Genomic DNA, 144,179 nt, shown 5'->3' with positions numbered 1-144,179 from the left:
CTATGGAGTTGGAATTGACTTGATGGCAACGAGTTCAAGGTTATGGAGATTGTCAAAGTGATATGGCAGAGAAGCCTGAGGCCAGCAGGGACCAGAGATAAGAGTCTACTTGGAAACGGAAAGAGAGCGCACCAGTTGAAGCTTATTCGTGGCATAGCCAGGGTGAGAAGAAAAGCCAAGGAAAAGGACGAATTGAGCTTGGAGTGAATTGGTTCCTCCAGGACTTCCTGCTGTCTAGGGTCTGGCCCTAGCCAAAAAAAAAAAGAAAAAACCTGTTGCTTTCAAGTCAATTCGGACTCATAGTGACCCTATAGGAAAGAGCAGAACTGCCCCATAGGGTTAAAAGGAGTGGCTGGTGGATTCAAATTGCCGACATTTTGATTACCAGGCGAGCTCTTAGCCACTGCGCCACCAGGGCACCCTGGCCCTAGCACTCAGGTCTTAATTCCAGAATCACACAGACTTGATCCATCCCCAGATCTTATTTGTGCTACAGCTGGACCTTCTCCTCAGCAGTATAGCTAGTCTGAATGGCAACTATATAGAAATTTGAAACAGACATGGCTTCCAGGATGCTTTGTTGCCATCTGCCCCAAAATTGTAGTAATAACTGCATAAGTCTACAATGAATATGATGTGAATGGGGTCCCCTAAAGTCCTACCATTCACAGCCTCCACAACACAGTGAGCTGTCCCTTCTACTCCCTAAGAATGAGTCCATCGCCCTAGACCCCCTTCAGGCTTCTCTGACTCCCTACCCTAGTTGTTGTGTGCTATTGAGTTGACTTTGACTCATAGTGACCCTACGTAACAGAGTAGAACAGCCCCTAGAGGGTTTTCCTGGCTTTTTTTTTTTTTTTCAGTAAAGCTAAAAGTTTTATTCGGCATATGTTCAAAGAGGCAAGAGTAGGAAAGCAGACGAGCGTGCTGCCAGAGCTAATATCTGCTCAAATCCAAGAAAATTACAGAATAGACAGAAGTGGAAAAATGGACAAGCATGCTGCCACAGCCATGCCTGCCCAAGCCTAAGGAAATATTACAGAATAGACAGGAATTGGAAAATGGACAAGCATGCTGCCAGAGTCATGTCTGCCAAGTCAAAGGAACATTACAGAGTCAGCAGTATATATTAACATTACAAATGGACAAAACCATTGAAAGCTTCACCTTCTCACAGACTGGCTAGAAACAGTGATCCTACATTTTGAATTGACTTTCTTAACAATCATTGGTACAGGTTTCAGTAATGACAGTCAGGAAGGTCTTCATTGGTCCAACAAATTTTCTACTCAATAAATGCTAATAGAAAAAGATAAGAGTGGGAAGTCTTTTGTGTTCTGTTTGATTGGCTTATATGAAAGGTTTCCTAAAAGATATTTTCCAAGATTATCCTAGCTATTTATACCTCAGGGCCCAATTGATGTGTCCTTGTGAGTCCAGCTCCAGCTGGGTCACATTCTCTGTGCTCAAGGACAGGGAATAATGACTCCAATATTAATTCCTAAATCATTCCCTCCTTTTGACTAGAGATTGGAGATAACACATCCGTGACCAATACCTGGACTTTGTCAAGCTCCTAAATGGAGGCCATTATAGGCTCTTTAAACTCACGGTGCTGGTTTTCCACTGGATACCATTTGGCTCTTCACCAGGATCTTAAGTAAGAGCGATGTTCTCACCAATAGCATTTTGGCTGTAATCTTTATGGAAGCAGGTCACCAGGTCTTTCTCCTGTGGAGATGCTGGGTAGGGTTGAGCTGCTAACTTTCCGATTAGCAGCTGAGTTCTTAACTGTTTGCACCACCAGGGCTCCTTCCCTAGACTAACTCTGAAAATAAGCATTCCCCTTCTTCTGGTAAATTCTCCCCTCCTTCTGAGAAAGTTTCCTGTTCATTTCATTCCACCTGACTTTCCTTTTCTTCCATCCCCTCCCAGTATTGCTACTCCAGATAGAAGGTAAGTCCCAAAGGTTAGGAGTACTCATAGAAGTCCAAAGAATTTAAAGGAGGTACTTAAGCTGCATAAGAGATTGAGAAGAATTTGTTTTTGCTCATGAGTGGGAAGTGTAAAGAACATTAGGAACCCGGGTCCCAATCCCAGGTGTGCCATTAGCTAAGCTGGATGATCCCTGACATTTTATGTGTCTGGGCTTCACAGCTGTCACCCATAAGACAAGTGGATTGAGTGAGGTAATCGTGAGGGCTGCTTCTGCATTTGGTTGTCCAAGGGTCAGGGGTTAGTAACTGTATTCTGAAGGAACAGCGCGAAATAGGTGAGCCTCTCTTCTGGGAGGACCTGACTTGGGGGAATTGCTCCTTTGGGGGGAATTGATCATGTCATACTACCTAGACCTGACAAGCAACCTGACGCTTCCCTTGTGTTGCTTTCACATCAAAGTCAGGGCTCCTTTTGCCTTCTAATTATGGAGGTGTTGGCCATAATATGAAAGTCTCAGTAGAGTCCCATTATCAGATGAAGGAAATTTCCTTCTATTCCTGCTCTGTCATGAATGAATGTTGACTTTTATCAAATGTGTTTTTGTGCATCAGTTGTAAGGATCATATGACTTTCTCCTTTAATCTGGTTATATGGTGAATTACATGGATAGATTCTCTGATGCCAAACTATCCTTGAATTATTACAGAATCTTGTTAATTTTTTAACACACTATTGGATTTAAAAATATATATATTTTTATTGTGCTTTAAGTGAAAGTTTACAAATCAAGTCAGTCTCTCATACAAAAATTTATATAAAAAACATGCTATATACTATATACTCCTAGTTGCTCTCCCCGTAATGAGACAACACACTCCTTCTCTCTACCCTATATTCTTGTGTCCATTCAGCCAGCTTCTGTCCCTCTCTGCCTTCTCATCTCCCCTCCAGAAAGGAGCTTCCCACATAATCCCATGTGTCTACTTGAGCCAAGAAGCTCACTCCTCACCACTACCATTTTCTATCTCATAGTTCAGTCCAACCCCTGTGTGAGGAGTTGGCTTTGGGAATGAATGGTTCCAGTCTTGGGTTAACAGAAGGTCTGGGAACCATGATCTCTGGGGTCCTTCTAGTCTCAGTCAGACCATTAAGTCTGGTCTTTTTAGGAGAATTTGGGGTCTGCATCCCACTGCTCTCCTGTTCCCTCAGAGGTTCTCTGTTGTGTTCCCTGTCAGGGCAGTCATCGGTTGTGGCCAGGCACCGTCTAGTTCTTCTGGTCTCAGGATGATGTAGTCTCTGGTTCATGTGGCCCTTTCTGTCTCCTGGGCTTGTAATTACCTTGTGTCCTTGGTGTTCCTCATCCTCCTTTGCTCCAGGTGGATTGAGACCAACTGATGCATCTTAGACGGCCGCTTGCTAGCATTTAAGACCCCAGAGGCTACTCACTAAAGTGGGATGCAGAATGTTTTCTTAATAGATTAATATTAAGATTAATAGATTTTATTATACCAATTGGCGTAGATGTCCCCTGAAACCATGGTCCCCAAACCCCCGCCCCCCACATGTGGTTTATTCAGGAAACTTCTTTGCTTTTGGTTTAGTCCAGTTGTGCTGACCTTGCCTGTATTGTGTGTTATCTTTCCCTTCACCTAAAATGGTTCTTGTCTACTATCTAATTAGTGAATACCCCTCTCCCTCCCCCCCCCACTCTCGTAACCCTCAAAGTATATTTTCTTCTCTGTTTAAACTATTTCTTGAGTTCTTATAATAGTGGCCTCATACAATATTTGTCCTTTTGCAACTGACTAATTTCACTCAGCGTAATGCCTTCCAGATTCCTACTATTGGATTTTTTTTAATACACTACTTAGAATTCATCCTTGAATTATTTTAGAATCGTGTACATTTTTTTAAATACACCATTGGACTGGATTTGCTTGTATGTTATTTAGGCTTCTTCCACTTAGGTTTATAAATGAGAGTAATTTTTAATTTTTCTTTTTTTGTGCTGACCTTATCTGGGTTGGGTGTCAAGGCTAAACAAGTCTTGTAAAATGAGTTGTGTAACTTTCCTATTCTCTGAAATAGTTTGTATGAAATGAAAATTAGCTATTCTTTGAAGTTTAATTAAACTAAACTCTAAAAATATCAAGGTAAACTTCTACCTGCGTAGATTGGTGTCTAGACACCCTAAACAAACTTTGAAACTTTCCAGTGAAATAACTACACATGTTGGAGTAAATATTTTTAAAATTATGTAACTGCATTGCTGAGCTGACCAAAAAAAAAAAAAAAAAGAAAGAAAGAAAAAATTAAAAATGAGAGGAAAGTAGGACTTCAGAGGAAGGAAGAAACCAGATTCTTCCTTCAGGGCATCTCCAAATCCTGGTGAACTTGAATTTCAGCAGAGCCTAATGCAGTAGGGTAGGTGACAAAGCCTACCTGAGTCTAATAGAAAATTTCCCTATCGAGCGGGATCTGCAAAAGACTAAATACTTTGTGTAATGGTGAACTAGAAATAAATGCACATCACAGAAGGGAAACTTGCTTATATTGACCTTGTTGCTGAGTAGTGGGAGGGGAAAATGACTTCTTTGAGAATTTATAACCAATTTTCATTTGGGCACAGGACCACTTAAAGTAAAGGCTATACTTCCCAGTCTTCTTTGCAATAAGGTGTGGTTATGCGACTGTAAGTTAAGGTTAGTAGGATTTAAATAGAAATGATGCTTGTGTTTTATTTGGAATTTTTCTATCTATGTTCATAAATGAGATTGATTTTTAATGTTCTTGTGCTGACCTTGTCTGGTATAAGAATTCTTAAAAAGTGAAAAATACTGGGATAGACAACTGGCGGCCTTGGACCCAGCAGCGCAAGAGGTGAATGAGCCATGGAAAGGGGAGTCACAGAAATAGAATTTTCACATGAGCAAAGGGGAAACCCTGATGGCGTAGTAGCTAAATGCTATGGCTGCTAACCAATGGGAGAGCAGTTCGAATCCACCAGGCGCTCCTTGGAAACTCTATGGGGCAGTTTTACTCTGTCCTGTAGGGTAACTATGAGTCAAAATCAACTCAACAGCAAGGGGTTAGTGGTTAAAAAATGAGTAAAGAGGAATCTTGTTCATTAAGAGCAAAGAAACCACTCCTAAGTTTGAGACAATACACAGCTGCCTTGAAAAAGAAGACTTAATTAGTGATGGAAGTTGGAGGGTGTCTTAGCTATCTAGTGCTGCTGTAACAGAAGTAATAAGTGGATGGCTTTAACAAGCAGAAGTGTATTTTCTCACAGTTTAGGAGGCTAGAAGTCTGAATTCACAGCGCTGGCTCTGGAGGAAGTCTTTCTTTCTCTGCCAGCTCTGTGGGAAGGTCCTTGCCTCTTCAGCTTCTATTTCCTGATTCTCTACGCGAATTTACTTTTTGAAACTTCTAATGTGCCTGGCCAGAGCTGTCATTATTACCCAATTGCAATGACGCTTCGAATCCCATAGTTTCATCTGCCTGTGCTATAAGCACATACTGTTGTTTTCGTTGCAACAATGCTTTTACGGTCGCTGATTTTGTCAAAGTTTCTGGTGTTTTAGCTACAATATTGTGGTAATTAGTATTTGTGAACCTATATTAATACCTTTTTTGAGAATGAAGTAGTAATTAAAAGATAAGAAGGAGAAAAATAAAAAAAGGTTTCCGCTCAGTTACTAAAACGTAACGAAAAATGTAATTCAACGCAGAGATTTTACAAAACACTTTTGTTAGTATTCATATAATTTAAGAAATGTTACATTTCAGCAATTTGCAACTATATTTATCACATATTATTCTATGATTAAAATTAATAATAAACATTACTAAGGATTCTGTATGGCCTGGTACAGGAGGAGGTACAAGGGGGTGGTAACACCATAAGTTACCTCACTGGGTGACACCAACACTACTGATGCCACTGGATTCAATCCTATGACTTTTTTTTTTTTTAATCCTGTTTGTCAACATTCTAGATCAGTAGTCTTCAAATCTTTTTGCTAGCATACTCTCTAAAAGTCTTGAAAAATTACATACCCCTTCACACATTTCTAGTTTGACATCTAAAATTTCTCATCAAATTTCACTTAGGTATAATGATATAATTCCTGCATATTAACATTTTGACATTAAAAGTTTAATTGAAAAGATAAATAATTTAACTGATACATCATACTTTTCAATGTGTCCAGTGGAATCTAAACGCTATAGTGATTTGATACCATTGTCCAGTTAAAAATACATAAACAAGCTCCTCTTTAACAATGGGAAATTTATATCACTCCTTTTTATTCTTAGAACTAATATTTCCATCCCGCTTCCCCCCAGAATTGTATCCTAATGTAATATGTATTTATGTTTGAAAATCTTTTTTATATTTAAAAAAAAACAAAATGAAAAAACCATTGCCATGGAGTCAATTCCAACTCATAGCGACCCTATAGGGTTTCCAAGGAGTGGCTGGTGGATTCAAACTGTTGACCTTTTGATTAATATCCTGAGCTCTTAACCACTGCTCCATCAGGGCTTGCTTTTATATTACTTCATATAATTCTCTGTGATAAAAATTTGTATGTATGTTTAAATCTTATGTTTTGTGTAATTTCCTGTGACCATAAGGATATGTCGTGTAAATTATAACAATTATAATTTCAATAAAAGCATAGATATATTACAAATCTTGATAAAGAATTATTACACCAAACGTAAAATTTTATCAAAGAGTAACATCTCAGTGAAAACAAAGGGAGCTGAGTTTTTCAATTAATTCAATTAATTCAGGTACCTATGGGTGAATTATTGTTACAATGAGAGAGCATTAACTTTATTCTTTTGTCATTTTGTGGGATTCTCAAGGGAGATGGGAATAGAATTTTTTCTTAATTAAAAAAAAATCACACAATTCTTTAATGCCTTCCCAGTTATATGTCAAAAATCAGATAGTGATCTAGCATCAAAAACAATTAAAAAAAATAATAATTCGAGAGCCAACAAGTGGATTAGACCCTCCCTCAATTTTGTTGATGGCAAAGAATTGAAAACCACCTAACCTGCAAAAGACTTTGCCATCTAGTCCTAGGGTACTCACATTCTCCATTTTCAGCAACTTTACCAGAAAGGCTTTACCAAGAATTAGAAATGAACTTTATTTGGTGTGTATATATGTATGTGTGTCTGTAGTATTTAGAGGTGCTTTGTTTAAATCAATTTATTTAGAAAAGGTTGGGGAAAAAAACAGTATGCTAAATTTTAATATGCTCTGCCAATACAACATATTTTTGATGAAATGTTTTTATGTTATCTCATGTTTTTTGTAAAACTTTGGAGTTGTAGATTTATTCATTTAACTTATGGAAAATACTCACAATACAACCTAACTAGCAAAGTTAGTTTCTACTTCCAACCAATCAGTCAAATCAGGCTTAGTTTCTCCCAGAAAAAAAAAAAAAAATCTGTTATATTAATAAAGATGTTAATATGTTTCACAGAATACTATAAAAATCACTGAGAAGTGTTCAACAGGACTGAATCCTGCCCCATCGTGTGCTATCCTCACAATTGTTGCTAAGTTTGAGTCCATTGTTGCAGCCACTGTGTCAATTCATCTTGTTGAGGGTATTCCTCTTTTTCAATGACGCACTACTTTACCAAGCATGATAGCCTTCTCTAGGAACTGGTCCTTCCTGATAACACATCCCAAGTACATGAGACGAAATCTTGCCATTCTTATTTTTAAGGAGCATTCTGACTATACTTCTTCCAAGACAGATTTGTTCATTCTTCTGGCAGTCCATGGTATATTCAATATTCTTTGCCAACACCATGATTCAGATGAGTGAATTCTTCTTTGTTCTTCCTTCTTTCTTTGTCCAGCTTTCACAAGCATATGAGGTAATTGAAAATATCATGGCTTGGGTCAGGTGCACCTTAGTCCTCAAAGTGACACCAGGGTAGGTATATAGGTAACAAAATATTTGCCATCTTTATAGTGTTCACATGTACAGTTCAGTGACGTTAATTACATTCATCATGTTTCTTAACAATTTACTTTTTTTTTTTTTTAAAGATAATCTTTTATTGTGTTTTCGGTGAAAATGTGCACAGCAGATTAGGTTCCCATTCAACAACCTCTACACAAATTGTTCAGCAACATTAGTTACATTCTTCACAATCCATGAATATTTTCATTAATTCCATTCTGGATGTTCTGTTTTGACATAGACTTTTTTAACCTTGTAAAATAAATATTTTTAAAAAGTCTTCACAATCAGTGTGGCTTATATGAACCACTCTTAAAGTCAAAATCCTTTTGTTCATACAACATCATTTCAGAGTTATCAGGAGCACTGGTGAAACAGCAGCTCTTAAAACAACAACAAACAAACAAAAACAACTGCTTCATTGTTGTCTCAGAAGTTTTCTTCAAAGTTGCAGGCATCTATTCTCCAAGTTTTGTACTGGCATTTTTTTGTTCTTACCAGCAGGTGGCAGGCAAAGACAGCTACGGCAAGACTACCACTTGGCCCACAGAAATGATAATACACATTTTATATTTCAGAAATACAAAATGTGGCAGGGGGAAAAAAATCAGCATCTTAGAATCAATAAAATATAGTATTCTGTAGTGAGAAATAGGAAACGAGACCTATGTGAAGCTAGTACAGAGTGCAGATCTGGAAATCGGCTCTCTTAGAAAGTATCTGCATCTTGGGTGCACTTTGGGTGGTGCACCCAGTTTGAAGACCATGCCCTAGAGGAGAAGTTCTCAAACTTTTTGGTCTCAGGACCCTTTTTGACTCTTAAAAATGATTGAGGACCCCATAGAGCATTTTTTATATGGGTTATGTCTGTTGATACTTATTGTATCAAATGTTGAGACAAAAAAATTTAAGTATTTAATTAATTCATTTTTAAAAAATAATAAACCCATTACATGCTAACATAAATAACATACTTTTAGAAAAAAAAAAACTGTATTTTCCAAAACAAAAGTTAGTGAGAAAAGAGGCATCGTTTTATATTTCAGAAAAATGTTTTGTCTACTTAACAGAATATAGGTAGATTTTCATATCTCCTTTTGCTTTTAATCTGTTGCGATATACTGTTTTGGCTGAAGGACATGAAGAAAATCTGGACCCACACAGATATGTATTTAGAAAAGTCAAGACATCACAGACACAATAAAGGGGTTTCAGGGGCTCACAGGGGTCCTCAGATCACACTTGAAGAAACGCTAACCTAGAACAATTTTTGTACAGGTGTCCCATAAAATACATAGAGATCTTATGAGTACAAATATTCATAGCAGTGTTGCTTTAATAACCAAAAGCTGGAAACAAGGTATATCCAACAAGAGTAGACTAGATAAATGGTAGTGTACGATGTGTATACAATGGAATACATGCTAATGAAATTAATCAAGACTGCTAGATGTACCTAGATGGATGAATCTCACCAAATAGCAATGAACAAGAGAAGTCTAAAATAATATAAACAATAGGATGCCATTTATACAAGCTTCAAAAATAGGCAAAACTAAACTAATGAGAGATGCATACACTGGTAGTTAAACTATAAAGACAGGCAAGGAAATGATTACACAAAAGTTAGGAGAGTTGTCATCTCCAGGGAGGAAGAAGAGGCATGTGATTAAGGAGGGTACCAACAGGGGAGGGTTTTATAGTATAGGCAAGGTTTTATTTCTCAACCTGGATAGGGGTTACATGAGTGATGGCTTTATAATTATTCTTTAAACTATACATATATGTTTATACACTCTTTGTAGGTGTGTTGTATATTGCAATTAAAAATTTTAAAATATATCGTTTGCAATAACAATAAAAAAAAGAACCTGGGAATACATTTAACAAAAAAAGATACGGAAAAAATGATATAATTTTAATGACAGACAATAAAAAAGACTCAAATAAATGGAGAGATACATACTGCATTCTTTGATAGGAAGGCTCATTATTGTAAAGATGTCAATTCTTCACAATCTACAGATTTATTGCAATTCCAGTAAAAAATCCCAAAAGAATTTTTGAGAAATGTTACAAGGTAACTGAAAAATTTACATGGAAGAGCAAAGGGCCAAGATTAGTTAACACACTCCTGAAGAAGGTGGTAGGACTTGCTCTACCAGATATCCAGAATTACTCCAAAGCTATAGAATTTAAAACAGAGATTAGTGTAGGGATAGACAAAGAGCTGAACAGAATGTAAAAAGCAGCCCATAAACAAACAAATCCATGCATATAGGAAAACTTGATTCACGGTTTTAAAGGTACTGAAGATGAATGGCGAAAGAATAGACTGTTTAGTAAAGGGCACAGAGATATTTAGTTGGCCATATGGGGGAATAATTAGGTCCCTGCCTGGCACCATGCACAAACATGAATCACAAATGATCGTTTAAAGGCTCAAAGGAATACTATAGAATTTAAAAAGGTAATATGAGAGAATGGCACTGTTTTTTTTTTTTTTTTTTACCTGGCACCATGCACAAACATGAATCACAAATGATCGTTTAAAGGCTCAAAGGAATACTATAGAATTTAAAAAGGTAATACAAGAGAATTTCTTTACTGCCTCATGTAGGGAAGGATTTCTTAAAGAAGACAAATTTTGCTAAGCCGGTGGATATAAAATGGTATCTCGTAATTGTAATTTGCCTTTTCTGATTACTAAGTAGTTTGAGCATCTTTTCCTGTGCCTATGGGCTATTCCAATATTTTCTACTGTGAAATGCCTCCTTTGCTCAATTTTTAAAACATAGATTTTCCTTGTTTTATTGAATGGCAGTTACCTTTGAAGGAGAAAGAAGGGGATATGCAGGTATTTGTTTTTTTAGTCTTTAAACTGCTACTGATAAGTTTTAAATAAATGATTGATACGTTTTGGAATTAAACAAAGTTTTTTTTTTTTTTTTAGACAGGTGCCTCCAAGGGTTGTGTTCCTGAGGACTTTTTTTTTTTTTAGGGTGAGAGGTATGGTGGATTTTTACCCTATTTATCTTTTTTTTTTTTTTTATCTAGGGTAAGTCTTCTGGCGCAATAGTTAATTGGGCTTTGATCTTTGACACTCATGATGGATGGTATTTTCTCTTGGGACACCACCCTCAGCATACCAGGGTGATAGGTAGTTCTGACTCCACTCCTTTCTCTTCCACTGAAGAAAGCATTTGGGAATGCAATTGTGGGAGAGATAACCTAGAAGTTGCTCTAAGTAATTTTTAAAAGCAAAGCATTCCCAAATACTGTTATATTCACTGTTAATGACAAACACCATACACATCAGAATGAAGTGTGTGTGTGTGTGTGTGTGTGTGTGTGTGTGTGTGTTTGGTCCCCAGGTCCGAAATCAACCTGTCTTAAAGAAGTACCCAGACAGAGTCAATCTTGGAATTTGGAAAATTTGACATTCCTTGGGCCTTTGGGATGTCCCTTCTGAAATCAGTGGTTGTCCCTCCCTTCTTTTTTTATGAAGCCATATGTGAATAACCGAACAGAAAACTAAACCCATTACTATTGAGTTGATTCTGACTCATGGCAACCCTATAGGATGGAGTAGAACTGTCTCATAGGGTTTCCAAGGAGCAGCTGGTGGATTCAAACTGCTGACATTTGGTTAGCAGCTGAGCTCTTAACCACTGTGCCACCAGGGCTCCATACTAGAATAGGGTTAAAAAAAAAAAAAAAGAAAGAAAGAAAAAACAACCAGGAAAGAAGAGTTTGATATTGAAAAGCAGCATCCCCTAACCCCGCTCCTCCTCACCACTAGTCTTGCTTCTCAGGGGCAACTACTTTAATCTTAGACTATTTCTGTTCTTGTTCTTTGAGTGGCTATCTATCTAAAACTAATATCCCTACATCAGTATTCATTGGCTTATTAAATTTTTGACATTATCCCTTGGCTTCTTGCTTTGATAGGTGAAAAATGATGTAATGTCACTAGCACCTTGCCTCTCTTCCTTCCACCTCCCTGATCCCAGTAACGTTCTCACTATTTTCATGTTCTTTAATCAGGGGTTTCAAAAGGGGAAGTCTTCTGGACAGATTTTATCCACAGCTATCTTTGCTTGACCTGTGCAGTTTTTAAAAATTGAAGTGGAATGTCTTTAGATGGGGTTGCAGTGCATACTCACTAGTTAGTTCCCCAGGGTCCTCACTGTCCCCATTGTTTTACACCCTGCCTTAGTGGTTAAGGGAAACCCTGGTGGCGCAGTGATTAAGTGCTACGGCTGCTAAACAAAAAGTCTGCAGTACGAATACACCAGGCGCTCCTTGGAAACCCTATGGGGCAGTCCTACTCTGTCCTACAGGGTCGCTATGAGTCAGAATCGACTTGACAGCATGGGGTTTCTAGTGGTTAAGAGCTCAACTGCTAACCAAAAAGGTCAGCAGTTCGAATCCACCAGCTGCTCTTTGGAAACCCTATGGGACAGTTCTACTCTGTCCTTAGGGTCACTATGAGTTGAAATTCACCTGACAGCAACAGGTTTGGTTTATTCACTCATTTCTGTCACCTGCCTACTTCCTATAAGCATTGACCTTTATAATTTTAGCTAACATGCCTACATCTTTTTTCTTTGTTTATTTAACTATAGAAAACATTTCTTGACTCCTGTATTAATTTCTTATTACTAGCTGTAACAAATCACCACAAATTTAGCAGCTTAAAACAATACAAATTTATTTATGATTTTACAGTTGTGAAGGTAGGAAGTCTGAAATGCTAACCTCACTGGGCGAAAATCAAGGCATCAGCAGGGCTGTATTCCTTTCTGGAGGCTCTAAGGGAAAATCTGTTTCCTTGCCTTTTTCAAATTTCAGAGGCTGCCCACATTCCTTGGCTCCTGGCCCTGTTCCAGGCCAGTAGCAGCAGGAAATCTTGTACTTCTAAAAGAGAAATCTCCCAAAGTTATCTCCTTGATGAAGGTGTGAAGTCCTTATCATTAGCCTTTCAGGAGCTAGATGGTAAATCTGGAGGTTGACAACAGCATAACCCTTTCATCCTTAAAAGAGGTTTCAGCTGAGCCTTTTCTCTACCAAATGGCCAGTCTTTTGATTTACTCCTCTTATCTCTACCCCTCCACCCCCAAGTCTACAATATGGCTTTAATTCTGTGTTTTCCACTAATAAAAAGAGCAGTGTGTGAAAGAGATTATAGGGGTCTATCATCCTGGGTATTGTTGCATTGTTTCTTCATGGCTTTTTTTTTGTGTGTGTGTAGTTAGCTTTTGCATACCCCAGTGATTTTGTGATTTGTGCCTTGTTTTGTCCCTTCCCTCTCCCATTCTCCATGATTCTATAAAGTTTAAAATTAACCAGTGTTGCTCCTGAATAAGCAGAACAACAACCTGGGATAAGACAACCTGACAATGGGGGCCCATCTTGTGACCAAAACCAGGATGCTGGAATGTGGTCAACACACTCATCTCAAAGGAGAACTGCCAGTCTCCAGATTCTTCAAGCCTAAGGCCTAAACCCTGTAAAACCCTTCAGTTAGTCTCCAGCAGACAGACAGACTTTGGAGGAGCCCACTCCCCTCGTTCTCTTGTATACTGGTATACAGTAAAGCCCTGTTGCTGCTTAGCTTCACCCTGTCTCAGTATTGGGTTTGCAGCAGGCGGCTCGAATCCGTGTCTTGCAGTAATGCTAATTGGTCCCATATCCCAGCAAAAAACATTTGGTGCCTGTTCCCTGCCTCAGTTTCCGTGGCTCCAGTCATACAATCCCATTTTGGATTTCATACTTCGAGTGGTGGGTCAGAAATGAATGTATCAGCAAATCCAGTCCTGTTGTGGAATGGAAGCCCACTGCTTTTAAATAAAGGAAAGGAATAAGAGTGTTTAATCTTGCATTCAACTTGTAGAGTGAGGACAGAAAGAGACAACACAAAAAGGAAATATCCACATTTTGATTGATTGACAAATGGGTACTTAAAAAAAATTTTTTTTTTAATTGTTAAGCAGTTGTTTTTAAACTTCTTGTCTGGGTTTCAAAGTCATTTCCTTTTCCTAGTTCTTTTGTATTTAAAAGAAGGAAAAAAAAATGAAATCGTCTTTGAACATTTTCTTCCCATCTTTTGCAGCCATTTAAAAATTTCCTAAGCTTGAACGTAAAACGTTCTTCTGTAACTGAAATCCCATTATGAATAAATAGGCTTGATTGTCTTCCTGTGAAACCCCAGAAAGCTCCTTCCACTTTTCCATCCTTCACAGAACAATGTAAACATCTTCCAAGTGAAACCCTCAATGAAAGCCTTTTATTGATTTTCATGAAACTATTGGCTGTGGTTCTTTTAAAACCAATCACCTCTAAAGAGGGCTTACTTCAAAGGGTGCATCATATAAAAGTGAATTTAAAAGAAACCAATTCAAAGGGTACCCAGTGCCATTGAAGGGTAGCCTCTTTAAATACACATTAAAAAGATAAGACAACTGCAGTGTGCTCTTATTTGAAGAAATGGGCTCACCTCTTATACTTTCCCTCAGGAAATTAATTAGAATGGATTAGCCAGGAAAACTGAAGACAGTGAATGCTCTCTCCCTTGTTTTTCTTCTTCTTCTTTTCTTTCTTTCTTTCTCTGAACCTCAACTCTATCTGAATGTGTTTACTTCAAACCATGGTATGGAAAGATTTTTGGATTGAGTTTTAAAACCAAAGAAGCCAGAATAATTTTCCTTGGTATGAAGAACAGAAATTAATGGATTTCAGAACTGTGTTTAAAAATTTTATACTGAAGTTGAACAGTGACTTTAATGATTCTTTGCCTGATTTACACAAACATTTCTTTGTTTTTTTTTTTTCTTTTTATTGTGCCTTAGGTGAAAGTTTACAGCTCAAGTTAGTTTCTCACACAAAAATTTATACACATATTGTTATGTGACACTAGTAGCTATTTCTATATTGTGACAGCAACTTACCCTTTCCACCCCAGACTTCCCAGGTCCATTCAACCAGCTCCTACCCCTTTCTGCCTTCTTGTCTCACCTCCGGACAGGAGCTGCCCATTTAGTCTAGCGTCTCTCCTTGAACTAAGAAGCACATTCTTCAGGAGTATTATTTTGTGTTTTATAGTCCAGTCTAATCTGTGTCTGAAGAGTTGGCTTTGGGAATGGTTTTAGTTTTGGGTTAGCAGAGGTCTGGGGTCCATGTCTTCTGGGGTTCCTCTAATCTGTCAGACCATTAAGTCTGATCTTTTTACTAGAATTTGAGTTCTGCACCCCACTTTTCTCCTGCTCCATCAGGGACTCTCTGTTGTGTTCCCTGTCAGGGTGGTCATTGGTGGTAGCCAGGCACCATCTAGTTCTTCTGGTCTCGGGCTGACCAAACATTTATTTCTGAGAGAAGGAAATGGAGACTTAAAAAAAAAAAAAAACTACTGAAAGATTATTACATATTTTATTTAAGCTAAAAAGGCAAAGCCTCTCTAAACATTCCCACTGTATTTCCATAATACAAAGGATTAACTCAAAACCTGAGTGTCCCTGAAATGACTCAGAGATGGGAGGGGAGGTATTGAGATTTTAAATAGATACATAAACATATATTAATATCTAAACATATTATATGTAATATACAGGTATATTATATAAATACATGACATTTATATTAAATCCATGTTTAAATCCAAATATATATATTTCTTCTTCCCTCCATTAATATCAAGACTAGGCCCTAATCTAAGAGGATTTATAAAATTAATTTATTCCCAGGAGGGCTGAACAGAGCTGGAGAACCTGTTGAGCAACCCTCTTCATTAATTTGGAATTTGGGTTCCCTGGGGAGTTATAAAGGAGTACTTCCCTTTATATTGTCTGTACTCAAAGGATTTGCAAAGGAAATTAATAATGCCAAGTAGATTAAAGGGAGAATCTTTAAACTACTGAGGCAAAGCTCTTGAAGTTTAAAAATCATGGATAATAATTAAAAAATAATTTTCCTGTTCCCTAAAGCATCTCCTCTAAAAATTTTGACCAGGCAACACATTTTTAGACTATTTGCAGTCATTTCTGAAACTTAGAAAATAAAAATGCATTCATTAAAAATTTATCTTAATAGTAACTAGTGGAGGTACAATTTTCTTTCTGCTTTTGGATAAACAGAGTTAAAAAGAAAATTCCTTTAAGGAGGGGCTACTCAACACTTAAGTCTGTCAAAAGCTAGCCAGAGGCTAAGGAGCAAGAGCAGAGAGCAGAGTGACCTTGGAAGAAGCGGTTCTAGTGGGGCCTGGAGCAGCAAAAGCCAGACCCGGAAAGGGTGTAAGAGAGAGGAGCATCACCCTTTGATCCCACTCCTCCCCCGACACCAAAAAAGGAGAAAGTGTGATGGCTAGGTCAAAGAGAGGTTTTCATTTGTTCTGTAGTTGGGGAGAAATTTGACCACGTTTGTAGCTTGAAAAGAATGATCCATGGCAAGGAAGGATTGGAAAATACTTGGGAAAATCGAAGAGGCAGGAGGTAATGGAATTGAGCGTAGAATGAGGACACAATGATAGGATTAGTGTTAAAAACGATGAACAATGTTTAAGTTGGGCAGCTCAAGGAAGATCAATATAGGGTTAAAAGCAGAGGTTCTGGAGTCAGAAGCTACCAGAGGATGTGCTCCAACAAAAAAACCAAAAACCAAACTCATTGCGGTCAAGTCGATTCCAACTCATAGTCTTCATTCCGGCTCATAGTGACCCTACAGGACAGAGTAGAACTACCCCATAGACTTTCCAAGGAAAGCCTGGTGGATTTGAACTGCTGACCTTTTGATTAGTAGCCGAACAGCTTAACCACTGTGTCACCAGGGCTCCATGGTATAAATAATGGCTGATAATTTTATGAAAATATGTAGTATATTTACATAGGCAAGATGGCAGGGGAGGTGCTCAGTAGGTTAAGAGTTCAGCCCACAAGAAACATAAAAGATAATCCACAATGAACACAATCAACAGATCAGAAAGTAAGAGCATAAGAATATTACTTGAAAATATAGATCAAAAAAAAAAAAACCAGAAAAAAAGCTGCTAAAATAATTGAAAGTGGTTGCTTCTGGGGAGCGGACTAAGCCATACAGTATGGGGAAGGGAGATACTATTTTTCATTTTAAGTAAGTTTTGTAATATTATGGACATTAAAAAAATTGAGCATATATTAATAGAAATAGAGGAGCCAAGTACAACCTTGAGTATATCCAACCTGAATTTAGAGACCATCTCAAAAACAGATTTGATGTGTTGAACACTAATGACTGAAGACCAGACAAGTTGTGGACTGACATCAAGGTCACCATACATGAAGAAAGTAAGAGATAATTAAGAAGACAGGAAAGAAAGAAAAGACAAAAATGGATGTCAGAAGAGACTCTGAAACTTGCTCTTGACCATGAAGTAGCTAAAGCAAAAGGAAGCAATGATGAAGTAAAAGAGTTGAACAGAAGATTCCAAAGGGTGGCTCAAAAAGACAAAGTAAAGTATTATAATGACAAGTGCAAAGACTTGGAGATAGAAAACCAAAAGGAAAGACCAAGCTCAACACTTCTCAAGCTAAAAGAACTAATGAAAAAATTCATGCCTCGAGTTGCAATACTGAAGGATTCTTCAGGGAAAATATTAAATGACACAGGAAGCATCAAAAAAAAAAAAAAAAAAAAAGGAAGGAATACATAGTCACTATACCAAAAAAATTGGTTGACATTCAGCCATTTCAGGAGGTAGCATATGATCAGAAACCAATGGTACTAAAGAAAGAAGTCCAAGATGCACTGAAGGAATTGGTCAAAAACAAGGCTCCAAGAATTGACCAAATGTCAATTAAGATGTTTCAATAAACGGATGCAGCACTGGAAGCGCTCACTTGTCTATACTAAGAAATTTGGAAGACAGCTACCCGGCCAAGCAACCGGAACAGATCCATATTTATGCCTATTCCAAAGAAAGGTGATCCAACTGAGTGCGGAAATTATCGAACAATATCATTAATATCACACGCAAGTCAAACTTTGCTGAAGATTATTCAAAAACGTTTGCAGCAGTACATCGACAAGAGAACTTCCAGAAATTCAAGCTGGATTCAGAAGAGGATGTGAAACAAGGGCTCATTGCTGACGTCAGATGGATCCTGGCTGAAACCAGAGAATACCAGAAAGATGTTTACCTGTGTTTTATTGACTATGCAAAGGCATTCGACTGTGTGGATCATAACAAATTATGGATAACACTGTGAAGAATGGGAATTCCAGAACACTTAATTGTACTCATAAGGAACCTGTACACAGATCAAGAGGCAGTTGTTCGAACAGAACAAGTGGATACTGAGTGGTTTAAAGTTGGCAAAGTTGTGCATCAGGGTTGTATCCTTTCACCATACCTATTCAATCTGTTGGAAACCCTGGTGGCGTAGTGCTTGAGTGCTACAGCTGCTAACCAAGAGGTCAGCAGTTCAAATCTACCAGGCGCTCCTTGAAAATTCTATAGGGCAGTTCTACTCTGTCCTATAGGGTCTCTATGAGTCGAAAATCGACTGGATGGCAGTGGGTATTCAATCCAAGAAGCTGGACTACATGAAGAAGAATGGGGGGTCAGAATTGGAGAAAGACTCATTAACAACCTGTGTTATGTAGATGACACAACTTTGCTTGCTGAAAGTGAAGAGGACTTGAAGCACTTATGGATTATACCTCAACATAAAGAAAACAAAAATCCTCACAACTGGACCAATAAGCAACATCATGATGAATGCAGAAAAGATTGAAGTTGTCAAGGATTTCATTTTACTTCGATCCACAATCAATACCCATGGAAGCAGCAGTCAAGAAATCAAAAGACGCATTACATTTGGCAAATCTGCTACAAAATACCTCTTTAAAGTGTTGAAAAGCAAAGATGTCACCTTGAAGACTAAGGTGTGCCTGATCCAAGCCATGGTGTTTTCAATTGTCTCATATGCATGGGAAAGCTGGACAATGAATAAGGAAGGCTGAAGAAGAACTGATGCCTTTGAATTGTGGTGTTGGTGAAGAATATTGAATATACCATGGACTGCCAAAAGAATGAACAAGTCTGTCTTGGAAGAAGTACAACCAGAATGCTCCTTAGAAACGAGGATGTCAAGACTACGTCTCACATACCTCAGACATGTTATCAGGAGGGATCAGTCCCTGGAGAAGGACATCATGTTTGGTAGAGGGTCAGCAAAAAAGAGCAAGACCCTCAACGAGATGGACTGACACAGTGGCTGCAATAATGGACTCAAGCATGGCAACAATTGTGATGATGATGCAGGACTGGGCAGTGTTTTGTTCTGTTGTACACAGGGTTGCTATGAGTCGGAATCAACTCAATGCCACCTAACAACAACAAAGAAGGGTACACTGACCAGAAGGAGTAGGGTAAGGAGCACTATGGGGCTCTGACTGTTTTTTTGGCTGGGGCCCTATATTTATAGCTATTTGTTACTAGATTAATACTTAACTTACTTTTTAATGAAATTAATTAAACTTTACACTCTAGACTGAGGTCCCTAGAGACTTTTATAAGTGATGATTAGAGAAATTTCTTTTATATTTAAAAAACCAACATAAGACATCACTAGGTTTTTCAAAGTTGTAAAAGTTCAAAATGGGAGTTAGAATAATTAATTTTATTTGCTTTTAAATCATTCTTGAACAAGAAATTAAATAATTAAAATTTCGATGAAGTTTTTAAAATGTGTATATGTATATATATACATATGTATATACACATACATATATATATATGGGTCCCTGGTACCAAAGTGGTTAAGATCTTGGCTGCTAACCAAAAGGTTAGCAGTTCAAATCCACCAGTCGCTCCTTGAAACCCTATGGGACAGTTCTACTCTGTTGGCTAGGGTCACTATGAGTCAAAATCGACTTGATGGCAGCAAGTTTTTTTTTTTTTTTTAATGCATACATGGAAACGCTGGTGGCAGTTTGAACCCACCAGCTGCTCCTTGGAAACTCTATGGGGCAGTTCTACTCTGTCCTATAGTGCTGCTATGAGTCAGAACTGACTCGTTGGCAATGCGTATATATATTAAAAAACCCATACATAAATATACACACACATATATATGTATTCATTCACTGTTGTTTTCAGTTTGGGTTGCAATATGTATTTTCAAAACTGAACATTGACCTCTCCCTTCTAAAAAAAGGAAAAACCGAAAAATCTTCAAATTCAAGAGAAAAAAATAACCAAATTGTAATTATTTATAATGTTATATATATATATATATAATTACGTTGATTAAAAAGGAGCTAATTCAGCTAATTTTAGAAAAGTTTTGTGGGTAGAGCTGTCTCTCATGGTCTGCCAAGAGCTACAAGTTTTTTTTTTTTTTTTTTTTTAAACAGGTCTGTTACTGCTTGTTCCTGAAATATCCACATAAAAAAAGATCAACTGTAAAGCTACATGCCAGGAACACCATGTACAACTGTCTTCTTTGAAAAAGTCTGCAGAGTATTCATGCTTACATTACCTCTTTCTTGTTAACCAACCACGGATGCAAAAGATGCTACAAACCAGACCTTAAACACTAGTTCCCCAGGCCTCAGTGCTAGGAAGGCCAGTAAACCTCCACACCTGGCCACATTCTTTTGTGGTCTTACCGCAGTGAGGGAAAATGAGCCTGCATACATTTTTTTTGTTAACATCTTTTAAACTCATTTATCAATACTAAGTAGGTAATCAGGGGTACCATTTAGTCTGTACCTACAATGGAGGCCAGGCCCTGTTTCTGCATGGCCTATATGGGTGAGTTTACCTAATCTTTTTTTTTTTTTTTCTGGAGAATGTACTACTAGCCCAGTTCTGCAGATGAGGAAACTGTGGCTTAGAAGTCACCCAGCCAGCTCTTTGTGGAGTTAAAATTTTTATCTTTCTGACTTCGGAAACTCAGGCTTTCTCTATTCTCTTCAAGTACCTTGGGACACATTTTGTAAATCCCCAGGTTATTAAGGTTTATGGCCTCTCTTGCTCAAAGGGCCTCAAAAAAAAAAAAAAAAATCCATTGCTGTTGAGTCGATTCCGACTCATAGCGACCCTATAGGACAGAGTAGAACTGCCCCATAGAGTTTCCAAGGAGCACCTGGTGGACTGGGAACGCCAACCTTTTGGTTAGCAGCCGTAGCTCTTAACCACTATGCCACCAGGGTTTCCTCAAAGAGGCTAGCATTGATATATTCACAGAATCCTCCCACATTAGCAAGGTGTTGGCAAAAAGAACACAGGATTAAGAGTCAGGAGCCCTGGATCCTAGTACTAGTTCTGCCCCTACCTCAGTGGGCCCTGGTGAGGGTTCTCTGTTGTCCTGAGCCTCAGTTTCCCTAAAAGGTGAGGAGTGAGTCCCCACTGGTTAAAATACATACAGATTTCACGTCTTCCCTTTCCCAGGAAATTACCAGGTCTTCCCAGCGGGGCAGAATTTCCAGGCTCCAACCATCTTTGCAGGTTAGGAGTAAACAGAAGTGAAGTGACTGCTGCACTAGGACTTTTCACCACAAAATCCAGGTGAGACCCTTGTCTTCTGATAAATCACGAGCTGTCCTCCAGCGGGTTGCTACACTGTGTGGCTTTGTGTGGTCCTGCTCCATTATTTCTCTTCCTCTAAACATGAAGGTCTGAGATTTTGGGAGATCTTGTGTACCTCTTAACTCCAGGACTGGTTCCCATTAGACTTTCCTCTTAGTCCCCAATTCCTAACCATCCAACAAGACATTCCCTTGCACAAGGCCCAGCCTGGAAGCGAGTCTAGTTAAGGTCAAGTCTTGCTATGTGCACATGGGGATCAGACGTGTGGATTCCAGCCCCAGCTTTGCTTGGTCCCCAGCTGTGAGGCTTTGGACTAGTAATTTAAGCTTCTGGGCTTCAGTTGCCTCATTTTTAAAATGGGTACAGTCAGGGACAGATTATCCAATAAGCCAGGTAAGCTTAGGGCATCAACAAAACAGGGGAACCAGTTGTACAAAGCAAAGGCCCATAGATGCCAAGCAGACAGGACACAAGAAAAAGAGAGCACCAGCATGGAATGGAACTGACAGGGCACTAAATGAAACTGATGCCAGTTCCAGTGTATAAGAATGTAACAGCTGGAAATGAAGGTCATGAGGGCACCCATGTGCAAGGTTGGTTAAGCTATGCGGCCCCTACCACTTCAACACCTTAGTTGACATCTATCTCCTACAATCCCTGATGCTATAATTGAAACTTTTATCTCAGTGGGTCTCTTGGGTGTATACTATTTCTTTCTAATAAAGAAGAGGTGGGGGGTGGGTTGTCTAGTGTAACTCTTGGCTACATTCACCCAGTATGCAGTTGGATCCAACATGACCAGTTACTGGTCAAGGATGGATTATATTAATAGATAACAGGTCTCTGATCCATTTTGAGAGAACTCTTTTGTACATCCACATCTGCTGATCCAGCAGCTCCAACCAAGTGGGCCAGCAATACTGTTTGCCACGATACAAACATAAGGATATGCTCTCGTCCACATCCTGGTAAACAACCAATGGGAAGTCCACATCCCGTTGGAATGCGCGAGTAAGCAGAGGAAGGGGCACCACAGTTCATCAGTGTTTAGGGCCCTCGCATGCCTTAATCCAGCCCTGTGTACAGTAATGTTTACTACAAAGAGTAAAAGCGTGGTGCAGAATTCACACTAAAAAAAATTCCTTTATGCTTTTTGGGGACACGGCTGTGAAAAGAGATCTGGGTGGGAAATAAATTGGGGAGGGAGCGGCGTCCCTGCCTTCTACACTGAACAATTATCGGATATCCCCTTTCTAAAGAGGCCCGGATGCAAACTGAGCCCCTGGGCCAGGAGTACTCTCAAGCTGGCGAAGGGGGAGAGGCTGGAAAACAGGTCAATGTTCAGAGGAGCTCTCGAAGGGCTCTCACAGGATTCCCCCAAAATGCCGCGTGAACGTCAGGGTAGAACAGCCAAATATTGTCCAGGAATGCGTGCAGATTGGGCAGAGGTGACGCTGGAAAGTTGTGAAGCTCTTTCGGCAGATGAGGGAGATAAAAGCATTTCAACAACAGGGATCCCGTGAATGTTCCAGTTAGCGCGCCGCAGGGACCTTCAGAGAGCTGCACTGTGCCAGTTCCGCGCTTGGTACTCAGGAAAGCGCCCAATAAAGGCTCCAAAACCGGAGGCAGCACCAGCTCTTTCGCCGGAGCCAGGGGTCGAAGGGACGCTGAGTCCTCCCGGGCGAGAGGGCGAGCGGAGTCAGGCCGGCGCAAGACTCAGGAACAGCCAGCTTCCCCGTCGGTGGGGGAACTTCGGGGACCGCTGCTTCCCGGAGAGGAGATCACTGCAGCCCCCCGGCGCCTGACGCCAGCGGAAGTGCGAGCCCAGTGCGAGCCCGCTGGGCAGCGGGGCGCCCGGGAAGGGGCGGGCGCGGGGCGGGGCCGCCAGAGGCCGCGGCTCGAGGGGGCGGGCGGGGCGGGGCCTGCGGCGGCGGGGCGGGGCTTGGCGGCGGTTGTTTTTACCAAGGCCGCAGTGCCTCGGCGCTCAGCTGGCGCCGTGCGTTGCGGAGGCGTGAGCTAGTTCGGAGAGGAGTGCTCGCTGCAGGGGGAACCCGAAGGCCGGAGGTGTGCCAGAGCGGGTGAGCGCGCCCGTCGTCGTCGGCCGCCGAAATGTCTGCGCAGTGCTGCGCGGGCCAGGTGAGCGGGGCCAGGCGCTGCGCCGGGTGGCCACGCCGGCGACGGGGCCAGGAGCCCGGGCGGGTTTCCCTGGGTGCGCGTCCCAGTCCTGCGGCCGAAGGCGGGGTCCGACGGTGTCTTCCCGGGCCAGCCCCGCACTGCCTGGGTGAGCGCCTCGGGCCCGAGCGCGCCTCTCAGCCGTCGGGGAAGCCCAGTGTCCGGGGCGGGCGGCGGGGGACGGGAAAGCCCGAGAGACAACCCCGAGATATTCCGGCTCGGCCTCAGGGACTCCGCGAGGCATTAGCGGGCAGGGCCTGATCGGAGGATGCCGACTGCTCCAGGGGCGTGTCGCTTCCTGCCCGGGGCACCTGGCAGTGGCGCTGAGCTTCGAGGCTGACTCGGTTCTGCCTGCCCGATGATCCCAGGAAAAGACGTGGGTTCGGGGAACGTCTCCTTTCCCATGTCCTCAACAAAACTCAGGTCAAACAGCCCACGCAGGTTGCGTTTGACATTTCGCAGAGCTAGAGCTCTGCACCTCCGAGAACGCCTGGATGCCTGATTTCTTAACTACCCGGCGCAGGTCTGGGCGCCGGGAAGACTCAGCCCTGCCCCCTGAGTTTACCGACCCAGCCCTGGCTCGGCGCAAAAACGGCCGGTTGAGTAAAGCGCGAACGTTCCCGGCCCTTTTTTCAACTGACTTGCCCGAACCTGTTTTGTAACTCTCCCTGTTAAACCCGCGATGTCTTAGAACATATATACCCGCTTGGGATAGGCGTCTCTACCGGTTAGTAATGCATCGGGGCGAAATTAGCAGGTCCTACAAAACCCTGGTGGCGTCGTGGTTAAGTGCTACAGCTGCTAACCAAAGGGTCGGCAGTTCAAATCCGCCAGGCGCTCCTTGGAAACTCTATGGGGCAGTTCTACTCTGTCCTGTAGGATCGCTGTGAGTCGGAATCTACTCGACAGCACTGGGTTTGGTTTTTTTGGTTTACCGCTTTAGTCCGAACCCTGGTGGCGAAGTCGTTAAAAGCTCAGGCCGCTAACGAAGAGGTCCGCAGTTCGAATCCACCAGGATGCTCCTTGGAAACTCCATGGGACAGTTCTATCTACTCTGTCCTATAGGGTCGCTATGAGTCTGAATCGACTCGAAGGCACACAACAAGAACAGCGCTTTAGTGCTAATTGCACCCCTTCCCACAGAGCCTGAAAAAAAAACGAAGTAGGTGAAAAGCCTTTTGGATGTCGAGGGCCCTCATTCTCATCCATATTGATTATCAGCATTTTAGTACAGTTTTAGTGGGTGTGTTTTCACAAATGAATCTAATTCCCGAGGTCATCCAGGTATAGGGGTGTTCTTGCTTACTAATAAATTCAGTCTTAACCGCACTTGAGGCCATAGCATAAGTGATGCCGGAGTTAAGGTGTGGGTTCTGTAACCGGCCAGTTATACAGGCAGATAAGCCATTCTCTTTTCCGGTAGCGATGTGGAGTTATCTTTTGGTTTCTGAGGTCTAATACTGTCTTGGCAAGCATTCAAGCTGACTTTTTTGGGGACGAGGAAATTGAGGCTTTTGTCTTGAGGTGAAGTGACTTGCAAATGACTAGAAGGAAAGAGAGGATGCCTGCCACCTTACCAGGGCTTTTGAGACCAGGGTTGGAACAACGAAAAAGGATATTTTCTGAATGTTCAGAATCTCAAGAAAGCATTGCAGATCTTTTATTCTTGTTGCTTTGAAATACGTATTTCCAATTTGATGCATACTTCATAATGTAATTACACTCAGGTAGTTGGAAGCATCTGCCCCCCCCCCCCAGTCCTTCGAAAGACCCTTGAGACTTTCTCTGGCAGCCCCCCTCCCCTGTGCCTAATTTCAAGCTCTGAAAATTATTACAAGCACTCAAATGGGCCTTGTAAAAGAAATATTGTTATGGTTGATATTTTGGCAGGATTTAATGACTGGTTTCTAAAAGTCCCTCTCCTAGGACTTTGGAAAGAACCAAGTTCTGGTTGTTCATCAAAGGGGAAGTTAGCTTCTGCTTTCTGGGCTGCTTGAGGCATCATTTCAGTGGGTCTCTTTCACAGCTAAACGGCAGTTACACTATGATTTCATATGAATGGGGCTGTGAATAAGTTTGAATATTTTAAAAAAAAGAACTCATCAGAGGTTATTTAAGCCTACTAATTCTTTCTTTTTTTAAACATCAGTCTCTTCCTTCAAAGGTTGGTTGGTCTAGTTGGAGTAGGAGAAGGAAGGCATTCCATCAACAAGTAAACAAGAAAACAAGGATAGGTACTGTTTGTGTAAGAGGGCATTGTGGTGGAGCTGCCTTGGGTAGGGCTGTTGGGGAAGCCTGTCCAAGGAGAGGCCCCTGGAATTGAGACTGATCTGTGGGTAGCAGGCACCCATGCTGGGGCCTTCCAGACTTGGGGTGTTCCAAGAACATAAAGGAGAGCAGCGTGGTTAGAGTGTCATAGATGACTAGATGAGATCAGAGAGGGAGGCAGGGCCGGACGTGGCCAGACACTGTCAGCCACAGTTGGACTTTGTATTGTATTCTGGTTGCAGTGAAGGGGAGAGCTTTGATTGAATTTACATTTAGAAGATGACTTTGGGTACTATGAAGACTGGGCTGTACCAGGGACAAGAGTGGAGTCAGGGAGAGCAGTCAGGAGCTGTTCATTCAGTGAATACTTTTTAATTACCTCCTAAGAGGATCACTGGTGGTGCAGTGGTTAAGCGCTTGACTGCTAACTGAAAGGTCGGTGGTTTGAACCCACTAGCCACTTTGAGGGAGAAAGATGTGACAGTCTGCTTCTGTAAAGATTATAGCCTTGGAAATCCTTTGGGAACAGTTCTCCTCTGTAGGGTTGCTGTGAGTCAGAATTGACTTGATGGTGATTTTTTTTTTTTTTTTTAAATGAGTGTCTTAGTTGTCTGGAGCCCTGGTGGCACAGTGGTTAAGAACCAAGTGCTAACCAAAAGGTCAGCACTTTGAATCTACACCAGCTGCTCCTTGGAAACCCTTTGGGGCAGTTCTACTGTGCCCTGTAGGGTCGCTGTGAGTCAGAATTGACTTGATGACAATGAGGTGAAGTTACCTAGTGCTGCTATAACACAAATACTACAAGTGGATTGCTTTAACAAAGAGAAATTTATTCTCTCACAGTCTAGGAGGCTAGAAGTCTGAATTCAGGGTGCCAGCAGCAGGGGACGGCTTTCTCTTTCTGTCGGCTCTGGAGGAAGGTCCTTGTCATCATTCTTCCCCTGGTCTAGGAGCTTCTCTGTGCAGGGACCCCAGGTCCAGAGAATGTGCCCTGCTCCTGGAACTACTTTCTTGGTGGTATGAGGTCCCCATGTCTCTCTCTTTGCTTCTCTCTTTTATATCTCAAAACAGATTGACCTAAAATACAACCTAATCTTGTAGATTGAGTCCTGCATCGTTAACATAACTGCCTCTAATCCTGCCTCATTAACATCATAGAGGTAGAATTTATAACACATAGGAAAATCACATTAGATGACGGAATTGGTGGGCAGTTACACAATACTGGGAATCTTCTAGCCAAGTTGACAGATATTTTGGGGGACATAGTTCAATCCATAACAATGGGCAAGCACTGTTCTAGGCTTCAATGGTACACAGAAATCCCTTGCTGACAGCTTAAGTCCTGTCCATCTCCTCTCGCTGTAGTCTAGGGAGGAGGGAGTCTGGTACCTGAGTTTTAGGCTAAGGTGGTGGTAGAGGATATGGTGGGATGTCCTTGGCTTCTGGGTGTATTTTGGAGGTAGAGCTGGGCTTTCACTTGGGTTAGATGTGGGTTATAGAATAAGAAAGGGATTTGATTTTTGGCATAGGAAACTGGATGGATGATGGTGTGCCATCACTGAGGACCATCAGGAGGCTGGTAGGAAGGGGGTAAGGGAATTTTGGGGGAGGAGAATCCATAGTTTTCCTATGGCTTTGTTACATTTCAGAGGACTCGACTTAGTAGGGTTCTCTAGAGAAACAGAACCGGTTGAGGGGTGTGTGTGTGTGTGTATATGTATATGTGTGTGTGGAGAGTGAAAGAGGGAGAGAGAGATTTATTTTAAGGAATTGGCTTATAGTCCTGAGTAACTAAAAACCAAAAGCAAACCTATTGCCATCAGGCCAATTCTGACTCATAGTGACTGAATAAGACAGACTAGAACTGCCCCATAGGGTTTCCAAGGAACCGGCTGGTGGATTCGAACTGCCAATTTTTTGGTTAGTAGCCGAGCTCTTAACCACGGAGCCACCACCATCAGAAACAATGTATCAACTGGAAAAGAACCTGGGCTTTAAACTCATACCTGGGTTTGAATTGGGAAACCTGGACAGCCAGGTTGGTATGACTAGACAAGTTACTTAACCTCTAAGAACCTCAGTTTTCCTCAGCTGTAGAATGGCTGTGATAATACTTCCTAGGATTATTATGAGGATTACATGTGATAGTAGACATACAGTCTTTAATACAGGGTTTGGCACAGTAAGGAATAACCCTGGCGGAATAAGGAACTCCCAGAAATGTTAGTTTGTTAGTGGACATTACTCACTTGTTCCAGGATAGTGCCCACATCATCCTATTTTTGTTTCCACTTTGATGTATACTTAGGTTTTGCTTAGGTCATTAGTTGATGGATGCCAAGGGAGGCAGAGATAATAGGAGAGTGGTCACTCAACACCTCCTTGGTACAGAGCACTGTGGTAGGTACCTCTGAAGATATGGTGATGAACAGAGAGCTTCCTTGCCCCTCGTGTAATTTACTGGCTGGTTGAGGGAGTAGAAGTGGGGGAATATAGCCAGAGAAAAAGAAAGTACACGCTGTCAGAGATGAAATGAGATGTTTGCTCAGAAAATTAAGATAACTCTTCTAAGGCAGTTTGAGACCAAGGCTTGTCAGGGTTTAATGCAGGTAAGTGTAAGTGTTAATGATAATAATAGCTGGTTTATTTCTTATCTACAGTATGCTGTGTGCATTCACGTACATTATCATCATCCGTTTTTCCAATAACTGTGAGTTGGGTGATGCTCTGATTGGGTTCCTTTTACAGTGAGGCAACTGGAGTACAGTGAAATGAATTAACTTGATCAAGGTCACATGATCATGGAGCCAGGCGTTGAACAATGATCTATTAAATAATAACAAGTAACTGTTGCCAGTGGACCTAAGCAGTTTTGAATACACAGCTATTAGGCTGTTTTTTTGTGTGTGTGTACTTTAAGTGAAAGTTTATAAATGAAGTCAGTTTGTCTTACAAAAATTTATATACACGTTGGTATATACTCCTAGTTGCTCTACGCTAATGAGACAGCACACTCCTCTCCACCCTGTATTTCCCGTGTCCGTTCAGCCAGCTTCTGTCCCCCTGTGCCTTCTCATCTCCCCTCTAGATAGGAGCTGCCCACATAGTCTCATGTGTCTACTTGAGCCAAGAAGCTCACTCCTACCAGTATCATTTTCTATCTTGTAGTCCAGTCCAATCCCTGTCTGAAGAATTGGCTTTGGGAATGGTTCCAGTCTTGGGCTAACAGAAGGTCTGGGGACCATGACCTCCAGGGTCCTTCTAGTCTCAGTCAGACCATTAAGTCTGGTCTTTTTAGGAGAATTTGAGGTCTGCATCCTGCTGCTTTCCTGCTCCATCAGGGATTCTCTATTGTGTTCCTGTAAAGGCAGTCATCGGCTGTAGCCGGGCACCATCTAGTTCTTCTGGTCTCAGGCTGATGTAGTTTCTGATTTATGTGGCCCTTTCTGTCTCTTGGGCTCATAATTACCTTGGGTCTTTGGTGTTCTTCTTTCTCTTTTGCTCCAGGTGGGTTGAGACCAACTGATGCATCTTAGGTGGCCGCTTGCTAGCATTTAAGATCCCAGACACCGCTCTCCAAAGTGGGATGCAGAATGTTTTCTTAATAGATTTTATTATACCAATTGACCTAGATGTCCCCTGAGACCATGGTCCCCAAACCTCTGCCCCTGCTATGCTGGCCTTTGAATCATTTGGTTTATTCAGGAAACTTCTTTGCTTTTGGCTTAGTCCAGTTGTGCTGACCTCTCCTGTATTGTATGTCGTCTTTCCCTTCACCTAAAATATTCTTGTCTACTATCTAATAAGTGAATACCCCTCACCCTCCATCCGTCCCTCCCCACTGTTGTAACCATCAAAGTGTATTTTCTTCTGTGTTTAAACTGTTTCTTGAGTTCTTAGAATAGTGGTCTCATATTTGTCCTTTTGCAACTAGTTTCACTCAGTGTAATGCCTTCCAGATTCCTCCATGTTATGAAATGTTTCATGGATTCGTGATTGTTCTTTATCGATGCATAGTATTCCATTGTGTGAACATACCATAATTTATTAATCCATTCATTATTAGACTGTTTTTGTTAGATATTGGCAGCTGCCGGTAGTTATGAGTGGGTGAGTTTAGCTTCTCCCTCATCACCTGGCCTAAGTTATAAAGAAAGCAAGTCTCATATCTAATTCTGCCACACCTAGAGACATTTATTGACAGACAGGCACCGAACAGTCATTCTGAGGCTTCCTGAAGTCCCTATTCTTTGCCTTTCTCAGTGCTCTGATGTACACCTCGTACCTGAGGCAGATGTGACAACATTCTAGTAGGAAGAACTTGGCTGACATTCTGGTTGGACTGAAGAACTGACTACACTAGTAGGACTGTGTGGATGAATTAAGCCCATGATGTCATTCTCAGGGTGAAAACTCACTTGACTCTTATAGGTGGTTCTTGCAAGAGCAGGAATTCCTGGGCTAATGTGTTTCCAGCCAGTTCACATTTCATGATCACTAAAATTTTCCCCAATGAAAGCCCATTTCTGTTGTCTGTTCTGTTAATTAACAAAGACAAGAGTGCCACCAGGGTATTATCCTAGTTAACAAAACCTCTGGTCTTGATCTGAGTTAGAGGTAATTGAAGCCCATGCAAGAAACGCCTTTAGAGTGTCGCCTCTGATTAGATGTTCTTGGAGTGGGGTCTTCCTCTTTAGGGTAACTTGATTGTAGCTTAAAACACCCACACAGACAGTCCATGTGGACTCTTCAAAAAGTAAATAACAGAGCACATAATAGTAATGATTTGCCTGAAATGCCCTTCCTCCTTCTCTATAAAACCGAATCTGTACTTTAAAGGCCCAGCTCAAGATGAATTTTTTCAGTCATGATCTTCCCCTTGTTTTGACCATTTCTTCAGAATTTATATTGTCCACACCACCAAGTACTTGACCATATGATTCACTGAAATTGTTTCCTGGGTATAGCAAGTATGTGTTTCCTCTCTGAGGCAGACTGCAGACCATGACGTAGCTTAACACCTCCCCCAGACTCCTCTGCAGAGCCTTTGCTTACAAAACTTTCCCTACAGCTCTTTGTTTATAGTGATTGGAAATGTTAGATCCTCATTATCATGTGTTGCTTCCACCCCTGGAAGGGATCCAGGCACAAAAATTCATTTTTTCCGTGACTGATGTTTTTGAACAATGTAGGGTATCAGTGAAACACAGTGGGAGAATCGCACGTCATCACCCAGAGAGAATCATGTTTTGATGTTTTATAATCCATTCACTGATATTTAATATATAATTTTACTTTGCAAAATTAGGATTATGTTATAGGTCCTGTATTTGATCCTACTCTTTTTACTGAATTGCGGGTGACCAAGGAAGTTTTAGTATGCACCAGCAACTAATTTGCAACCATTATGTTACCTGGGCTTACGTTTAGAGGTAGGTAGCCCTCTACCTTTCAATATGATTTCTACCATTAAATAAAAATATTAAGCCAAACTAGAAATTGAAGTTTATTTAATATACAATTTGCAAATTGGGGCAACATTTCTGACTTAGTCAAAAATGTCCCAAAGAAGAAAAATCTTTTACAGATTTTTATACTCCAGTTTATAGCTAGTAAAACAACTAGTGGTCATGAAGGACTCCATGCAGCATTATTTTGAAGAACAATTAATTACTGATTTATCCTAAAACGTAGATTCTTGTCTGGCCTTTGGAGTTTCTGTTGATGAAACTGCACTTTGATAATTCTTTAAAAGAGCACAATGCTCAAGGCAAAATGTCCTTTACTAATCTAGACTATTGTTGGATTTAAGGGGCAGTTCTACTCTGTCCAGTAGGATTGCTCTGAGTCAGAATTGACTTGAGGGCAGTGGATTTAGTTTTGGTTTGCTGGTGCCAAAAGCTCCTGCTCACTGAAAGCTGTGCTATTTGAACCCACCAGCGGCCCTGAGAGAATAAAGACCTGGTGATTTGTTCCCATACAGATTCCAGCCTAGGAAACTCTATGGGGCAGTTCTACCCTGTCATATACGGTCTCTAAACTCTGGTAGCGTAGTGGTTAAGTGCTACGGCTGCTAACCAAAAAGGTCAGCAGCTCGAATCTGCCAGGCGCTCCTTGGAAACTCTATGGGGCGGTTCTACTCTGTCCTATAGGGTCGCTATGAGCTGGAATCGACTCGAGGGCAGTGGGTTTGGTTTCTTTTTTGGTTTATGAGTTGCATACAACAGCAACTATTTGACTTGAAGGAGACTTTTAGGAAACTAGTTTTCTCGAGGCTCAAGGTTCAAAGATTATCTTGGGGTGATAGCCTGGGTGGTTACCTCAACCTGCATGGAATCCAGAAATCTGAATTCCTCCAGAATTAAAAACTTTGTTCCTCAGTTTTCCTCTTTTGATGAGGATTCTGCTATAGAATCTTTGATTGGAAATGTTCAGTAATGGTAGCCGGGCACCATCCAGTTTCCTTTTGGTCTGTGACAGACAAGATGGTTGTTAATGAAGGCAATCAGACATGGAGTCTAGTTCCTGTTCTGCCTGGCTCTCCTATTTCTCTGCTGTTCCAGATGAATAGAGGCCAATTGTGGAACCTTGGATGGCCACTCACAAGCTTTTAAGACCCCAGGCAGTACACAATGAATGAAGAGGTAGAACAGAAACACTATTAATGTAGCAGTATTAGGCTAATGTACCAAAACGCCCCACGAAACCATGAACCATGACCCTAAACCTTTGAACCAAGAAAACAAATCCCATGAGGTATTTGGTTATATACAAGCAGCATCAGTAAATGCTTTCGTTGTGCTTTAACATCAGCTACATTCTGGAAACCTCAGATTGCATATTAATATAGACACAGCAAAGTTTACTTATTAAGGTACAGACTCCTCATTGGGAGACTTCACAGGAAATCTGTAATTCTAGTCTGTTTTGTAAAATTAAAGCTTGAACTTCAGATATTTCTCTCGTTAGGGTCTTTACAGCTTTTCTAAGTTTATGATGGAAACTTCTCACTAGAGGGTTACAATACCTAAAACCATTTGAAGACAGATTATCTCCTTTTAATGCAGGAATCTATTTCAGGAACTAATAGTGTAATGCTGATGATAAAGTATTCCATGGGAAGGGTTTTCTCATCTCCTGATTCTTTTAATCCTTTTAAAGTTTCTGTTCTGGTTTTAATTTTTTAAAAAATTACAAGAGGGGTGGTTTGGAGATGTCTCAGGTAGTATAGTATAGCCAAATTCAGGTTGTTGGAAAGATAAGAGTGTCTGTTATTTACCCTGTAAAGTAGGGAGGGTGAAGTGGAGGCTGTAGTGTTAGCTGGAGAGTTAAAATGAAGAAATGGCTCATTCGCATTTGTTTTCTTGCGCGAGCTGACAGATAGCTTTGGGCTACAGCAAGTCTGAGTGGGATGGATGGCTTTACTGGGAAGGCCCAGGAGAGGCAGACCTCTTCACAGTGGAAGGCAGCCTCTGAGTCATGTCCCTTTGTTAATGCAACTGAAGGTGACATCCCCTCCCACATTGCTTGCTTCTGGCCTCTGTTTTCTGTATACATACTGCCTGTAGATTTCCCATAGGTGCTGAATTATCTGTGAGACCATGACAGTGAAGGTTCAGTTTTCTAGGTGTTTTAAGGTAAATCATCTTTTAGAAGCTTCAGAGATAGGAGATTAGTAATTATGGCATAGTTTACTTGTATATGGAAACCCCCTGGTGGCATGGTGCTTAAGTATTACGGCTGCTAACCAAGAGGTCAGCAGTTCGAATCCACCAGGTGCTCCTTGGAAACTCTGTGGGGCAGTTCTCTGTCCTGTAGGGTCGCTGTGAGTCGGAATTGACGGCAGTGGGTTTGGTTTTTTGGTTTTTTTCTACTTGTATTTCAACCAATTGCCATCTAGTTGTCATGGCGACCCTAAGACGGACAAGGAAGAAAGTCCTGCTGATCTGCTTTGAAAATCAGCCAGTGAAAACCCTATGGATCACAGTGGTCCACAGCCATGGGGATGGCCCAGGATGGGGCAGCTTTTAGTTCTGTTGTGCAAGTGGTCACCATGAGTTGGGAGCCGACTCAACGGGGCAGCTAATAACTACTTATATTTCAGAGCAGCAGTACATAGATGGTTTATTTATGATAATTTGATGTTAAAAAAAGGAGTCCTCATAATCTGTTTGCAGGACTAGCCATGGACAGCTAATTGCTTTTTACTTCTTAACTAAGTTTTTAATATTTTTAAAAGGTGGTAATACTTGCCTAGGAGTCCCTGGGTGTTGCAAATGGTTAAGTGCTTGAGTATTAACTGAAAGGTTGGGAGTTCAGACTCACCCAGAGATGCCTCAGAGGTGAGGCCTGGTGATCTGCTTCCGAAAGGTCACAGCCTTGAAAACCCGTTGTAGCAGTTCTATCCTGCACACCTGGGGTCTCTATGAGTCGGAATCGACTTAACAGTAACTAACAACAATTATAAAGATATCCTGTATTCTCTTAGTGTCCTGAATTGGACAGCATTGTTTACGAATTTTCATACGTACTTCTGTTGCCCATTGAATTTAAGGTTTAGATTGGATGCTCAGAGCAATATCCATCAAGTTACCAATTAATCTATACGACTATGACTGTCTCCAAATATCAGGTTTCCCAAGTAGTCCACAATGAACCTCAACAGTCCTAGTTAAATATATTTTAAAACAGATTTCCAGGGGGGTATATCCTCAGATCTGCTAGCTTGTGTATTAATGGTATTTTGAATGATTTTAGAATACAATCTGGGAGTCAGCGTGGTGTGTATGTGGGAAATTCAAATAGTGGATTGGTTTGATTACATAAAACATCTGTTTGAATTTTCAGGGAAACAGGGTTTTACTTTTGGCTTTTCTGTAGTTTGCTTTGTGAGATTAAATTGAGCTCATGTTTAAGGAAAGCAGCTGTTGTGCAGAAATTTAGAGTGGGTTTTTATCACAGAATAAATTTTGAAACAATTTGTGGGTTTGAAGTAAGGTTACAGTATATAGTGATTAGACAACATTTTTTTCCCCTCCTGAAAACTGTCTAGTCAAAACAAAAGTAGGAGAAACACACATACACACAACCCCTTAAATCTAACTAAGGAGATGAAAAGTCAGACTCCTGTTTGTTTAAGTATCTTTTTTTATAAACTGGCAACTGCATTTTGAAACAAAGCCTACAATGTGTTATTTTTTTTCTAGTTTTCTGTTCTCGGATTAAAGCTCAGTAATTGAATGGAGGGTAAGTCCGATGCCCTGATCCATGAGGCCTGTGGTTCACTAACACTGGGGAGGGATTCAGTGTCCTTTGTTCCTGACTAGATACTGATTGATTTTCTCCAGTGGCTTTCTCAGAAACAATGGCAGTATTTTTTAACCATGGTAAATGAAATTGTTCTCTGTAATAGGATTCCATATCAACAGGAATTTTCTTAGGCTTTGATAGCATTACCCCTAAGGACTTTAGTACGTTTTTGACTTATTTCATTTGCTGAGGAAAAACAAACAAATAAATAAATAACAAAACTCCCTAAAGCAATATATCAATTGATAAATATTGGTTGGATACCCAGAATACTAAAATTCAAAGGCATTAATTAGGCCCACTTCCTTGTGCTTGGGAGCAACTTGTGATTGATGCTGAATTTCCTAGCAGTACAAGATTTCTCCTAGGGCAGAACTTCTTCACAGATGACTTGGTGGCTCAAACATCGTACTTTAATACCTTTTCTCCCTGTAAAAGGGAAGGAAGGTGGTGGTCCCCTGGGGAAGACTGCTCCTGTAAGTGTAGGAGCCTGTCCAAGGCAGCATGTGGAGAGCAGGATCCCCACGAAGGGGCTCTGTGCAGCCCTCCCATTACGTACACCATTGCATGCTGTGTGCTTTCGGAACACTTGTCTAAGAAAAGAGTCCATACTATTTCTCAGCTTCCCAAAGGAATCTTATGACCTCAGAAAAACAGATGTAGAACAAGAAGGTAAGGCCAACAGTAGAACCCTCAGAGACATTTCTGTTTGAATGGCAGATATTCCATGTAGCAAATAAGGAACCAAAGAAAATGAAGGTCCCTGGGTGGTGCAAGTGATTTGTACCTGACTATTAACCTGAAGGGTTAGCAGTTCAAACCCAACCAGTGGTACTGTGGAAGAAAGCCCTGGTGATCTGCTTCCATAAAGCCTGTGGAGCAGTTCTGCTCTGTAACATGGGGCTGCCACGGCTCAGAATTGACTGTACGGCGATAAAAAAACCCATGGCTGTCAAGCAGATTCCAACTCCTAGCGACCCTGTAGGACAGAGCAGAACTGCCACATAGGGTTTCCAGGGAGCACCTACCTGGTGGATTCAAAATGCTGACCTTTTGGTTAGCAGCTGTAGCTCTTAACCGCTACACCACCAGGGTTTGGTTTTTGTTGTTTTTTAGGGTCTCTGGAACAGAAAAGAGCCAGAGGTTCAGGGCAGTGCGGGCACCGCTGGCCTTGTCAGATGGCAGAGAAGTCAATTAACAGGAAAACTGCTAAATGCCTGGGGTTTTGGGCAGCCTAGAGCGTTGTGGGTTGAGGAGTACTGGGGAGCTGAAGAAAGGAAGCCAGGGAAGGTAGATCATTATCTTTTAAAATGGGAGGCGATGCTGGAGGAGCTTAGTAGCTAGAGGGAGAAGTGATGTTTGAGTGGAGAGTGTTTTTTTTTAGTTGATTTTAGATGGAAGGTAACTGAGCCGGTTGCCAAGGTGAAGAGAAGGAGCTGGCTAAAAACCTGAAGGGGTTTCTGGCAGCCCTATAAAGGGTGGTATTTGGATGATGTTATGAGTTTAACTGTGTTCCCCCACTGTTTAAGTTTGTTAACTCTGGTCAACTGGGATTTATTCATCTTTGGAAAATTCTGGAGAAGCAGGTCTGCTTCTGGAGAGATGCAGGTTTTGCTATTTGCCTAGTGATTTTTGAGGCAACTCATCGAATCAGAGAAACTCTGGGTCGGAAGGCACCTTAAAAGTCATCCCTTTTAACTCTCCCTCAGATGCTTAAATGTCCTTTTTAATGCCCCTGCTAAATGTTCATATGGTTTGTTTGAACCTCTCCAGTGATGGGGAGCTCCTTACTCTTCAGATTTCTTAATTTTTTCCATGTCTTGGTTTCTTTGTAAGATAGGGAAATTTCTGCCTTGCCTCCCTCATAGTTATTGAAGGTATCAAAATAAGATGATATATGTAAGGCTTTTGGTTATCTGTAAAGTGATAGCAGCTCTGTCAGGGTTCAGTGCAGGAAACATACCACTGTAGGTATTTTAAGCAGAAGGGAATTTAATGTAGGGAATTAGGTGTTTAAAAAATAATTAGAAGAACTAGAGCAGCAAGAATTAGGGGCCTGACATAACTAGTAAAGAATGTCTGCCTTGAGTATTGTGCTCTTTTAAGAATAATCCATATGAGACCAAATTGACAATAGCAACTTGAAAGATTTGATTGGAAACTTAGGGAGCCAAGAGTTTACGTTAATGGGGAAGGAACAATTTGGAAAAGCACTGTGAGAATGGTTGCACAAATTGAAGAATGTAGTCAAGTGACACTGAATTGTATATGTAGAAGTTATTGAATTGGTGTATGTTTTGCTGTGTATATTCTCAACAACAACAAAAAACAAATTATTAGAAGAATCGGGACACCCCTGGAACTCTTGAGCTTAAGAACATACCACCACAGCTGTGATCCAGAGGTCAGGAAGTTGAAGTGACTGCCACCACCCCACTGTCTCTTGATACCCACGCAGCTGGTGGCGTGATGCTGGACCCACGAGTCTGGTTGCACAACTGCTCATCCTTTCCTGGAAACTTGCCTGGTTGTAGACACCACAGCAGGAAAGTGGCCTCCACTTCTTTTTCACATTCCCATATTATGAATATTCATATTATCAATGCTCCTAATTGCCAAGACCCTAACAGCAAGGGAGTCTGGGAAACGTGGCTTAACTTTCCAGGTTCTTCAGTCCTGGAAGACACAGAGAAGGAGGTGGGAATGGAGGCTGAGTGAGATAATTGACCATGTGCAATACAAGTTATGTGGAATTGTATACTTCTAATCAGTCTCCAGAAAGAACAAACCTGTTAACGTTTTACTGTATTTCATTCTAGTATTAAAATAAAATAAATTGGACCATACCATGTATACAGTTTTATATCCTAACTTATTCTCACATAATATTGTGAACACTTTCACATATCATAAAAAATTCTTCAAAAGCAAACTTTTAAATGACGGTATCACATTTAATTGACCATATCAGCACTTCTTTCACTGTTCCCCCTTTATTAGACAGCTAGTATATTTTTATTTTTTTTAACTACCATAAATAGCTCATGACCTTTCTCTATGTCTATGCTTCTTACTTGAGGCTAGATCTCTGGAAGTACAGTTAGATCTGCCATAGCACAACATGACATATATTCCTAAAAATCATCCCACTGTGCAAAATCACACAATAAAAGCCACAGACCTTATGGGGAAAATGGAAATTAGGGGCAAGCTTCAAAAAACATCAGTGATAACATTTTTAAAAAAGGAACTTAGTAAATACAGCTTTATAAATGTTAAATGGCAAAGAAGTATGTAAATACTAAAATAAACATAGCATTTTACCCTGAGAAAAACTTCAAGTTTGCTTTTGTAAATAGGCATCATAAGGGCTGCAGTTTGTATGATTGTGAAGTGGTGGAAGGGGGTGTTATGCATTGAATTATGTCTCTCACAAAGTGTGTATCAACTTGACTAGGCCATGATTTCCAGTATTGTGTGGTTATCCACCATTCTGTGATCTGATGCGATTATCCTATGTGTTGGGAATCCTAATCTCTGGTTGTGGTTAATGAGGTAGGATTAGGTTATGTTAAAGAAGATTAGAGTGGGATGCAGCACCCTTACTCAGGCCACAGCCCTGATCCTGATGTAAGGGGAGTTTCCCTGGGGTGTGGCCTGCATCACCTTTTATCTTACAAGAGATAAAAGGAGAGAAAAGTGAGCAGGGGGGCAGGGACCTCATGCCACCAAGAAAGAAGCTCCAGGAGCAGAGTTTGTCCTTTGGACCCGGGGTCCCTGCGCTGAGAAGCTCCTAGACCAAGGGAGGATTGATGACAAGGCCCTTGCCCTAGAACTGACAGAGAGAGAAAGCTTTCCCCTGGAGCTAGTAGCCTGAATTCAGACTTCCGACCTCCTAAACTGTGGGAGATACCACCGACTTGTGGTATTTGTGTTATAGCAGCACTAGATAACTAAGACATGGTTATGTGAAATTGGATGGAAAGTTGTACCACCAGGTGTGGATGGGTATGACTCACAACACACATGGTTAACTGAAGTGTGTGTTTTGTGTGTTCCTAAGTGGCTTGGTTTAGTTGGCAGCAGTTTTCTGCCCTCACCTAGTATTTCTCACAGATAAAATCCTAATACATCAATCCTTTTGGGACAAATTTGTGTTTTCAAAGCTAGCATTATAGTAGAACTGACAACAGAGGAATAACTCAGAAGCCCTGGACATGTTACATTGCCATATCTTTCTCAGGAAAGCTGACCAGTTCACGCTCCTAGTAGCTGTGTGTGAGGGAGTGAGCTGGCTCCCTTTGACCAACTCACAGAAAGTTGGTGCTGGAAGGGACCGGAAGGATCATCTACTCCCCTGACCCAGCTGTGCTCAGATTCCTTGTACTGTAATCAGGGAAGGCTCCAGAGACAGAACTTACTATCTTTGGAAGTGGCTCTGCTTTATCCTTAGAGAGCTCCGATTTAATTCTTCCTCCTGCCCCTGTCTTGGCTAAAATGACCTACCCCTATCTTGGAGGGATACAGTAGTTTTTGGATAGTAAAGTCAGAAGAGGCAGGCAAGGGCTGTGGCTCAAGGGTCACAGAGGACCACAGTTGGGTTAACACTTCTGCTCCTGAATATGAGAATGCCCAGTGTCCAATCTGAGACATGCTGACAAAGAGACTTGTGCCTCTGGGTGTGAGAAAGTTCACTTGAAAGCCAAAGTATTACAACTTCTTGGCACACTTAAATAGTTTTTAAGGCTGATGGTCAGGCAATTTGAAATTAGAACCATCTTGAGATGTCCATGGTTGTTAGGAAACCAGAGCCTCACTGTTGATGAGTTTATGATGGGAGTGATGCCTGCCTCTTGTGGTCATGAGATACCATTCTTGGATGACTATGGGCTGGCCATGGAGGGTAAGTGAACTAGAAATTATATCCATAAAATAGTATTGAAAGTAGAATCTGGGAGGTCAAGCAGCCTTCATCTTCTGGAGCTAGAAGGATCCTTAAGGGAGTGGCATGTCCACACCCTTATATTATTGAGGAGGAATCAGGCCCCCAGAGCTGAGGGCCTCTCTGAAGGCCACACATTTGGTTAGCTTACAGCAGAGACTGCCACCCAGCTCCCCTGGCCTTTGCCATTTGCCCAGCATGTAGTTGACAGTTGATAATGAGAGTGTGGAGCCCTGGGGTACAGTGGTTAAGCAGTCTTGTCTGCTAACCAAAAGGTTGGCAGTTCAAACCCACCAGCCCTCTCAGGAGCAGATTAATCAGTAAGCAAGGTACATACGGGTTTACAGTAAGCAAGTTATGTGCAGGCTTAATTCTGTTCACTTATCTGTAGTGTACAATTTCACATGGGTTTCACCATGGGTGAAATTGTGCACTACAGATTAGTAAGTAAACCTGTGTGTACCTTGCTTATGGGATAATCCGTCCTGTGGGCTGTCTGCTCCGCGGGCAAAAGATGTGGCAGTCTACTTCCATAAATTACAGCCTTGGAAACCCTGTGGGGCAGTTGTACTCTGTCTTGTAGTTGAAATCTACTCAATGGCAATGGGTTTGGTTTGAAATAATGGGAGTGACTGGGTGAATGCTGGACTTTTTCAGAAGATATCTGCTGTCTTTGCGGAGCAGTTCAACAAAGAGCTCATGGGTATAGATTATAAACATAATCTTATGATTTTAAATCTCAAGTTTTTTTTTTTTAATACTGTATTTTGCTGTAATAAAATCAGTTTAAATCTTTTTCCTCTCCCTTCTCTTAAACCCCCAAGCAATTGTTTACTTTTTTTTTTCTGGAAGGATCCTTTCTGTGTGTGAATCTGATCATAGGATTTAACAGGAAGCAGTTTCTAACAACGTGTTTTCTTACCAAGGGACTGTACTTTGTGAACATTGCAGGTTGCTGAGAAAGCGGTATTAGGCCATTTCGAAAGAGCTGGTTAACCAATGAGGGACTTTATGCAAATCATTGTGCCCAGGGGCAGCTTCTGGCTGGAGGCTTTGAAAAGCTTGAAGCGGTAAATTATTTCCTTATGATGGGGGTTTGTCACGGGTTTGCAATTCTTGGAAGCAAGAGGTCCAGCAGAGCTGAGTCTCTGACTGTTTTTTTTCCTGCTGTGGTGTGGCAGGAAGAATGCACGGCTCAGTGCTTCAGAAGAAGCTGATGCTCATTATGAATGGTTGGAGAGGAGGATGCCTCCTCCTCTCCCACTTAGGTTATCCTCCCATTCCTCTTTCCTGATGTTTGTAAGACTTTGGGAGTGTTGAAAATAGGTACTGTAAACGAGGTTGGGAGTCTCTGATCAGAAAGAAAACAAAAAAAAGTATTAAGGAGCCCTGGTGGCGCAGTGATTATGGGCTTTAACTGAAAGGCTGGTGGTTAGAAGCCACCAGCTGCTCCACAGGAGAAAGGTGTGGCAATCTGCTTCTGTAAAATTACGGCCTAGGAAACCCTACAGGGCAGCTCTGCTCTGTCCTGGAGAGTCCACAGCACCACCCCCCAACCCCCGCAACAACAAGAATAAGGTTATTATGAGAAGAGAGTAAAGAAAAAAGCTATTAATTAGTAAGTGAGCTGTGGCATTTGGGAGGAATGATAATCAGCTCGTGTCTCCCAGTGGGGATGCTGTTGGTATTTGGGGGGAGGCAGTTCTTTCTTGTGAGGAAGTCTTGTGCTTAGCTGATACTTAGAATTGTGGATAACCTGAATACCAGTAGCACTCACATGTCTTTGTGAAAACATTGCCCCTACCTTTATGACCAGGTACGCACAAGGCCCTAGGGGGATGATGATGCTGGCCCACAAAAACCACCGACTGGTTTGGGCTTGGTGATTTTTTAAATATAACTTAAGAACTGTGGCAAAATGGACTGAATCCTACTAGAAAAAAGACAAATGTAAAGTAGATGAGTCTACCACGGCACGACCTTGACTTAAACAACCAAAGATGGCAGGCTGTATTTTAAACATAGTTAATTTTAAATGTTGCCCCAGAAGTATCATTTTAAGATTTAGTGCTAAAGCTAAGTCAGTTAAATGACGTTATATGTTTGATAGGAAAATAAAAAGCATGCTTCATAGCGAGAGAATTCATTTAAACACACTTCTCTGCATTTTTAGACTTTCAATTTGTTCAGATAGTCCAAAGGTGGTATAGCCAAATAATTAAGAGTGGGGTCTAGTGACAGGCAACCCAAATTCAGATCCAGACTCCCACTACTTACCACTTATTTGATCAGGCATTATCTATCTGTCCCTTTGTTTCCTCGTCTGTAAAATGGGGTGATCACCAGTACCTCCGACATAGCATTTTGTTTGGATTAAACAGATTAATGCATGTAAAGCACTTGGAACAGTAGCTGGTGCATCATATGAGATCAATAAATGTTAGTTGTTATGGGGAGGACTATCACTTTCTCTTAGGATAGCAATAACCAAATTTAAGTTTTGAATATGCTTATTTTGAGGTTTGATTCACACCCTTTCCATCAAAACAAATTATGTGTAGATCCAATATTTAACTATAAAAAGTGAAAAATGGGTTCATAAAAAGTACTAAGAAAATATAAGTAAAAATTTTTTTTTTTTAAGTAATCTTTGAATGGCCAAGGTTCTTCTAAGCATGACACGTGATCCACAAGCCATGTTGTTTGACTATATAAAAGTTAAAAACTTGCCCATAACAGAATATAAACAGTCAAAACACAAAAGATGCTGTGATTCACAGAACAGAATCCGATTTTCATTATTTACAAAGAGCATTCTTAAAAATCAAGAGAGAGTACAAATGGCCAATAAACGTGAGAAGTTGCTCAGTCTTACTCTAAAACAAGTATAATTCGAAATTATATTTTTCACAAATGAGACTGGCAAAATTAAAAAGTATAATACCCAGAGTTGGCAACGTGATGGAAAAATAGTCATTGTGATTCACCTCACCGGTGAAGAAATATTTAAGTTAGGGTGATACCTTTGAATCATAATTAAATATGTCCATGTTCTTGAAACTAGCAATTCCACTTCTATTTTTTGTATTAGAAGTAAACTGGGAACATCTTAATCATTGAGAATGGAGACTAAAATAAAAAGTTACAAGCCTTCCATATGGTAACCCTGGTGGTGTAATGGTTAAGAGCTATGGCTGCTAACCAAAAGGTTGGCAGCTCGAATCTGCCAGATGTTCCTTGGAAACTCTGAGGCAGTTCTCCTCTGCCCTGTAGGGTCACTATGAGTCAGATTGACTCAATGGCAGTGGGTTTGGTTTTTTGGGGGGGGGCGGGGAGGCTTCCATATAGTGGATTACTACCTTGCCATTAAAATGAATGAAGTAAATTTGCACAGAAAGAAAAGATGTATAGGATAGCCTGTTGAGTAGGGGTTAAGAAAGAAAAGGAAGTTGAAGAACAGTGTGTGTATGATGACCCCACTCGTATGCATTTTTAATAGACTTTATATTTTAGAGCAGTTCTAGGTTTACAGAAAAATTGTGCAGAAAGTACAAAAAGTTCCCATTTACTCTCTTCCCTGTACACATTGTTTCTCCTATTAACATCTTACATTCCTGTGGTGTGTTTGTTACAATTCATGGGCCGATATTGACACATAATTATGAACTCTGTTGGTACAGTCCTGTGGGCTTTGCTCAATGTCATATGTCCACCATTATAGAATCATACAGGAGAGTTTCACTGCCCACAAAAAGCCCTGTGCTCCACCTATTCATCCCTCTTGCCTCACCCTGAACCCTTGCCAACCATTTAAGTGCTTTTCAAAAAGGATCCACAAATACTTGTATACGTAAATACGGGTGTGTGCATAACAATTTCTGACAATGTTTTAAAGATACAGTAGAAACTGTCAAAAGTGGTTACCGCAGTAGAGTGACATTGGGAGGTTTTGAGATGAGAGATAACGTTGGGACATTTGTTTTTCATTGAAGGCCTTGCTGTGCAGTTTGAATTTATCGTGAGCATGTGTTGGTTGCTTCTTTAATTTTTTAAGGCTTGTTTTAGCAAGCCTAAATGTGAAAGATTCAACATGTTGTGTAATTGCATTTCCTAGCACTGTTTTTGTTTTGATATTAACTCTTGCCTCTGGAGCTGATGGTGAAATATGTCTGTTTTATATATTTAGGAGGTGGGTTTGGAGAGTACAGTACAGATTTTAACCCATTTTTGCATTAAAAAGAGAACTGAGATTGTTAGGTTAATTGTCTAACTGGTTCTCTGTCATCTGTAATGTACATATGCATATGTAGATATTTCTTAACTAAATTTTACTGAGCTAAATAGAGCTAAAAAAAAAAGGGGGGGTATGCCACTCATAAAGATGGGGCCCAGAATTATGGTTAAGATATCAAATCAGTCTTTGTCAGTGGTCCAGGTGACTGTGGATTATTAGGACATATTATGGTACAAGACGAGAAAATTGTTACAGAAAATGGGAGCCCTTGAGCTAAGTAAGATTCAGGCATTTCAAATGTGGAATCTCAATCTCGAAATGTTGAAAGAGCCATAAAATATATAAACTTTACAGAGCATTTTACAGCAGACCAATAGTTTAAGAAACACACGAAACAATTTCATCTCCTAAAATGCTGGGAATTTGCCTTTGGGGACACCTTTTTCTTGTTTAAATTAACAGACTTACCAAAAAATCTCATCGTTTTATTTTTGTTCTTAAAGTGGAGTTGGAGAAATGCCCAAGCTTTTACTCCTTCCCAGTTGAGTGGAAAGTTCCAGACTTCTAAATGAAGTTAATATTTATTTTGAGTTAAAAACATTGTTTTATACACTTCCTTAATTATTCTAAAAGGACTGTATTCAAAACCAAACCCTTTGTTGGCAAGTTGATTGCGACTAGTAGTGACCCTATAGGACAGAGTAGAATTGCCCCTTAGGATTTCCAGGGAGTGGCAAGTGGATTCAAACTGCCGACCTTTTGGTTAGCAGCCGAGTTCTTAACCACTGCACCACCAGGGATTCAAAAGGGCTATATTAGGTTTAATTAAAGAAATTATTTATAAAAATAAATTAAAAACTAGTTTATTTAAAGTGTACAATTGAGTGGTTTTTAATAACAGAGTTGTGCAACGATCACCACAGTTTAGTTTTAGAACATTTTTGTCACCCCTGCTCCCATTGGCAAACACTAGCCATGCTTGAGCCCATTGTTGTAGTCACTGTGTCAGTCCATCTCATTGAGGGGCTTCCTCTCTTTTGCTGACCCTCTACTTTACCAAGCATAATGTCTTTCTCCAGGGACTGATCCTTCCTGTTAGCATGTCCAAAGTACATGAGTGTAATCTCATCATCCTTGCTTCTAAGGAGCATTCTGATTGTACTTCTTACAAGACAGATTTGTTTGTTCTTTTGGCAGTCTGTGGTGTATTCAGTGTTTTTCTCCAACACCACAATTCAAAGGTGTCAATTCTTTTTTGGTCTTGCTTATTCATTGTCCAGCTATTATATGCATATGAGGTGATTGAAACACCTTGGCTTGGGTCAGGCAAGATGACATCTTTGCTTTTCAACACTTTAAAGAGGTCTTTTGCAGCCGATTTATCCAATGCAATGTGTCTTTTGATTTCTTGACTGCTGGGCGTTCATTGTGGATCCAACTAAAATGAAATCTTTGACAATCTCAATCTTTTCTTCATTTATCATGATGTTGCTTATGGGTTCAGTTGTGAGGATTTTTTGTTTTCTTTATGTTGAGGCGTAATCCATACCGAGGGCTGTGGTCTTTGATCTTCATCAGTAAGTGCTTCAAGTCCTCTTCCCTTTCAACAAGCAAGGTTGTGTCATCTGCATAACACAGGTACTTAATGAGTCTTCCTCCAATCCTGATGCCCCGTTCTTCTTCATATAGCCTAGCCGCTTAGATTATTTGCTCAGCATACGGATTGAATAGATGAAAGGTGAGAGGATACAACCCTGACACACACCTTTCCTGACTTTAAACCATGCAGTATCCCCTTGTTCCGTTTGAACAACTGCTTCTTAATCCATGGACAGATTCCTTATGGGCACAATTAAGTGTTCCGAAATTCCCGTTCGCTGCAGTGTTACCCATAATTTGTTATGATCCACACAGTTGAGTGCCTTAGGATAGTCAGTAAAACACAGGTAAACATCTTTCTGGTATTCTCTGCTTTCAGCCAAAATCCACCTGACATTGGTCATGATATCCCTGGTTTCACGTCCTCTTCTAAATCCAGATTGAATTTCTGGCAGTTCCCTGTCGATACGCTGCTGAATGATCTTCAGCAAATTTTGCTTGCATGTGATATTAAAGATATTGTTCAATAATTTCTGCGTTCAGTTGGATCACCTTTCTTGGGAATTGGCATAAATACGGATCTCTTCCAGTCCCTTGGCCAGGTAGCTGTCTTCCAAATTTCTTAGCAGAGATGAGTGAGCGCTTCCAAGGCTGCATCCGTTGTTTGTTGAATGGTATTCTGTCAATTCCTGGAGCATTGTTTCTCACCAGTGCCTTCAGTGCAGCTTGGACTTCTTCCTTCAGTACCATCGGTTCCTGATCATGTATTACCTCCTGAAATGATTGAACGTGGTATAGTGACTCTTGGTATTCCTTCCATCTTCTTTTGATGCTTCCTGCATCATTTAATATTTTCCCCGTAGAATCCTGCAGTATTGCAACTTGAGGCTTGAATTTTTTTTCTTCAGCCCTTTCAGCTTGAGAAATACTGAGTGTGTTCTTCCCTTTGGGTTTTCTGTTTCCAGGTCTTTGCATATGTTATCATAATACTTTACTTTGTTTTCTGGAGCCATCCTTTGAAATTTTCTGTTTCAGCTCTTTTACTTTATCATTTTTTCCTTTTTCTTCAGCTACTCAATGTTCAAGAGCAAGTTTTAGAATCTCTTCTGACATCCATTTAGGTCTTTTCTTTGTCTCCTTTTTAATGACCTCTTGCTTTCTTCATGTATGATGTTCTTGATGTCATTCTACAACTTGTCTGGTCTTTGGTCATCAGTGTTCAATGGGTCAAATCTGTTCTTGAGATGGTCTCTAAATTCAGGTGGGATATACTCAAGATCGTACTTTGGATCTCATGAACTTGTTCTAATTTTCTTCAGTTTCACCTTGTACTTGCATATGAGTAATTGATGGTCTATTTCGCAGTTGACCCCTGGCCTTGTTCTCACTGGTGATATTGAGCTTTTCCATCGATGTAGTCAGTTTGATTCCAGTGCATTCCATCTTGCGAGGTCCATGTGTATAGTTGCCGTTTATGTTGGTGAAAAAAGGTATTTGCAATGAAGAAGTTGTTGGTCTTGCAAAATTCAGTTATTCGATCTCTGGCATCGTTTCTATCACCAAGGCCATATTTTCCAACTAACGGCGATCCTTCTGCCTTGTTTCCAACTTTTGCATTTCAATCACCAGTAATTATCAGTAATTACCCTGATTGCACGTTCAATCAATTTGAGACTGCAGAAGTTGGTAAAAGTCTTCAATTTCTTCTTCTTTGGCCTTGTCGTTGGTGCGTAAATTTGAATAATAGTCATATTAATTGATCTTCCTGTAGGTGTATGGATATTATCCTATCACTGACGGTGTTGTACTTCAGGATAGATCTTGAAATATTCTTTTTAATAATGAATACAATGCCATTCATCTTAAAGTTGTTGTTACCGGGATAGTAGACCATATGATTGTCTGATTCAAAATGGCCAATATCAGTCCATTTCAGGTCACTATTTCCTAGGATATCGATCTTTATGTGTTCCATTTCATTTTTGTCGATTTCCAATTTTCCTAGATTCATACTTCATACATTCCAGGTTCCGATTATTATTGGACGTTTGCAGCTATTTCTTCGCATTTTGAGTCGTGCCACATCAGCAAATGAAGGTCCCAAAAGCTTGACTCCATCCACGTCATTAAGGTCAACTCTACTTTGAGGAGGCAGCTCTTCCCCAGTCCTATTTTGAGTGCCTTCTGACCTGAGGGGCTCATCTTCTAGCACTATATCAGTGTTCTCCTGCTATTTGTATGGTTTTCACTGGCTAATTGTTTTCAGAAGTAGACTGCTGGGTCTTTCTTCCTAGTTTGTCTTAGTGTGGAAGCTCAGCTGAATCCAGTCCACCATTGGTGACCCTGCTAGCATTTGAATACTGGTGGCATAGCTTCCAGCATCACAGCAACACACAAGCCTCCACAGTATAACAAACTCACAGATGCATGGGGGTGCTGAGTTGTGGGAGTTCTTTATATATTCTATATACAAGTCCCTCATGAGACAGGTGATTTGCAAATATTTTCTCTTATTCTGTGGGTTGTGTGTTTCACTTTCTTGATATCATTTGCAGCATAAAAGTTTTAAATTTTGATGAAGTCCAATGACTCTGTTTTTTTCTTTTGTTGTTTGTGCTTTTGATATTATATTTAAGAAAAATTTGCCTGATCCAAGATTATGAAGATTTATCCCTATGTCTTCTAAGTGTTTCATAGTTTTAGCTCTTATTTTAAGGTATTTGATCCATTTTGAGTTAACTTTTGTGTATAATGTGAGGAAAGGGTCCAACATCAGTCTTTTGATATCCAGTTCTAGCACCATTTGTTGAAAAAATTGCTTTCTCCTCATTGAATTGTCTTGGCATCCTTGTTGAAAATCAGTAAATATTAGAATTTATTTCTGGATTTTCAGTTCTTTTAATTTTGTGTTTTAGTTGAGTGTACTTTGGAGGAATTATTCATCTGAGATTTAGACACAGTGGGGCTGGCAGTCATTAGGCTGGAGATTGCTGTTTGGCAACTGGTGACCAGCTACTCTTAGATGGTTGATTGATCTCTTTGTGTGATCATAAGATTAAAATATTTATAAAGTTTAATTGTAAGTTACACACGGGTACAGTAGATGCTGTTAGAGTCATGAGAAATGACTTTGTTTATACAAATTACAAAATATAAACATTGTGGTGGTAGTAACTGAAGCAATCTCTATGTCACAGTTTTGTGCTCCTGAGTAATGGAATGTCAGGACTAAAGCATGCTTCCTTGCCAAATGGAGCAGTATCCCGTTCCTTATTTAATATATATTTTTTACTTATTAAGCAATCATTAAAATGGAAAATGAGTTTTGATTGGATTTTCCAAAATATTGTTTTTATAAAAACATGCTATGCCATTTTCCTTTTCCACATTCAGATTGGTAAGGCGGTGAAGAATTTTGGCTTTGAAGTCACACCTGGGTTTGAGCCCTGCCCTTGCCCCTAATGAACAGTGATCTTGGGCAACTTATTTTACATCTTTGAGCTCAAGTGTCTCATTACTACCAAGGGTATAATAATAATAGTACTTACCACATGTTGTCGTTGTTGTTAGGTGCCATCGAGTTGGTTCCGACTCATAGTGACCCTGTGTACAACAAAACGAAACGCTGCCCGGTCCTGTGCCATCTCCACAATTATTGTTATGCTTGAACCCATTGTTGCAGCCACTGTGTCAATACATCTCATCAAGGGTATTCTTTTTCACTGACCCTCCAAGGACATCTCCAAGGACTGGTCCCTTCTAATAACATGTCCAAAGTACGTGAGGTGAAGTCTCGCCATCCTTACTTGTGAGGAACACTCTGGCTGTACTTCTTCTGGGCCAGACTTGTTAGTTCTTCTGGCAGTCCATAGTATATTCAGTATTCTTCACCAACACCATAATTCAAAGGCATCAATTCTTCTTTGGCCTTCTTTATTCATTGTCCAGCTTTCGCTTGCATATGAGGCGATTGCAAATATCATGGCTTGGGTCAGGGCGCCTTTGTCCTTCAAGTGACACTGTAAAGAGGTCTTTTGCAGTAGATAAAATGTATTATTAGGTGTGGCATTTTTTTAATAGGTTATAAGTCGAGGGTGGTATGATGGAACAATTCAAAGAATTCAACTGCTGAGAATAGAGAACTTGATAAGCATTCTTTTCCAACCCAAGCTCTTGGTAGAGACGCTAAAAAAAGAATGGTTTCATCCAGGGCCCCTTTGTAACCTAAAAGCCAGTTGCCAACATCATGTGTGTTCTAAGATTATCCTTTTCTCTGTTTTAGACTTGGTTCTAATGGCCTTTCAAGGCAGCGTGTTAACACTAGACAGTGGTTTCATAGACGCACTCTCAAAGGTGGAAGCTAGCATGTGTTACCCGATTAGGGCCTGTGCCCTGGAGCAGTCGAGCCAATGAAACATACCCTAAGTCAGAAAGAGTGAGAAATTAAAGTTTATTAAGGAGATGCGTACATCGCCGAGGACCCGGCAGCAACACAGGCTGTCTCTCTGGAGTCCCAAAGAGCAGTTTTACTTTAGAGCTTGTATAGAAACTTATAAGGGTTACAGGTATCTTTGTAGTCTCCTTCATTAGGCTAAAGACATACGTATCTGATACCTAGGCTCCAGCTTTCCTTTGGGGGTTGTATGCCACAGGTAGTCCAGACAGAACAAAAGGTTACTTGCATCAGTTTAAAATAAAGAACAAAGTCATTGACATTTGGTCAAAACAAAATCATTAACAGGTACGTGAAGGAGGCAGCCAGAGGAAGAACAGCTTATAGATTTATAATGGCCTTGGTTATGTTAACCTCTCAGCTGCCCATTTTGAAAAAGGAGAAAACATGCTGGGTGGTATTGGGGTCACACATGTTCTAATATGTTGTTGTGACCTTGGATTTTTTAGGAACTCTAACCTCAAAAGGGAGCCCCGGTGGCGTAGTGGTTAAGAGGTTGACTGCTAACCAAAAGGTTGGCAGTTCAGATCTACCAGCCGTTCTCTGGAAACCCTATGGGGCAGTTCTCCTGTGTCCTGTAGGGTCGCTTAAGTCGGAACCAACTCAACTTAAGTCGGAACCGACTCAACGGCACCTGATAACAGCTTCAGAAGGGTCACTGTGAGTCGGAATTGATTCGACAGCAACAGGTTTTTGTTTTTTTTTAACCTCAAAAGAGGGAAATTTCGGAAGCTGAGATAAAGGAAATGTAGGAGCTGATTCATAAGCTAGGCAAATATGTAGCTTCCTAGTCAACTTCTTGGACTTTTAGGTAATTAAAAAATTTTTTTTTTCCATTTCTTTTTTAATTGTTTGGGCTCTACCAGTTAGAGCTTTATTGCATTACTTAAACTCTAAAACATACTGGAAGGGTTAAGGCATTTTCATTTTTTATACCTCAGTTACAGTGTTAGTTCATTCTGGCTATTTTCTACCAGTCACATAGCTGAAGTAGGCTTCCTTTACTCGTTCACTGATTCATTGAAAAAAATATTTTGAGTGCTTACCACCTACAAGCTAGAACAGGATGTTGTTTTGTTTTCTTCCAGAATAGAAACTTGTAATGTTTTGCTAATTACAAGATATGTGCTTGTTGCAAAGAGTTCAGAAAATACAGAAAAGCATAGCCACTCATTATCCTGTAAGTCTTATAACTTCTGTTGACATAATTATTATATACTTTTAGATTTTTGTTATTGTTGTTGTTTTTGCTGAGGTATGCCATATTTTTATCCAAAATGCTGTCTTACTCCATACTATTGTTACCAGCTGTTTTCAGTTAATACAGTGTGGATATCTTTCAATAGGAATAGGCTTATGTGTATAGTAATCATGCCAGTTGGGTGCATTGCATTCTGTAATGCTAATGTGCCATAATGTAAGTGATCAGTACTAGTGCCTTATATTCTAAAATATGGATGTACCATAATTTAAGTGATTAGTACTCTTTCATTGAACATCTGGTTTTCCTTTCTTCTAAACAGATGCAGATGATCATTCTTACGTAAATCTTTATATTCCTTCTTAGTGGGGGTGGAAACAAGGACTCTTGTTTATTGCTATATTCCCAGCAGTTAATACTGGGCCTAGTAGGAGGGGGCAGTTGTGGTTTAGTGGTAGAATTCTTGCCTTCTGTGTGGGAGACCTGGATTTTAGTTCCCACCAATGCACCTGATGTGCAGAGGCTTGTGTATTGCTATGGTGCTGAACAGGTTTCAGCGGAGCTTATAGACTTAAACAGACTAGGAAGAAAGACCTGGAGAGCTTCTTTCCAAAACCCTATGAATAGTAATGATCTGATCTGCAACCTCTTACGGGGTTGGCGGCAGGACCTGGCAGTATTTAGTTCTGTTGTGCATGAAGTCACCGTGGCCGACTGATGGCAGCTAACAACAACAACAATCCATAACAATATTAGCTAACAATAGCTAACACTGACCTCTTATTCTCTGCAAGGTACAATAACTGTAATTATTGGCTATTATTATTATTGCCCCTGTTTTACAGTGATGAGAGCAAGGCTCAGAGAAGTTAGGCAACTTAGGGTCACGAAACTGTCAAGTGGTAGAGCCAGAGTTTAAGTCTGGCTGGCTAGTTCCAGAGTTCATGCTCTTTGCCATTCTGTTCTACTTACAGCTGGTGTAATGAGGGTGAACAGAATGGATAACGCTTGGCCCAAGACCTTGGTTTCCTACAGAAGGGAGACTTGCATGGGACAGAGGAGGAGAGAAAAGAAGTTGTTTTCTTTTCTTCCTTATGTGTACAGCAAGCATTCAGTGAACATCTGAAGAAGTCATTTCACTTTCTGTGCCCCGTCCTCTCTCCTTAGCCAGCTCTGGCCTCAGTGGACCTGGGTGACTCTGTTATCTCCCTGTCCCAAGCAGTGCAGCCATACTAATTACCAAGGTCCCTACCTTATCACCAAGTCTTGCCCCATATCAAAAGTCTGTTCCTTATCCTACGGAAATAAGTAGGCCATCCATTCCCTTAACTAATATATACACGCGCCTACTATGTTGTTGTTATTAGTTGCTGTCAGGTCAGCCCCTGAATCCTGGTGAACCCCATGTGTAACAGGATGATACACTTCCCAGTCCTGTGCCATCCCCATGATCAGTTGTGGATCAGACCGTTGTGATCTGTAGGTTTTAATTGGCTGATTTTTGGAAGTTGATCACCAGGCCTTTCTAGTTTGTCTTATTCTAGAAGCTCCACTGAGACCTGTTCATCATTATAGCAGCATTTAAGAAGCCTCCACTGCATATGAGGTATAATGGCTGGAAATCAAACCCAGGCCTCTCGCATGAAAGGCGAGAATTCTACCAGCACTGCCCCTATTTTGGATAAGTAAACTTTAAAGTTGCCCTATATTCTTTTGTTTGGGAGAAATCCACTGTGACATCTAAACAAACAAACTTACTAACACGTGTAATAAGCTTTGAGTTTTCTGAAACAGTCATCTTGTGAATTAGGGGCTACCTGCAACTACACTACTTGTGTAGTGAGATACTCCTTTGTTGAGTGGAAGAATTGTGTGTCTTGTATTAGCCTTCAAGTCGCATCATTCTATTCCATAGCTATCAGTAGGGACGGTGCCTGGCACCACGGCAGCAAGAGTTTAGTGAATGTTAGTTGCTATTTACCACCACTACCATTGCTATTCTCCCACCATCACCACTGTCCCTCTTTGTAGTAGGAAAAAAAAAGTCTGCATAAGCTCAATGGGAAGCTGTATTTCTGAGCTTAGGGTGGCGAGCATGAACTGCAAAATGTTGGTTGTGGGGTCCAGAGCAAATTGTTCATTTCCTCAGTGCTGACTACGGGTGATTCATAAACAGCAACAAAAAAAACAAACCCAGTGCTGCCAAGTCGATTCTGACTCTTAGTGAACCTACAGAGTAGAAGTGGCCCATAGAGTTTCCAAGGAGCGCCTGGCTTATTTGAACTGCCGACCTTTTGGTTAGCAGCCGTAGCACTTAACCACCACGCCACCAAGGTTTCCATACAGGTGATTCATAGGTAATCCTAAAGCCTCAAGAGAAGAAAGAAAAGCAGGTCTTGACATAGTTGAGTAGTATTGTATGTAACTGAAAGATGTGAGAATTTGTCTACTTCAAAAAAAAAAAAAAATTGAATTCGGTTTTATGTCTTTAATGTTTCTATTTCCTTGAAATTAAAACTCCCTCAGAATGTCCAGGAACACCTGAGTTCTGATTCTAACCTCTTTAATGATTTCCTTGAGTTTTGAGGCACTTCCTTAACACCCCCCCCAGCACCCACCTCCAGGTGTCATTTATGAAGGAATGGTATCATTATTATTGTAGTTAACCAAAATCCCTCTGTCTTTCCTTGGTTCTGCTAGGGTTTCTGTATTTCTAAAAGTCAGGAAAAAGGGACTGAATGAAGGGTGGTGTCAGATTTGAAGGTTTCCTTTCCTTTTAAATTTTGGGCTTAGTTCAGGCACACCGGAGCCAATTTTGCTGTCCAGAACCTGCAAGGAATGCCTTTCTGATGGGTGTTTTCCACATTTCTGACAGGTTTATACTCTCTAAAACTAAACTACTGAAACTGTAAAATGTGACTCACATTTTGGCTCATTCTTGTGACTGAAGTGTCCTACACTTCTAAGTGGAACAAAAGGAACACAAATTAATGTGATGTTCTGGGCTGTCTTCATGAATGCAAATTGCCCCACTACTGTGTGTGATATAATACCACGCAGAACATAGACCATACAGCAGATACAAGGATGCTTAAATTACCTGTAGGGTACTTGAAGGCTTCCAACTGCTCTGCTGTTTAGCTCTTGCTTCTCTCATATTTTTATCGGTCTCTCCTTTCTTCCAATTGTTTTTGTTTAGTTGATATTTTGTAGTGAACCTTTTTGATTCCCTTTATTTTCCTTTTGTGCATATTTTTTAGATATTTTCTTTGTGATTACCATGAGGATTATGTTTAACATCTTAAATTTATAGCAACCTAGTTTAAATTGATATCAACTTCAATAGCATACAAAAACTCTATTACTATACTTTTCCTCCCCCCTCCTTTATGTAATTATCTTAAATTACATCTTTATTTATAATATGCCTGATAACATAAATTTGTATTATATTTATGAATTTCTCATTTTGAATCAAGTAGGGCATAACTACTAGAGTTACAGACCAAAAATACCACAAAACTGGTCCTTGTATTTGCCCATGAGATTGCCTTTATCAGAGATCGTTATTTTTTAACATACAGCTTTGGGTCCTTTTTTCTATCTGAAGGGCTTCCTTTATCATTTCTTGTAGGACAGGTCTAGTTTGATTATAATGTATCTCCTTGTGGGTGTCTTTGGATTTATCCTACTTAGAGTTTGTTGAACTTCTTGAGTTTGTAGATTCATATTCTTTGTCAAAGTTGGAGAGTTTTCTGCCTTTATTTCTTCAAATGTTTCTGTCCCTTTCTTTTCCTTCTGAGATTCCCATGATGTGTATGTTCATTTGCTTGATGGTGTCCCACAGTTCTATTAGGTTTTACTCACTTTTCTTCATTCTGTGTTTCTTTTCGCTCTTCAGATTCAATAGTTTAGATTGCCTTCTCTAGTTTGCTGATTTTTTCTTCTGCCAGCTCAAATCTGCTGTTGAACCCCTCTGTTCATTTCAATTATTGTATTTTTCAGTGCTAGTAATTTTGTTTGGTTCTCTTTTATAGTGTCAACCTCTTTATTGATATTCTTGTTCTTGTATCATTTTCCTGATTTCCTTTAGTTCTCTGTCCCTGTTTTTCTTAAGTTCTTTGAGCATATTTAATACTTTTGTTTTAAAATCTTCTAGTCTGTCCATTATCCGAGCATCCGTAGAGATGATTTCTCACCCTTTGTCTTATTCTTTAGAATGGGTCATTCCTTCTAGTTTCTTTGTATGCCTTGTGTAATCTTTTGTTGAAGCTGGGCTATTAGAATATTACAGTGCATTAGCTCTGAGCATATGTGTGGCTTTCTCAAGTATCCCACGTACACGGTGCTTTTGAAAGCTAACTTCTGCAAGGAACTCTCACTCTGGTTTCAGTTCATAGGAATTAATTGTCTGCTTTTCAGTTGCAGTTAAGGGTGGTCATGGCCTTCAGTTATTGTTCACTGCTCTCCCCTCCACCCGGTATGAGCTCCAGGTCAGGCCAAACCATGGCTTCATTCCTTTAGGCAGGCCCAGACAGATCAGTACAGATACCAGCAAGGTCATCCTTGCTAATCGTAGAGCCAGAGATGGTCCCCCTCTCTGAGAATGTGGACCATGGTCTGCCTCTGCCACAGCTACAGCCACAGCCTCTGCAGTCACCAAGCTGAGAGGTGTAGGGGTGGAGACAGCAGGGAAAAAAGTTTTCCTACAGTTTAAAAGTCACCTTTTTCTTGTTTCTGTGTATGCTTAGTTGCCGTAACCTTCCGTTAGCTTTTCAGAGTTCTTACAGGTAAGTTACCAGATTTCTAGTTGCTTTCGTTGATGATTGTATATGTGGTGGGGAGGTGAGGGGGTCAGAATCATGGACCTGCTCACGCTGTCATCTTCCCGGATATCCTCGTCTCTTTTTTGATAGTTTTCTCTCTTCTGTCCTTGGGGTTAACTCATTGTGCTTGCCTATTGCAACTTGCTTTTCCTCCGAAATTTAAGTATTTTAGGGCTGGTAGGAATGTCAGATCAGCTCTCGCATGATTGGCAAGAATGTGGAATGGATGCCACCACACTGTTTCCATGCCTATGGCAGATACTATGCATTGACCATTATATATTCCCTGCTGAGACATTTGCCTTCAAAAGACCAAAAACCAAACCCACTGCCTTCCAGTCGATTCTGACTCATAGCAACCCTATAGGACAGAGTAGAACTGCACCATAGTGTTTCCAAGGCTGTAAATATTTAGGGATGCAGACTGCCACATCTTTCTCCCATGGAGCAGCTGGTGGGTTCAGCCTTAGAATCCACCTTAACACAGCATTCCAGGCAGCCACTGCCAGTTAGCTGTATATGGCATGTGAGGTGAAACCAGTTTACCTACCATTCATCATACACTGAGGCTCCTTCAATTTACATATATAAAGAAGACCCAGAGAAGGAAGGTCACTAACTCAGAGCCACAAAGACTTAGAATCTAGGTCCCCTTGTTCTTGAAACTGGGACCTGTGCTCTTCCCACGAGTTTGTCTCCTATTCACTGTGAGTCTAAGAACCTGGTAGCCAAGCCTGTTAGAACTGTGTAAAATAAGACTCGAGGGAGGGAAAGTAAGGTACTCTTTTTTCTGAGTGAAGTACATGATGTGTATGTGTGTGTGTGTGTGCGTGTGTATATGGTATTTAGAGGTACTTTGTATACTGATCCGTGACATCTGTGTGGCTTTCCTCTTAATCCTTTGCTATTTCCAGCTGGTGTTATTACCAGCTGGGAAATCTAGATAATCAAGGCCTTGTGCGTTTTAATTTAATGGAAGAACTGGGAAGTTACTAGAAGCCCTGGCTCATGTGTCTGAGCATTTCTTCACACAACTGGCATCAGTCCTTGGGAAGACAATTTGTGCCCAAGACCAGTGGAGAGGACAACGGAGTAGACTGATATTTACTTACTTATTGTGGTATGCGTGTGAGTATGTGGGAGTGGGCCTTAGATAGGGGGAGAAGAAAAGTAACACCCGAGGACAGCCAGCTTCAGGTAGTAGCAAACAGTTGACCTATCGTTTCATTTTGACCACTTTCCCTGGCAAGAACAAAGCACCTTCTAGTTAGAAAAGCCTTTGCTATTCATGTTGTTGCCATTTCCAAGGCAGACCAGAAATCAGCTGTGGGGAGGATGCGGGGGTCTCTTTGAGTGAAAGATTTTCCTTTCCACTATGTTTGTGGGAGGGGGAGGTTCTTCAGAAAGAACAACCACATAATAAATAGCACATTTGCAAGATGCTTTTATATCAGTATCTTCAAACATAAAACAAAATAGTTTTTGTTTCTCTTTTTCTTTTTTTTAAATCTTAAGAGTAATATGTACACGTGGTAAAAATCCAAACAGGAGAGCAGAACAGTGAGAAGTAAGATGTTTCTTTTTCCTCCCCACATCTATGCCCACTCTTTTAAACAATATTCCATTGTATAGATAACCCATGGAAACCCTGGTGGAGTAGTGGTTAAGAGTTATGGCTGCTAACCAAAAGGTTGGCAGTTCGAATCCACCAGGCACTCCTTGGAAACTCCATAGGGCAGTTTCTCCTGTGTCCTGTAGGGTCGCCATGAGTCAGATTCAACTTGACGGCAATGGGTTAGGTTTTTTGGTTTTTATAGATAGCCCATAATTCATTTAATCTGTCCCCTGTAGCTGAACAATAAGGTGTTTCCAGTGTTTGTAATGAACATTCTTCTACCTAAATCTCTGTGCCTGGTATGTATGGTATCTTAAGGATGAACAGGTAGAACAATTGTAAGATTGTGTTAAGTGAATACACCTAGTCCTCAAAGTTGAGGAAGACCCTCAGTGAGATGGATTGATGTTGTGGCTGCAACAATGGGCTCAAGCACAGCAACGATTGTGAGGATGGCACAGGACCAGGCAGTGTTTGGCTCTGTTGTACATAGGGTTGCTATGAGTGGGAACTGACTCAACGACACCTAACAACAACAACAGCAACAACTCCTTATTTACCAACATCTTGTTATTTGACGTTTCACATTTACGACAATAGTAAAAAATCTACTCTCCCGCTATTTGGGCATTAACGACATACGTCTTTCAGTAATGAACATTGAGGTAAGAGGTGAGAATAACACTGGCTGTGATGACTACTGTTATGTGTCAGCTTGGCTGAGCCATGATTCTCAGTGCTTTGACAGTTATGTAATGATGTAATTTGGGAGTTATATAATGATGTAGTCATTCTCCTTCTTGTGATCTGAAGTGGTCATCCTCTGTTCTTACATCTTGCTGATTTTTGCTGACACCCTGGTCTTTGGAACCTAGCCATTTGGTAAGTGAGGATTGGGTATACAACTTATCCTCCAAAAAGCGTAAATAGTTTCTTGTGGAAAGTAGAGGCTCTATGTGCAGTATTCCAGATTAAAGCTATTAATACTCTTTGTGATGTGATGCCAGTGTGAGCAACTCAGAGTGTGGCCTGAGACTGCGAATTTAGTCCTGTGAAGTGGGATTGCCAACCTCTCTCTGTTGGCAGAGTGGTGGCCCTGGGACTTCATTATACATCATTCATTCATAGACCAAGAGGCAGTCGTTTGAGCAGAACAAGTGGATACTGTGTGGTTTAAAATCAGGAAAGGTGTGTATCAGGTCCTTTTACCATATGTATTCAATCTGTATGCTGAGCAGATAATCGGAGAAGCTGGACTACATGAAGAAGAATGGGGCATCAGGTTTGGAGGAAGACTCATTAACAACCTGCATTATGCAGATGAGACAACCTTACTTGCTGAAAGTGGAGAGAACTTGAAGCACATACTGATGAAGATCAAAGACTGCCTACTTCAATATGGATTGTACCTCAACATAAAGAAGACAAAAATCCTCACAACTGGGCCAATAAGCAACATCATGATAAACAGAAAATATTGACGTTGCTGTGATTCAGTGGATGGCTTTTACATGGACTCTCTCACCATGGTCTTGTAACTCCCACCCAAGTAATTGGGTGGGACTGTGCAAATAAGGTAAGTGTGGTCCACCAAGGGGATTGGTCAGTTTTGCCATTCTCCTAGGCTTAAAATGAGCCATCCTAGGGGAGAAAAGAAAGGATCTCACCACCACCAAGGAAGAAGAGCCAGGAGTAGAGCATATCCTTTGGACCTGGGATCTCTATGCTGAGACCTTCCTAGACCCAGGAGACAGAGACAGAACTGTAACACCGAAGGCGGCAAGATTACGAAAAGCAGCGGCAGAGAAATGGCAGCAGCAGAGGCAGCAGACCCAGGAGACTGGCAGGAGACCAGTGGGAGATGGGGTGGTAAGCTTCTCAGGCCACAGAGCCAGAATGCCATGTGCCTTCAGGCAGGAGGCTTCCTGACAGAGTAGGGTGACCCCTGGCACTTGGTGGAGCTAGGTATGGTCACTCATAGAGCCAGAGCTTGAGTGCCTTTGGGCTGAGGCTTAAGGCAGAGTGGGGTGCCTCTAGGTACTTATTAGTGGAGCTAAAAGAGCTTTGTAACACTTGCCTGAGCAGAACAGAGGCCGAGGGGCCAGAGAGGGACATGCGTGTGGGCACAGCTGAGAAGAGGCTGTCTTGATTGAAGAACTGTATCCTGAGTGTTCCTGAATCTGAATTGTAACCTATTACTTTCCTAATAAATCCCATAATAGTGAGTATCGTCTGTGCGTTCTGCATGGCCATTGTAATGAGTTATCAAACTCATAGAGAAGTAATGTTGTAGGAGAAAAACCATCCCAAAGTTTAGTAAAAGAAAAAGGAAGTCTTATTCAGCATATATTCAAAGAGGCCATTCAATAGGGAATGGACAAGCATGCTGCTAGAGCCATGACTGCCTGAGTCCAAGGAAATATTACAGAATAAGCAAAAGCGGGAAACGGGCAAGCGTGCTGCTAGAGCCATATCCGCCTGAGTGAGTCCAAGGAATATTACAGAATCTTCAGTAAATATTAACATTACAAATGGGCAAAATCATTGAAAGCTTCACCTTTTCACAGATTGTCTAGAAACTGTGATCCTACATTTTGAATTGTCTTAACAATCGTTGGTACAGGTTTCAGTAAGGACAGTCAGGAGGTCTTCATTGGTCCAACAAATATTTTGTTCACTAACTGCTAATAGAAGAAGAGTGGAAACTCTTTTGTGTTCTGTTTTATGATTGCTTATATGAAAGTTTCCCTAAAATATATTTTCCAAGATTGTTCTAGCTGTTGTCTTTATATCTCAGGGCCCAGTTGATGTGTCCTTGTGAGTCCAGCTCCAGCTGGGTCACATTGGAGGACAGTGAATAATGGTTCCAATATTGTCCCCTAAATCAGTAGAGAATGATGAGAGGGATGCGTCAGAATTGGTAAAGATTGCAGAGAGAGAGAGGAGGCATGTCTCACCTCATAGGAATCAGCCTCGGGCTGTTGGTCTTAATCCTCTTTTCCCTTTGTGAGTTAGAGGAGGTCAGCCACTTTCCTCATGACATTTTTACAGTTGTCAGGGATTTCATTTTACTTGGATCCACAGTCATCGTCCATGGAAGGAGCAAGCAAGAAATCAAACAAAACAAAGATGTCACCTTGAGGACTAAGGTGCGCCTGACCTAAATCATGGTGTTTTCAGTCACCTCATATGCATTCGAAAGCTGGACAAGGAATAAAGAAGACCAGAGAAGAATTGATGGGTATTACGATGTTGGTGAAAAATATTCAGTATACCATGGACTGCCAGAAGAACTAACAAATCTGTCTTGGAAGAAGCCAGAATGCTCCTTAGAAGTCAAGATGGCAAGACTCATGCTTGGTAAAGTCGGGGTAGAGCAGAAAAAAGGAAGACTCTCAATGAGATGGATTGACATGGTGGCTACAACAGTGGGCTCAAACACAGCAGTGATTGTGACGATGGCACAGGATCAGGCAGTGTTTTGTTGTACATAGGATTGCTGTGAGTTGGAGCCAGTGCGATGGCATCTAACAACAACATTCATTCAGCATCCATTTATTGAGGCATTGTTCATTATATGCTTTTTAAGCTCTGACCTCAATAAAACTGTGTTAGGTCCTAACTGTGTTAGGTCCTCTGGAGCCAGGATGATAAAATGCTGGCTTTTCTTTACAAACTTGCATCAGCCCTGTAATTTAGGCTGTCCGGGAATTGATTTTTCCAGTTTTGAAGGTGAAGATCAGAGTCAGTTCCATGCTCAGGGTAATAAAGGTAGGAAGTTGCAGGGGCCGGACTTGAACCCAGGTCTTCACAGAAGTAGGTAAATCAGCACAGCTATGAGATTTTCCTAGATGGCAGTTGCTTTGAATTTCTGCCTGGTGATATCTATCAATGTTCAGCTTAAGATAATACACTTGTTGCCTTGGTTATTGGCATAGCTTGCTTTGAGTCATTTTGGGGCTAGTAGAGGCTCTTGAAGTCTAGCATTTAGCGTAGGACACACACACACGTATACACACACGTATACATAAACGTATGTGTGTGTATATATGTAATATACATATGTGTGTATTTATTTATTTTAATACCATAGCATTATATAGAGTGAAAGTGAAAAGTAAGTTTGAGAAATCAGATCCATACAGTGATATAAGACTTCAATGAGTAATTAAACTAATAGGACTTTTTTAATACATTTTCCATAATCACATCTGTTCTGTCATTATTTTCCTGCCTTTAAATGACCGGTTAATTAGTTTCACATTATATATGTATCTGTTAATTTCTCCCCTCTATGGAAACCCTGGTGGCGTAGTGGTTAAGTGCTACGGCTGCTAACCAAAGGGTCGGCAGTTAGAATCCGCCAGGCGCTCCTTGGAAACTCTATGGGGCAGTTCTACTCTGTCCTATAGGGTCGCTATGAGTCGGAATCGACTCGACGGCAGTGGGTTTGGTCTGATTTTATGGAGATAAAGTAGCCCTGATGATGCAGTCATTAAGCTCTTGGCTGCTAACCAAAAGATCAGCAGTTTGAACCCTCCAGCCGCTTTGTGGGAGAAAGATGGGGCAGTCTGCTTCCATAAAGATTTGTAGCTTTGCAGATCCTATGAGACAGTTATACTCTGTCCTTTAGGGTTGCTATGAGTCAGAATCAACTCAACGGCAATGAGTTTATAGAGATAATAGGTTTAAATGTTGATTATGCTGGAAGCATCAAAAGAAGATGGAAGGAATACACAGAGTCATTATACCGAAAAGAATTAGTTGATATTCAACCGTTTCAAGAGGTGGCATATGATCAGGAACCAATGGTACTGAAGGAAGAAGTCCAAGCTGCTCTGAAGGCATTGGCGAAAAACAAGGCTCCAGGAATTGATGGAATATCAATTGAGATGTTTCAGCAAACAGATGCAGCGCTGGAGGTGCTCACTCGTCTATGCCAAGAAATATAGAAGACAGCTTCCTGGCCAACTGACTGGAAGAGATCCATATTTATGCCTATTCCCAAGAAAGGTGATCCAGCCAAATGTGGAAATTACAGAACAATATCGTTAATATCACATGCAAGCAAAATTTTGCTGAAGATCATTCAAAAACGGCTGCAGCAGTATATCGACAGGGAACTGGCAGAAATTCAGGCCAGTTTCAGAAAAGGACGTGGAATCAGGGATGTCATTGCTGATGTCAGATGGATCCTGGCTGAAAGCAGAGAACACCAGGAGGATGTTTACCTGTGTGTTTTTGACTATGCAAAGGCATTCGACTGTGTGGATCATAACAAACCATGGATAACACTGCGAAGAATGGGAATTCGAGAACACTTAATTGTGCTCATGAGGAACCTTTACATAGATCAAGAGGCAGTTGTTTGGACAGAACAAGGGGATAGTGATTGGTTTAAAGTCAGGAAAGGTGTGTCTCAGGGTTGTATTCTTTCACCATACCTATTTAATCTGTATGCTGAACAAATAACACGAGAAGCTGGGCTATATGAAGAAGAACGGGGCATCAGGACTGGAGGAAGACTCATTAACAACCTGCATGATGCAGATGACACAACCTTGCTTGCTGAAAGTGAAGAGGACTTGAAGCACTTACTAATGAAGATCAAAGACCACAGCCTTCAGTATGGATTACACCTCTACATAAAAAAAAAAAAAAAAAAAAAAAAAATTTAACATAAAGAAAACAAAAATCCTCACAACTGGACCAATGAGCAACATCATGATAAACAGAGAAAAGATTGAAGTTGTCAAGGATTTCATTTTACTTGGATCCACAATCAACAGCCATGGAAGCAGCAGTCGAGAAATCAAAAGACCATTGCACTGGGTAAATCTGCTGCGAAGGGCCTCTTTAAAGTGTTGAAGAGCAAAGATGTCACCCCGGAGACTAAGGTGCGCCTGACCCAGTCCGTGGTATTTTCAATTGAATCATATGCATGTGAAAGCTGGACAGTGAATAAGGAAGACCGAAGAAGAGTTGACGCCTTTGAATTGTGGTGTTGGCAAAGAATATTGAATATACCACGGACTGCCAAAAGAATGAACAAATCTGTCTTGGAAGAAGTGCAGCCAGAATGCTCCTTAGAGGCAACGATGGTGAGACTGCATCTTACATACTTTGGACATGTTGTCAGGAGGGATCAGTCCCTGCAGAATGACATCATGCTTGGCAGAGTACAGGGTCAGCGGAAAAGAGGAAGACCCTCAAAGAGGTGGATTGACACAGCGGCTACAGCAATGAGCTCAAGCATAACAACGATTGTAAGGATGGCGTAGGACTGGGCAGTGTTTCATTCTGTTGTGCGTAGGGTCGCTATGAGTGGGAACCGACTTGACGGCACCTAACAACAACAACAACATGCTGCGGGGAAGTTCCATCACGGGTGATATTGACTGATTCTAAAATACTGTATTTTTATGCAAATAACGCATTCGTTGTACTTTTTTTTTGCCAATCACACAACCCTCTAGCTTATTATTTTCCTAGGCACTGTGTGCGTTATATGTACGGGTGCATTCTCTGTGGGCATGTTATTTGTTTAAACTACGGTATTTCTTTTCCCATATAAGGTAAATATTCATCATTTGAATTTGAAATATAGTAAGACTGGTTATCTAAGACTTTGCCCACTGTAAGTCTTAAAGAGTTTAGCAACTAATGAAGGAGGCAGTAGGAAAAAAAAATAGGAGGCAGAGGGGGAAGAAGGAGGTGGAACACAGAGAAATGCCAGCTAAATCAGGAGAAGGGGAGAATTGCGTGTGGTTGTATGATTTGAGGGTTTGAGTGGAAAGGTTGTTGTCGTTAGGTGCCGTCAAGTCGCTTCCGACTCACAGCAACCCTATGCACAATGGAACGAAACACTGCCCGGTCCTGCACCATCGTCACAATTGTTGTTATGCTTGAGCTCATTGTTGCAGCCACTGTGTCAGTCCACCTCGTTGAGGGTCTTCCACTTTTCTGCTGACCCTGTACTTTACGAAGCATGATGTCCTTCTCTAGGGGCTGATACCTCCTGACAACACGTCCGAAGTATGTAAGACGCAGTCTCACCATCCTTGTTTCTAAGGAGCATTCTGGTTGCACTTCTTTCAAGATTTCCTTTGGCAGTCCACGGTATATTCAATATTCTTCACCACTACCACAATTCAAAGGCCTCAGTTCTTCTTTGGTCTCCCTTATTCATAGTCCAGCTTTCACATGATTCAGTTGAAAATACCATGGCTTGGGTCAGGCGCACCTTAGTCTTCAAGGTGATATCCTTGCTTTTCAACACTTTAAAGAGGTCCTTTGCAGCAAATTTACCCAGTGCAACGCGTCATTTGATTTCTTGACTGCTGTTTCCTTGGCTATTGATTGTGGTTCCAAGTAAAATGAAATCCTTGACAACTTCAATCTTTTCTCCGTTTATCACAATATGGCTTATCAGCCTAGTTGTGAGGATTTTTGTTTTGTTTATGTTGAGGTGCAGTCCATACTGAAGGCTGTGGTCTCTGGCCTTTATTAGTAAGTGCTTGAAGTCCTCTTCACTTTCAGCAAGTAAGTTTGTGTCATCTGCATAATGCAGGTTAATGACTCTTTCTCCAATCAAGATGCCCTGTTCTTCGTATAGTCCAGCTTCTCGGATTATTTGCTCAGTTTACAGATTGAATAGGTGTGGTGAAAGGACACAACCCTGAGTCCATAAAATTGGAGTGAATGAATTGGAAAGGAAAACTAAAAACCCAAACCCGCTGCCTTCGAGTTGATATCGACTCATAGTGACTCCATAGGGTTTCTAAGACTGTTATGGATTGAACTGTCCCCCCCCCCCAAAAATGTCAATTTGGCTAGACCTTGATACCCAGTATTGTGTGATTATCCATCATTTTGTCATCTGTTGTGATTTTCTTTTGCCTTGTAAATCCCACCTCTGTGATGTTATTTTTTTTTATGGTGTTAATGAGGCAGGATTAGAGGCAGTTAGGTTAATTGAAGCAGGACTCAGTCTATAAGATTAGGTTGTATCTTGAGTCAGTCTCTTTTGAGATATAAAAGAAGCAAGCAGAGACATGGGGACCTTGTACCATCAAGAAACAAGAGCCAGGAGCAGAGCATGTCCTTTGGACCTGGCCCCTGTACTGGAAAACTCTAAGACTGGGAGAAGATTGATGACAAGGACCTTTCCCCAGAGCCAAAAGAGAAATCCTTCAGAACTGGCACCCTGAATTCGACTTCTAGCTCACTAGACTGTGGGAGAATAAACTGTTTGTTAGAGCCATCCACTTGTGGTATTTGTGTTATAGCAGCACTAGATAACTAAGACAAAGGCTGTAAATCTCAACAGAAGAGACTGCTTCATCTTTCTTCCACAGAGGTGCTGGTGGTTTCAAACTGCTGACCTTTTGGTGAGCAGTCGATCTCTTTAACCGCTTCACCACCCAGGTCCCTTTTATAAAGGAAGGTGGCCCATAAAAACACCATACCAGCAGTAGTGTTATGATCTTCTGTTATGTTACCTCAGCCCAGCCCAAATATAATCACTTATTTTACAAAGCAGTGGCCTGGAATCCTGAGTCAAGAAGAGCTTTTTGAAGAAGATGGCTTAGAAAATTGAATGTAGGATGGAGAAAGTGTATTAACTAAAATTTGAAGTGATGAAATAGCACAGAGTAACAAAGGGCTCAAACACTGCCAGCTCCATGAAGTGGATGAAATAGCTTCAGAAATGGCTGCACATCATGACGTCATCCTGGTTACAGCCTGCCTGCATCGCACCTGTATTCATATGGTCATGTCTCACTGTAAATGATGTTTACGGTGTGGCATTCTAATTGATATTTGTTCTGAAGTATTGCAAAGTCCTGAACTTCCTTCCAAGTCATTATCAAGAGGCGGAATTGTTAGGTTTTATGTAGCGTATGGTGTTAATGCATATGGGTTTAGTTGTTATTTTCAGTTTATGGTAATATCTTTTGTAGAATTGCTTAGTTGCTTAATCAAAATCAACTCCTAACTCCAAGTGTGTCAATGTAGGTCCTTCAAGAGGCCTCAGGCACCAAGGTATAATTTGATGTATAAGAGCTTTATTGGGGGAGATGCCTGTGACAGATAAAGAGGAGAGAGAGTAGGAATAGATGGGGAAAACCATCAGGTGGTGATACAGGACTATCATTTGTGGAAGGAAAGTGACGAGAAGGAGGGTTGGGTAGGAAGAGCCTCAGTTTGAAGTCAGCTCAGAAAAAGTCTCAACCATGCCCACAGCCAGTGCAAAAATGGCTTGTTAGAGGAGTCCTGTGGCAGGCAGGAATGGTCCAGCCCTCGTACCTTCACCCTACGCAGTCATTGGCTGGGAGCCACCAGGAAGAGCATGGCCGTGGTGATACAGCAGCCAGATGAGCCAAGTTCTCTTGAGGGGGATCTGAGTGGTACACCCTCATACCCTTCCTCCTACCAGAATTTCCTCCTATTCACAAATAGACTTTCCTGTTACTTTCCTCAGCTGGAGAAATTTCAGTACAGTTTGGTGTAGATTTTAACTCATTTCTGTTAGGGAAAAGAGGGAACCAACTGTGGGAAGAAAAAAGGGAGGCAAAGTAGAAATGGAGCCTGTGGTTGGTAGTAGAGAAGTTGCTGAGATATGCATAAAAGAGACTGCAAGAGTCAGATGAGTCTATCTCAGCCAAGTTGCTGTGTTTTCCTGAACTAATAGATAAGACTCAGAAAGTCGTGGAACATTGGGTAAGGGTACTGGTATCCATAAAATGCATTTTCTCTGCAGCACAACCAAATGAATTTACAAGCATCTCATTGAAACCAAGAGAGAGAGAGATCCTAAGAAGGCTACAATAAGCACATGTTGGCAAGCAGAAAGAAATTAAATTATATCTTTTGTTACTTAAGATGTGTGACATGTTCCTGGCGTGTATGTGTTTGTATAAGCTGTATTTTTATTATTAACATAAAATACTTTTAAGAGCTGTTCTAGATTTTTTTTGGTGTCCAAACCTTGCTTTTCCCATTAATATTTCAAATTCTTCAATTGTGAATTTTAATTCTTGAGTTGGAAAGCAAATACTATACTATAGACTAAATGATCCCGTGACTTCCCCCGAGGAGGATTACCTGTTACGTAGAACACTATTACAAGTGCTTCAAGAAGCAAATCTTTTAATATATGGATAGACCTGTTTGATTATATTCCTTAAGAATTGATAACTAGGAATGGTGCATATTAAGGTGGCTAGTTTTTCTGAAAGTGTATGTCAGATTCTTAGGCATTACTTCTCTTTGGAGATTGAAATTAAAGAGTGATGTATGGATCACGAGAAGAAATTGTATTTTCATTCCTTTACACTGGGAAGATTTTTGTCCTTAGGAATTGACTACTAAGGTGCAGATAAAAAAAAAAAGGTGCAGATACCTTTGTTTAATAGAAGGAGAAGGCACCCTGTACTGAACCGTCTCTCTCATACACTTATGAAGCGTAAGTACTGTTGTCACCCCCACTTTCTAAACGAGGAGTCTGTAGTTACTGTTAAAAGGTCAAATAACTTTGCTTATGGTCACAAAGTGGCAGAGCCAGGCAATGAACCCAGGCAGACTGACTTGGAACCTGAACTATTGTTCTGTGCTTTTATTAAAGGTTTAGTTTCCCAAAGAATAAGTGTGTGTTCTTTGAGTATTACAGCAGGAACTCTGTGCTCCTCTGTACCCTCATCCCACTCAGTAGCCTAAACTTGTTAAGCCTAATGGTAGATAACCAGTCTGACAATATTTCAGATTCAAATGAGATAAGTAAAATAGTTATTCTATGTGGGAAAAGAAATATTTTAGAAGCAGTGAATGTGCCCCCGCACCCCATGGTGGAACTTTTCCACAGCAGAATGAACATTTAAATTTTTTATTGTGGCGAATATCTATCTAAAAAAGTATTTGGCATTTCAAGAATCTTCACATGTACAGTTCAGTCAAACATTTACTTATCTCTATAACCCATTGCCGTCGATTCCAACTCATAGTGACCCTATAGGACAGAGCAGAACTGCCCCATAGGGTTTCCAAGGAGCAGCTGGTAGATTTGAGCTGCTGACCTTTTTGGTTAGCAGCCATCGCACTTAACCACTGAGGCACCAGGGCTCCACTTATCTCCATACCCCCAAAAAACCCAAACCCGTTGCCATTGAGTCGATTGACTCATAGTGCCCCTATAGGTCAGAGTAGAACTGCCTCATAGAGTTTCCAAGGACTGCCTGGCGGATTTGAGCTGCCAACCCTTTGGTTAGTAGCTGTTGTACTTAACCACTACATTGCCAGGGTTTCCTCATCTCCATAGAGGGGAAAAATGGAACAGATAGATATATAATGTGAACCTAATTGGCTATTTGGAGCCTGGGTGGCTAACTGAAAGGTTGCTGGCAAGCAACCTACCAAGAGGCTCTGCAGAAGAAAGGCCTGGTGATCTGGTTCAATAAAGATTACAGCCAAGAAAACCCTATGGAACTCTTCTCCTCTGTGACACATGGGGTCATCATGAATCAGGGGCTCACTTGATGGTAGCTGACAACAACAACGGTTGGTCATTTACACAGTATATGTGTAAGAGGAATCCACTCATTTCGAACTTCACATTACATACTCATTATTTCTTAGGAAGGTGAGTGGATGGAACGTAGCCTTTCCCACCCTAAAATGTCCCTTGATGTTTATACAATTCACACTTAGGCTCATGGATTTTGACAAGACCCTATTTTGGGCTCAACACCTTGTTTTACATATTCTTCCCACCTCTCTGTCCTTTTTCTACATCTTGCCTTCTTATCTCCCTCTTCACTGATCCCAGAAATCTTTTTTTTCTTTAAGAGCAATGATGTTAGTGGTTTATATGAGCCATGCCTTTTTTGCTTAATTACTGGACATCTCCCAAGTCATATTACCACTGAAGATATTATCAGACCAATTCTGGTGAAAGTTTTGTTCACACAATAAATTGTGTTAATGTGCGCTCCATTGTGGGTGCCTCAGAAGAATGGACACCTCGTAGCTTGGAAGGCCAACTTGTCGAAGCTGCATGTGAGTATCGTGTGCAGTAGTGGCTCTAAGAGGCTGTTTTGTGTTCATTTTCTAGCTGGCCTGCTGCTGCGGGCCTGCCGGGTGCTCCCTGTGCTTCGGCTGCTGCCCCAAGGTCCGACAGTCTCGCAGCACCCGCTTCATGTATGCGCTCTACTTCATCCTTGTCGTCATCATCTGCTGCGTTATGATGTCAAGCACTATGGCCAACGAGATGAAAGAGCACGTAAGTCGCCCTGTCTTCAACTCTTCCTATTTCTAATGTTTGATTTGGGCAGTGGGAAACATTAGCTTTAGAAGATGGTGCCCACCCACCTGAAGGGTCCCTGGGTGCATTTGTTTGGTTACCATCAGGAATAAATACATGGGCTAAATCACTGTTGCAAGGAAGAGGAATGTTCTTAGTCTGCATCCTGATAGCATTAGGCGTAATAAAACTTATTTTCTATTGTCTTAAGAAGGCCTTGGGCTAAAATGCTTATATATATACATTGAGTCTGCTCACTTTGGTAATGTGATTGATGGGAATATCACTCTTACTTAAGATCCTGGTGAAGAACCAGATGGTATCTGGTGGAAGACCAGCACCGTGAGTTTAAAGAGCCTGCCATGGCTGCCATCTAGGAACTTAACTAAGTCCAGGTATTGATCATCAATGTGTTATCTCCAGTCTCCGATCTAAAGGAGAGAATAACTTAGGAGATAGTATTGGAGCCATTATTCCCTGTCCTAGAATGTGACCCAGGTGGAGCTGGACTTCACAAGAACGTATTAACTGGGCCTTGAGGTGTAAAGACAATAGCTAGGACAATATTGGAAAACATCTTTTAGGGAACTTTTCACATAAACAAATTATAAAACATGGCACAAAAGACCCGCATACTTTCCACTCTTAGCTTTTTTTGTTAGCATTTAGTGATTAGTAAGATTTGTTGGACCAGTGAAGACCCTTCTGACTGTCTTAATGAAATCTGTATCAGTGATTATTAAGAAAGATAATATGAAATGTATGATCACAGTTTCTAGACAATCTGTGAAAAGGTGAAGCTTTCAATGGTTTTACCCTTTTGTAATGTTAATATATACTGAAGACTGTAATGTTCCTTAGACTTGGGCAGTCATGGCTGTGGCAGCATGCTTGTCTATTTTCCCAGTTTTGCTTATTCTGTAATATTTCCTTGGACTCAGGCAGACATGGCTCCAGCAGCATGCTTTTCCATTCCCATTTTTGTCCATTCCGTAATCCTTGGGCTCAGACAGACATGGTTCTAGCAGCATGCTTTTCCATTTTTCCACTTTTGCCTCTTTGAACATATGCCGGATAAAATTTTTTTTTGCTTAAAAAAAAAAAAGTCCCTGGGTGCTGCAAAAGGTTAACGTGCTTGGTTGCTAACAAATGTTAAACGTTTGAGTCCACCCAGAGGCACCTTGGAAGAAAGATCTGGTGATCTACTTCTGAAAAATCAGCCATTGAAAACCCTGTGGAGCACAGTTCTACTCTGACACACATGGGGCTGCCATCGGTCAGAGTCAACTCAATGGCCACTGGTCAGTTGGTGCTCACCCACCTCAATGTGGTTTTGGGTATGCTTGCTCTCACTGAACCCCTGAGGCCTCTAATGCCTTACTGCCAAGCAGGTATACCATTTAAGGGCTTGATCTTTAGATATACTGTAATGGATGTAATCTGATGCTTTGGGCAAAGAATGTTTAAGTTAGAGGATTTTGTGTTATGTTTTAGCTTTGCTTATAGCTGTTCCCAGTTCATGTAGCCTCTTCTTGTAGGCCTTTGTGTTTTTCCCAATCATAGAATGGCTGCTGGTATCTCAAATAGCAAGTGTTCTATAAGTATCTGATTTGGCCTATGTGGAAAGTCTAATAAATCTTAGACAGTCTCACAGATAGTGGGATGTGGGCCATGGATGATTTCACCTTTCTGGACAGGTCAGTTAAAGAGCAGGTGTCTCCAATGGTGAGGGATGGATTTCCAGCCGTTTCTTGGGCAATGTATGCTGAAGTAGGCCTGGTATGTGAGGCTGATGGAGATACATATAGGACCTCTTTCTGGGTTTTTCCTCTTTCTCTGTAAGAGGCTCTTGATCAGCAAGATTATAAGGGAATGTGTTGGGGGTCTTTGAGGGAGCTCAATAAATAACACTATATTCACCCTCCCAGATTCTGAACCAGTTGAAGAAAAAACTAAATGTGAGATGAGACAGTGTGGTTCATATCTGCAGGGGGGTGTGCTTTCTACTACTGAACCTCAGAATGAGTCAGACGTACCCACCCAGAAGACACATTCCCTGGGGATAGCTCTTGTCTCAGGGAAAGAGGGAGAAGAAGGGCTAGCTGTGCAAACTTGTATCTCCTCACAAACTTAACACTCAGCACTCCATCGTCTGGGGGCAGAATGAGTGAGGAGGTAGGGAGAGGCCAGGAGCACTACTCTAATGGAATTGCCTCCACAATAAACATGGCATCAGGAGGAGCAATTCCTGAGAAGTGTCCTCTTCAGCCTTAGGCTGAAACTACTACTATTCCACATATACTCCAGTGCTTCAAAACAACCATTTTCTTAAAAGCACTTGATAAATTCTTATCTATTACTTTAAGTAGGCCCTTGAAGGCTTCTGTTGGGTAATGCTTTTATAACTGTGTTTGCATGGTCTTGAATATAGTAGAAACTATTGTCAAAACAGGAGCCCTTTAACTGAAAGATCTGCCATTGGAACCCACCAGCCACTCCACAGGAGAAAGATGTGGCAGTCTGCTTCTGTAAATAGTTGTAGCCTTGGAAACCCTATGGGAAATTTCTGCTCTGTTGCATAGGGTCGCTCTGAGTCAGAATCGACTGGATGGCAATGGGTTTAATTGTCAAAATATGTGAAATTTAGCTTCTCTAATTGCCTTAAACATTGGATCGCTACTCAGTAAGGCACTGTATTGGGAGCCATGACGCATGCAGACATGAGAAATGGAGCATGTAGTGCAGAAGAGAAGACGTGAAATCTTCTGAGGCTGAAAGAAGGCCTGGTATGTGAAGCTGGGTAAGAAATACACAAGTAAGACAAGGTAGAAATTAATAATGCCTTTTTTTTTTTTTTATGAAAGGATGGATGAAATGCTGTGGAAATTTGGAGACAGGGGAGATCAGGAAATAACAGGTTGTTCCTCATTAGTCTAAACCAGGCTTTAATCCATCTCTATGGTGTTTTCCAGCAATTCCCTTCCTCTTAATTGTTGTTAGCTGCCATCGAGTTGGCCCTGACTCATGGCGACCACATACGGAACTAGTGCTTCCTGGTCCTGCACCATCGCCATGATTGGTTGCAGATCAGGATGTTGTAATCCATAGGGTTTTCATTGGCTGATTTTTTGAAGGAGATCACCAGGCCTTTTTTCCTAGCCCATCTTAAGATGTCTGGAAGCTCTGCTGAAACCTGTTCAGCATCATAACAACACACAAGCCTCCACTGACAGATGGTTTGTGGCTGCACATGAGGTGCATTAGCCAGGAACCTTCTACATGGAAGGTGAGAGTTCTACCACTGACTTGAGATCTGAACCCAGGCTGAATGTGTTCTTAGCTACTAGGCTGTATAGGTTGAGGGAAGAAAAAAGAGCAAGGATAAAGCACATGTAGAAGAACAGAGAGGAGACGTTGGGTAGATTAAATGAACCAAATCTTGCAGGAATTTCAGTGCTAAGGTGAGGTGTTGGAACATGTTCTGACGTGAGTGGGAAACCATTATAGATTCTTGAGCAGGAGGCTGTCATCATGGAAACAGAGGGAGATGTATAGGCAGGTGAGCCCAGAAGTAGTGACATGGCGTCTGAGAGTCAATGGAGAAGACGGAGGGAAGAGGCAGCCCTGAGGCATCACAGAGGCTCATGTGCGTGTTTCTGTGACTGCCCCCTGAATGTACCTATTTAAAAATACTTAGGCTGGGCTTCCTGCATGGGGAATGAGGTCTGTGTGGGCCAAACCAATCCTTTTCCATCTTCAGAGCCCCACAGGGAGCTGGCCAACTGGTCACAAAGTCAGCTTGTTCCCTGGCCTGCAGAATGGAGGCTGACCTCATCCTCAGCCGGAGCTTGAGGGTGGGCGTTGAAAAGTCCCCTTGTGGGAACACACAGTGGGCTCCTGCTGGAGTCCTCGCCCCCTCTTTGTTGGCCTGTGGAAATGTTTGAGGATGTGATTCGAATAGGAGAAAGAACTGTATGCTTGTGATGGCCACAGCGGGAGTATGTAATTCCTCCCACCCAACATTCTCTCCATTATGTGCCATGTGTGGGGGGTTCTGTCCAGAGTCACACTGGGCTTTGATACGTGGGTTAAGAACACAAGGGCAGCTCCCTTTTCAGATATTCTCAGTTTTTGCCTTGGTTTCAGAATAGTGGCCTGTGTTTGAGTTTGAGTGAGAGTGAACTGCAAGAGTGAAGAGATGTGGGGCCAAGCCTTGCCCTGCTGTTTTTCACCAAGGAAACTCCTTTTCCCATGAAACCTTGGCTCAGAGAAAGCTCTACTGTGCTGGCTGAATAAGGCATGATTTCTGCCTTCTCTTGGAGCATTTTTTCCATCTCAAAACCTAGGAGCCATTTTATTACAGGTTATTCTTGTCTCTAACCATGTAATTCAAGCAGGTACAGTCTTGAGATATTTGATACCTGAAGGAATTAAAATCCATTTTAGAATGTAGAATGTAAGGAAAAAGAAAAACAAAAACATGAGAGGTTTCAATCCTCCTGGCCTGTGCTACTGAATCGAGATGTAAGTTCTACATTTAGTGGCAGATGGTAACACATTCAGGTTTGGCACCATGGGAAGCTACATAGGCATTTTGGAGAGAGGAGAAAGGTAGGTTCTTCTTGTTTCCTGGGATTGAGATGGCCGAATCTTTTGCATTTTACTTTTTTTAGAAACAAAACACAACATAAACCACACAGTGAAATTATTTGTTTTGTGTGTGGAGTGTTGAAAGGATTCTAATCATGGAAGACTGGTTGTTATTGTCATTGTTATGTGCTTATTTTAAAATTAAATTTTGAATTACTCTTTCTATTGAGAGGCAAGGCTACCAAGATCTTTATTTAGTAGTGGTCTTTTTTTTATTTCATGAGGCATTATGTTTTGTTCATAATCTTACTTCGTCTCTCCTGGAAGCAAGTTTTTTTCCTTACACATTATTTTTTCTTGGTGAGTTTGCGTACAGTTTTTCTTTGAGTGGGTAATAATGCAGAGACAGCACTCCTGTGATTTGTTATCCTTGTCTGGTTGAAAAGAGCCTTTTGGTTCTTTTCTGTATAGAATGACAATGTTTCAGGGTAGGATGGGCTTCAAAAGAATACTGGACATGGGGAGCCTCATGGCTGCTGCTTCCTTAGTGTCTTAAAAACAGCTCCTTAACTCCATTTTCTCCTTGAAAATGAGCCAGTTTCATGGTTAGTATACTCCACCCCAGAATTGTTGTTAGCTGCGTTGAGTTGTCCCTCGATTCATGGAGAACCCATGTGTTACATAGTAGAACTGCTTCAGAGGGTTTTCTTGGCTGTAATCTTCATGGAAGCAGATTGCCAGGCCATTCTTCCACAGAGCTGCTGGGTGGTTTCAAACTGCTAACCTTTGGGTTAAGCAATCAGTTGCAAACAGCTTGCATCACCCAGGCTCTGTACCATACCCAGAGATTTCAGAGGCGTCTAGATCAAGCTCTGGAAGACCCCTAGCCCAGATGTTTTATTTATTTATTTTAAAAAATATTTTATGGTGTTTTAGATGAAAGTTCACACAGCAAATTAGGTTTCCATTTAATAATTTTTATAAAGATTGTTCCATGACATTGTTTACAGTTTTCACAATGTGTCAGCATTGTTATTTTTTCCATTCTGGTTTGTTCTGTTTCTGTTAATCTAGCTTCTCTTCCCTTCTTTGTCTTCTCATCTTCGCTTTTTGGGTAAATGTTGACTGTTCAGTCTCATATAGTTGATTGTTTAAGGGAGTGCATTACTCTTGGGTGATGGTGTTTATTTTAAATCCAATATACTATTTGGATTAAAGGTAACCTCCAGGAGTAATGTCAGTTCAGAGTTCAAAGGGTATCTTAGGGTGATAGTCTCAGGAGTTCTTCTAGTCTCTATCCGTCCAGAAAGCCTGGCCTTTTTTAGGTTTTTGAATTTTGTTCTATATTTTTCTCCCATTCTATCCGGAACCTTCTATTGTGTCGCTTATCAGAACAGTCGGTAGTGGTAGCCAGTTCTGGTCACAGGCTAGAAGAGGCCATGGTTGTGTGGTCTATTAGTCCTGTGGACTAGTTTCTTCTTTGAGGATTTCCTTCATTCTCTTTTGCTCCAGACAAGTGGAGACCAATAGTTGTGTCTTAGATGGCCGCTTTTAAGATCCCAGATGCTACTCACCAAACTAGGATATAGAACATTTTCTTTATGAACTACCTAGGTGTTTTAAATTGACCTGCAAGCTCCCCATTTGGTTAGCGGATTTTTAATTTAAATTTGGCTACTTCTAGAAGGGGCTAGTATGCTCTAGTTCATCACAGACCTCATCACAAATGTTTTCTCACACCCATGTATCACTGTCTTAGTTTCTTCGTGCTGCTATAACAGAAATACCACCAATGGGTGGCTTCAACGAACAGAAATTTATTTTTTCACAGTTTAGGAGCTAGAAGTCTGAATTCAGGGCTCTGGCTGTAGGGGAAGGCTGCCCCTGTCCACTCTGGGGGAAAATCCTCGTCTCTTCCAGCTTCTCTTCCGGGAGTTCCTTGGTGATCTCCAGGTGGCATCAGTCTTTCTCCAGTTGTTGCTTCTGTGCCTAATCTGCTCTTTTTGTATCTCAAAGGTGATTGGTTTAAGACACTCCCTACACCGATATGGCCTCATTAACATAACAAAGAACCCTATTCTCAATTGGAATTATTTAAAAAATTAACAAATACTTAAAAAAAAAAAAAATGCCAAAGTCTTTGCTATCAGATCGATTCCGACTCATAGCAACCCTGTAGGACAGAGTAGAACTGCCCCATAGGGTTTTCCAGGCTGAAAATCTTTCCTGATGCAGACTGCCACATCTCTCTCCTGTGGAGCTGCTGATGGGTTTGAACCTCTGACCTTTCGGTTTGCGACCAAGCACTTTAAGCACTGCGTCACCAGGCTCCTATATATCCATAAATATAGAGGTTTGGGTTTACAACACATTTTGGGGGGACACAATTCAATCCATAGTACTCATACGCACACCATAGTTTCCTGTCCTTGAAGAAGGCATTTGAGTTTGCCATAGCTTAAACTCTTTGAGTTCTGAGAAGTTTCTGAGAAGACTGTAAATGTCAAAACTGACACCAGGGCTCTCTTACACACCATTAATGTGGGGAATATGGAAGCAACATTTTGCTAGTGTACTGAAGTGGTCTGCACAGCCCCAGGGTGTCTGAGAAGCCCTCTAAACTACTCTCACCATCCACTTGATTCCCTTGCACCCCTATCCTTTGTGCCTGCTTAGTAAAACGCCAACCCTGGACCATAGTGCTGTGGTCCATCCCCTGGATTCCTCAACCCACATAGCCCAATACAAGTTCACGATGTCCTTGATCAGCTCGGTCCTCATCAACAAGCTTCAAACTTTTGTCAGCCTCCATCTGCTTCTCTCTTCCTCCATTCTAGACTTTTACAACCTTCAAGTATCCCTCCTCGGTCGTATTCCTCCTCACTGAGACCACAGCCACCAAGGCTGATCTTCCTCAGATTCTTGTAGCTCTACATTTTCCTTGACTGTGTTCATCCTTACAGCTTACGGACAGTGTGACATCATGGTTAAGACTTTGGACTTGGGAGCTAGACTGCCTGAATTTGAATCTAACTATATTTCTTAATCTCCCTCAATTTTCTGTCTAAAAAGATACCATAATAGAGACCTACTTCTTAGAGTTTTGTGAAAATTCAATGATTTATCATTAAAAGTGCTTAGAACAATGCCTGGCACATAATTTCTCACCAGCACATGAACACGTTGACATTTGTAGTGTTTAAGAGCTATGGCTGCTAACCAAAAGGCTGGCAGTTCAAATCCTCCAGGTGCTCCTTGGAAACTCTATGGGGTAGTTCTGCTCTGTCCTGGGTCTCATAGGGTCACTATGAGTTGGAATCGATTCAATGGCAACAGGTTTGGTTTTGGGTTTCCAACAACAGCAACAGTTCCTCTTGACACCTGCTGTTCCAGCTGCCGTTTGCTCTCTTTCCTCCCCTTCTCATTCATAAAGGCTGTTTCTCTTACTTCCTCCATTGCTTTTACCAGTCTGTGGGACATGTGAGTGGACCCCCACACACATCCACACACATGCCCCCCACACAGCCTTTCTTAAGCTCACCAGAGACTTCCTAATTGAAAGCGCCTTGTCTAACTTACTCTTTTTTCTCTGCATTTGACACTGAGAATCTCCTCCTTTAGCAGCTCTGCTTTACTCCCTTGGCTTCTAGGCCTCCACGTTCCTCTCCTCATCTTTCCTTCTATCCTCTGACCTGGCTTTGCCTTCTCCAAGCCCTGTAAACTCACCTCCTTTTTTTTTCTTTAACTGTTTTATTGGAATAGAATTTACGTACCATATAATTGACCCTTGTGAAGCGTGCAATTCAGTGTTTTTTTTAGAATATTCATAGGGTTGTGATAGTAACATCACAATCTAATTAAAACAATTTCATCTCCCCTAAAAGAAAACTCATATCCATTAGCAGTCACTCTTCATTCCCCTGTCCCCAGCCCTAGGCAGCCACTAATCTACTTTTCTGTCTCAATGGATTTGCCTATTCTGGACGTTTCCTGTAAATGGAATCATACAATATGTGGCCTTTTGTATCTGGCTTCTTTTACTTAGCATACTGTTTTCAAGGTTTATCCATGTTCTAACATATATCAGTGCTTCATTCCTTTTTATGTGAATAATAAATATCCCATTATATGGATATTCCACATTGTATTTGTCCATTCATCTGTTGTTGGACATTTGGGCTGTTTACACTTTTTGGCTATTATGAATAATGCCACAGTGAACATTTGTGTACAGATTTTTGTGTGGGCATATGATGTTCCTTCAGTTCTCTTTGGTATGCTGGGTCATATGGTTAACTCTAGAGTCCCTGGGGTGTACAAATGGTTATCGTGCTTGGCTGCTGATGGGAAAGGTTGGAGGTTTGAGTCTACCAAGAGGTTCCTCAAAAAAAAGGCCTGGCAATCTTACCTCTATGGATCACAGTTCTACACTGACATATGTGGAGTTGCTGTGAGTTGGAATCAACTTAATGGTAACTGGTATGGTTAACTCTGTGCTTAATCTTTTGAGGAACTGCCAGACTGTTTTTCAAAGTGGCTGCACAATTTTACGTTCCCACCAGCAATGTATGAGGGTTCCAGTTGCTCCACATCTTTGCCAACACTTTTTGTCTCTGTGGTTATAGCCGTCCTAGAGGGTGTAAAGTGGTCGTCTCCTCATTCCCTGCGCCTTAAACACTGCTATCTCCCTTCTGAATCTTTTGCTTTTCCTTGGGCACTCTGACTTTGATTATTTCTATGTGTGTATCTGTTAGTTTGGACACCATTTTCTCAGGACAGTGCAGGGGGCACTAACATACTTTTCCCCCCACCTTCCATTCTGTAGATCTGATACCGGCTGCATACTTTCCCCAAATAGATCATAAAAGCATTGGGTTTCCACTCTGCATTCCAGTAAGTCACATTTCAGCACTACCAGGCTTCCTGATGTCATATTCCAGTCCTCTTATTTGGACTAAGGTTGTTCCCGAATACCTCTGGCTTCACGCGTTCATTTCCCTCAGACTTCTTTCTCCAGATAACTAATCTCATAGGTGAACTAAGGATGCTGTTCCTTTCTTACTTGTATTAAATGCTAGGGTCACTGCAGTGTAGTCACTGTCGATGCATACAGACACTGTTTGCCTTAGAAGCAACTTAAGTTTCAAAAGTCTATGCATCAGTTCATCTTTTAATCAGTTCACAGTGACCTTTGACAGCACTGAGGAGGTTCCCAGGGCCAACAGAGGTTTAGGCTCATTATGTTTGAGCCTCTGAACTTTAGTAGATGAGCTACTTTACTATTTTCAACCTGAAGTTTAAGAGGAATGTAAAGGCAAAATAGTAAGTATGGGTTTGTGGGAAGCCCTCCCTCTGCTAGTTCCAGGGGACAGAAAAAAATACGTGAAACTAGGCTCCTAGTATGGATCTGGTTAACAAGATAAGAAATGGAAAAAAGAATGCAGCCACATTTATGCTAAGTGTACTATAAGTGTATACTATATTGTGTGGTGTTAAATGTGATGATCTCTTTTAGGGTATAATTTGAATAAGAAGTTAGAATTTTTTACATGGAAGAGTCCTTTATGGTAACCTTAACCAGCCCCTCTTCTGACAGGTAAGAGGATGTGGCCCTAGGAAGGAAGTGGCTTCTCTGAGTTTGTGACACTATGTAGAGATGGGACTAGACTCCGGAGCTACTGGTCATCTGACCCGAACTTTTCCTGCTTGTCCGACCAAGTAGATTTGCTTGTTAGATGCTAAAGTACACTAAGAATTAACAGTAAAAAGGGCCTTGGAAAACATATCCTGGCTCGTACATTTTCTTCTGGGTGCAGGTGGTAAGGGAGGAACATTCCATCTAGAAACAGAATAACCTTGGGCCTTAAGCAGCATTCTTAGCTTATCTTCCCCACTACCTCCTTCCTGTTGTGAAGGCCAGAAGCTGGGCTCAAGGCAGGACTGTTAGTCTGAAGTAGAAAATAAGGGCCAGCAGAAACCTAGTGTTTGTTTATTCAGTGGCTTTACATGTAAAATTGAACCTGCTCTCAAACTGTGTTTGGTGTAGCCATCTTTTCAAAGCAGACAAACATCATCAATGAAAAATATTACACTTTGATCCAAAATACCACAGTTTGTTTGCCCCTGCATAGAATGACAGGTATTCATGCTGAAGCTGCAGAGTACGGTTCTTGTTTTAAGTTTGTTAAGAAGTTTGTACCTGAGACCTAGCATCAGGCGGTGTTAATAGGAACATTTAAGCCCCAAGTAGAACTTAATGTTATCAGCTTCCTTTTTGTGTTTTAGTGTTAGAATAAATGTTAAATTAACAACAGCCAAATATTAGTGGCCTAGGCCTTTGATTCTGGACTATTCCTGTTATGCAGTTGCGATAAAATGCTTTTCAAAAGTTCCCTTTCTGAACGGTAACTGAGTTCATTGTGCTCTTGTGTTTTATATGTGTCAAGTGTATTGAGGAGTAAGATTTTGAGGTTAAGATTGGGTTTGGATTGTTAAACCTCAAACCCTTTGTGGAACAGTGAGGGGAAATTATCACTACGGCCATGTCAGAGTTTTCCTGTGGGGTGCTGGGTGTGAGTTCTGCCTCTTAAATCTCCTAGGTCTCTTCGCCTGCACTCTGGGGGCACACATTTCTAAACAGCTTTACCTTTGGTCTCAATCCTATGCAGACATAACACCATATGTGAGAAAGCAACAGGTCCCATAACCTCCCATCCCTCACTTCTCTCTGCTCAGGTCTCACCCTCCCACACAAAAATGAATGCTGAGAAAATGGCAGTGGGAAATAGTTTTGTACTGGAGGCAGCGATTTGAACTAATGGATACCCTGCTGAGAGTCTTTTTTTTTTTTTTTTTGAGTCCAAACCAAGGACAAAGAGGTTTGATCCTTGTCCAGTAATAATGAGCTTACCGGGAGACAGAAAATAAGAAACAATGGTTATTGTACTTGGTCTGTGAGAATCCCTTACCCAGAAGCTTTTGGGGAGCATCAGATGTTGACGGGATCTCTATTTCTGTGGGAGAGGGACGATAAGATGTGAGAGTAGAAGTTTTCCTAATGCTTTTCTGTTTAACCATCAAAAGCGTCTGTTAAGCAACTGTCCACAGACGGATCCTGAGAGCACTCTGCAGATAAATAGAACAGACAAGAGCTTACAGTTGGAAATGGACAGTGTGTCAGTCCCCATAAAAACAGAGACAAAGGGAACAGACAAATGGGACAACACAAAATGAACTAAGATAAAAGTAGCCTCAGAATGCTGGGAGCAGGAAATAATGCATAAATGTTGGGAATAGTTGAATCTTGATACTCTTCACAGGATTTAATAAGGGTGATCGTGTTCGTTGATTAAACTGTAGTCTGAGTTCATTCTTTTTAAACCGCATTATTTATTCAGTCAGTCAAGTGTGGGTACCAGGCACTGTGCAAGGTGCTGAGAATACAGGTATGACTAACCTACAGCCCTTGTCCTCTGGGAGTGGGACCTCACTGGGGTGGTTAAGTGTGTAGAGAAGGAATTCCTAACATTAGGAAGCTAAAAGCATGTGGATTCTATTAGCTAGTTGGAGACAGTGGGTCAGCTTACCTGTTACCTCTGTTGACCTTTGGGGTCACCTTTAGAACTCAGGAATAACTTCTCCTTATCTCTGGAGGCTGAGAGCTGAGGTGAGATAGGAGGCTTATAAAAGGGATGGAGCATGTTGTCCTCTTCAGCAGGGTCTAGCATAATCACAAGGGATTGAGTATTTTGGGGGTGTGGTTTTTAGATTTCAGTGTGACTGTTCTAGAGTCTTAAAATAAGTCTAAAATGATCTTTCGACAAGCTGGCTTTCATCAGTATGGTTTTATTTTTGGTTCCACAAGGCTGTGTTTGTGTAACAGATGTGGAACTTCTTTTTCTATTAGAACTGTTCAGGGTTTCTGACCCACAGAGAAGAGTGTTAGAAGCGCCCAGCTATATCCTCCCCTAAACCCCACCACTGCTCCTTCTAAAAAAATATTTTTTGTGGGCAGATAAATTCAAATACTTAATTTGCTACTCTAAAAATGGCCTACGGAAGATATACAAATTGATTCACTTAAAGTACAAGTTCCATTTGAGGACAGCAGTAAGCACTCTGGGAAGGAGTCCTGGTGGCACAGTGTTTAAATGCTTAGCTGCTAACCGAAAGTTTAGTGGTTCGGACCCACAGCCTCTCTGTGGGAGAAAGATGTGACAGTCTGCTTCTGTAAAGATTTCCAGCCTTGGAAACCCTATGGGGCAGTTCTACCATCTCCTGTAGGGTCGCTATGAGTTGAAATTGACTCAATGGCAACAGGCTTGTCCCCCACACCCCGACCCCCACTCCCAAATACCCTGGAGAAGGGAATGAGCACAGAGGCGAGAAGGCTAGAGCACAGAGTTAGGGAACCCAGAAGACAAGCCAAATAAAATGTCTCTGCTGTGGGGCAGTGATGGTTCAGTTGTAGGATTCTCGCCTTCCATGAGGGAGACTGGGGTTCGGTTCCTGGCCAGTGCACCTCATGGGCAGCTACCACGTGTCAGTGGAAGCTTGCATGTTGCTATGATGCTGAACAGATTTCTGTGGAGTTTCCACTGAGAAGGATTAGGAACAAAGGCCAGGAGATCTGCTTCTGAAAATCAGCCAATAAAAACCCTCTGGATGACAAAGGTTCAGTCATGGGCTTGGTGCAGGACCCAGCAGCGTTTTGTTCTGTTCTTGGCAGCTAATAATTACAACTCTCTGCTACTCCTTTGGCTTTTGATCGATGGAGTAAGTTATCACCAGTTGCCATCTGTCTTTGAAATGCTAACTTGTACTTAGCAGTTAACAGCTCAGCACAGCTCCTCAGCTATTCTTCCTGTTAGACCAGGGATAGGCAAATTGTTCTTGTAAAGGCCCAGCTAGTAAATGGGGGCCATTTGATCTCTCTGGCAACTACTCAACTCTGCCATTGTAGTGTAAAAGAAACCGTAGACAGTTTGTCAAAAAATGAAAGTGGCTGTGCTCCAATAAAACTTTATTTACAGGAGGGTGGCTGAATTTGGCCTGCTAGATTTAGACCTTCAGTGTCTTTATGCATGTTACATGCAATAATAATTCTCTCTAAAGAGGAAACTTCCGTGGCCTAGACTTTGTGCTGAGGGTACCAGAGTTCTCACTGAAATTTCATGTAACTGGGCTGTGTGAACCACATACATGGTAGACTAGGCATGAATAATATAGCAATAAATCTAATGTGACATTTTTAACAGTTCATATGTCCATTATTGTTCAGTGTGGCATTTTGAAATAAATAATAAATCAATTATGAGTTAATATAATGAGTATTTATTTTATATAGCCAAACCAAGCATGTTCCCCAAGTGTTGGGGATTCTCAATTCCAGGTTTAATGTAAAATGAGAGAGGTGCTGAGACCAGAGCCTGAATGTCTGCCACTGCCTTTTACCAATAGTAGGATTGGGGAACAGGGTGACCAGGGGCTCTCAGAAACCTGGGCTTACAGGTACATTGGAGTTCTATCTGATTGGGGTATTAGGCTCTGAAGTCCCTCATAAAACAAAAATCATGAGTTGTCAAAATTAATTATGAAAATACTTGAAATAATTCATAAAGTATAGCACACATGATTTTGGTATCAACATTTCACTAGAAAGGGAGCTTCAGTGATAGCATGTATGCTTTATTCACCTACTTGTATTCCCATGACAACAAAACGAAACACCAAACCGATTGCTGTTGTGTCGTTTCCAACTCATAGCAGCCCTATAAGACAGAGTACAACGTTCCTGTAGGGCTCTCGAGGAGCGGCTGGTGGATTCTAACTGCTGACCTTTTGGTTAGCAGCCAAGCTCTTAACCACTGCGCCACAGGGCTCCTGTATTTCCATAGCCTAGGACAATACCTGTGCATAGTAGATTCCGAATGAATGAGTAACTGAGTGATCAAACCTTGTATAGTGTAACATATAAACTAAACCAAACTCATTGCCATCAAGTTGATTCCCACTCATAGCAAGCTATAGGACAGAACAGAACTGCTGCATAGTGTTTCCAGGGAGCGGCTGCTGGATTTGAAATGCCAACCTTTTGGTTAGCAGCCAAGCTCTTAACCACAGTGCCACCAGGTCTCCAATGTAATGTATAGTATGTAAAAAAGAATACACATGCAAACTCTATAATTTCACTGAGCATTTAAAAATCACTTATGGAAGGCAGTAGCGTGCATAGTTGAATTTGTACATAATGCCTCACTGCTGCATCTGAGGTCCAGATACTCAAGAGGAGAGGAAACTGATTTGGGGCTCACTTAGACTCCAAGACTCTGGTGGAGCCCTGGTGGAACGATAGGGTCGCTGTGAGTCGATGGCAACAAGTGTTTTTTAGACTCTAAGTACTTCCTCCCTCTGATGAGTGGTCAGAAAAGAAAGATCTGTCTGTTTAGATACTTATTCCTGCATCTCCGTGTTCAGAGAGAACTCTTTCAGTCTACCTTGTCCATCTCAGAGCAGCAGACCCTATGTTCAGTGGGGGGCAATAACCATATTTTCCAGGCAAACAAAGTTCAGATCTCCATGGCTATAGTTTTAAGTTGTGTGGTTAGGAGCAGACTTGTCTCTTCAACTCAGAACTTTCCCTCCTGCCCTGCCCCCCATTGGAGGAGGCAGTTTTTACTGTCAAAGGCCCTTCGAAATGAGAACTGAGCTGTTGATCCTGGGATGGCAGTAGGGGTGGGTGTAATTGTTTCATTGGTACCTCCTATTATCTATTCTCCCTATTATTACCTTTTACCCCAAATTTTTAAAAATTCTCCCTATGCAGAATTTGGCAGGATCTATAAAAATGTACCAGCTTTACAATCGAGTATCCCTCCCCACCTTTTTATCCTATCCTCCTTAACACTTTACATGTATATAGGGAAGTATGCAAAGGAATATCCATTCTACATTATTTGTAATAGTGAAAAATCAGAAACAATTCAAATACCTACCAGTAAGGTAACAAACTAAATTGGTCTAGATGTAGAATTCTAAAGAGTAGTTAAAAAGGATGCAAATAGTTTGGTGTTTTGAACATGGAATGATCCTCAAGACCTAACAAGTACAGAATAGTGGCATAGAAAAAGATCTAGAAGGACACACAAAACTGGGGCAGTAGTTACCTCTGGAAAACAATCAAATTAGAGTTGGGGTAATGATGGTAAGAGTCCATGGGTGGTGCAGACTATTAATGTGCCTGGCTACTAACCAAAGGGTTAGAGGTTCAGGTCTACCCAGAGGTACCTCGGAAGAAAGGCCTGGTGATCTACTTCTGAAAGATTAGCCATTGAAAACCCTACTGAGCACAGTTCTACTCCAACACATGGGGATCATCATGAGTCAGAATTGACTGGACAGTAACTAACAACAACATCAATGACAGGAAAGGGGACTCTGTTGTACACTACCTATATCTTTATTGTAAAGTATTTTTTCTTTTGCCAAGAGAATATAATTATGTATTGTATAATTGCAAATAAATAAAACTTAACACAATCCTTGGACCCTGGGGCCCACTCTCCCTCCTTTCCTTGGCAATTAGATTTCTTGAAAGCACTGAATTTACTTCCTGACTGCTCCCCCAAGCCCCTGTCTCTTCAGTCGTTTGCAGCCCTGTTCTGCCCCTTCTATGCTCTAGAGGATTCTGATCAGGGTTCCAAATGACTCCTTGTTGCTAAATCCAGTGTTACTTCTTGGTACTCATCACATTTGTCCTTTTGGCCAGATGTGACCACTCTGAGCTTCTTGCAAGTCCCCCTTTCAACTTCTCTCCTGTACTATGAAAAAAAACCTCTTCAATTTCCTTCTTGTCTTTTTTTCTTCCTCCTAAACCCTGAATGTATTCCCCAGTGCTCCAGGCTCTGCGCTCCTGTCTCCCCCTCCCTCTGCACATTTCTCTGGGGTGAGTTTATCTACTTTCATTGATTGCCACCTTTGCCACTTTTAAGCTGCTGACTACCAAATCCTTATCTCCAGCACAGCTGTCTTTTCGGAGCACCACACCCTTGCTTACCCATCTGCCCACACAGTCCCCTTGATAGGGGCGCCTCTCACACAACCTGTTATTAAGTGAATTACTACCTCATCTCCCCTGAAACTGCCCTTCACCTGAGAGATTTCTATCCACAATTGCCTGCCCGCCCACCATCCAAACAGCTGCTAAAGTAGAAACCAGGATTCTTAGTCCTAGGTTCCTCTGCTTTTATTCACCGGCCACATCAAATTGGCAGACAGGTCAGATGCGTTCTATCTCCCCTAATCCCCATTGCTATTGCTTTATTTTCACTGGAATAAAGTCCTATTCCCCTTTAAGATCAGTAACTGGTATGGTTCTTGTTTGCACATTCTGCTTCCATTTATCTAATTCTCTCAAGGGAGATTAAGCTGATTCCTGTCCCCATTCTATGGAAGAGCCCTTATTATCTTTATAATTAGTCAGTCCCCTTCCTGTGGTCTTGTTTGTTTGGAGGACCAAACAAGCTTTCAGTTTTTTGTTAAACAGTTTGATTAGAGTTGTTTGCTGGCTGTTTCATCATATGTGGGGGTTCTTTGGTGGAATAACTGAACTGTAGTGTTAATTTCTGTATTTGCATTGCTACTGTTTTGGGATGCTTACTTCCTGATTTGAGAGGTATCTGGGTCAAATCAAGCCAGACTCTGTGAAATTTTAGTTCCTCTTTTGGCTTTTAATAATGACACAATGTAAGCTTTTCTCTAAAAAATGTTCAGAAAAGCAGGTGAAAGAGAAGCAAGTACTCGTTGTTATTGTTTTAAAAATAACCCCAGATTCCAAAGAGGGCCTCAAAGATAATAGCTTACTGAAAAATGAGCCTGCCTGGGGAGGATGGAAACTGATTCTCCTAGCTCCCACAGCTGCCCACTGGTGTGCAACAGACTGACATCGCTGTCCTTGACCCTGGGATTACTCCACAGAGAAAAGCACACTTTCCTGGGAAGCCTGAAGATAAAGTAGAATATCAGAGGAGAGGTACACTAGGAGAGGCTCTTTACTCCCAAATTCATTTTCAGGTGAGGGATAGTAACCAAAACTTGCAGATCCAGTTCTGTTAGTTTCATGAACTAACACTCAGACTGGGCTGCCCAAAACTTTCTTTGCAGCTTAGTTTCACTTAATGCTCTAGGAATTTGATATGGTGAAATATATGAAAAATTGTTGTTGTTAGGTGCGGTTGAGTTGGTTCTGACTGATGGCGATCCTGTGTACGACGGAACGAAACACTGCTCAGTCCTGTGCCATCCTCAGAGTTGTTGTTATGCTTCAGCCCATCGTTGCAGCCACTGTGTCAGTCCGTCTCTTTGAGGATCTTCCTCTTTTTTGCTGACCCTCCGTCTACTTTACCAAGCATGATGTGCTTCTTAGGGACTGTTCCCTCCTGCTAACATGTCCTAAGTATGTGAGATGAAGCCTTGCCATCCTCGCTTTCAAGGAGCACTCTGGCTGTACTTCCTTAAGACAGACTTGTTTGTTTGTCTGGCAGTCTGTGGTATATTCAGTATTGTTCGCCAACACCATTGCTTGGGTCAGGCGCATCTTAGTTCTTAAAGTGACTTCTTTGCTTTTTAACACCTTAAAGAGGTCTTTTGTAGCAAATTTGCCCAATGCTCATTTTCTCATCTCCCAAGTAGTAATTTAATATTATAGACACATGGCTCTCATCTTCTTCCTCTTTATATCTGTAAGAACCACTCTCAAAGGCTACCCTGTTGTTCTAAGTTTGTAGCATCTGTGCTCCTGATCAAGTAGACCTGCAGGCCTTTGTATAGCTTTTCTGTTATTTCACTATAGTTCTTTGCCTGAGATTTAAGTTGCCCTGAGGGCATAGCTAGCATCACTTCCATAGTAGGCTAAACTACATGGAGTTTTTTCTGGCGTCCATCTCCTCAAGCTTAATACTTTTTTCATGTTTTGGAGATGATATATTCCCTGAGGTGTGAGTTCAGATCTAATTTATTTTGTGTAGTGGCTAGATCTTTGAAAGACAGGTAGGGTAAATGCTATGTTTTTTGGGGAACTGAGGTCTAGTATGAATGTACCAGAGAAGGATTCACCTTTCTGAAAGTTACCTTGTAAAAACCACCCAGTGCTGTAGTGAATACTTAAGTGAAGCGAATAGGTCATTTGCTGAGCCCTAAGATGCTCAGCTTCCCCTCATGTTCGTAAGTGCTTCTGAAAGGGAGAAGGCATCATATATTCAATGGCTCACTTAATGTGGTAGTACCTGGCCCCCTCCCAAAAGTTCTTTTTATATGCTAGATAACCACCAGTTGCCACCGTGTTGATTATACGTCATGGCTATTGATTCCACCTCATGGAGACCCCATGTGTTACAGTAGAAGTGTGCTCCATAGGTATTCTTTTTATTGATCGTTATAAAAATACATAGCACAACATTTGCCAGTTCAGCATTTTTTCAGATGTATAATTTAGTGATACCAATTACATTAATTACGTTGTGCAATCATCATCAGTAATCATTACCAAATTTTTCATCACCATAAATAGAAACTCACGGGTTCCTGAACAGTGACTCCCTCTTTTCCCTTCCCTCCTGCCCCTGGTAACCACTAAAAAACTTTTGTCTCTATACCTTTGGCTATTCTTATTATCTTATGTGAGATCATAGAATATTTGTCCTTTTGTGATTGATTTATTTCACTAAGCATAATGTTTTCAATCCCCACGTCTGTTAGTTTGTCATACTGTGGGGGCTTGCATGTTACTATGATGCTGGAAGCTATGCCGACAGTATTCAGGTACCAGCAGGGTCACCCATGGTGAACAGGTTGCTTCCACATTATGAGAGACTAGGAAGAAGGACCTGGTGGTCTACTTCTGAGAAGAATTAGCCAGTGAAAACCTTAGGAATAGCAGTGGAACGTTGTCTGATAATAGTGTCAGAAGATGAGCCCTTCAGGTTGGAAGGCACTCAAAAGTTAACTGGGAAAGAGCTGCCTCCTCAGAGTAGAGTTGACCTTAATGATGTGGTTAGAGTCAAACTTTTGGGACTTTCATTTGGTGATGTGGCATGACTCAAGATGAGAAGAAACAGTTGCAAACATCCATTAATAATCATTAATAATCAGAACATGGAATATATGAAGTATGAACCTAGGAAAATTGGAAGTCCTCACAAATGAAATGGAACCCGTAAACATTGATATCCTAGGCATTAGTGAGCTGAAGTGGACTGGTATTGGCCATTTTGACTTGGGCAGTCATATGGTCTGCCGTGCCAGGAATGACAGCTTAAAGAGAAGTAGTGTTGCATTCATCGTCAAAAAGAACATTTCAGGATCTGTCCTGAAGTACAACATTGTCAGCGATGGGATAGCATCCATATACCTAAAGGAGGACCAGTTAATGCAACTGTTAGTCAAGTTTATGCACCTACCACTAAGACCAAAGATGAGGAAATTGAAGAAATTTAATTGAGGAAATTTACCAAATTTACCAACCAAGAGGTCTGAAATTGATCAAACATGCACTCAGACTGCATTGATAATTACTGGGGATTGGAATGAGAAAGTTGGAAACAAAAAAGAAGGATTGGTAATTGGAAAATATGGCCTTGGCAATAGATACAATGCCGGAAATCATGGAATAAAATTTTGCAAGACCAATGACTTCTTCATTGCATGTACCTTTTTTCACCAACATAAATGGTGACTTTTTTTTTTTATACACATGGACCTTGCCAGATGGAATATACAGGAATTAAATCAACTACATCTGTGGGAAGAAACGATGGGAAAGCTCAGTATCAGTCAGAACAAGGCCAGGGGCCGACCTTGGAACAGACCATCAATTGCTCATATGCAAGTCCAAGTGGAAACTGAAGAAAATTAGAACAAGTCCATGAGAGCCAAAATACAACCTTGAGTATATACCACCTGAATTTAGAAACCATCTCAATAACAGATTTGTTGTATTGAACACTAATGACGGAAGACCAGATGAGTTGTAGAATGACATCAAGGACATGATACATGAAGAAAGTAAGAGGTCATTAAAAAGACAGGAAAGAAAGAAAAGATCAAAATGGGTGTCAGAAGAGACTCTGAAACTTGCTCTTGAACATTGAGTAGCTAAAGCAAAAGGAAGAAATGATAAAGTAAAGGAGCTGAACAGAAGATTTCAAAGGGCGGCTCAAGAAGACAAAGGAAAGTTTTATAGTGACATGTGCAAAGAGCTGGAGATAGAAAACCAAAAGGGAAGAACAGGCTCAGTATTTCTCAAGCTGAAAGAAGTGAAGAAAAAATTCAAGCCTTAAGTTGCAGTATTGAAAGATTCTAAGGGGAAAATATTAAACGATGCAGGAAGCATCAAAAGAAGGTAGAAGGAATACATAGCGTCACCGTGAGGAAAAGAACTGGTCGAGATTCAACCATTTCAGGAGGTAGCATATGATCAGGAACCCATGGTACTGAAGGAAGAAGTCCAAGCTGCTCTGAAGGCATTGGCGAAAAACAAGGCTCCAGGAATTGATGGACTATCAATTGAGATGTTTAAGCAAGCAGATATAGTGCTGGGAGTGTTCACTTGTCTATGCCAAAAAATTTGGAAGACAGCTACCTAGTCAACCGACTGGAAGAGATCCATATGTATGCCTATTGCCAAGAAAGGTGATCTAACTGAATGGGGAAATTATCAAACAATATCATTAATAATCACACAGAAGTAAAATTTTGCTGAAGATCATTCAGAAGCAGTTGCAGTAGTATATCCACAGGGAACTGCCAGAAATTCAGGCCGGATGCAGAAGAGGACGTGGAACCAGGGATATCATTGCTGATGTCAGATGGACCCTGGTTGAAAGCAGAGAGTACCATAAAGATGTTTACCTGTGTTTTATTGACTGTGTGTGGATCGTAACAAATTATGGATAACATTGTAAAGAATGGGAATTCGAGACCATTTAATTGTTCTCATGAGGAACTTGTACGTAGATCAAGAGGCAGTCATTTAAGCAGAGGAAGGGGATACTGCATGGTGTAAAGTCAGGAAAGGTGTGCATGAGGGTTGTATCCTTTTACCGTATCTATTCAATCTGTATGCTGAGCAGATGATCCGAGAAGCAGGAGTTGGAGGGAGACTCATTAACAACCTGCGATAAGCAGATGGCAGGCACAACCTTGCTTGATGAAAGTGAAGAGGACTTGAAGCACTTACCGAGGAAGATCAAAGACCACAGCCTTCAGTATGGATTACACCTCAACATAAAGAAAACAAAAATCCTCACAACTGGGCCAATAAGCCCCATCATGACAAACAGAAAAGACTGAAGTTGTGAAGAATTTCATTTTACTTGGATCCACAATCAGCATCCCTGGAGGCAGCAATCAAGAAATGAAAGGACGCGTTGGGCAGATCTGCTGCAAAAGACCTCTTTAAAGTGTTGAAAAGCAAAGATGTCACCTTGAAGACTAAGGTGCACCTGACCCAAGACATGGTGTTTTCAGTTGCCTCATATGCGAAAACTGGATGATGGATAAGGAAAACTGAAGAACTGATGCCTTTGAGTTACGGTGTTGGTGAAGAATATTCAGTATTCTTTACCAACACCAAAAAATGAACAAATCTGCCAAAAATGAACAAATCTGTCTTGGAAGAAGTACAATCAGAATGTTCCTTAGAAGCAAGGATGGCAAGACTAGGTGTCACATACTTTGTACATGTTATCAGGAGGGATCATTCCCTGGAGAAGGGTGTCATGCTTGGTAAAGTAGAGGGTCAGCAAAAAAGAGGAAGGCCCTCGATGAGATGGATTACCACAGTGGCTGCAACTCTGGGCTCAAGCATAACAAGGATTGTGAGGATGGCACAGGACTGGGCAGTGTTTTGTTCTGTGGTACATAGAATCACTATGAGTTGGAACCAACTCAATGGCAGCTAACAACAACAACAACAACGTTTTCAAGGTTCATTCGTGTTTTAACATGTATCAGGACTTCATTTCTCTTTATGGCTGAATAATATTCCACTGTATGTGTGCACCACATTTTGTTCCATAGGGTTTTCAATGGTTGATTTTTTTAGAAGTCGATCGCCAGGATTTTTTTTCTGAGGCACCTCTGCTGGCCTTCAACCTCCACCCTTTTGGTTAGCAGCTGAGCACATTGACTGTTTGCACCACCCAGGGACTACCTATGCTAGATAAACCAGTTGCTGTTGTCGATTTCAACTCATGGCAACCCCATGTGCTTCAGAGTAGAACTGTGCTCCACAGGATTTTCATGGTTGTGATCTTTTGGAAGCACATCGCCAGGTCTTTCTTCTGAGGTGCCTCTTTTGGTTAGTATCCCAGCAGCTCACTATTTACAGCACCCAGGAACTCCATGTGCTAGATAGTGCCTTAAAGAAGTTTACTTAATAACTTCTACATGTTAGGACCTGTGGTAAGCACTTTATAAGGATCATCTGATTTTATTGTCAACTTCCTGCAGTGAGTGGGAGTATTATTTCATTTTTACAGATGAAATAACACAGATGAGGAACTTGAGGTCCAGAGAGGGTGTGTAACTTGCCTGAGGTCACACGGTAAGTGGTAGAGTTAGGATTGCAAGTCCACGTGAACTGTTTATTCTTACTTGATAATTTGTGGCTTTGCTTTTGGTTGCTTTGAGGATCAGGAGGACACCCCTTGCTCTCAGAGGCCTGTACAGAAACAGCACAGGCTCAGTGTGAACCCAGTTTACATGCTTGTCCTTGGATGCCCAGAGCCAGTCTTAAGCGGCAACAGCCGTAGCAGACGCGTTGCCTCACCCCGCGGTGTGGAATCTGTGTGTAATGTATATTTTCTTTTTCCATAACTGGGATGGAGCTTGGAACAGCAAATATTTAACCAGAACAAATTCCCTGCTAAAATTCTGCCAGCTTGTTCAACATGGAGGTTTTTTTTTTGCCTAAAAATATTCACCACTTACTGAAGGCTAAATGTGCCCAGTCACCCACAAAGCATAAAGGAGGTCTTGGTTAGTATTGGGGTGGGGGGGGTCGGGGAGTTGTTTGCCACATACTCAGTCTTTGATGAACTAAAAGCTTTGGGCACATTTGAGGTGGGCTGGAGTAAACAAGGGAGGGGATTTGTTGGGGTGACAGGATAGAAGCTCCTGCCTCTCAGAGTAGTACAGTCAAATACAGTAACATCTCTTTATACCTCCCTCTGAACATTAACGTTTTCTTTGAAATGGAGTTTAGGGGGAGGAGGAGTGAGCAGTGAGTTGGGGGGGGGAGCTGGAGAACAGCCTGCAGGTGAAAGGTGGTTTAGTGTAGATGAAAGAAGTGCCAACAGGCATGTATTATAGGGAGGACAGGGGTTGCATGGGTGGAGTTGTCAGAAAGTAGTTTAACGGGCGGGTAGTGGTGTTCAGGTGTCCTGGTGGCACAATGGTTAAGAGTTCGGTTGCTAACCAAAGGTCAGCAGTTTGAATATACCAGCCTCTCCTTGGAAACCATACGGAGCAGTTCTACTCTGTCCTATATAGGTTTGTTATGAGTCGGAATTGACTCCATGGCAAGGTTTTAGTCTTGGGTTTTTGATGTTGCTGATGAGAACAGAAGAGAGATGGGAGGGAAGCAAAGAGTTTAATGAATATTATAGAGCAATGAATCGCATATAAATCAAAAAATCTAACAAGTGTGGTTTCTCTGTCACGAATATAGCTTTTATAGATTTAAAATAGTTTTACCTCCTTGTTACCAGTACTTCCCATACAAGTATAACTTTCAGGTTAGAATCTCCGAAACTTTCATTTTGTGTGTGGTCCCCCATTACTTCACCATCTGCTTTTAACAATGCAGATTGCCTACTGTAATTAAAACAGCAAAAAATTCAGACCTCTTGAGAAATCACACGTGTAACTTCTCTTACTACCTGTGTGCAGGCACCTTTCCTGTGTCTTTGTGTCCAGTCCTGACTGCTGTTCTGAACCAATTTCCAGAAACATTCTCACAGGGATGCCTCAGAGTGCTTCAGACCCTGTACGTTGTGAAAGAAATCCCTAATCTGTTCTAGCATTTCCCTTCTTTGTCCTTCCCACCTCTCTTCCCCTCCACCTGAAAAGAAAGAACCCTTCCTCATCCTTCAGTTGAGTTTTTGTCATCCATACAGTCCTGCCAACTACGACTTCTACCTACAGAATCTCTGATTTCCTGGCCACTGGTTTGTCTTCTTGATCTGTTACCTGGACTGTTAAGCCAGTGGCCCTCTAACTTACCCTGCTGCCTCAAATTTGTCTCCTTTCCAATATGCCCTCCACTTTTGCAGCCAAAAGTATTAAGAGTTAAATAGTCATTTCCCTTTGCGTATAGAATGGGAGCCAGATTTGTTAGCATGGACACAACTGGCTTGTGCCAGCAGTACTCTGCTGTTTAGTATTATACTAAATACTAACTACAAAAAAATTATTGTCGTTTATCTGAAATTCCAGTTTAACTGACATCCTGTGTTTTATCTGGCAATCCTCCAAGTGTGTTAGTTTGTTTTGTAGCCCAGTCAAATACAGTAACATATCTCTTTATGCCTCCCTGTGTTCCAAAAAAATTGCAGTTGCAAGAACTGACTGAAAACAAAACGATTGACATTTCTTTCTTAAATCTTTCACGTCTGTTCATGAAAATAGAGCTGTCTAGCAGAGTCTCAGAAATAATGCATTTTTGTCTGGGGCACTTACTTGGAAAAACATATTTTCAGATTCAGATGTAAAAACTGGGGCCCTAAAGAAGTTTCCTGAATAAACTGAATGCTTCGAAGGCCACCATAGCAGGGGCAGGGGTCTGGGGACCATGGTTTCAGGGGACATCTTATTCAGTTGGCATAATAAAATCTATTAAGAAAACATTCTGCATCCCACTTTGAAGAGTGGCACCTGGGGTCTTAAACGCTAGCAAGCAGCCATCTAAGATGCATCAATTGGTCTCAACCCACCTGGATCAAAGGAGAATGAAGAACACCAAGGACACAAGGTAATTACGAGCCCAAGAGACAGAAAGGGCCACATGAACCAGAGACTACATCATCCTGAGACCAGAAGAACTAGATGGTGCCCGGCTACAACCAATGACTGCCCTGACAGGGAACACAACAGAGAACCCCTGAGGGAGCAGAAGAGCAGTGGGATGCAGACCCCAAATTCTCATAAGACCAGACTTAATGGTCTGACTGAGACTAGAAGGACCCTGGTGGTCATGGCCCCCAGACCTTCTGTTGCCCCAGGACAGGAACCATTCCCAAAGCCAACTCTTCAGACATGGATTGGACTGGACAGTGGGTTGGAGAGGGACGCTGGTGAGGAGTGAGCTTCTTGGATCAGGTGGACACTTGAGGCTATGTTGGCATCTCCTGCCTGGAGGGGAGATGAGAGGAGGGTGGAGGGGGTTAGAACCTGGCGAAATGGACATGAAAAGAGAGAGTGGAGGGAGGGAGCGGGCTGTTTCATTAAGGGGAGAGTAATTGGGAGTGTGTAGCAAGGTGTATATGGGGTTTTGTGTGAGAGACTGACTTGATTTGTAAACTTTCACTCAAAGCACAATGAAAATTATAAATAAAAAAAACTGGAGCCCTTTTTTGGGGAGATAAGGAGGGGGTCCTCATTCAGGGAGATGAGCTCTCATTAAATTTGTTTATGGGAACGTTAGTAGCCTCAGCCATTATTATTTCTTGAAGACCTTTTTGGAAGAGAAGCTATAAAATTTCTTCATGATTATCACTCTTCAGTTTTACCTCTGGCTTTGTGTTAGTAATATTTTTTTCTGTGCAATGTTTTTGTCTCTTTTTGGTGGATAACAGCTATAATATGAGTAACTTTATAAAGACTTTTTCAACTTCTTTTCTGTTCTAAAGACTGTTCAACTCTGATGTTGATATGATGTTTTAGAAGCACTTTTTTACAATTGACTAAATCCTTGTATTTTGACATTAATAGAAATGTGCTACTTGTTATTGTGTAAGATTTTAAATATTTTGATTATGCAGGTCGTTTACTTCGAATCATTCTGGGTAAGTACAGACTGAGCAGTACTTTGTGAGCACCATATCTTTAGGAAAGATTCATAGAGAATTAAGGAAAAGCTGTTAGAGGATACGTTTTGCTTCCTCAGCCTCTGCTTCTTTAGCATGTGGTGCATTTCCACGACTGGATTGTGACATGTAGGGTGAATAAATGTCCTGTGACAGCACATCTTTTAGTCAGTTTTAACAGATGACTTTTCTCTCTTTCTCAGATTCCTTTTTATGAAGATATTTGTAAAGGCATTAAAGCTGGTGACACCTGCGAGAAGCTGGTAGGGTATTCAGCAGTGTATAAAGTCTGTTTTGGAATGGCATGTTTCTTCTTTATCTTCTTCTTACTGACCCTCAAAATCAACAACAGCAAAAGTTGTCGAGCTTATATTCACAATGGGTAAGTCTTGGGTCTGTGTGGGCATTTGCTCCTTTATTATTTTCTGAACAGTATTCCAGCACCCCTTCTAACTCATTGGACCCTTCTCACAGCTCTTCCTCTAGTAGTAACTATTGACACTGATTTTAGGGAAGGTGGAACTTATACTTGTCACCACATGGTGTCCTAAGAGCTAGCACACTATTTGTAACACCTGCTACAGTGGTGAGAAATTCAATGGAGACAAAGGAGTTTGTTTCTTGGACCAAGACCTTTCCCCAGGTCATTTCCAGTCTTGCATTGAAATGGTGCTTGGCACAATCAGAGGCCATGCCAAGTCTGTTTAATTAAGGAAAAAGGCAGTCACTTAATTACTTCCCCTCAATTTGGAGAGAACATTACCAATGGGTGGAATCATGGATTGACACATTTACCTTCTAAGAGATCTTTTGTCCTTCCTTGAATATCATTTAAATACATTTTCTCCTTTTTTTTTCCTTCCAGCTTTTGGTTCTTTAAACTTCTGCTGTTGGGGGCCATGTGCTCAGGAGCTTTCTTCATCCCAGATCAGGAGACTTTTCTGAATGGTACAAATGGGTTATTTTGGGTACCTATACTATTCATCCTGTTTTTACTCATTTTGTAGAATTGTTCAAAGGCGAAGTCCAGAGTGCCTTTGATACTTTGAATTACTGATTACCTTGTGGCTTAAAAAAGAAATCCCTGCCTTACCTGCAGCACACTATTCACCCTGTCCACTCCCTCCTCTCAACCGTCCCTCCCCGCTCCCCTCACCCTCTTTCCAGCCTCTTCCCCACCACCTCTCTTCCTGGCAGGGTGTTAGTGGACTTTTTGTTACATGGCTGAAGGATTGAAATGATAACTCTAAGGTTAATCGGCCTGTAGGAAAATGAGGCACTTAAAATTTGTTTGAAAACCCGTTTGGCATGCCAGCCTGACTTCACCAGCTAGGTCAGAAGAGGCTCAGGGAGAGCTTGTTATTTCTGAGCACAGCCCAGAAAACCCCCACCACAGAATGCGGGGCTCTGTAGCAGCTGTACATCTGCACAGCTTTAGGAGGGCTAAGAAGGGCAGCCTCCAGTTTGTAAACTTACTTTATGTGAAGCTGTATAACGTTGAGTTATATTCTTTATTGATAAAACCAAAAACCAAACCCCTTGCCTTCGAGTCAATTCCAACTCATAGCGACCTTATAGGACAGAGTAGAACTGCCCCATGGGGTTTCCAAATTGCAGCTGGTGGATTCAAACTGCCTACGTTTTGGTAGGCTCTTAACTACTGCGCCACCAGGGCTCATCCTTACTGATAGAACCTGCCCAAATTACTTTAATATAACGCCTTTAATCGCAGCTGGATCTGGAAGCCCTTCATATGAGCTCGGGGTGGGGGTGGGGGAGCCGGGATTTCAGTAGTTAAAAACACTGTTCAGCCGAGATGGGTTCACTTTCCCAATCAAGATGCTGAAAATATTCGCATTGTGTCAGTTCCCAGAGAACAGCCACGGTGCCTCAAATAGTCCTGTATCAGGGTCCAGCCAGCCATATTAGTTTTTCATATACTCCTTAAGGAAGTTTTATCCCTTTTTACCACCTTAAAAAAAAAAAAAAAAAAACTTAAACTTTAATCCCACAGGAAAATGGATATTCCTCTTAAAATTTGTTAATTGAAACTTATGACAAGAATCAGGTGTTGGAGAGAAAGGGCCCTTGTCTTTCAGATATTAGGTTTGGAAGTTTGGAAAAGCCATCTGCGGTGTTTTGGCATAGTGATATTTGCATCCAGTCATGAGTTACTAGAGGAATGTTTTTTGTGTCCACTATCAGTCACTATATAAAATGGGACCTCTATTTTCAAAGCCCTTTCAAAACAGCAACAAAGAGTATATCTTGATTTTATCAGTCACTATATAAAATGGGACCTCTATTTTCAAAGCCCTTTCAAAACAGCAACAAAGAGTATATCTTGATTTTACCTAAAATAAAACCTGTTAATAGTTTTCTGTTCCCTATGTAGGTACTTTTGTATCTATTAGAATCATGATTAGAATGGGAAGAGACCTAGAAGTTCCCTGTCTGCAGTCATTTTCGGAGATGTGATGTGGCTCAGTCAAGGCCATAGCCTCTCTCTGGCAGAGTCAGAAGTAGAGCCTGAGCCCTGCCTTCCCTGTCTGGACCTCATTCCCTCACCAGATATTGGTGATGTCTAATAAAATCTGGACTTTGAGTGTTCAAGTCATAATGTGCTCATGATTTTAAATTGTGGGACATTGTGAATTTTATAAATCACTGCATCTGTTAGCTATCTGGAAGTTATATAGTGTAGAGGCTAAATTTGGATCTAGAATGCCTGTGTTCAAATCCTAACTATGCCCTTTACTGGCTGTGGGACTTTGTACTACTTAGACTCTCAGTTTTCCCATGTGTAATGTGGGTGTAATAGTAGTACCCACTTAGATGGTTGTGTGGGAGTTAAATGCGTTACATGTACAGTGGGCATTCAGTAGAAATTGGCTATAGTCATTTTCTCTATTTTGAGGTAAACACATGGGTCAGTCACCTCGTCTTTTTGTTGATCATTTTCTGCAGCCTGGCGCTACGTGGGAGCTGTAGGAGGCTTCATCTTCATACTCATCCAGCTCATCCTGCTCGTGGAGTTTGCACATAAATGGAACAAGAACTGGTATGTGCCTTCACGGAAAGCTTCCAAGCTAACTCATTGACTCAGAAACTGTCCAGGGTATAGTGCACCAGGAAATGTATTTTTAGGGATTAACAGCCTGTTTACTCCGACAGTAATCTTTGCTGGCGCTTTTTACTTCACTCCTGCCCTTTATACCTCCTCAGTTAATACTCACTCATTCTTTCTACCTTTCCTCATTCCACATTTTTTTTTTTCTCTCTTTCACTTTTTGGCTCTCTTTTTCCCTGAGCTCTCTCACTTGGGCTCTGAGCCAGCTAATGGTATGAGCTAACCACATTCAGCCCGATTGCTGGCACCTGTTGGCCCTCAGTCTGTGTTTTTTATGGTAGCAGGAAACTTGGTTGGGCTTCAGATTCACCCATCCTTACAAAGTGAGAAAACAACACATTACTCTCAAACCAAAGGTACACCTTCTGCAAAGAATACAAGATTGAATACCTTCTATCCGTACCATTTTTGTTCCTTTTCAACTGGCTCAGAGTGGAAAGACCCTTACCCTTCATTAGGAAGATGTATTTTTTTATTGTGCGACATTAGAAAGCCATCCTACCTTTTAGAAAGAAAGACATTTTCTACATGCCTTGAAAATAGAATTCACATTCTAGGCTGAGTGGGAAATACCAAACCATTAATAGCCAGTTTTATTTCTTCCTGAGACACTTGAGGAAATGACAACTGGACAAAGGGGTCCAGCTCTTTTCGTTCTAAGGCCAAGTAGACTCTCTTTCTCTCTTTGTGACTCTGGGCAAGAATTAACTGCTCTTTGTCATATTTTCCTTGTTTGTAAGATACAAAAAAAAATACCTGCTTGTTGTACCCAGTAAGGCTTTTGTTATTTTATAGGCATCATTATATTTTACACTAAGTTTTGAAAAACAAATGAACCATAGGGCTACATGAATGTGTTATTTTTATTTTGAACAAAGCAAAATACACTATCCATATTACTCAGAATACTTTATATTCTGAACATATTCCTCAGCTTGGTAGTTATTGTTAATTTTTGGTTTTGTTTTTTTAAGGATCAGATCATAAGATGTAGTTGTCAGGATGCATGAGTGAAAAGATAGTTGTTAATTATTTTATTATTTGGTAAATATTAGCTTAAGCATACTTAGGACCAGTGGGTTTTTTTTTTAAGTATTTTACTGTTTTTTTTTTTGGTGAAAGTTTACAAAGCAAATTAGGTTCCATTTGACAATTTCTATACAAGTTGTTCAGTGGCATTAGTTACATTTTTAACAACATGTCAACATTCGTTCTCTCTAACTGCATTTCGGTTGTTCCATTTCCAATACTCTATTTTCCCCACCTCCTTATCTTCTCTGCTTTAAAGTATTTGTTGACCTTTTGGCCTTTTATATATATATATAATTTTTTTTTAAATATAATTTTATTTATTTTGTTGCTGAGAATATACACAGCAAAACATATACCAATTCAGCAGTTTCTACATGTACTATTTAGTGACATTGATTACATTTTTCAAGTTGTATAATCATTCTCACCCTCCTTTTCTGAGCTGTTCCTCCCTCATTAACATAAATTCACTGCCCCCTAAGATTCTGTCTCATCTTTCAAGTTGCCTTTATCAGTTTGATCCCATATAGGTAGTTCTTAAAAGAGCATAATGCTTAGGGCAGACATTTTTTGTTAGTTAATCTAAACTATTGTTTTGGTTTTAAGAGCACCGCAGGGGGTATTTTTGGTTTAAGGTTTAAGGATTGTCTCAGGGCAATAGCTTCAGAGGCTCATCCAACCTTTAAGGCTCCCCTTTTGATCAAGATTCTTCTATGGAGTCTTTGATTAAAATGTTCAGTCCAGTAGCCAGGTACCATCCACTTCTGGTCTCATGGCAAAGGAGGCAGTTAGCCACACATTCCACATCCTCCTCCTATTCCTGTCTCTTCTTCCTCTTTTGTTCCAGGCGAACAGAGACTAATCATTGTGCCTTAGATGGTGGCTTACAAGCTTTTAAGACCCCAGGCACTACACATCGAACTAGGAGGTAGAACAAAAGCACTAAGTATATTTTCAGCCAGTTAACGGGATGTCCCATAAAACCATGACCCTAAACCTCCCGATCAAGAAACCAAATCCCCTGAGGTTTTTGGTTGTATATAAGCAGCTTCAGCAGCTACTCTTTTTTTTGTTGTTGTTTTTGTGAATATAACTGTCACACAACTTTTGTCAGTTCGATTTTTACAGGTATACAACTTGTTGACAGCAATTACAGTAGTGGGCTGTGCAAACCCAACCCTTAATTAATGTGATATTTCTATCACTGTTAACCCCGCTTTTCTCTCTCCCTTTTGCCCCGGTAACCACTAATAAGCTTTGTTCACTTTACATTTGCCTTTTCTTGTCTTTTTACATAAGTGACGTCATACAGTGTTGGTCCTTTTGCGATTGACGTACCTCACTCAGCATAGTGTCTTCTAGCTTTATCCATATTGTAGCATGTATCAAGACTTGATTTCTTCTACTGGCTTAGTAGTATTCCATTATATGAACCACATTTTGTTTATCCATTCATCTGTTAATGTGCATTTAGATGGTTTTTTAATGGAGCACCAGACTCACAGGTAAGATCCTTTATTTTGTGTGCCAATCTGTTATTTCTCTAAAAGGTGACCTCAGGGGATAGTTTTGTTTCAAGGTTTAAAGAGTATCTCAGGGTGATAGTTTCAGGGAATCCTCTAGTCTCAACCAGTCCAGTAAATCTGGACTTTTAAAGAATTTGAATTCAGTTTCATGTTTTTCTACCAATCTATCAGGGTTCATCTTTTGTGGCCCTGATCAAAATGTTCAGTAGTGGTGGCTGGGCACCATCTACTTCTGGTCTCAGGGTAAATAAGGCCATGGCTTGTGTAGGCTATTAGCCCTGTAGAGTAGCTTCTTCTCTGAGACGTTGGTTTCCTTCTTTCTCTTTTGCTCCTGATGAGTAGAGACCAATAGTTGTATCTTAGATGGCTGCTCGTAAAGTTTAAGACCCCGAAGCTACCTGAACTAGGATGCAGAATGTGAAGTTTGTGAAATATTATGCCAATTGGTTGAGTTTTCTCATGAGACTAAGGTTATGACCAATTTTTTAAAGCACACTAAATAGTCACACAAGTACCCCTACAGATAATATTTTGTTTTTTTTCCAAGGCTTAATCATAAAAATAATACTGATTTTCAGAGCTGGGTCATGCTCTTGGATAAGTTATTCTATTGCTTGCTGTTCTGCTTTTCAAGTCATCCTTAAAACCTTGTAATTTATGTGTGTAATTTCTACTAGATCTTGCTTTGAGGCAGCAGTTTTCTTAAAAATAACCCAAGTGGGTTATTAGAGTTCTTATGTGACCCTGTTTTCTCAGTTGTAGAGAAAAAACTGCCTACAAAGATGGAAATGCATTCTAATTGATTAAATATTACTCTTTCTATGATTGTCCTTAATGTACTTTCACTCTGAAATTTTTATTAGACAACATAAATATGCCATCCTAAATTTTTCCTAAAATTTTCACAGATATACTTCAAATGGGGAACTTTGTGGTAAAATATTAAAATCTTTGACAATGAGTGCCTGATTTGCCCGTTAAATAGCATGCTCCCATAAGAATGTTTTCCTTCTTCACTCTGACTTTAATGTTTTGATTGATTCTAAGCCATTCTCTGAGACTAAATATCAATGCCAAGTTTTAATAGGAATTTTAGAAGAGTTTGGTTGTTTTAAAAACTTTATAGAAACCACTCAATAAATATGGCTTAAGAGCTTTGCAACCAAATGATGCTGCTGTTGTCCAGGCCTTGAGACTGATAGCCCAACGAAATCCCTTTTGTCAACAAATTTGTAGTTGGTTTTTGTGCCCACAATTAGGAATCAGTTAGGAAGCTCACTAACGTTGTTATTTTTGGTTAAATTTTTGAGTTTGGTAGTTTTGTGTGTGTATGTGTTCTAACAAAGCCTCCTCCTTACAAGGTTAGTCTGGAAAATATAATACTCATCATATTACTCTTCATGGCAAATCCAGTTTGTTTTTCCCCCTTTTTCTCTTAAAAAAGAAAAAAAAATGTATATATATCTCCTGAGACTAAGATGATTCCAGTGACAGTGGACTAGAAGGGCCATGGGACCTAGGAGGCTGTCATTTTAATGACTCTTTTTCTCTAGCTTGCTATTTATTTAACATTGAGCATGTCACTTGGCCTCTCTGATCTCAGTTTTCATACTTATAAAATGTGGTTCAGCTAGATGTTTAATGTCTGTTTCTTTCTAGCTCAAATTTTGTGATTTTACAAACCAATTCTATATCCAAATTGAAATAACAAAAATGTAGGTAGTATATTGAGGTATTTCTAAACACCCATTTTTTAAATGTACTAGATTTTTTATTTACTTCGTTGCTGCCATTGTTGGGTTTTATTTAATCATAAAATTTATGCCGAGCCTGAGCCCAGTCAAAACTCTCAACCTGGTGTCTACTTGCTGCTAGGTCTGTCCATTTGGCCCTGTTGCTGATCCTTTTCTAATCTCCATTCGAGTGCATTTACGATTGTTAAAAAATAATCAAAGCTCAAGGAAATTTGAACATAATGTTTATTCTGAGCAGTTATTGTATATGTATACAGGGAGACCATTTTGATTCCAGAAAAAGCAAATGGCTTGTGGAAGCTAGGTACAGCAAGGTTTATAGAGAGAAGAGGAGGGAGAAATATAGATCAACCATTGGCTAATCTTAACATGATTGATTAGACCCTGCCATCCCCTTTTATTTAGACTAGTGCATATTAGTTTACAAGATGGACTCTGCCCCTGCACCCAGCCATATCTTTTGAAATTCAAATTTAGTAAGCCTAGTTTGGAACTGGAAAGAGGATTTGCAACTTTGGGTGAAAGAAAAGCTGATGGCAGATTATTTTTGGTCAGGAATTTCTTGGTTTCATGAGTAAGAAAACCACAAAATCAAAGCAAGATATCTGCTATCAGTATCTCTCTTTGATGCTCTCTATCCAACAAAATTTTTTGAATATTCATCGTGTGCCAGACAGTATAGTAGGCAGTGAGAATATGAAGGTAAACCTGTCAGGATAGGTATTTGGGATATCTGCAAAAACAAGATGTCATCTGGAAGACTGAATGAATCTGGTGCAGCAGGAATAGCCGACACTCTGCTAACACTGTTGCTGTTGGGGAAATGGAAAAGAAAGAAAACAGTATTATTACTGAATAGGCATTAAACCGGAATGTGATGCATCATGCTAAAGAGATTGCAAAGACAGAAAGAAATCTTCCTGTTTTATGTAGCTACGTGGATACAACCCATTGCATTCACGTTTTGAAGATGAATTTTCCGTTATCTTTTTGGTCAGAGAATTTGGAGTCCAGTGCCACCGGAACAAAGTTAAGCTCATCTCCTCCCGGGAGACTGGGATGATTACATTTTAAAAGAAATGTCTACCAGGTTCTGGAGGAAACATCCTTAAAAAAAAAACACCCAGTGCCATCGAGTCCTAGATTTACATAGTTTTCAAAGAGACATAGAAAGAAATCACAGTTGCAAGTGTTCTGAAGTGAATGCTGAAAGAAAAGGGAGGGGGAAGTCTCTTCCCTTATTTTCCATGAGGAGAATTAAAACTTCTTATGTTTTAATTTGTATTTGCCCTTACAACATGTTACTTTTTTTTAACAGTCAACAGTCCTTGAACTAATATTCAATATTCTAGACAATAACAGTCTAGCAGTGACCACAGCCATGTCCTGCCCCGTGGAGCTTACATTCTTTAGCGAAGAGATAGAAAATAGTAGTCAAGCAAATATGTAATATGTCCAGTGTTAAAAGGTCTCTGAAGAAAAATAAAGCAGGGTGAAAGGGCTAGGGAGAACTGGGCAGGTTGCTATCTTACGATCAGGGAAGAGCATAAGATGTAAGAGAGACTGGAAGGAAATAAGGGAGAGTCTGGGGCAGGTCTGTGCTTGGCCTGTGCAGGGAACAAAGGGGCTACCGCTATGGCTGGAACCCAGTGGTGAGGAAAGACCGGTGGGAGCTGAAATCAGACAGCTGAAATCAGAGAGATGGCACTGAGCGGTATCATACAGGGCTTTCGAGGCCAATGTAAGGGCTTTGGTTTTTAAAGTGAAATGGCAGTGCTTTGGAGAGTTTTAAAACTGGAGGAATGTAATCTATGTTTTAAATTGGAAAGAGACTGAAGGGGCCAGTGGTGCAAGTAAGGAGGCCAATTAGAAGATAATCCAGATGAGAGACAAGGTAGTGTGGTGGTAGCAGTAGTTTGATTCTGGATTTATTCTGAAGTTGAAAACAGTAGAATTTGCTGATAGGTGATAGATGGCTCTGGGTGGTAATGGAGGAGGCGAAGGAGGGTGACAAGGAGAAAAAGAATGACAGCTATTCTTTTTACTCCCCCCCCCCCCACACACACAATGAGAAGAATGGAATTGCTATTTTCTGAGATTGGGAAGTTTGTAGAAGAACAGAATTGGGAGTGGAGATGGGAATATTGGGAGATTAGTCTAGACCTCAAAGGAGCCCTGGTAGTGCAGTGGTTAAGCGCTCAGCTGCTAACTTGCTAACCTGTGGGTTGGCGGTGTCAAAAAATAAACAACTCAGGACACCATTAATAGATGGCTGTGCAGGTCTAATAGACCATTTTAAGGTTGGGCAACGCATCATTTGCCCAGGAAATGGGTGCTCCAGTTAATCAGAGTCCTTAAAGTGCTTATATACAAAGTTCTCAGGAACTTTTGAACAAAATTTCTGATTGGTTGACATTTATGTAAACTTGGCTGAACAATAAGACAGTCACAAGATCAGTGAGTCTTGGTCACAAGACTTCTAAAATTTTAGAAACAGAATGTGTTCATCGGTCTTAAAAACAGGGTATGTTCATTAGTTTCGAAAACAAGATTTTATTAATTTCAATTGTTTTCTGAGTTTTAAGTGAAAGTTAGTGAGTGTAATGAAACCAGCCTTTCTGGTTTCAGTGGGTCTAGTTACCTAGCTACTTTTAAAGAGTAGTTTAAAGCATAGCTAAAAGATGACCTTTAGTGTCGTTGGTAAGAGAATTCTTTATATTTCCATAATGCAAAACTTACAGTTTTTTTGACAGCGGTTCAAACCCACCAGCAGCTCCACAGGAGAAAAGATCTGGCAATCTCTTTCATAAAGATTACAGCCTAGGAAACAGTATGGGGCAATCCTACTCTTGTCGTATAGAGTCTCTATGAATTGGAATCTCGATGGCACACAACAGCGCTTTAGACCTGCTAAGTTTGAGATGATCCCTTTTAGACCTTTTAGTGAAGGGGTTGAGTAAACAGTTGGATATGACACTGGAGTTCAGGAAAGATTTAACTTTGGAAATATAAACATAAGAAAGTCCTTCATATACTAATACCATAACCCAGAAGATTATTGGAGGGAGGAAATTGCATCCATACACCACAGGTCGCAGTGTTTACCTTTTTATATATAAATCATTCTGTCTCGCTGTCATGAGTTATTATTTGGCTCTTAGATTTTTTTCTTTGTTCTCCTTTTGTGAGTCTCATTTTCTCTGATTTCCTTTGTATGCCTTTTATATTAGAATTACATTCGTCATTGGAGTACTTGGCTTGGTTTCAGGAATACAGTGGTCATTATCATTTTGGCCTTTCCTCCTTGTTTTCTTTGTCTCTGACTGCAGTAACTTTTTCATCATTAAAACATTTTAGCTGGGTTGCTTGAACACTTTGCAGTTTTGTGAAAACATTAAGCAAGCAGCTTGCTGTATGAAGGTTTCTGAGAATGTGGTTACAAAGAGCAATTTAACCATAAGCCAGATGACAGTGATTCAGTTCCTTCTCCCTCTTGTTGTGTCCTCTTCATTTAGAGTTTAGAAACAAGCTTTTCTTTGTTCTGAACAACTGCTGTGGATTTAAACCACCGCTTATTTCTCCCTTCCCTTTATTAGTATTTATATAAACTGTAAAGCACATTATTCCAGTCTGTTAATTTTTTTGTTGTAAATCCCATTACAACTGATTTTTATATTCCATTTTTTTTCTCTACATCACATTCTCCCTTAATATTGGTATTATTTTGGAGAAGCACTACTTTTACACATCTTTCTTTTCAGTGCAGGGAGAAAAGAGCTGAGGTCAGCCAGTCTTTCTAAATGAAGCTAATGTCCTTCTGTCTCTAAAGAAAAAACGGGCATCAGCGGAAACTGCTGGCATCACTTGGAGTAGAGACTGTGGCGCTCCAGACTCTGTGCTTAAGGGAAAACTTGAACCCCAGAGAGGAACCACTTTTTAACACTTCGAAAACCTGTCCCAGGGTAGTTCAAATTCAGAATGGAGAAGCTAAAATCAAGTCGGATTTGAAGCCTGTCTACATCTATTTCTTTGAATAGATGAGGCACATGAATCAAAAACAGAATTCTTTCAGCGTTTAGAGAAATTCTAAGCTTGAACCGAGAAGTCTGCGTATTTACCAGAACCTTCCAATTTTGATAGAGCATAATGATTGCTTAAATGATATGCCTTCCGGGTAAGGCATCTTATAATAGCCTGGGAGCCTGGTAGTGGTTAGTTAGTGCCTGAAGGATGGTAAGTGTTGTCAGAACTGCGTGCTTCACGGACCTGTCTTTTCTCCTCTCCCTCTTACCGTCTTCCTGGAAAAACAGGACTGCAGGAACAGCGACTAACAAGCTGTGGTACGCCTGTCTGGCCCTGGTGACGCTCATCATGTATTCCATTGCCACCGGAGGCTTGATTTTGATGGCAATGTTTTATACACAGAGAGAAGGTTGCATGGAAAACAAAATTCTCCTAGGAATAAACGGAGGGCTGTGCCTGCTTATTTCATCGGTGGCCATTTCCCCCTGTGTTCAAAACGGTGAGTATGGTTCTTTCCATTCTTCTTTCTATGCACCCCTCTAAGTATCTTTAGCAAACTCAATGATTTCTCTTTGAAACAATGGTTATTCCTTAACTTACTGTAGACAGGCCTGCAGTAGGAAAGGTGGGACTCGTGCGGTCTCTTCTTCATCTTCCACACTTGGGCTGAATGTGATGGTCAAGCCTCATGTCAGGAGACCCAAAAACCAAACCCGCAGCTATCAAGTCAGTTCCAACCATAGTGCCCTAAAGGACAGAGTAGAACTACCCCATAGGGTTTCCAAGGCCTGTAAGACTTTATGGAAGCAGACTGCCACATCTTTCTCTCACTGAGTGGCTGGTAAGTTTGAACTGCTGACCTTTCAGTTCGCAGCTGAGCACTTTAACCACTGCACCACCAGGGATCCAAATCTACCACAAAGGGCCTTTAAATGGAAGTTGCTCTTGGTGTATATTAAAAATGGTGTTTGTGAGCTTCCCTGTAATTTCTGTGTAAAAGTTGAATAAGAGTGTTCTCAGAGCTGTTTCCCATGTCATCCTTTGCTCAAGGACTATGGACAAGAAAAAGCCGGGGGACAGTGTGATCTAGGAGTCAAGAAGCAGGAAATCTGATCCCCGCTTGGTCAGCAGCTGGCTCTGTGAGCTAACCTTCCTTAAAAAACCAAACCGAACCTGTTGCCGTCGAGTCAATTCCAACTCTTAGCAACCCTATAGGACGGAGTAGAACTGCCCCATAGGGTTTCTAAGGAGCTGCTGGTGGATTTGAACTACCAGCCTTTTGGTTAGCAGCCAACCTCTTAAACACTGTGCCACTAAGGCACTAACCTCCCTTACCAAAAAAGAAAAAACCAAACCCACTACCATCAAGTCGATTCTGACTCACAGCGACCGTATAGGACAAAGTAGTATTGCCGGATAGAGTTTCTAAGGAGCGCCTGGCGGATTCAAATTGCCAACCTCTTGGTTAGCAGCCGTAGCACTTAACCACTATGCCATCAGGGTTTCCAGCCTCCCTTGGATCCAAGTTATCCCTCAGTGAAGTCAACAGAAACGTGAGCCTAACCTTGCTCATGATTGTTTCAAAGCCAAAAAGAAGAGACACAGGGAATTGACAGTGCTTTAGAAAGGATCCCTGGTGGTGCAATGGTTAAACACTTGGCTGCTAGCCAAAAGGTCAATGGTTTGAACTCACCAGCTGTTCTTGGGAAATAAGATGTGGCAGTCTGCTTCCATAAAGATTTACAGTCTTGGAAACCCTATGAGGCAGTTCTACTCTGTCCTAGAATCAATAGGAGTTGGAAGTGACTCGATGGCAGTGGGTTTATTGTTTTTTTTTTTTTTTTTTCTAAAGTATAGATGTGAATTGTCATTCATATACTACTTTAGATGTCTTAAGGAAGCTTGCTGTCTTTGGGATTGTAGAGACAGAGGTCCCTGGTCTAAGGTTTCCCATAGGTATCTTACTCTGCCAGTGGTGAAAATGCATATGGCATTCAGGTTTCTAGGTAGAAAAAGAAAAATATGGCCAATAAACATATACTCCCTTGAATCCTAACATAAAGTGATTTAAAAAAAAAATTTTTTTTTAATTTTTTTAAAATTTTAATTGAATAATTTTAAGTAATTTTTTCAGTACTAAATTTTTCAAATCTGTTATTAAAATTGAGAGTGTATTCTCCCAATTCCTTTAATTATCAACTATGCATTTTTAAAAGCAAATTGTTAATATTCAGATTAAAAATCTCTAAAATCTCCTTTGGGTTAAAGGCTACCATTTGAAATAGGTATAATAATTTTGAAGTATTTGGTTTAATGTCATTACTGATGATTCTGTACATAAATTTGATCAGAGGGAAGATTTGGTAAAATGGGATCCTTTCATGTCAACAGGTTAAAAATTTCACCCAAATGAGAGAGGGTGCGGGGGGGGGGATCCCCTTATCATATCTTGTTCCTCAGAAAGATCTGAACACTAGGTTTGATTTAAATGTTGTAACTTTGAAGCCCTTCTCCTCATGGGTGTTGAGCCCCATAGCTTTCTCTTTACCCTGGACCAGCTCTGGTGCTTACTCAGTATTCCCCAGAGTTTTGTCCTTTGACAAATAAGAGCTTTTTTTCCCCTGCGGCAGACTGTACTGTAAGTGTCCGATGGCCTTGTAGAAACCGGAGTCCATGCCCTATGAGACCTATCCCTTGTGCAGACAAGTAATGCTGGTAAATTTTTTCTGATCTTGTGATTCAGGAACTAATGCTGTGAATCTCAGGGGGACTAGGCAGTATGTTTAAGTACAGCTATAGGCTCGAGAAGGTATTGTAGGTGTTGATAAAATATTAGAATTTATGTCTAAAACGGCAGCGTTAGACTCAGTGTATAGCCCCTCCCCCGAAATTCTTTTAGTTTTCTCTGAGAAATACATTATATACCTTTTTTCTTTAAAGGTGTCACTCAAGTTTAAGGAGTATCAGTGGGGCAGGGTATCTGATTTCTTTTGAGGTACATGCTTTCTTCTTCTTTTTTAATTAATTATTTTTATTGTACTTTAGATAAAGGTTTACAGAACAATCTAGTTTCTCATTAAACAGTTAGTACACATATTGTTTTATGACGTTGGTTAACAACCCCAGACATGTCAATACTCTCCCTTCTAGACTTTAGGTTCTCTATTACCAGCTTTCCTGTCCCCTCCTGCCTTCTAGTCCTTGCCCCTTGGCTGGTGTACCCCTTTAGTCTCATTTTGTTTTATGGGCCTGTCTAATCTTTGGCTGAAGGGTGAACCTCGGCAGTGATTTCATTACTGAGTTAAAAGGTTATCTGGGGCCATACTCTCAGTATTTCTCCAGTCTCTGTCAGGCCAGTAAGTCTGGTCCTTTTTTTGTGAGTTAGAATTTTTTTCTACGTTTTTATCCAGCTGTCTGGGACCCTCTATTGTGATCCCTGTCAGAGCAGTCAGTAGTGGTAGCTGGGCACCATCTAGCTGTGCTGGGCTCAGTCTGGTGGAGGCCATGGTAGATGTGGTCCATTAGTCCTTTGGACTGATCTCTCCCTTGTATTTTTAGTTTTCTTCTTTATCCCTTGCTTCCAAAGGGGTGAGACCAGTGGAGTATCCTAGATGACAGGCTTTTAAGACCCTAGACAATATTCACCAAAGTAGAATGTAGAACTTTTTCTTTATAAACTATGTTATGCCAATTAAGCTAGATGTTCCCCGAGACCATGGTCCCCACAGCCCTCACAGGCATATGCTGTCTTATCATTGAAATGTCTCTTGTGTTTTACAGAACAACCACACTCTGGATTACTGCAGTCCGGGCTGATAAGCTGCTATGTCACATACCTCACTTTTTCAGCTCTGTCTAGCAAACCTGTAGAATTTGGTAAGCCAGCCTTGTCAGGGAACATGTGTTTATGGTGTGACCATTATCATTTGTGGAAGAAGGAATACATATCTCTACAAGCTATTGTTTAAATATTGGGGATGCAGCTTGATTTAAAATTAGAATTTCAATTTAGGTCTGGGATTAACCATTTCAGTCATGCCAAGCACCCCCAGTTTTAAAGTTTGCTTGTTCGTAATTAATGTGCTTGGCTACGGACCAAAGGGTTGAAGGTTCAGGTCCACTCAGAGAAGTCTCAGAAGATAGGCCCGGCAATCTACTTCTGAAAAAACCAGCCATTGAAAACCCTACGGAGCACAGTTCTACTCTTGGAGTCGACTCATTGACAACTGGTTTATGTTTGGATATATTTGATTTTGTATAAACTAAGTTAAATAAACATAGTGTCTTCTCTCTAGAATTAAATCAGAATTGGTCAGTGTAATACAGTTGTTTTCCTCTTTTAAATTTAGAAGAGAAATACAAAGATAATTTTTCAAAGTTTCAGCATATACATGTACTATGTATGGATTTGTCTATATAGCTGTTTATAGTGGAAAGTGATATAATCAGAGGTCTTCTATTAAGTATAGTCTACCTCGATTTAATTCTTTTCTTTTTTAAAGCCCTATTTTGAGTCCGTAAGTTTATTTAAATCTACCCTCTTTAAGACTCTTTATGACTTTTTGGGTACTGATCTCTGATTTTGGTGAAAGAGAGTTTTTGGTTACAGTATTATTATAATTTTTAAATACAAGTAGCATTTAAAAACAGAAAAAAATGTTATTTTTAATTTCAGGTGGTATAACTGAAATGGGAAAAAATTCATGTTTTGGTTAATTTTTTTTAAAAACATTTTTATTGGGCTAAGAATAGAAATTCCTTAAACCATATCATAAACAGCCATGTTTCAAGTGTGATTACCTGTGATAATTTTAGTCTTAACTTCAAACACTGAGAAAGTGCATGTTTGTAAAACGGTTTCTAGATCGTTATTTTATGTTGATACTCCTGTATTTTTGGGCATGGTTGGTGATCAACCCTAGCTTTGATGTTCAAAATTGTGTACTGTATTAGATAAAAAGTAAATACAGTTTATCACCAATGGTAATATTATAGGAGTATTCAGTATGTCGTCTTTTGAAAGAATTTTTCAAAAAATCCAGACCTCCTCAAGAGGTTCCTAGGTTACAGACTGAAGATATCACAGCCGTTATCCTGCCTGGTTTCCCATCAGGGTTCGGAGGCTGTTGTTGGCCAGACCACTTACTGTCTACTGCTATTACACGTGTGGTTGTTGATTAGCCTCAACGCTTCTCCAGAGAGGATAAGACACAGAGGAAGCTCTCACTTATCTGTACACTACTTCTCTGTCTTCAGGGGCTGCTGAATCAACTGAAAAGTGGAGCTAACTTTTATTTTTACTGTTGTTTGAATAGTTCTGAAAATGAGCAAGAGAGCAAACTAGTTGCCATCGATTCAACTCCATGTAGAAGTTGGAGCATCAGAGTAGAACTGTCTCTGTAGGGTTTTCAGTGGCTGATTTTTCCCAAGTAGATTGCCAGGATTTTCTTTCAAGGCACGTCTGGGTAGACTTGAACCTCTAATCTTTCGGTTAGCCCCTGAGAACATTAACAGTTTGTACCATCCAGGGACTGTGAAAAAGAGCAAGACCCTTGTTAAGTCCTGGAACTGTAGGATCCTTTAGCTGTTCTGCAATCCAAGGGCCTTGGTCTAAGAATGAGCCAATGTTGGAAGAGCAGTACTTTGAAATCTACAGCAATGTGACCCACCAGAGCAATAGCAAAAATTTAGTCTGAGTCAAATGTGACTGTAAAGTTCCCAGTGATCAGTAATTGTTCCACTGAGGAAGTACACCAAAGCTGCATGAATTTTCCCAAAGTGGATGCTTATGGGAGTTATAACAGACTTTTCCAATTTGACTGTTAGTTCTTTGTTTTTTCTTTAGCTCTGGATGAACATGGGAAGAATGTTACAATCTGTGTGCCAGACTTTGGTCAGGATCTGTACAGAGATGAGAACTTGGTTACTGGACTGGGCACCACCCTCCTGTTTGCATGTATCTTGTATTCATGGTAAGTCTTCAGAGTTATATGCAGACTTTAAAAGTACAAGTTTCAGCAGCTTCAAAGTAGCCAAGCAAATACCGTCTGAGGGAGGGGAAAAAGAGCCAGAAACAAAAAGGTGGAATTACAACATGACATCTAGGTGCCAGGACTTCACTCACCTTATTTGCACTTGTATGGGTGAGTGAAAGAAATGTATGGTGACGTTGCAGCTGCACTGCCCCACACCCTCTAAACAACGGTTTTGGATAATGGTTGCTAAAGCATTATTGGAGGGCGGGAGAGCACTAAATGAAGAAAAGATCTTGTGTGCCAGAATATTTTGGCAACTTTCTAGTCCAAAGGAAATAGCGAAATAGCGTTTGTTCTGCTGTAGATGGGAAGAGCTCAAAGCACAACATACACCATCATTTTGTGCACAGTCCAGGAAAGACAGGAAATGTTCCTTGTCTTTTATGCTCAAGCTCACCATGCTGGTGTTAAAAGGTGAGGCAGCTCCTCCCACAGTAGACGTGATAGATAAGCAGACTGCATATCAGATGCTTATTGCTGGTGTGACTGTGGGGGTTTATTCCACCTTAAAGATATAAAAGATTGCTAAAGGGAGAAACGAGAAAGGAGGGAAGTGGTTGGTTACTTATTCTGGGTACATATGTCACTGGTAATTACGTTTCCCTTTGACAATAACCTTTTCACATTTAGGTTTTACTTGTGTGTTTTGTTTGCTACATTTCAGAGTGTAAAAAAATCTACTTGTCATACCCCAGTGCCGTCAAGTCTACTTGTCATAGGCACATTGTAATTTCCCTTTTGCTGAAATTAACAATCCTGGTGGTGATAGTTTCTATAAATAAAATGTGTTCCCAAGTACTTTGGCATTCTCATACAGCTTCTGTCTTAGTCATGTAGTGCTGCTATAACAGAAATACACAAGTGCATGGCTTTAACAAGGAGAAATTTATTACTTTACGGTAAAGTAGGCTAAAAGTCCAAATTCAGGACGTCAGCTCCAGGGGAAGACTTTCTCTCTCTGTTGGCCTTCTCATCAATCTTCCCTCGGGCTAGGAGCTTCCCCGCACAGGGACCCCAGGCCCAAAGGACACGCTGTGTTCCCAGCACTGCTTTCTTGGTGGTATGAGGTTCCCCATCTCTGCTCCCTTCCCTTTCCTTTTTATCTCTTGAGAGGTAAAAGGTGGTGTACGCCACACCCCAGGGAAACTCCCTTTACATTGGATCAGGGATGTGACCTGGGTAAGGGTATTAAAATCCCTCCAGAGTCCTCTTTAATATAAAATTACAATCACAAAATGGAGGACAACCACACAATACTGGGAATCATGGCCTAACAACATTGGCACATATTTTGGGGGGACATAATTCAATCCATGACAAGCTTCCAACACATCCTATTGCCAGAAAGAGACCAACAAAGGCATATGTGTTTTAGAGATGGGAGAACTGAGTTTTGTAAAATGCTTGCTTGTGTTGCAGGTTGCTCTTAAGATAACTTTTGTATAACACTGATTCTGGGTGTCTTCATGACTTAGTGACAGATTCTCCCTGTCTCATCAGGAGAGACCATGGTGACTACTTCTTGGCCTTTCGTTTTTGTTTTTCCACAAATTGCTTACTATCTACTATATATGAAGTACAATGTATGAAGCAGTGGATGGAATTCATAGCCCATATCAGGCTCGAGTCATTGATTTCAGAGAAACTGTAAAGCCACCAAAAATTTGGATCCAGATTCTCAGCTGCCCCTTTCTTGAGTAAGCTTTTCCTTCCTGAGTCTGTTATTGTTAGACTTTGGGGAAGAAATGGCAGAAACATAGGCTAATCTCATGATTTTGTCACTCAGTTTTGTTCTATATTAACTTGGGAGAATGTTTTTAAATCCAGTGAGGAAAAAGTAGCTTACTAAACTGTTTATGTAGGAATATTTCGTTTTAAAAATAAAACATGTTTATATTAGAAAACAATCCTGGAAGGAGATAACCAAAATTTTAATAGTGGTGATATAAGGGTAAATTATTTTTTCCCTTCTTTCTAAATTTTTTTTTTTTAATTTACAACGAGCTTGCTTTTATCTTGTTTTGTTTTCATGTTTCTTTTATTATCAGAAAAAATAGTGAAGGTGTATGTTGGCGTAAAGTCATGTGTTTTTGTGGATTGCTGGATGCCTAACAGTTCAAGAAAAAAACTTTTTTTGTCTCTCAGATAAATGGAAAAAATGGCAAAAATTCTACCCTGTGCCGTGCAGAGTCACCACATGTGGAGTTATTTTACACCATGGGATTTTCACCCTATCAGATTTTTACTATTTCTAGCAGATGTAGAAAAATCACCTTTTTGGAGTAAGAGATGATAAATATGATGTTCCTTTCAGAATTTAGAGGCATCATAATGCAGCTTGGCAAAGTCTAATCTGGTATTCCCAAAAGCTGTCAGTTTTCAAGCTTGACAGCTGCTGCTTAAATCTGTGTAAATGCCAATAATAAACGTTGTTACTGAATGTGGGTAATTAAGCTGCAGAACTGTAGTGCCCAGTGGAATGAGAAGATATAAAACAGCAGCTTGCACAAAGTGGAGATAAGGAATAAGCAATTTGCTCCTCTGTGGGGTGTTTCTGCAACACCCAAGCATGAACGTGATGACTGGCAGTTTATTCCTCCCAGGAGTTAGCAAAGAGGCCACGCAGGGGTTGGGTGATTAATGTTTGCTGTAATTATCTGCTGCAGCTCCAGGAGTCAGCTTTGAGAGCTTTATGCACAGATTGTCTTCGAGTTCACAGGAAAGCAAGTTCAGGCTTAGTAGGCTCTTGAAAAAGGGGGAATGCTGCTAGGGGTGGGATTCAGCCCAATGTAGGACATTTTCCAGTCATGACTTCTTGAAGCATTAAGTTTTTCTCCCAGACTCGGAGGAGTAAAATCATGGAAGGTGTTACCAGAAAAAAGTTGCAACATCTAGGTGGGAACTGCCATTTGAACGTGGTTGTAGGAGTATCTAGAACGCTTAATAGAAGTTGCAGGAATGCAGAAGACTGCATGTAGAGGAACCAAAACCCAAACCAAATCTACTGCCATTGAGTCAATTCTGACTCATAGCAACCCCATAGGGTTTCCAAGGCTATAAATCTCTACCCAAGCAGACTGCCGTATCTTTCTCCTGTGGAGCAGCTGGTGGTTTTGACCTGCCGGCCTTCTGGTTAGCAGTCGATTGCTTCAACCACTGTGCCACCTGGGCTCCTTGCATGTAGAGGAAAGGGAGAAGAAACCATACATTTCCCCTTTAAAAAAAAAAAAGAATGTTATTGTGTCTTCAGTGAAGGTTTACATAGCACGTTAGGCTCCCCTTCCACAATTTCTACACAAGTTGTTCAGTGACATTGGTTACATTCTTCACAAAGCATGAATGTTCTCATTACTTCTATTTTTGTCGTTCTGTTTCCATTACTCTAGTTTCCCTGTCCCCTTACGTTCTCATTGTTGTTTTAAGGTAATTATTGACCATTTGGTCGCATATAGGTGATTTTTTGTAAAGGAGCACAGTACTTATAAAAAAAAAAAAAAACCCATTGCCTTGGAGTCAATTCCAACTCATATGGGTGATGCTAATTATTTTTTGAGCCAATTTGTTATTTAGCTACAAGGTGACCTCAAGGGTTAGTTTCAGTTCAAGGCTTGAAGAGTATCTCAGGGAAGTAGTCTCCGAGAGTCCTCCAGTCTCAACCTGTCCATTAAGTCTGCTTGCTTTTTTTTTTTTTTAATTGAATTTGAGGTTTTGTTCCCTATTTTTCTTCCGTTCTATCAGGGCCCATCTATTGTGGCCCTGATAAGAATAGTCAGTAGTTGGTAGCTAGGCACCGTCTGGTTACTCTGGTCTTAGGGTAGATGAGGCTACGGTTTGTATAGTTTATCAGTCCTGTAGACTAGTTTCTTCTTTGAATCTTTGGTAGCAATCATGCATTTTCAACGAAAGCCCAAGCTTGCCTAGTGTTGACTTTTTGTAAAGCTGTGGAGGGCTCATTGAACTCTCCTTTCACCCCTCTGTGGTGCCACCCCATCAGCTTATTCCCCCCACCTCCACACAATATACACATACTTGTTTAGGGGCTCTCACAATAACCCCCATCTTCTGTCTCTGGCTGTCTGTCCTAAGCCCTGTTTCTGGGCTCTGTCAGTATATTTTACTTTGTCTCAACTTGGAAGAAGGCTTCAACTAAAACCCTACTCTCTGGCTTTTGAGGGAGGCAACCCTTTGTCTAGAACACCGTTCATTGCTCCCAGGCATTATTACTCCACAGCTTTTTCACCTCACTGTGAAGTAGGAGGCCTTCATCTTAGCTCCTGTGCAGGTGATCTCTGATGGCTCCTTCTGTAGGCTGAGCACCTATTCCTCTCTTATGTCTGGATCCTCACTGTAACAAGACTCAGCCTCCACCAACTATTCCTTAATTTCCTCCTTGGTCTCTAGATTTTAATTGAAATTATTATTCTTTTGGCTTCAATTTCAAACTCCCAATCTGGACAGGACCCTGGAGTCAGTCAGGTTCAGTCTCGTCATTGTAAAAAATGAGGTAACTGAGGCACGGAGCCCTTTGCCATAACCCTCTAGCTCCAGCCCCAGGAAACCTTTACTTGAGTCTCCTTTACTGGAGTATTTGGAGAGACAGGTTGATAGTTTTTTTTCTGAGGTGACTTGTAAATCAGGTCCTTCTCTGAGCTGGAAAGATAAGCTGGGTGACTTATATAATTACAGCATAAGGAGGCATTTGTGCTGTAAAATGTCCCCTGTTTCAGTTTTAGCTATGCTTAAAAGAAAAAATAATTATTTTTTAAGCTTTATAGAATAATATTCTTTTGAATACAAAGTTGGAAAAATTAAGAATCTTTATTAAATGTCAAACAATTTGCTACTTCAAAATGGAACATTTACAGGGATGTGGCAGGCCATGTGGAAGTAGGAACAAGGTTGGCATGATGACATTGGAGAGAAGATTAGAAGAACCTGAGAAAAGTTGACAAATCAAGGGAGGAGCATTAATTCTTTTGATGTGTTCTGGGCCTGCTACTTGTATGTAAGAAAAAAGGGAGGGGAGTTTGTGTCTTTATTAAATCCTGCCACTCCCTAACCTGCCAGCAGGAAATGTTCATGACTCTGCATTCGGAGATATGTTGTGGCCCCTCACCCCCATCCCACTCTCATAGGACTGTGGTCCCCTCTGGGAACCTCAAGTCAGACTGCATAGGACAGTGAGAACATGATTAAACTTCATCACACAAAAGCTGGGAACAGTCACAAGCCTGCCCTGTAAATTTGTTGCGGGGTAGGGGATGGGGAATGCAGAAACTGTGGTCTCCAATAGGAAACTTTGGATGTGTTCTTTAGGTATTTTCTGTGATCCAGGGGACTTCAGCCAGCTCTAAAAGCATCGGAAGCAGGTGTGTAGGGCACCTGCATTGTGAGTTATTCTGCCAATGTGGAAGGGGTTCTGGGCACTGCAGGGGTTCCCAGGTGTTGGTGGGGGGAGGGCAGACATTGTTTTAGTTGTCCCAGGGTTAGCATTTAGTGGGTGGGGGCAGACATATTCAACACGCTGCAGCGTATTAGACATCCTATCACAGTGAAGCAGTGTTGCAACAAAATGCTGCTAGTCTCCATCCACCCACACCACTGCCCTACTCCCACCTCAGGAAATAGTGGGTTAAAGTCTCGCATACCTTAGTCCTGAGAGAGAAGAAGTTAATGGATAACCTAGAAATTGTTTTATAGCAACTTTGTTGCACTCACTGAGCAGATGGGGCTTAGTAGTAGCCAGAATGCAGGTAATAAGAATTTCATAGGCTAAAGAGCTTGTAAGAATAATATACTGAAACCTGTGAGAGCCAGAACTCACCAGACTGCCTTGTTTTTTCTGTCTCACAGGTTGTCTACCTTTGACAGGGTGTAGTCTTATCACTATTTTATCACTCTCTGTTGGTGGAAAATAACTTGTGTTGTCCTTCTCTAGCAGGTTTCCACCTTACACTATTTCCAGTTTTCACAGGTTTTACTGTTTCCTTGAAAATATTTAAGTAGAATGTTTGTTGAGGAAATGCCATGACTGAATAAAGACCTTATCTTAAGGTAACATCTACATGTAGCAGTCATATTGTCACCAGTGATGGACTGAATGTAGGCATTTTTAGAAATAAAAACCAATCCTCCCCCATTAGTGCTCAGTGATGGTTGGAATAGAGTGGCAAATCTGCCAGAATGAAAAGCAAGGATGAAAAACATCTTTTAGGTGAAAATTTCAAATATTAATATCTTTAAAAAATTTTTTTTTCCTGAAAACTATACACTGTACTCACCATGCATCTGTCAGTTTGTTTTACTGTGGTAGTTGTGTATTGCCATGATGCTAGAAGCTGTGCCACCAGTATTTCAAATTCTAGCAGGGTCATCCATGATGGACAGATTTCACCTTCTTCCTAGGAAGAAGGACCTGGCGGTCCACTTCTGAAAAAATTGGCCCATGAAAACCTTATGAATAGCAGCAGAACATTTTCTTGTATAGAAGATGAGCCTCTCAAGTTGGGGGCTCAAAATACACCTGGAGAAGAGCTGCCTCTTTAAAGTAGAGTTGACCTCAATAATGTGGATGGAGTCAAGCTTTTGGCACTTTCATTTGCTGAGATGGCACGACTCAAAAAGAGAAGAAACAGTTGCAAAGACCCATTAATAATCAGAATGTGGAAGGTATGAGGTATGAACCTAAGAAAATTGGAAGTCCTCCAAAGTGAAATGGATCGCATAAAGATTGATACCCTAGGCATCAGTGAGCTGAAATAGACTGGTCTTGGCCACTTTGAATCAGACAACCATACGGTCTGCTATGCCAAGAATGACAAATTGAGGAGGAATGTCATTGCAGTCATCATTGAAAAGAACATTTAAGTGATAGGATAATATCTATATGCCTACAAGAATATGAGTCGGAATCGACTCGACGGCACTGGGTTCTGGGCCTACAAGAAAGACCATTAATACAGCTATTATTCAAATTTATGAACCAACCACTAATGCCAAAGATCAAGACATTGACAATTTTTATCAACTCCTGCAGTCTGAACTTGATCAAACATTCAATTAGGATACATTGATAATTACTGGGAATGTAAAAGTTGGAAACAAAGAAGGATCAGTAGTTGGAAAATATGGCCTTGGTGATAGAAAGGATGCCAGAGATTGCATAATAGAATTTTGCAAGACCAGCCACTTCTTCATTGGAAGTACCTTTTTTCAACCACAAAAATGGCAACTGTACACGTGGACCTCGCCAGATGGAATACACAGAAATCAAAATTGACTGTATCTGTGGAAACAGATGGTGGATAAGCTCACCATCAACAGTCAGAACAAGGCCAGGGGCCGACTGCAAAACAGACCATCACTTGCTTGTATGCAGGTTCAAGTTGAAGCTGAAGAAAATTAGAGCAACACTACAAGAGCCAAAGTATGACCTTGAGTATATCCCACCTGAATTTAAAGACCATCTCAAGAGTAGATTTAACCCATTGAACACTAATGATGGAAAACCAGATGACTTGTGGGATGACGCCAAGGACATCATACATGAAGAAAGCAAGAGGTCATTAAAAAGACAGGAAAGAAAGAAAAGACCAAAATGGATGCCAGGAGAGACTCTGAAACTTGCTCTTGGGCACAGAGTAGCTAAAGTGAACAGAAGAAATGAAGTAAAAGAGCTGAACAGAATATTTCAAAGGGCTGCTTGAGAAGGCAAAGTATTAGGATGAAATGTGCAAAGACCTGGAATTAGAAAACCAAAAGGGAAGAACATGCTAAGCATTTCTTAAGCCGAAAAAACCAAAGAAAAAATTCAAGACTGGAGTTACAATTTTGAAGTACTCTTTAGGGAAATTATTCAACAGGAAGACAGCAATAAAAGAAGATGGAAGGAGTACACAAAATCACTACAGGAAATAGAATTGGTCAATGTTCAGACATTTCAGGAGGTAGCATATGATCAAGAACCGATGATACGGAAGGAAGAAGTGCAAGCTGTACTGAAGGGAATGGCAAAAAACAAGGCTCCAGAAATTGACAGATTACCAACTGAGATGTTTCCACAAACAGATGCAGCTCTGGAACTGCTCACTTATCTATGTCAGGAAATTTGGAAGACAGCTATCTGGCCAATCTGCTGGAAGAGATCCATATTTGTGCCCATTCCAAAGAAAGGTGATCCAACCAAATGTGGAAATTATCCAACGGTATTATTAATATCACATGGAAGTAAAATTTTGCTGAAGATAATTTGAAATTAGTTGCAGCAGTACATTGACAGGAACCACCGGAAATTTAAGCCAGATTCAGAAGAGGACGTGGAACCAGGGATATCACTGCAGACATAAGATGGATCATGCCTGAAAGCAGAGAATACCAGAAGGACGTTCACCTGTGTTTTATTGACTATGCACAGGCATTTGTATAGACCATAACAAACTATGGATAACATTGCGAAGAATGGGAATTCCAGAACACTTAATTGTGCTCATGCAGAACCTGTATATTGACCAAGAGGCATTTGTTCAGAACAAGGGGATACTGCGTGGTTTTAAGTCAGGAAAAGTATGTGTCAGGGTTGTATCCTTTCACCACACTTACTCAGTCTGTATGCTGAGCAGACAATTCAAGAAGCTGGACTGTATGAAGAATGGGGCATCAGGATTGGAGGAAGACTAACTAATAACCTGCAATAGGCAAATCGCACAACTTTGCTTGCTGAAAGTGAAGACGACCTGAAGCACTATACTGCTGATGAAGATTAAAGGCCATAGCCTTCAGTATGTATTATACAACATAAAGGAAACAAAAATTCTCACAACTGGACCAGTAAGCAACCGCATGATAAATGGAGAATATTGAAGTTGTCAAGGATTTCATTTTACTTGGATCAACAGTCAGCGCCCATGAAAGCAGCAGTCAAGAAGTCAAACAACATATATTGTATTATATTGTGCTGCAAAAGACCTCTTTAAGGTGTTAAAAAGCAAAGATGTCACTCTGGGGGCTAAGGTATGCCTGAACCAAACCATGATATTTTCAGTTACGTCATTTGCATGTGAAAGCTGGAGAATGAATTTAAAAAAACCAGTGCAAGGAAAACCAAAGAAGAATTCATGCCTTTGAATTATGTTTTTGGTGAAGAATATTGAATCTACCATGGAATTCCAGAGGAATGAACAAATCTGCCTTAGAAGAAGTACAGCCAGAATGCTCCTTGGAAGCAAGGGTGGCAAGACTTTGTCTCATGCACTTTGGACATGTTATCAGGAGAGACCAATCCTTGGAGAAAGACATCATGCTTGGTAAAGTCGTGGGTCAGCAAAAAAGAGGAAGATCCTCAAAGAGATAGATTGACTCAGTGGCCACAACAATGGGCTCAAGCATAATTGTGACGATGGTGTGGGATTGGACAGTGTTTTGTTCTGTTGTACATAGGGTCACTATGAGTAGGAACTGACTCCACGGCACCTAACAACAACAATATACTATACTAAATCGTAATTCCTATGTGTTGAGGGCATAAAATTCCTAACTGCAGGAGCAAGCTGTTGTGTGTTTCCTGGATGCACTGCCTTTGGGAAATATTTCTATCAATCCTCCGAATAGGCTAAGAACTGTGAAGTGGGAGTGGAGTAGGTATGTATTAGCATCCATATGTTCAAAGCAGAAGTGAAAGTGATGTGGTTATAGTTGATGGGACCACAAAATAAGAATTGCATCTTCATCACAGAGGACCTCTTTGTGAGGAAGGCTTTTTACTGTTTATTTGCATCACATCGATCTCTTTGCTGCTTGGGAGAGAGGATAAGGATGGGCAGGGAAGGCAGTGTTGCCTTGTGTGGTTTATTTGGCTTCTACTTCTCCACTAGCAGACTAGCTTCTTGAGCAATATTCCCCCACCTGTCTCCATGCTAACTAATAAGCTCCGTGAGGACAGGGATTGTTACCTTTTTGTTCCTGGTGAATCCCCAGTGCTTAGTGCAGACCATGATGCATAGCAGGCGCTCAGTAAGTATACAGTTAGCTAGAACCCTAGTGTTTAAACCGTCTCCTATTTATTTTGTTGGTGAGGAAGGGATATCTGCCCTAGGGTTATGGGGATGGTCAAGCACATGACCCCTGACACTGGACAAAGAGATTGACTGCGATTTATTAGTCATACGTACTCACGGGTAGGGGGTGGAGGGTGAGGGGTGGGGAGATGGACACTGCAGGCCGGATTTGACCACAGAGGGTTTGCATCCAGGAAAGAGTGAACAACGAAGGGCTGTGGGAGGCAGGCTTTGCAGTATCAAGGGGGCAGGGTGCCCCGAGGTGCCCTCGTGAGGATGTGATTGGCTTCTTTGAATAATTCCGTGGGCTGGTAGGGAAGTGAAACCAGCTACTCAGGAGTAAGTAGGAACTGCACTTGGTCCTTTCTCTAAGGGGGTTGTTTGGCTGTGGGACCCTATCTGTGGGAGGGGAACTTGTGGTTAGGCCATTTGAGGCCCTCTGTATTTTACCAGAGGTCAAGGCAGCATATAAAGTTGAACCTTAATTTTAGTAACTTATCTTTTGTGTACATTTCTAGTTGCTTAAAATAGTCCAGGTTTTTGTTTTTCAGGAAAAAAAAAAAAAACTTATACTCCAGTAAGCCAAATTTACATAACATTTTACCTCTGTCCTCCTGTTGAGTCAGTTCTGACTCACAGTAACCCTATAGCAACCCAGAGTATAACTGCCCCATAGGGTTTTCCAGGCTGAAAATCTTTACCGAAGCAGACTGCCACATCATTCTCCTGGGGAGCAGCTGGTTGGTTGGAACTGCTGAACTTTCAGTTGGCAGCCGAGAGCTTAACCATTGCGTCACTAGGGCTCCTTTTTACCTCTCCAAAACCCTGTTGCTGTCGAGTTGATTTGAACTCATAGTGACCCTGTAGGACAGAGTAGAACTGCCCCACGGGGTTTCCAAAGAGAGACTGGTAGACTCGAACTGCCAGCCTTTTGGTTAGCAGCAAAGCTCTTAACCACTGCGCCATCAGGGCTCCTTCTCTAGGTATGGGGAACGTGGTAGGAAGATATTTTTGTCATACTGTCAACTACTCTATTGAATTTTCAAGCAGGAAATTTTGTTTTGTCATAGACTGATTACCTCTCAGTAAATAATCATGACCTTTGCTTTTTATTGCTTTCTCTGGGTTCTTTTGTTGATTTTGATCTCCTCTAACTGAAATTAGTCAGAGGGATGGCAAAGGTAAAAGTTACATCAGAAAATTCTTTTGGCATTTGAAGGGAGAGAGATGAAAACCAACATATAGGAACAAAAGATATCTTATTTCTTTACCTACGCAAACTTCTCTTTGCTTAAAATGACCTAATGCAATCCATGTAAAAAGCCATCAGCTATAGAGTCGGTTAGCCAATTTTGGAATACGGTAAGATGTGAAGATAGAGGACATTTATTTAAGTAACCAGCCTTGTGGGCTACAAAAAAAAGTGAGCCTCAAATTAGAGCATTGGTCAGGCAGCTGTCCCTTTCCTTCATTGTGATATAATATGCCATGATGATTTTTTGCTTGTTTCTTAGTTTGACATCGACAACAAGGTGGAGTTCTGATGCGCTGCAAGGGCGATATGCAGCTCCTGAGCTAGAGGTAAAGCTCATTTCCTTTTCTTGCCTTGCTTCATCTCTGAAGATGCATTTTTTTCATGAAGTCTTTTTGTGTTTATTTGTATCGGTATTGATCTGCATTTTGTGATCCTGTTTCTCTTCTTGAAAAGGAAGAATAAGATTGTTTAAGAGAGTAAAAAGACCAGACTTAATTAGACTGGGGGGTCCCCTGAGGTCATGGCCCGCGGACTCTCTGTTGGCCCAAAACTAAAACCATTCTTGAAGCTAACTCTTCAGACAAAGATTAGACTGGACTATAAGACATAAAATGATACTGGTGAGGAGTGAGCTTCTTGGCTCAAGTAGACACATGAGACTATGTGGGCAGCTCCTGTCTGGAGGCGAGATGAGAAGGCAGAGGGAGACAGAAGCTGGCTGAATGCACACAGGAAATACAGGGTGGAGAGGAGGAGTGTGCTGTCACATTGTAGGGAGAGCGCCTAGGGTCACATAACAATGTGCGAATAAGTTTTTGTATGAGAGACTGACTTGAACTGTAAACTTTCACTTAAAGCACAATTAAAAAAAGGCAAAAAAAAAAAAAAAGAGTGCACCAAAAAAAAGATTGTTTAAGAGAAAAAGAAATGTTGTCTTGTACATACTGTAGGGTTAACTTATATCAATTCTTGATTCTCCTTCAACAAAGTTGGCTTCTTGAGCAGCATCCTGCTGCTCACCTCCCATCAGAGGCATGGGTAAACCTTATCAAGCTGCACCCTGCTCTTTTTCTCTGATGTGCATAGTTTTTTAACTTCCATTCATCTGTTTTATACCCACCTGTGTCCTCCTTAGCATGCCTATAAAATTATGTAATAAATATTCTGGAGAAAGATGGGGAAGAGAAGAGAACCAGCATCCATTAAGTTTCTGCTCTGTGCCAGACACTGCGCCGAGCATTTTATTAATTCATTTAATTGCCCAACAGTCCCAGCAAGTAGGTGTTCCACTGAGTAAAGAATTTTGAACAGTAAATACATTAGTGTCAGGATTGTGAGGCTTTTTACCTTCGCATGTAAAGAATTGAGGTGGTCCACAGCTGCCCATTGGTTGGCAAAATGTTATTTTCTTATTCGTTCAAAATTCTTTTCTAGAACTCTGTGGAACATCTGGAGTCCCTGGGTGGTGTAAGTGGTTAATGTGCCTGCTGCTAACCGAAAGGTTGGTGGTTCGAGTCCACGCAGAGACGCCTCAGAAGAAAGACGTGGTGATCTACTTCTGAAAAATAAGCCATTAAAAACCCTATGGAGCACAGTGCTACTCTGACACATATGGGGTTCCCCTGATTGGGAATCAACTCTATGGCAACTGGTTTTTTTGTTTGTTTGTTTATGGAACATAAAGCCAAAGACCTAATCTAATGGAGGCACCAGTAGACTCAACAGTGGCCCCAAAATGGAAAGAACTGGGGGTTCCAGTGAAGGCTAGGACGTTAGACTTGCCGTCTGCCAGGCACTGTTCTAAGCTCTGCACATGTGATTTCATTTAGTCAACATAAAACCCAATGAGGTGCTATTATTATCTCCATTTTATAGAGGGGGAAAACAGAAACGTAAAACCCTGCAGGTTTCCATTTGTCAGGATCTAAACTGTACTCCGCAGTTCTGATTCTGTGTTCTTAGCCATTGAAGCCCAAGAGCTCAGCTGCCAGGGTCTCCTGGTCCTTGCTGCTGACCCTGCCTGGAATCTGGCCACTGGTTGCGTTCTAATAGCTTTCTCTGGATGAAGGCAGCCTGTTATCTATCCAGATACCGGCACTTTACTCTGCAGCTGGGTCTCAGGGGATGGTGTTTCCTGCACCTGACCTGGAGATAGTTAACCGTTATGAAGGGTTGTCAGCCTGCCAGCATTGTTCACCGGTTCTTTTTGTCACAGTAAGAGGGGAGAAAACCACTGAGTTTGAATAGGTTACTGCCTGTTATTCTGAAGAAAATTGTCTCTAGAAGGCAGACGATTGTTCTACCACTGACTGGGTGACCACCTGCTGAGATTGTAAGCTTGCAGTTTCAATATCCCTATTGTGTACAGAGTTAAAGCTCAAAGAACAGCAAGTCTCTAAGTTAGATTTAAGAGCAGGAAGTGAGAAAGTTTTTTCTTCTGCTCATTCCGAGGAAAACCATCCCCATGTATCCTTTTGACCCGAAGAGCATGCAGAAAGGAAGGTGGCTAGCTCTCCTTGCATCACGTTTCACAGGATCTACCTTTGAAACAGAGAGTTAGTACTTTCTCATGGTAACTTGAGCCTTAAAAACAAGGAGGGCCTTAGTACATGATGTCTTGGCTTACTGAATGAGATTAGTGAGTCTTAGACAGCGTCACCTAGTCCAAGGTTCTGTCAAGGCTACCACTACCTCTGTTACAAGTTTTCTTGCCATGCAGGGTGGAAACACAGGTTTGCCTGGCAATGCATAAATGGGATGACGGCTCAAGCTCCCTCAGCCTCTGTGCTTTGCAGTTCAGATATCTTCAGCCAGAATGTATCAAGGATCCAGCACTTGCTGGACTGTCTTCGTACATGTAGTGTTTCCTACCTTGTTTGCCAGAATCCTTCTGGACACATGTAGTAAGTTATTTTTTTTTATAACCTGATAGTTTTAATTAAGTATATTGTCTTGAGTAGGTAAGAAACATGGTATGAAATGCCAGAGGTGCCAAAGACTCTTCAGTGGAAAGCCTCCCATCCACGGTTGTCCCTGGGGGCACCCACCTCTGTTCCCTGGAGGCAGCCAGTTCAGCCCCCGATATTAACAGGAAATCTGGGTAGGCCTCCTGCTTCCAAATTCCTTAGCTTTTACAATTTCAGATTCTGTCAGCTCCACCGTCTCCCAGATAACACATGTTACATAGCACCTATTGTGGCTCTTAGACCTTGGAGCCGCTGTGCTATGCTGCATTTGTGTACCAGCTGTCACTGAGCTAGTTTTGTGACCTCAGGCTAGTTATTTAACCTGCCTAAAATTTTTTTAAACCTGAGTTTCCTCAGCTGTAAACAGAATAAGAATCCCAGCCTCATAGGTTTAAGAGGATTAGCACATAAAACAAAGCACCGGAAGGTGAGTTCCATGGGAATAGGGACCTTGTCTTATTCACTTCATGTTGCAGGTTGAGGCCTCCAGAAGCAGAGTTTGATGTGCAGGGTATATATTAGGGATCAGCACCCATATCTAAGGATGGAGGGAAAAGAAGCAGGATTGGGTAGAGGGTGATGTCAGAGTGCAGTGCGGGCTGAACAAAGCCTCCACCAACCTCATGAGGGGCTCTGGAGCATAGATGACCCATCAGAGCTGTCCCCCAGGTGGTCAGGATGGCTGGGCTTGGATGTGGGTTTCCGAGGAAAGGCTCGCTCTAGGACAAGGCAGCTCTCTTCAGCTGAGGCAAAGCCTGAAGAGCTGAGCCTGGAGGCTGGCTGCTGACAGCACGCTGAGTAGTGTGAGTGAGCAACAAGCCCTTCCTTAAAGGAGTTGTGGGGGGCACATCCTCATGTTCCTCATATTTCCTGCCACCAGTACCCAGAACAGTGCTGGGAAAAAGCAGATGCTCAATGAAAGCCCACTGAAGGAAAAAAATAACAGTTGAGGGCCTGGGATGCAGTTCAGATAGGTGAAAGTTTGGCATGTGGGTGGGGACCTTTGTAGTTGTTAGTTTCCATCAAGTCAGCCCCAGCTCATGGTGCCCTCACGTACAACAGGATGAAATGCTGCCCAGTCGTGCACCATCTTCACAATTGTTAGTATGCTGGAGTCCATTGTTGTGGCCACTGTGTATTTGGAGTGCCTTCCAACCTGGGGGGCTTATCTTCCAGCACTAAGCCTAACATTATGTTGTGATCCATAGGGTTTTCATTGGCTAATTTTTACAAGTAATTCATCAGGCCTTTCTTCCTAGTCTTTTTTAATCTGGAATCTCCACTGAGACCTGTCCACCATGGGTGACCCTGCTGATATTTGAAGTACCAGTGGCATAGCTCCAGCTGTTGTCTAGGGTTTAATACCTTAGAAATTAATACAGAGATACTCAGGTCTGACACACATAAACTCGTTCAGTTTTTTGCAAGGTAGTCATGGCAGGGTATGCAAGTAAGACCTCACAACCACATTCATTTAGAACCAGAGAATCAGAATTTACAATTACAATGTTAGCTCAGTGGTTAGAGTCCAAATCTTTAGACTTCAGGTCTTGGGAGGAAGGTTTAACCATGGTTCGAACTCAGCGGAGGTTCCTTGTAGCCAGAGCCCAAGATCGGCAGCACCAGGCAGAATCTGATATCTCTGCCCTCTCTCAGTGAGTGAGCAGAAATTTTGGGTTTAAACAGTAACACCTGCAAAAACCATAACCTATGTATCAAACTGGTCAGAGAAGGAAAATTCAAATATTTTCCACTAATAGAGAGCAATAGAAAAGTGGTTAGATTGCACCTTGTCAAAGGTTGAACACTTTCAAGACCCAGAAAAACAAGGCAGCCTTATTGAGTTCCAGCTCTCACAGGCTTCACTATATGTGAATTTGTCACCTTGGCTCCACATGACAAGGGCCAGTGTGGCATCAGAGACTAGTGTGTTATGTCTTTTCTCCAGGGTTGGAGGCCAGCTGGATGACACATCTTTTCCTCAGGGCTAGAGATCATGGGGTTTATTTAGAGATGAGCTCTATCATGTTTCCCTGTGTCACAGCATGCCGGGTCAAAGTAAATTTAAATGTTTTTGTTCTTGACATACTTCACATACTTCTATGTCTAAGTTCAAAAATATCGAACTTTCTAGTGATTTCCAGGTTTCTAATGACTTATAGCTAATGTTAGACATATTTCTTTTTCTAAGTTCTTATTATGAGTATTTAGACATATGTATTTTGAAAGCATAATAGTGTCTTATAGCTTATGGGATTTGAGATCATTATAGAGACATACAGAACACCAGCATCATAGCAACATGCAAACCATCACAGTATGACAAACTGACAGACAGGCGGTGGAGGGGAGCTTTAGTGCTTTATTAATATGGAGGTAGAGGAGCTGAAAACAAGCCACCTGACTTTGTTGGTCTTGCCTTCACAGGTAACTCGGTGTTGTTTTTGCTTTGGTCCCGACGGAGAGGGTAAATAGAGAACTTCTGTGCATCTATCTTGTACAACCTAGACCTAGACCTCTGCTCTGTAGCCATTTGGGATTTAGACACAGAGAACTTGAATGATAAGCGGGAAAAAATTTATTCCAATGCTGGTTTACTGTTTATATGCTTTTACATTCTTCTACAAGGGTTGCTGGGGTTTTGTTTGTTTGTGTTGACATTCTGGCAGGGGAAAATCAGTCCATATTTTGGCTCATGTTCGAGTTAAATTATACAGTGAGATTTAGGGAAGCTGTAAATACAATTTTTTAAGGAATGATTTGGAAAATACCAAGAGGTCTTGATACCTAATTTTTTTAACTATTTCCTTCCTTCCACTTACTTTTCTTCTTGGACTGGAGGACACCAGAGCTTGGGAAATTTCAGCCTACTCTTTAAGTTTCTAATAAGTCTCGTGTTTTTTAGTGCTCTCTTTGCTCTGTTAAAATAAATGTGGTGTTAGGTTACTTGTCCTGTTTAGGAAGGTACTGGTGTGGGGTGGGGGTCTTGTGTTTATGACAAAGACAAAAGTTTCTGAGGATACAAATAATTTTCGAACATCTTTTCTACTCAACACCCCCTGGGATTGAAATTAGTGAGCATGGTTTTGCTGAAATAGCAAGTGTACGTATGTACACACATCAAACTTATGCTTCCCTCTGTGACCCACAGATGCTGAAGAGCAGCGGAATATGAAAGAAGGACCACGGGTTATTTATGATGAGAAGAGAGACACCGTCTATAACTACTCCTATTTCCACTTCATGTTCTTTTTGGCATCCCTCTATGTGATGATGACCGTTACCAACTGGTTCAAGTATGTGGCCCGTTTCCTTAGATATTTTAGAAGGCGCAGTCTTAAAAAAAAAAAATCCAGTTATTTCCCCAATCCATTGAGGTTCAAGGACTGAAGAGGTCTGTGGTAGACATTGAATTAAGATTTCTGGAACCATCTACCAGAACCAATGAGGAGGAGTGCTTTACTCATTTTTGGGGAGAGAACTGCTAGTATTTTATAATACCAGTCTTACTGCTTAGTAATAATGAAACTTACAGAGATCTGGATAATATTTTAAGGATTTTTCCTTGATCTTTACCCTTCCTCTCTTCCCAGCTACCACCATTTATATATTCTTACCTGACCACCGTAATTGCCCTTTTCTTTGTGGTAGTTCCCTATAGCTTCTTCTTATTCCTCTGTCCCCTCCAACCCAAATTGATCTTTTCACTTCAGCCATAATAATAATTTCACAAAACACGGGGGAAGTATATAAATATATATATATATATATATATATATATATATCTCCAGGTAAGTACTGTTCTTAAAGGTACTGAGACACAGATGAAATCTCCTAGAGTTTAAACTAAACTCTTCCAGCACCATATCAGACAATGTTCTGCTGCTATCCATAAGGTTTTCACTGGCCATTTTTTTTCAAAAGTAGATTGCCAGGTAGTAGATTGTTGATACCAAATGGGCCTTGGCTGGAAGCAGAGAATACCAGAAGGATGTTTAACTGTGCTTTACTGACTGCGCAAAAGCATTCAACTGTTTGGATCATAACACATTATGGATAACATTGTGAAAAATGGGAATTCTGGAACACTTAATTGTGCCCATGAGGAACCTGCATGTAGACCAAGAGGCAGTTGTTCTAACAGAATAAGGGGATACGGTACTTAGTACATGGTTTAGGAAAAGGTATGTGTCAAGATTGTATCCTTTCACCATACCTACTCAATCTATATGCTGAGCAAATAATCAGAAACTGGACTATATGAAAAAAAAAAAAAATGAGGCATCATGATTGGGGGAAGACTCCTTAACAACCTACAGTATGCAGATGATACAACCTTGCTTGCTGAAAGTAAGAAGACTTGAAGCACTTACTGATGAAGATCAAAGACCACAGCCTTCAGTGTGGATTATACCTCAACATAAAGAAAATAAAAATCCTCACAACTGGACTAATAAGCAACATGATAAACGGAGAACATATTGAAGTTGTAAAGGATTTCATTTTACTTGGATCCACTGTTAACACCCATGGAAGCGGCAATCAAGAAATTAAATGATGTATTGCATTGGACAAATCTGCTGCAAAAGACCTCTTCAAAGTATTCAAAGGCAAAGATGTCACTTTGAGTACAAGGTGCACCTGATCCAAGCCATGGTATTTTCGGTTGCCTTGTATGCATGCAAAAGCTGGACAGTGAATAAGGAAGACCAAAGAAGAATTAATGCCTTTGAAATGTGGTGGTGGCAAAGAGTATTGAATATACCATGGACTGCCAGAAAAACTGGAAACCCTGGTGGCATAGTGGTTAAGTGCAGTGACTGTTAACCAAAAGGCCAGCAGTACGAATCCACCAGGCATTCCTTGGAAACTCTATAGAGCAGTTCTACTTTGTCCTATAACGGTCGCTATGAGTTGGAATTGACTCGATGGCAGTGGGTTTGGTTCTTGGTTTTGACCAGGAGAACCAACAAATCTGTCTTAGAAGAAATACAGCCAGAGTACTCCTTATAAGCAAGAATGGCAAGACTTTGTCTTACATACTTTGGACATGTTATCAGGAGGGACCAATCCCTGGAAAGGACTTCACGCTTGGTAAAGTAGAGGGTCAGCAAAAAAGAGGAAAACCCTCAATAAGATGGTCTGACACAGAGGCTGCAACAATAAGCTCAAACATAGCCCATTGTGAGGATAGCATGGGACGGGGCAGTGTTTCCTTCTATTGTACATAAGGTCCCTGTGAATCAGAACTGATTAGATGGGACCTAACAACAACAGCAACAAACTAAACTCTCCCATCCTGCTGCATGCACAACCTTTCCAGAAACAGTTCTGATTTCCTGACAGTCCATTGGCATGCTTTTTAACCCTGGAAATTGGTGAGACATACTGTAACTTTAACAAAATAGAAGGCAAACTCTATTATGGGCAGTCTTGAAGTACATAGTCATAGTAATGGAGGAAAAACTTCGTGATGGAACATTTCTTAGAATTCCTAAGCAGTCATCTGCTTTAAGAAAGAGGAAATACTATTTTTATTCTGCATCACAAAAGTATGAAACGTGGTGTTTTTTGAAAAAAATAATGTGAAAATATGGAAAGTAATTAAGTGACACTTCCCTCTCACTTCTCCCTAACCGGAGATAACCGCTGCTAACAATATGGTGCATGTCCTTCTATTCCTTTTCTATGCATTTACAAGCATGTATAATTTTTAAAAACATTAAATGTGAATGTGTATATTTTCCCCCTTGAGGTGGTGTTATTTTTTTAACTTGCCAACACATGAAAGACGTGATTGCCTGTGTCACTATATAGAGATTCAGGAGTCCCTGAGTGGTAGAAATGGTTAAGCACTTGGCTGCTAACTGAAAAGAGGTTTGAGTCTATCCAGAGACACCTCAGAAGAAAGACCTGGCCATCTACTTCTGAAAAATCAGCCTTTGGAAACACTATGGGGCACGGTCTTACCCTGACACGCATTGAGTCACATGAACTGGAATTTACTCAATAGCAACTAGTTTCATAGAGATTCATTTATTTTGTAAGGTTCAGTCTCTGATTATTCATTGATTCAACAAATATTTGAGTGGCTACTATATGCCCCACTGTTCTAGGTAGTAGGACCTATGTTGTAGTGGGAGAGACAGATTGTGATCAAAATCAAATACAGTGAGTCAGATGGTAATGAGTATTGGGAGAAAAATAAAATGGGGACGGGGAATGAGGAGAGCCTGGTGGGGCTCAGGATGGTGGGGTGGCAGTTTCAAACAGTGGTCAGGGAAGACTCACTGAGAAGATGTCTCCCGAGCCTCCTCCTGAAGGAAGAGAGGGGGGAGGTTTGTTGCTTTCATGCTTCCAAGTGATGCTGACTTGCTTAGGGAATTCCTGGAAAATTGGGCTCGGGAAGCTGAAGAAAGGATGGAGGGTGCTATAATCAAAAAATAAGTAACAGGTGTGGACGAGGATGTGGAAAAATCAGACACCTCACACACTGCTGGTGGAAATGTAAAGCGGTGTAGCCACTTTGGAAACCCGTCTGGCAGTTCCTCAAATGATTGAACATAAAGCTACAATATGATCCAGCAATTCTCTCCTAGCATTATACCCAAGAGAAATGAAAACATATATCCACATAGACCTTGTACATGAATGTTCACAGCAGCATCGTTCATAATAGCCAAAAAGTGAAAACAATTCAGATGTCTATCAAATGTTGAATGGATAAACAATGTCACATGTCCATACAGTGGAGTATTATCTGGCAATAAAAAGAAATGAAGTACTGTTACATGCTACAGCATGCACGAATCTGGAAAACAGTATGCTAAGTGAAAGAAGCCAGTCACAAAGGACCACATAGTATGTGATTCCATTTGTATGAAACATCCAGAATACACAAATTCATAGAAATAGGAACTAAGTTAGTGGTTTAGGAGGCAGTGGGGATGATGGCTAAAGGGGGTGTAGGATTTCTTTCTGGGGTGAAGAAATATTCTAAAGTTCATTATAGTGATGGTTATACAAGTCTATGAACGTAATAAAAGCTACTGAATTGTACACTTTAAATGGCTGAATTCTGTGGATGTGAATTATATCTCAATAAAGCTATTAAAAGAAAGGATGGAGAGAGTGGGAAGCAGGGAGACACTTGGTGGGTAAGGCCTCCCTACCCACTGCTGTCTTCCTGCTCTGACCACATCTGGATCTCTTGTTTCCCCAGCTATGAAAGTGCCAACATTGAAACGTTCTTCAGCGGGAGCTGGTCCATCTTCTGGGTCAAGATGGTGTCCTGTTGGATGTGTGTGCTGCTGTACCTGTGGAGGCTGGTCGCTCCCCTCTGCTGTCCCTCTCGACAGTTCTCCGTGTGAGGATCTGAGCAAACCCTGGGTTCAGCACACGTGCAGGCTAGAGTGATGTCCTTTGACCAAGTGTCCCACGTGTTTACACAGTGACTGATGCCCTCTGAAAAGCTGACAACTCCTGGCTAGCTTGAGTGGGTCTGAAAAAACTTTCAGCAAAAAATCTCCTAATTAGCTTTTTAATTATGAAATTGGAAAAGAAACTACCAGTTTCTCCTAAAGGACTTTTCAACCAGACTGATCATGGGTGATATATTTTGCCCCCAGATACTGGAATAGTGGTTACATTGATACTTCCCTTGTGTATGTTTGTACCACAACAGAGTTGGGGGCACAACATCTTTTCACAGGGATAATAGCCTATGTTGTGTGGCCTGTTGTTTTTCATTCTTAGAATAGAAATCATACCAAAACCTTGAGCCTCCTGTCCCTGACAGAATGCAGGCCTCTCTCAAGCTCCTCTGCCTCTGGAGCCCATGGCCTCTGAGGACCGGCCTCAGACTGCAGACCTCCTTGCTCACAGCTCCCTGGTATTCTTGGGGTCAAGGAGGCAGCACCTGCTTTAAAATTCCATCTACCCTTAGTGCAGTTTCCTCATGGCCTCCCAATGATGCCCTTTGAAATTGTGATAGTGGAAAAGACTTCACTTTTGCCCTGTCCCTTCCCAGAGGTACCCTGTCTTTTCTGGGCTCAGCATCTTCATTATAATGTGAAAAAGCACAATTTGCCATCACCCCCGGGTGAAATCCCCCTCTCCCCATACTAACACTGCTTGATCCAAGTTACTGCAATAATTATGACTCTGATTTGTGTTGTCTTTCACACAGTTCCAGAACAATACTCATGTTGTTTTCTTTGGAAGGCCATAATCCTTCATTGTTAGTGCTGTTAGTAATACGCTTAAGGACCTTAATGAAAAGTCGCTTCTTGACTGAAGCCTGTTGCACCCCTCTTTCAGTTGTTAAGGTCAGTCCCTGAGTTTCCTCTCCACCTTGAGATCTTTGAAATTGTAAAAGCAAAGGGCTTTTGTATTCCAGATCTGAAATGTGACCACACTGTTAACATCCATTTTGGTTTCCTAGGAGTAAAATTCCTGAGGCAAGGATCCCAGGCAGCAGCACCTCAAACAGGGATGACCAGTTAAGGCCTACTGTACAAGTAGTGGAAGTGACCAACTATATTTAGAAGAAGTAGTGGGGGAGGGGTGGGTGTGGGTATTTGATTAAGCTATGGACAACATTCACAGAAATTTCCAAAATACATACTCATGAAGTAATGTTCATAGCAGATTTGACTGCCCGAGAAGATGTCCATTTTCAGTGTCAATGTTCTCAGTCAGGGAAGAGGTGTACTCAGTGGGAAGCCCTTTGAATATACCTGTGGAGACATAGTAGGGACTCTCTCGTTAGTATTTCATGTAGGGATGGAAAGAATGCTTTTGGTCAGGTTCCCTGGAAAAGAGAGTCTGAGAATAAGAAGACTCAGCCTGGACCTTCTTTCTGTGCTACTTTTGAGTTGGGCAGAACTGAGTCCCAGTGAAGCTCGGCTCCAGTGTGCCAAAATGCTGACATGGGAAATTCTTCAAATTCTTCATTTGCCCTCCTTTGCCCTACTCCCAAGAAGAAAAAAGAAGGTGTGGTGTGGTGCAGAGACAAATAAAATGAATGGATTCCTTTAGGATCTTGCCTTACATTCAGTGTTTTTTTAGTTTTTGAAGGCACTCAATCTGTGTGAGAGAGAGTCTTGTTTTGTAAACTTTTTAAAATTTCCTTATTTGGGGCAGGAGGTCTTTGTGCTCAGCCTCTCAAAGATCCATCTGGAGTCACAAGATGAATGGCCTCCTGCTACCCTCAGAAACCCTAAGTAAGCCAGGGGGGAGGAGGAGCCCTGTGGGCACAGGCACAGGGAGCGCAGCCTGGGTGGTTTGTGTAGCAGGCGCTGTGGAGGGCCTGTGCAGTGATTGGAGCAATAACATGGGGTGGGGAGCTCCGGGTAAGCTCTGGCTCTGAGCAAGCTTAGGAAGCACCATGAGAAGATGCAGATCAAGAGCCAGGGTAGTACCAGTGACTAGTTTCATTATGTTTTCCTCCTGCTGAGGTCTAGTAGAGTCCTTGGTTTGCCCTTTCAGCTGGGCCTGGCAACAAGCTGGTTTGCCTTTAGAACCGGCACTGGCACCAGTTCAAGGTTAGGTGACAATGTCATGTATTCCTTGCCTGGCCCTTGTTGGCTTCCCTTCCCCCTAGCAGAAAAGCTCAGGAAAACAAATGAAAAGACATTACCAGTAGCAGGACTTTCGAAACTTCCTTCATCAGCCAGTCCAGCGAACCCACCTTTTCCAGCTCCTTAAGGCTTTTTTAAGGCTTGGTTTGTGGCACAGAGTTCCCCTTTGAAGGTTGGTCTGATGGAATGGAAGAACAGTCACTGTGATTTTTATCTTCAACTAAAAACATTAGGAAGTTTATCTGGCTGATCTAAAGAGAGATGGATGTGCTCTGAGGACCGAGGGCATATAAATACACCAATAAGAAGTTGACTTTAAGGATTACTAATTGTAATAACAATACTCAGGTGAGGAGTCAACATTGATGGGTTTAAGGAACCCTGTATTTTTATGCTGTTGTGATTTAAGAAACTGGAAAAATTGTGCCAACTGTTTTGATTTCCGATAATAGTGCTAATTTGATTAACTCACTGACAACTTTTTAAAAAGATAGACCTTTGTTTCTTACAACTTTTTGTATATGATTTAAAAAGCGCATTCCTAGAAGCTGCTGGTCAGACTTCTTTAGCTGTGAATGCCAAAGAAGAATTTTTAAAAAGCTGTATGTGTATGTTTCCTCCCTGCCATTTGTCTGACTTGGAGAAGATTGTAATACTCTTCTTTTTTTCCCTCTCGTGTTCCTAGTAAAACACTATATTGTGGGGGGAGGGGTATTTACGGGGATGTTGTTGTACTAGACCTGCTACCTGACTGAAGACCGGAGACTATTTCTCACATAAGCCTTGGGGAAAACCGTGCTTTGTCCTTATTGGATTGACCATTTTTTTTAGTAATACTGGCTAGTTAGTTGGTTTTGTTCTTGACCTCACAGTTTCTTGGGAAATGGTTGGAGAGAATTGCTTGCCAGAGGTATTTGGAGTTCTTTTGTAGGGTAGATTGTGTGGATATGGGTTTTTTGGAGGATGGAGTTACTGGGGATTTGGGGTTCTGGTTCCCATAAGGAATGGCTAACAGGAGAGCTCCCACACCACATTTTTTATTTCTAGTTCCTCAGAGAATCCTTCATTATGAATGACCTCAGTGTAGTGTTAATCCCCCCACCCACCTAGTATTGTCAGCCTTTGCCTTTTTAAGATTATGTACTTATTTAATTTTTTCTAGACGTTTACCACCATTGGTGCTTCCTGATACCCTTCAAAGGGAATCCTAGAGCCTGTGTTTCAGTTTCCTGGGCTTTTTTTCCCTCCTTTTACTGCCTTTCTAAATAGTACCTTATTTTGGTGTACACTTGTGTCATATCTTTTGGAAATGAAAGAGGGCTTAACCTAGACCTAAGAAGGGTTTAACCTTGTGTTAAGACCCTGCACACTGGGCCCTCTGTAATCGGACAGTGCTTTAGCCACTTGGCTAGTAGAGTTCTCTGTGGGTTAGTCTCCTTAACTTGCTAATAGAACTAACTTCTGATGGCTTTGTTCTTAAGACCGCCATGTTTTCTGCCATCGTCAATATATTTGTAAAGCCATCCAACATTTAGTTTAGTTTTGTATTTCAGGCAGAGATGGACTCTGTAATGTTGGACCTTCTATTTCACAGTAGTGGAGAGCTGTTTACACAGACCTTTAGAACAAATGCTACCCATTCTAAAGATCTTTCAGTAAATCAAATTTGCAGGAGCAGTGTTTTTGAAAGGGGAAAATATTTGGCTTTTACCGAAGAGGTATTTGTCTTTTTTTTTTTTTTTTCTCCACTATAAAAAAGCAAAATCCTTTAAGAAAAAAACTAAGATGGAGAATAACTGATAAAGAATGAGTATGTCCAGATCTCCTCCTATAGAAATTTAATCATTTATGTGAATAAGGTGATGAAAGACCTCTTTATGGTAATCCTTTGGAGTAAAGGGTCCTGGGAAATACTCTCAGGTAAAGAAAGTTTGCAACAAATGTATAATATATGTCTTAAGAGGTATATATAAGAAATTTAAGAGAATTGTTTTGTTTTTCTTTATTAAAGATTTACATTTTTTGCTTTTTTAACTTTGCAAAAAGAATCTACAAAAGTTTTATAGTCTTATAACTTAGGTGATAAGTTTTGCAGATTTTTTTAAACTTTTCTGAAACCAATTAGCTGTAGCCGAATTATGTGGTTATGTTTTGTTTATATTAGAATTTGAAAATGTAGTATGTGTAGCAAGTCTACTACTGTTTGAAATTTATAATGGTCTCTGAGGTGGTTAGGATTTTGATAACTTTTCATAGTTATTTTTCACCCTTGGCCACAAAGCCAACTATGGATTTATATTTGTTTTTAGAATGCTAATTTTTCTATAAAGTGTCTGAAGCTGACCAGTCTTTTCTTATGTAGAAAATGCAAAAATTGTTAACTCTGTACTTGAATAAAATTGAAAACCATGTTGTCTTTTATCCCTTCTGTTCAAATCCATTGCCATCGAGTGGATTCCAACTCATAGCGACCTTATAGGAGAGAGTAGAACTTCCCTATAGGGTTTCTAAGGAGTGGCTGGTGGATTTGAATTGCCAACCTTTTGGTTAGCAGCCAAGCTTGTAACCACTCTGCCACCAGGGCTCCACATCCCTTCTGTTAAAAAATCCACCCACCCACTCTCTTCTGTTAGATCTAGGTAATTATTTTCTCAAGATGTTGCCTTCAGATGTTATTCAGGCCTCTTAAGTATTATAAAGTTGGTTCTGACTCTTAAGAATGAAAATACAAACACAAAAACCCAAGCTTTTGGTCTTCCTCCTTGAAAACGTCTGGAATGCTTCCTTTTTTCCTCTCTGCTTTTTTTACTCTCCTTAGTCATCCAAGTTGCAAAACTAGAGAAGCACCAAGTTTTACACTGGAAAATTAACCCTTGTTGGAATGCAGCCACTCTATGGAGTTTAACCTTTGCCTTTCCCAGGAAACTATACCTGAATATCTTTTGGGTGCTTTGTCTGTGTTTTGAAAGAGGGTAGGTTTCAGTTATTTTGATTCTGCAAGTGTTTAAGGACACCTGGGTATTTTCTAGGAAGTACTGCTTTGGGTTGTTAAGTGCCTTCTAGTTGGTTCCAAATCACAGTGGCTCTATGTACAACAGAACAAAACACTGCCTGGTCCTGTACCATCCTCACAATTGTTGCTATGTTTGAGCCCATTGTTGCAGCCACTATGTCAATCCATCTCTTTGAGGGTCTTCCTCTTTTTCGCTGACCCTCTACACTGCTTTGGCCAAATTAAAGTAGCACATCCTTCTGGTCCAAAGGAAGCCTCTTTGGTTTTGGTCCCATTGCCCAAGTTAGATACAAATGATTATTGTGAAGTTAAAGAAATGCCCCTCAGCAAGTTGAGTGCAACAAATATCAGCATGGTCTAACTCTGACTAAGCAGTGAGCCAACAGCAATGAACAAAGTGGCCAGGTAAAATCCCATCAAGAGATGGCTAGACTGACCTAATGCAGGTGTTACAGATTGAATTGTATCCCCCCCAAAAAATGTGTGTCAAGTTGGCTAGTCCATGATTCCTAGTATTGTGTGATTGTCCACCGTCTTGTCATCTGATGTGATTTTCCTATGTGTTGTAAATCCTACCTTTATGATATTAATGAGGGTGGGATTAGCAGTAGTTATGTTAATGAAATAGGACTCAATCTACAAGATTAGATTGTGTTTTAATCACTCTCTTTTGAGATCTAAAAGAAGTGAGCAGAGAGACATGAGAATCTCAAACCACCAAGAAAGTGGCTACGGGAGCAGAGCGCATCCTTTGGACCTGGGGTTCCTGCACTGAGAAGTTCCTAGACAAGGGGAAGATTGATGACAACAGCTTTCCCCCAGAACCGACAGAAAGAGAAAGCCTTACCCTAGAGCTGGCACCCTGAATTTGGACTTCTAGCCTCCTAAACTCTGAGAGAAAACATCTGTTTATTAAAACCATCCACTTGTGGTATTTCTGTTATAGTAGCGCTAGATATCTAAGACAGAATTTGGCACTGAGAGCGGAGTGTTGTTATAACAAATACCTAAATTGCAGAAGCAGTTTTGAAACTCTGAATGGGTAGAGACTGAAAGTGTTTTAAAAGACTCTTGGTGGAATTACATCAAAGACAATTCTGGTGAGGACTCAGAAGGAAGTGATGAGCGTTGTTATACTGGAGACGGCACAGACTTCGAGAAGCAGCAGCAGGGAAACAGCAATAACACAGAAACGGCAGCAGCAGAACCTGGAGACCAGTGCAAGACGACACTGGTCTTGACCACAGAGCTAGAGAGAGAGCTGAGTACCTTTGCACAGGAGGCTTTCTAGGGGAATGGGGTGTCTCTGGCCACTTATTGGTGGAGCTAGGCTTGCTGACCCATAGAGCAAGAGAGCTGAGTACCTTCCGAACAAAGTTTACTGGTGGAGTGAGGATACCAACCTATACATATAATAGTAAGCATTGACACAGAAGTATTACTTTATTCCTCCACAATCCTAGAGTGGTTCTGCCCTATTTTATAGATGAGGAAACCGAGGCACAACCAGGTTAAGTAATTGGTTCTAAGTTACAAGTTAAGTGGTGGAGTCAGGAAAGAAGGCAGTCTGACTCCAGAGCACACACTCAGGCATTTTCCATAAGCAAAAAAGTAAACTTTAAAGAAATTCATACATGAAACTTAAAATAACTCACAGCTCCATACTGGTATTTCCAAATCTAATTACGTCATGTTTGGTAAAATCAGGACAATGAAAATGAGGGAATTTCAATAAAATATTTCAACCACTTTGGAAATCAATTTGGCACTTCCTTAAAAAGCTAGAAGTAGAACTACCATACGATCCAGCAATCCCACTTCACGGAATATATCCTAGAGAAATAAGAGCCTTCACACGAACAAATATGTCCACCCATGTTCATTGCAGCAATGTTTACAAAAGCAAAAAGATGGAACCAATCAAGGTGCCCATCAACGGATGAATGGATAAATAAATTGTTATATTCACACAATGGAATGCTATGCAATGATAAAGAACAATGAATCTGAAACATTTCATAACATGGAGGAATCTGGAAGACATTAGGCTGAGTGAAATTAGTTGCAAAAGGACAAATATTGTATGAGACCACTATTAAAAGAACTCAAATAGTTTCAACACAGAAGAAAATATTCTTTGATGGTTACAGGGTGGGGAGGGAGGGAGAGGGGTATTCACTAATTAGATAGTAGACAAGAACTATTTTAGGTGAAGGGAAAGACAACACACAATACAGGCGAGGCCAGCACAACTGGACTAAATCAAAAGCAAAGAAGTTTCCTGAATACAACCAAACACTTTGAAGGCCAGAGTAGTAGGGGCGGGGGTCTGGTGACCATGGTTTCAAGGGACATCTAGGTCAATTGGCATAGCAAACTGTATTAAGAAAACATTCTGCATCCCACTTTGGAGAGTGGCATCTGGGGTCTTACAAGGTAGCAAGCTGCCATCTAAGATGCATCAGTTGGTCTCAACCCACCTGGAACAAAGGAGAATGAAGAACACCAAAGACACAAAGTAATTAAGAGCGCAAGAGTCAGAGAGGGCCATATAAACCAGAGATTACATCAGCCTGAGACCAGAAGAACTAGATGGTGCCCGGCTACAACCAATGACTGCCCTGACAGGGAACACAACTGAAGAATCCCTGATGGAGCAGGAGAGCAGTGGGATGCAGACCTCAAATTCTTATAAAAAGACCAGACTTAATGG

At 41.1% G+C, this 144,179-nt stretch overlaps 1 protein-coding gene across 1 annotated transcript; it reads left to right on the top strand.

The window, feature by feature from the left end:
• Positions 1 to 23,454: 23,454 nt before the first annotated feature.
• SERINC5 (serine incorporator 5) lies at positions 23,455 to 140,196 on the top strand. Its single transcript, XM_049866760.1, has 12 exons — positions 23,455 to 23,643; positions 70,239 to 70,406; positions 97,303 to 97,481; positions 97,965 to 98,047; positions 100,067 to 100,160; positions 108,852 to 109,063; positions 112,345 to 112,440; positions 114,410 to 114,536; positions 126,166 to 126,232; positions 131,300 to 131,339; positions 132,024 to 132,168; positions 136,095 to 140,196. Exons 1-12 carry the CDS (start codon positions 23,617 to 23,619, stop codon positions 136,240 to 136,242), a joined length of 1,386 nt encoding a protein of 461 aa, XP_049722717.1. The 5' UTR covers positions 23,455 to 23,616; the 3' UTR covers positions 136,243 to 140,196.
• The last annotated feature ends 3,983 nt before the right edge of the window (positions 140,197 to 144,179 follow it).

This window comes from Elephas maximus, chromosome 2, assembly GCF_024166365.1.
Source record: "Elephas maximus indicus isolate mEleMax1 chromosome 2, mEleMax1 primary haplotype, whole genome shotgun sequence".
NCBI classification, from domain to species: domain Eukaryota; kingdom Metazoa; phylum Chordata; class Mammalia; order Proboscidea; family Elephantidae; genus Elephas; species Elephas maximus.
Note: the sequence above shows the minus strand (reverse complement) of the source record. Positions and strands in the feature narration are given on the sequence as shown.

What these genes read in the sequence shown, in the direction of transcription:
- SERINC5 (XM_049866760.1), top strand. Translation starts at nt 23,617, where the DNA reads ATGTCTGCGCAGTGCTGCGCGGGCCAG. An exon ending in CGCAGTGCTGCGCGGGCCAG is followed by an intron (nt 23,644 to 70,238) that starts GTGAGCGGGGCC and finishes TTCATTTTCTAG; the next exon opens with CTGGCCTGCTGCTGCGGGCC. An exon ending in CTTTGGTCCCGACGGAGAGG is followed by an intron (nt 131,340 to 132,023) that starts GTAAATAGAGAA and finishes TGTGACCCACAG; the next exon opens with ATGCTGAAGAGCAGCGGAAT.